General features: G+C 45.3%; 1 protein-coding gene across 1 annotated transcript; it reads right to left on the bottom strand.

Annotated features, from left to right (window-relative positions):
• Positions 1-17,434: 17,434 nt before the first annotated feature.
• On the bottom strand, positions 17,435-71,270 carry LOC143800729 (vomeronasal type-2 receptor 26-like). Its single transcript, XM_077281207.1, has 3 exons — positions 71,211-71,270; positions 44,420-44,543; positions 17,435-18,339 (listed from the first exon to the last, which is right to left on the bottom strand). Exons 1-3 carry the CDS (start codon positions 71,268-71,270, stop codon positions 17,435-17,437), a joined length of 1,089 nt encoding a protein of 362 aa, XP_077137322.1.
• Between the last annotated feature and the right edge of the window lie 63,674 nt (positions 71,271-134,944).

Raw genomic sequence — 134,944 nt, 5'->3', positions numbered from 1 at the left:
TCCCAGATTCCTATCTAGCTAAAACAAACTCTTTATTTCTCCAATATATGTGGAAAAATATTAAACCGCGAATTGGTTACCACGCGCTAACGCTATCCAGACCCAATGGTGGCATGGGTGCTCCAGACATAAGGAAATATTATTATGCTGCAGTATTATCGCATGCAGTTGATTTAATCTGAGGCACTCGGAACAAACAGTGGCTGGAGGTGGAGGGGGGACTCTCTCCTCTACCCATCAGACCACTTCTACTGTCTTATAGTAAGGAGCACCCGCCCCCTAAGTCTTGCAACCCGCTTACCCGATCACTTTTTAGAATCTGGGCCAAAACTCACAACATTCTTCTTTCCTCCTTCATCCCCATTACTTACATTGCGGATGTCCTGCCACACACACTCACAACAACAACAAAAAGGGAAATTCTCGGTCAGCAAGGGTTTGATATACCTATAGATCGATCAATGTTGGATGGTGCACTCCTCTCATTAGCAGAAACTAGAAAACTCTCGGGCCTAGCAAATTTCAATTTTATACAATACTCCTCTCTCAAAAACTCACTGAGACAACGGCATAATAACCCAGACTCCACACAAAATCTTACTCCCTTTGAAACTCTATCCGTTAAAGCATCTAGACCTTCAAAAATACTCTCCACGATATACCATTCACTTTTAACCGAAAACCTTAAAAAGTTTAAAAAGAGCTTACATAACAAAATTGGAAAAGGACCTGGGCTATTTGCTTTCCAAGGCTCAAGTGCAACACATCTATAAACATTCACACGGTCCTACAAGATGTGTGAAAACTAGTGTTGAGCATTCCGATACCGCAAGTATCGGGTATCGGCCGATATTTGCTGTATCGGAATTCCGATACCGAGATCCGATACTTTTGTGGTATCGGGAATCGGTATCGGGATCGATATTAATGTGTAAAATAAAGAATAAAAATGAAAAATATTGATATACTCACCCTCTGACGCGCCCTGGTTGTAACCGCCAGCCTCCGTTCATAAGAATGAGCGCTTGAAAGTCCTTAGATGACGTCGCGGCCTGTGATTGGTCTCCTTCAGGCCCTGGGATCCATATTCATGTAAAAAATAAAGAATTAAAATAAAAAATATGGATATACTCACCCGTCCGGCGGCCCCTGGACCTTACCGATGTAACCGGCAGCCTCCGTTCCTAAGAATGAGGAGTTTAGGACCTTCAATGACGTCGCGGCTTGTGATTGGTCACATGACCGCTCATGTGACCGCTCATGCGACCAATCACAAGCCGCGACGTCATCGCAGGTCCTAAACTCACTGCATTCTTAGGAACGGAGGCTGCCGGTTACATCGGTAAGGTCCAGGGGCCGCCGGACGGGTGAGTATATCCATATTTTTTATTTTAATTCTTTGTTTTTTACATGAATATGGATCCCAGGGCCTAAACGAGAGTCTCCTCTCCTCCAGACCCTGGGAACCATACACTGGGAACGTCCGATTCCGATATCACAAAAATATTGGAACTCGGTATCGGAATTCCGATACTGCAAGTATCGGCCGATACCCGATACTTGCGGTATCGGAATGCTCAACACTAGTTACTATCCTTACATTTTTCTAACATTAGTGGTCTTCCAATGATATTTGTGCCACCTGAGTTTGGATGAGCAAAATATCAGTTTGAGCTGTTGTATGAGGTATCAGGGCTTCCAGCACAGAAGGCTTACATTGGCCCTTCACCAACCTGTTAGGGCTAACGGAACACACCGAATGAATATAGAGATTTTATTATAATAGATGCGTTCGCAGCCCGGGATCCACCGTGCAGGCGAACCTGCTGCTAGCAAACAGCGGAACTATATTGTGGTATGAGCTAACTCTGTTTCTTCACAGAGTAGCCGTGAACTCAAAGCACTGCACCCTGTTAGACTTCACAGTGGCACAGGCTAACTACCCAAACGAGAGCAGTCAGTGGTCATGCACGCACACAAAACTCCTCGCCAGAGGTGCCAGTGTTCTAGAGGCTTATTTCAGCCAGGTCTCTAAATACACAAACACACAAATTCCTCACTGGAGGTGCCAGCATTCTATGGGCTTATTTCACCCGGGTCCCTGAACACAATCATACATGACCACACTGGCGCAAAGTACATAACTTAGAACAATACTAGCGCATGGCCGTGCGGCCATGCGAGCCTTAAATAGTTGCAGCACGTACAGGACCTTCCTAGAAGGACCTATGAGAGGCTGCCACAGAGCATGAGCACCTACAGGACCTTCCTGAAGGACCAATGGCCTAAGCTGCAGTATCAGATCATGTAACTCTCGATCTCCACTGAGATATCTTACTCTGGGCATGCTCAGAACGAGAAAAGCAGGACTTAGTCCCAGAAGCGTCTGCTCGCCACTGCCCAGCATTGACTTCAATGGAAGAAGACTGAGTAAGACGCTGGGACAGATGTCTCTGCTGAGCAGGCTCCACTGCGGCAGGAGAAGAATGGGAGACCGCAGCGGAAATGGACCGAGATTCCCCCTGTGCAGAGGTGGGAACTCGACCCCTAACACAACCTCATCTAATTTAAACTTAAAATCAAAGATCTTAATGCTGTTCCAGACCTTGATACCTCATGCATGGCCCATGGATGACTGCGACTGTGCCATTTTAACATGTCTACTGGGGGTGAATTGATCAGTCAACTATCTGTGTTACTATCCATAAATTATTCTACCAATAGCAGTCTACCAAGCTGATGTTTGTGCAACATAATATTTGTGGCAATTGGGCACACCTTGCCCCGGTGGGACAGCTTTGTGGTTTTTTTTAATCAAGAACAGTGTTTACTAAGTACCCTATGTTAGTTATTTAATGCACTTGCTTTTTTACTTATTTATTTTCATTAGGGTATATACACATATTGTTTTTTCTTTGTTTTTTTCTGTTTCCATTGCCCGTGTGTACATGGTCTTACATCATGCATGTTTTCAAGTCATACTCCGACTCAGTTTTCTGCTTTTCTTTGGTATTTTTGTATTCAGTACAAATAGGATGTGGCCCCATTTTCACTGAGCTGGCAGTTCATATATAGTTCCTCCAAAGCTGGGTGTCCGGTTGGCACCCTGTAACCTACTGCCACTATTCACACTAAGGAGTTTTTAATATTAGAGAGTGTAGTTACTGTTCCAATTGGGTACAGCTTGCCGCGGTGGGACAGCTTTATGCTTTTTTTAAAAAACAGTGTTTACTAAGTACCATATGTTAATTATTTAATGCACTTGCTTTTTTGCTTACTTATTTTCATTAGGGTATATGCAGATATTGTCTTTTCTTTGGCTTTGTTTGTTTCCATGGCCTGTTTTTCTAAAATATTTTTTTGCAGAAATGTGGCTTTTCTTCAAGACCATTCTATTAGCACAAAAAATTTATATTTTCAAATGTGGACTCCTGCTTGACCCAATATATTACCATCACAAAATATTTTTCTGCAGAAATGCGGTCTTGTTTCACGGCCACGATATTAGCACAAATAACTTGTACTTTCAAATGTGGACTCCTGCCTGGACAAAAATATTACCAGCACAAAATATTTAATGAATAAATGTGGCCTTGTTTGAGGAGCGTGCCATAAGCGCAAACAATTTGCATTTTTAAATGTGGACTTCTGTCTGGCTAAAATTATTACCAGCACAAAATATTTTGATGCAGAAATGAGGTCTTATATCAGGAACATCCTATTAGTGCAAACAATTTGCATTTTCAAATGTGAACTCCTGCCTGGTCAAATATATTATCAGCACCAAAGATTTTTGATGCAGAAATGTGACCTTGTTTCAGGACCACGGTATTAGCACAAATAAATTATATTTTCAAATGTGGACTCCTGCGTGGCCAAAATTATTACCAGCACAAATATTTTTATGCAGATATGTGGCCTTGTTTCAGGAACATGCTGTTAGGAAAAGCCATTTTGTATTTTCAAATGTGGACTCCTGGACAGAGCAAAAATATGAGCACAAAATTATTAGATTATCTTCCAGGTCTGTAGCACAATGATAATATAACCCTGAGTTTTATAGCACATATGCAGTCTAGAAAGGAGCACGCACAGGGCCTGTTTTATCAGGAGCAGCCACAGCCTATTTAATATTTGGAAGCGCCAAAGTGTCTTCTTCCATTTTGTCTAGTCTTACCAAAATTATTAGATACTGTCATGTGCCCTGTTTTCTGGAGCACGGTATTAGAACAAACAGCTTAGATTCTCAAATGTTGACTCCTGGCTCAAGCACAATATTTGCAGCACAAAAGAATAATATGCTGAAATGTGCCCTGGTGTTTCAGGACCCCAAAATTAGAAAAAATGATTGATTTGCTGTTAGGTTGATTTCACAGCCACACAGAATCCTATGTATCTTATCTAGCTGACTGACAGCCAACTGCATACCTAACTTTCTGACTATCGAGTATGATATCTTTTTGTATCACTTTCCTGCTGTATACAGTTCAACTATCTTTTCCCGTACATCTGTTGACAATTCTTTTGCTTTCGCTATGACTCACAATCCAGAAACGTCAGTGACTGGATGAAAGATGCAAGAGTCTGTCTGGATCCCAGAAACTCACTCAGCTTTTATGCACACACTGATTACAAGCAAACAGGTCACAGGTGAGGATGTTACCTTTAGTAGCCATTCACACCCATTTGTGTCACCTTCTGTGCATGTTATCTGGCCAAAATCACCAGGGAATGTGAACTTTTGATCAGGGTCATTAGGATGTTTTGGGTTGTCATGATTTGAAAAGAGAAACCACAGTAGTTTGACGATAAATGCTTCACCCAACCACTAACCATGAGTGGGGAAAAAGTTTTGGTGTTATCATTCATATTCTCTGAAAAAAGGCCAAGAAAGCAAAAATTCTGCCGGGGTATGTAAACTTTTGAGCACAACTGTATGTATCTTGAGTGTTATGATCCGGTGACCTTGGAGCCGCATGAGACTTTCTCAGGAGTAGGTGGAACCTGTACTGACCGCAAACCCTAAACTGTCACCGCAACTAGAAGTAGCCGTGGGGTGTACCTAACACATCCTAGACACCTCGACACAGCCGGAGGACTAAATACCCCTATAGATGGAAACGGGAATTCTATCTTGCCTCAGAGCAGAACCCCAAAGGATAGGCAGCCCCCCACAAATATTGACTGTGAGTATTAGAGGAAAGACACACGCAGGCAGAAATCAGGATTTAGCAAAAGAGGCCACGCTAGCTAAATAGGAAAGGATAGGACAGAATACTAAGCGGTCAGTATTAAAACCCTAAAAATATCCACAGCAGATAATACAAAAATTCCACCATCTAACTAAAGACATGGAATGTATATCTGCATCTCCTGAGAATCCAACTTGACTGAAATATCCAAACACAGTCTAAGCTGGACAAAAAAAAACATTGAATAGTACTGAATGGTAAAGCACACAGCATGTGTGCTTCAGAAACAAAACCAGACACTTATCATTGCTGATTTGGCAGCAGGGCAGGAGGAACCAGACAGAGATGCAAAACCTCCAAGAACAATGGACAACTGGCAAGGGCTAATGAATCCTGCACACCTAAATATCCCAGTCAGAGCTGCAATCAGCAGGGACACCTGCCCAGGATTGCAACCCAGGGGCAACTGCATTACTACCAACAACCACCGGAGGGAACCCAAGAGCAGAATTCACAACACTTGAGTGAAGATATCCAAAACAGACACTTGCAGACAGAATGGACAATTTTCTGAATATATATGTACAGTGTAGATGTATATACAGTGGGGCAAAAAAGTATTTAGTCAGTCAGCAATAGAGCAAGTTCCACCACTTAAAAAGATGAGAGGCGTCTGTAATTTACATCATAGGTAGACCTCAACTATGGGAGACAAACTGAGAAAAAAAAATCCAGAAAATCACATTGTCTGCTTTTTTATCATTTTATTTGCATATTATGGTGGAAAATAAGTATTTGGTCAGAAACAAACAATCAAGATTTCTGGCTCTCACAGACCTGTAACTTCTTCTTTAACCCTTGTCAGGCTGCATAATTTTACAACCTTAACAGGCTGCATAGGTACAATTGTACCTTCACATATACCTCCACTGTGGGAAGACTTTACTTGGTTTCAGAAACTAAAGTTCATTCAGCTACAAATGTTATGCTGATATCTATTGTTCAGTGTTGCTACTGGTCACTTATGTTGCTGTCAATTAAGTTAATTCAAACTGGGAGTGGCTTCTACTTGTCTTCCTGCCTCCCTCCTCTCATTAGCCATTTTGCTGTTCATCTCATTGCTGTGAGCACACATTTCTAGGCTTGTGAAGTCTTCAATTTCTTGGAAACGAAGGTAGGAAAGTCTCACAGCATCTAACAGCCAGTTATACCTTTATTCTCATTATGTGGGGACAGAACAGTCAGATATTGTCTTTGAGCCTGGACTTGGCTTACATATATTTTGTATGAAACTTATCACTATAGGTATAATTTTTATACGAAAAATGGATAATAATTAGTATCTACATATTGTTTTACGATGTTTTATTTATATTCAGCACAAAATACGAAGCCAAAATTCATCTAGCAAGTCATCATGAGTGATAGTAATGCTGGATCTAGTTTCCGCCATAATCCAAGAAAACGTGTTTGCAGGTTAGTATAATTTTGTGAAAAGCCAATAATGTAGTATTTCGGAAAATTATTTATTTTACATTTTTTCATATTTACAGATTTACGTCTGACGAAATAATGCGAATGCTAGAAGAATCTGATTCTGAGCATGAGGATGAACCATATGTTGCATCTGATGATGAAAACTATGTACCACAAGTGGATGTTACTGAAGAAGATTCAGACATTGAACAAGAAATGGTCATAGAGCATGAAAATGAATACGAATCAGACGAAAGTGTTGAGGATGATTCTGTGCCTCAAAGTGCAGGCGACATTTGGACTGCTAAGGATGAAACTCAATGGTGCAGTAATCCACTGCCAAATGCACAAACAAAATCTCGTAATGTCCTACGACAAAGAGGTGGCCCTGCAGCAATCAGCAACCTATATACAGCAAAAGAGCTATTCAAGTCCATCATGACTCCCGAGATGTGTGACATCATATTACGGGAAACGAATCGAAAGGCCAAGAGAGTTTGTGATGCTTACAACAACGAACTGGTACAACGTTTTCCTGATTCTTCCAAACGGCCACCACAAAAAACATTCAAGCAATTTACTGAAACTGAACTTCATGCATTTTTGGGCATACTGATTGCTGCTGGTGTGCACAGAGCCAACAAAGAGAATCTGGAGGAAATGTGGAATGTTGCTGCTCTGCCTCTTATACGTGCAGCCATGTCTCGTGACCGCTTCAAGATGATACTCAGATTTATCAGGTTTGACAACGAAAATACACGTGCAGAACGTGTGCAAACAGATAAAGCTGCACCAATACGGGACATCTGGACAATGCTGAACAGTAATCTGGAGAGAGCCTACAAGCCATATCATTGTATCACCGTCGACGAGCAATTATTTCCATTTAGAGGTCATACTAAATTTACCCAGTATATACCTTCAAAACCAGCTAAATATGGCATAAAGATTTTCTGGGCTTGTGACTCATCAAATGCCTACCCTTTACAAGGTCAGCTCTACACTTGGAAACCAACTGATGGTCCTCGACAAGTAAACATTGGAGAACGAACAGTATTGGACCTAGTGAGCTCGTATAAAGGCTCTGGAAGAAATGTCACCACCGATAACTTCTTTACAACCATGGAACTAGCTAAGGTATTGAACTCCTGGAACATGACACTAGTTGGTACAGTGAGAAAAAACAAAAGGTTCCTACCTAACAACATGCAGCCTGCCAAAGAAAGGCCTGTAAACTCGACAAATTTTGCCTACAATCATGATGCAACAGTCTGTTCATATGTACCAAAGAAGAACAAATCAGTCGTGCTTCTATCATCTATGCACATGACGGGAGAAGTTGAAGAGACACTAGCAGCCAAGCCAGAGATAATAAAATACTACAACATAACAAAAGGTGGCGTTGATGTTATGGATAAAATGTTGGGAGAGTACACTGTGAAACGACGAACATCACGTTGGACTTTGGCATTTTTCTACAATATGATTGATGTCAGTGGGTTAGCATCCTACATCATCTACAGAGAACACAATCCAAGCTTCAGGGCAAAGGATCAACGAAGAAAGTTCCTGAAAGATCTCGCAAATCAGCTGTGTATGATTGCAATTGAAGATCGTAGTACAAACAAAATGATAATGAGAAACCATTTTCTTCGAGGTGCAGTAGAAATGGTGCTTGGACGATGCATTGTGGTAGCATCGCAGCCAGCAGCTGGCCCCAACATACCTCATGGTAGTCGTGGACCCTCCCCTGTTGTTGGTAGTTGCTATGTCTGCAGAGACCTGAGGCGAAAACAACGCAAGACTAGAAAGTCTTGTGTGGTTTGTGTGAAACCCATTTGCGATGAACACTCTGTAGCAAAGCCAACATGCATTACTTGCAAAGAAAATCAATAAAAAAAAGTTTCTTACATTTTCTTTTATAATGTAAATGAACAGTTTTTTACTTGTTTATAATAGTTAAATAGCATTATCATTAAAAAAAAATTTATGCTTTTTCCCTTGCATTATCTTCATTCAAAATATATGAGGTACATTTGTACCTATGCAGCTTGTTATGGATGCAAAAAGATCTCGACCCCTTATCTCGGAAGCGGGTGGAGATATTTTATTGAAATTTGGCCAATATATTCTGGACCAAAAATGTAGAGATGTCACGAAATTTCAGCCCTCTACGTCTTTTCAAAAAAAAGTTATTGCAATTTTAAAACGGAATAGTTACAATTGTACCTATTCAGCCGGATAAGGGTTAAGAGTCTCCTCTTTCCTCCACTCATTACCTGTAGTAATGGCACCTGTTTAAACTTGTTATCAGTGTAAAAAGACACCTGTGCACACCCTCAAACAGTCTGACTCCAAACTCCACTATGTTGAAGACCAAAGAGCTGTCAAAGGACACCAGAAACAAAATTGTAGCCCTGCACCAGGCTGGGAAGACTGAATCTGCAATAGCCAACCAGCTGGAGTGAAGAAATCAACAGTGGGAGCAATAATTAGAAAATGGAAGACATTCAAGACCACTGATAATCTCCCTCGATTTGGGGCTCCACGCAAAATCCCACCCTGTGGGGTCAGAATGATCACAAGAACGGTGAGCAAAAATCCCAGAACCATGCGGGGGGACCTAGTGAATGAACTGCAGAGAGCTGGGACCAATGTAACAAGGCCTACCATAAGTAACACACTACGCCACCATGGACTCAGATCCTGCAGTGCCAGACGTGTCCCTCTGCTTAAGCCAGTACATGTCTGGGCCCATCTAAAGTTTGCTAGAGAGCATTTGGATGATCCAGAGGAATTTGGGAGAATGTCCTATGGTCTGATGAAACCAAACTGGAACTGTTTGGTAGAAACACAACTTGTTGTGTTTGGAGGAAAAAGAATACTGAGTTGCATCCATCAAACACCATACCTACTGTAAAGCATGGTGGTGGAAACATCATGCTTTGGGGCTGTTTCTCTGCAAAGGGGCCAGGACGACTGATCCGGGTACATGAAAGAATGAATGGGGCCATGTATCGTGAGATTTTGAGTGCAAACCTCCTTCCATCAGCAAGGGCATTGAAGATGAAACGTGGCTGGGTCTTTCAACATGACAATGATCCAATGCACACCGCTAGGGCAACGAAGGAGTGGCTTCATAAGAAGCATTTCAAGGTCCTGGAGTGGCCTAGCCAGTCTCCAGATCTCAACCCTATAGAAAACCTTTGGAGGGAGTTGAAAGTCCGTGTTGCCAAGCGAAAAGCCAAAAACATCACTGCTCTAGAGGAGATTTGCATGGAGGAATGGGCCAACATACTAACAACAGTGTGTGGCAACCTTGTGAAGACTTACAGAAAACGTTTGACCTCTGTCATTGCCAACAAAGGTTATATTACAAAGTATTGAGATTAAATTTTGTTTCTGACCAAATACTTATTTTCCACCATAATATGCAAATAAAATGATAAAAAAACAGACAATGTGATTTTCTGGATTTTTTTTTCTCAGTTTGTCTCCCATAGTTGAGGTCTACCTATGATGTAAATTACAGACGCCTCTCATCTTTTTAAGTGGTGGAACTTGCACTATTGCTGACTGACTAAATACTTTTTTGCCCCACTGTATATAGTTAAGAATCACAGATACAAATAGTGTTTGAATGCCATCTAGTCTGTCTGTAACACGTTGTACCAGTCACCTCATGTCAATCAAATATCGACATGCTACGCAAATGGAAAAACCCTAATGATACTTCCATTAATAAATTTTAGTGCCTACCATATTGATTGACTTTGAAGATTATGTTCCAGACAGATGTCAGCTTGGCCTAATTGATTAACCATTAGAGGAATATAGATAATGATGTGGGCGACAGACGTTAGGAGTGACTAGAAATACTTATGAGATAAGGCATTGAGGTAATGTGTGGCAAACCCCCTTATTTTTTCCAATAAAATGTTGCACACTTCTGCCAATAAAGCAGAATTCATTTGAGACATGGCTCACTGACTATGCCTTGTGATTTATCTGGCCATAAAATTCCTATATATTTTGGCGGAAGACAAACAGCACCATTATCCTAACCAAAGTCATATCAAAAGCATTAGTGGAAAAGCGATCATGTAACAAACTTTGGTTGAATTTTGCCAACTTATAGTAAAAATGCTTGGGTGTCCGAAAACAAAACTGAATATGCTACGTTTCTGCTGAATTTGAGATTGGCAAACTTTTTCTGAACAGATTTGCTCATCTTTAGATGTGAACAGGTTTACTTTACCTGTTGCCATATCTTAAAATACAAAAAGGATGAACTTTGATAGGTCTAATTATGGATAAATCATGAGCCACTACCCACACTCTTTAAGCTAGCCTGATATCATGTAGTTTTACGCTTGGTTATGCTTGGTTAGTCTTTTGATTGACATGTCACACGTGTAGCCTTCTTTAGCATTGACTTTGTCTTTTCTGGACTATGATTTTTTTTCCATTTAGTTAACCTCAAGCTAATCACTGAGAATACTTCCTTAACCTTGCACTAATCCTACAATTCCAAAACTGCTCTGAAATTTTTTTCTTAAGGATTGACTGTAGAGAAGTCCAAATCATAGTGTAAGCTTAACGGATAAATTCCAAGAAATCTGTAAAGGGGTTGTCTGGCCAAAATTGATGTGTCTGTAATCGCTCTATGTGACTCACTGTGACTCACTGTGCGCTGAGAGGATTTACTGTTTTGATTCTGAGATCGTTTTTTCGTGACATATTGGGCTTCATGTTAGTGGTAAATTTAGGTCGATAATTTCTGCGTTTATTTGTGAAAAAAATCAGAAATTTGGCGAAAATTTTAGAAAATTTTGCAATTCTGCAATTTTGAATTTTTATTCTGTTAAACCAGAGAATGACACAAAATAGTTAAGAAATAACATTTCCCTCATGTCTACTTTACATCAGCACAATTTTGGAAACAAATTTTTTTTTTGCTAGGATGTTATAAGGGTTAAAATTTGACCAGTGATTTCTCACTTTTACAACAAAATTTACAAAACCATTTTTTTTAGGGACCACCTCACATTTGAAGTCAGTTTCAGGGTTCTATATGGCTGAAAATACCAAAAAATGACACCATTCTAAAAACTGCATCCCTCAAGGTGCTCAAAACCATATTCAAGAACTTTATTAACCCTTCAGATGTTTCACAGCAGCAGAAGCAACATGGAAGGAAAAAATGAACATTTAACTTTTTAGTCACAAAAATGATCTTTTAGCAACAATTTTGTTATTTTCCCAAGGGTAAAAGATGAAACTTGACCATGAACGTTGTTGTCCAATTTGTCTTAAGTACACTGATACCTCATATGTGGGGTAAACCACTGATTGGACGCACAGAAGAGCTCGGAAGGGAAGGAGCGCCATTTGACTTTTTGAATGAAAAATTGGCTCCAATCTTTAGCGGACACCATGTCGCGTTTGGAGAGCCCCCGTGTGCCTAAACATTGGAGCTCCCCCACAAGTGACCCCATTTTGGAAACTAGATGCCCCAAGGAACTTATCTAGATGCATTGTGAGCACTTTAAACCCCAAGGTGCTTCACAAATTGATCCGTAAAAATGAAAAAGTACTTTTTTTTCACAAAAAAATTATTTTAGCCTCAATTTTTTGATTTTCACATGGGCAACAGGATAAAATGGATCCTACAATTTGTTAAGCAATTACTCCTGAGTACATCAATACCTCACATGTGGGGGTAAACCACTGTTTGGGCACATGGTTAGGCTCGGAAGGGAAGGAGCGCCATTTGACTTTTTAAATGAAAAATTATCTCCATCGTTAGCGAACACCATGTCGCTTTTGGAGAGCCCCTGTGTGCCTAAACATTGGAGCTCCCCAACAAGTGACCCCATTTTGGAAACTAGACCCCCCAAGGAACTTATCTGTATGCACAGTGAGCACTTTAAACCCTCAGGTGCTTCACAAATTGATCCGTAAAATGAAAAAGTACTTTTTTTCACAAAAAAATTCTTTTAGCCTCAATTTTTTCATTTTCACATAGGCAACAGGATAAAATGGATCGTAAATTTTGTTGGGCAATTTCTCCTGAGTACGCCAATACCTTATATGTGGGGGTAAATCACTGTTTGGGCACACGGCAAGGCTCGGAAGGGAAGGCGCGCCATTTGCCTTTTTGAATGGAAAATTAGCTCTGATAATTAGCGGTCACCAGGTCATGTTTGGAGAGCCCCTGTGTGCCTCAACATTGGAGCTACCCCACAAGGGACCCCATTTTGGAAACTAGACCCCCAAAGGAACTTATCTAGATGCATAGTGAGCACTTTAAACCCCAAGGTGCTTCACAGAAGTTTATAACGCAGAGCCGTGAAAATAAAATATAATTCTTCTTTCCTCAAAAATGATTTTTTAGCCTGGAATTTTTTATTTTCACAACGGTAACAGGAGAAATTGGACCCCAAATGTTGGGCAGTTTGTCATGAGTACGATGATACCCCATATGTGGGGGTAAACCACTGTTTGGGTGCACGGCATGGCTCGGAAGGGAAGGCATGCCATTTGGCTTTTTGAATGGAAAATTAGCTGCAATCATTAGCGGACACCATTTCGGGTTTGGAGAGCCCCTGTGTGCCTAAACATTGGAGCTCCCCCACAAGTGACCTCATTTTGGAAACTAGACCTCCCAAGGAACTAATCTAGATGTGTGGTGAGCACTTTGAACCCCAAGTGCTTCACAGAAGTTTATAACGCAGGGCCATGAAAATAAAAAATAATTTTTCTTTTCTCAAAAATGATTTTTTAGCCCACACTTTTTTTATTTTCCCAAGGGTACCAATATAAATTTGACCCCAAAAGTTGTTGTCCAGTTTCTCTTGAGTACGCTGATACCCCATATGTGGGGCTAAACCACTGTTTGGGCATATGCCGGGGCTCGGAAGTGAAGTAGTGACGTTTTCAAATGCAGACTTTGATGGAATGCATCACGTTGCGTTTGCTGAGCCCCTGATGTGCCTAAACAGTAGAAACCCCCCACAAGTGACCCCATTTGGGAAACTAGACCCCCAAAGGAACTAATCTAGATATGTGGTGAGCACTTTCAACCCCAAGTGCTTCACAGAAGTTTATAACGCAGAGCCATGAAAATAAAAAATCATTTTTCTTTCCTCAAAAATAATTTATTAGCCCGCAATTTTTTATTTTCCCAAGAGTTACAAGAGAAATTGGACCCCAAAAGTTGTTGTCCAGTTTCTCCTGAGTACGATGGTACCCCATATGTGGGGTAAACCACTGTTTGGGCCCACGTCCGGGCTCGGAAGGGAGAGAGCACCATTTGACTTTTTCAACGCAAGATTGGCTGGAATCAATGGTGGCGCCATGTCACGTTTGGAGACCCCCTGATGTGCCTAAACAGTGGAAACCCCTCAATTCTAACTCAAACAGTAACCCCAACACACCCCTAACCCTAATCCCAACCCTAACCACAACCCTAACCCCAACACACCCCTAACCCTAGTCTTAACCCTAATTCCAACCCTAACTCTAATTCCAACCCTAACCCTAAGGCTATGAGCCCACATTGCGGATTTGTGTGCGGATTTTTCAGCACCGTTGTTTTTTTAAATCTGCAGGTAAAATGCATTGTGCTTTACTTACGGATTTACCGCGGATTTCCAGTGTTTTTTGTGTGGATTTCACCTGCAGATTTCTATTATGGAGCAGGTGTAAAACGCTGCAGAATCCGCACAAAGAATTGACATGCTGCGGAAAATACAACGTAGCATTTCTGCGCTGTATTTTCTGCACCATGGACACAGCAGATTTGGTTTTCCATAGGTTTACGTGGTACTGTAAACATGATGGAAAACTGCTACAAATCCGCAGCGACCAATCCACTGCGGATCCACAGCCAAATCCGCACCGTGTACACGTAGCCTAATTCTAACCCTAATTCCAACCCTAGCCCTAATTCTAACCCTAATTGTAACCCTAATTCTAACCCTAATTGTAACCCTAATTCTAGCCCTAATTTTAACCCTAACCCTAATTCTAACCCTAACCGTAATTCTAACCCTAGCCCTAAGTGCAACCCTAGCCCTAAGTGCAACCCTATCCCTAAGTGCAACCCTATCCCTAAGTGCAACCCTATCCCTAAGTGCAACCCTAACCCTATCCCTAAGCCTACCCCTACCCCAAACCCTACCCCTAACCCTAATGGAAAAACAAAAATAAATATATTTTCTGTACTTTATTATTGTCCCTACCTATAAGGGTGATAAGGGGGGGTTATTTACAATTTTTTTTATTTTGATCGCTGTGATAGAACTTATTACAGTGATCAAAATGTACAGGGAACGAATCTGCCGGCCTGCAGATTCGGCGGGCGCACTGCGCATGCGCCCACCATTTTCCAAGACCGAGGACACCGGGAGGGACACCGGGACTAGGTAAGCATGGGCAGGTGCGATCGGACAGCGGGGGGGCAGAGGGAAGGACGGGGGAGGGTCGGAGGGGAGAGGAAGGTGCTTAGGACAGGATGGAGGGGTAGGGAACACTGACGGCAGCTGCAGATTGCCGTCAGTCGGTGGAAGGGCCAGATCGGGGTCGGCCATGGCTGGATTGTAATATTTCACCAATTTTCATAGGTGAAATATTACAGATTGCTCTGATTGGCTGTTTCATTTTCAACAGCCAATCACAGCGATTGTAGCCACAGGGGGCGAAGCCACCCCCCTGGGCTGTAGCACCACTCCCCCTGTCCCTGGATGTCGGGTGAATTTGGAGTTAACCCTTTCACCCGGCCTGCAGGGACGTGATCCAACCATGACGCATATGCTGCGTCACAGGTTGGATTGGCACTGGTTTTCATGACGCATACGCTGCGTCAAAGGTCAGAAAGGGGTTAAAGCAGCATTGGTCCCCACTGGCCAAATATCACAGGTGGCTTCACGAACACAAACTTTATTCCCTTTAAAGACATTTCCCTTTTACATGGACACCCAGGGCCACGAATCGGGTCGCCACCTTGACATCCCCCTGTGAACTGCAGGACCCGGTACAGAGTATCCCACAGCCCTGTGGGCGTGTCAACTTTGCTTTTTTAATCTAACGCTATCTTATTCCTTTATAGACATTATCATCGCTGTCCCATATAGGGCTCACAATATAAAGTCACTATCAGTATGACTTTTGAGTGTGGGAGGAAACCGAAGAACACAGAGGAAACCCACGAAAACACGGGGAGAACCTATCGTAAGTCTGCAATAACACAGAGTGACGATTAATTAATTTAGACCGGACAACCCTTTTAAAACTTCATACCTTGGTTTAGCAGGCAGATTAAGAATGAGAGGATCTACTTCCAGTTCAAATTCATCATAGGCAGTGAATAACGATGAGTAAATCAATTCACAAAAGACTGAGTCAAATTTCTTGAAATTTGTGCTTTCAGGTGAAAAACTTGCCCGTCACCATTTCCCACACTGCTGAGGTGTCAGAGAGTGGGCTAATGTTCTTTTACATTTCCACATGGGCCTCCCCATAATGCACCACAGCTATTGTATCTTACAGATTATCATACCTTGTACGGTGGTGGTCAGTACCTGGATCATCACAGATCAGTGGTACGCAAAGGAGAATTGTTTGTATCCTTAGGTGTTTCCATCTCGAGTGTCACTTCGTATGTTTCTTTTTTTGTTTAGTTTAAGCTTTTATGGTCAGCCAAGATATCTACCTTTCTTTCTCTTTTATGTAGTAACTAATCCCTTATGGTCAACCGAGTGCACTCTCTCTCAACTGTTGCATGCAAACTCTTATGGTCCTCTAATTTTTCTCTCACACCCGTAAAGAGTAAACTCTTAGAGTTAGTGGGGTCCAGTCTCTATGACAGTGTTTACGTTATTATGGTCAGCAGAGTCTTCTCTGTCTTTTGGCTGTAAATTGTAAGGCTAGGTTCACATTGCGTTAGGGCAATCCGTTTAGCGCTAGCGCTAGTGGATTGCGCTAACGCAATGTTTATTTAAGGGCCGCATTAGGGGTCGCGTTAACGTCCCCGCTCTCGCAGATCTCCGATCTGCGAGAGCGGGGAACGGACCTCGGGCACACCGCGGATGCTGCAAGCAGCGTCCGAGGCGCGCCACAAAAGAACGGCACATCGCTAGCGCGAGCCGAAAAAGGCACGCGCTAGCGATGCGCTGCAGGCGAAATTTACATTGCTGTCAATGGGTGCGCTAACGGACCCGTTGCACGGTGCTAATTGCGACATTTTCGCCGTGCAACGCTGTCCGTTAGCGTGCACACATTAACGCAATGTGAACCTAGCCTAAGCTTTTATGGTCATCTCTCCTCTCCCTATATGTGTATTTTTCTAAGTAATTACAAACTGTCAAAAATTGAGTTTTATGGAAATTTCTTTTTCACAACTATAATATTTTGGAAAAGTTTGGAGTAGTTGGCAAATTGCAATTTCAAAATATCCACTCATCTCTAACAGTAGGCTGAGTAGCATGATTATTCTAGTTTTGCTAATCTGTGCTAACAATTTGACTTGTAGGTAATAATTTATACACGTAGTCATACAAATCACAATAATTTAATTGATATGGCGCCAACATATTCTGCAGCACTTTACTATTAAGCAGGGAAAAGTATAGACAATAAAACAATATAAAGTAACACATAGTTCGACAGTTACAGAAGTGAAGGCCCTGCTCACAAACTTAGTTAAGTTTATCTCTAGTCTTTCAATTTTTATTATTTTTTACCCTACTAAATTATTGAAGAAATTATATTTTTAATTTTTTATGCTGTTGGCTTTTTCTATTCATCTCAGGTTTCAGGAAAATAATGTAGCACTTTGGGAAAAATATAAAACTTAACAGTCCAGCACTCGATGCCAATATAGAAAAAACTTCTACTGCCACCATATTTTTCCCTTTGGTGCTCAGATAAGAAGGAACCATTGTTATCCAGACACTGCAGAATACGAGCATACTAAATGTGATGTACTTTGCTTCATTAAAGCGATCAGGTAATGTTCTAGCCAAATATGCTACACTAAAACTAACAACAGCCAAGAAGAATAGATAGCCTATAATTGCAAATAAACCAACTTGTGATCCTTCATTGCACTGAATGATGACCTTTCTTTGATAGGAATGTGTGTCCTGCTCCAGATAGGGGGGTGAAAAGTATAGCCAACAAATACTTATGATGACCTCAATGGATGAGGCCATCACAACTATTGAGTTGGTCACTTTTATTCCAAATAGCTTTCTCCATGGACTTCCAGGTCTTGATGTTTTAAAAGCCATGCAGACCATGATAGTTTTAGCCAAAACAGAAGACATTGAGATTGAGAAGATGATGCCAAAAACAATTTGTCGTAATTTACAGGTTCTTTCAATAGGACGACCAATAAGTAAAAATACACACAAAAAGCAGAACGAAAGTGATGTAAGTAGAACAAAGCTAATATTTTTGTTATTTGCTTTCACAATTGGTGTATCTCTGTGTGACACAAAAACTGCTAATATTATAACAGAGACTGACCAAAAAATAATAGAGATGGTCAATAATGGTATAGCAAGACTGTCAGAATAATCAAGGAATTCTTCAAATTTGGGAAGACATTGATCTCTTTTGCTGCTTGACCATTCCGTAGGCAAACATTGTATGCAGTTTTCACTGTCTGTAAAGACATAAAAAACAGGAATTATTTTTGATTGTCCATATGTTGACGTTGCAGTTTTAAAGTTTCAGGAATTAAATTTCAATTTTTTATGGTCAAATCTGGTACTTTGGATGTTGTGTATTCATCTCACCTAATTTACATGGATGTAATTATAATAATAATAATAATTTTTATTTATATAGCACCCACATATTCCGCAGCACTTTATTAAAAATATACACAATTATTTGACATATGCGGGAGTTTTGCAACAAATAATGAATAATAATTACTATATTTTAATAATCTTTAATTAATCACAATGGGTACATTCGATCCCAAGTGAGTTTGTTTTAATTATATTTCTGCAAGTATGGAAGGTAATAATAATAATTTTATTTCTATACCGCCAACATATTCAGCAGAGGGGACTGGTACAGACAATACAAGATATTACAGTATAACAATAATCATATAATACAACATATTCCAAGAGGAGTGAGGGCCCTGCCGCAAGCTTTCTATCTTTGAGAAAATAAAGGAGACATGAAAGGCGTTCTGACCAGCCATAATGTAATAAATTGGGTGTTCATGTAATGCTACATAAACTGGTCACAAACCAGAATCTGAAAAAGTACAGACACAGAGGGCTATTAAATGCATAAAGCATGGGAGAACATGATACGAGGGTCCTGCTTATGAAGAAATTTTGAAAGAGCAACCCAGGGCTAGTTAGATAAATGCCCTGGGGCGGTAGACAAGTCTGAAGAAATGCATTGGGGATTAATCAAATTATCCTGGGTAGTGCATTCCAAACAATTGTCGCAGCATGCTAGAAGTCTTGGAGACCGGAGTGGGAGGTTCTGATTTTTGAGGATGTTAACCTCAGGTCATTAGCAGAATGGAGGGCATGGGTAGGGTGGTAGCCTGAGACCAGGGAGGAGATGTAGGGTGGTGCTGAACAGTGGAGCGCTTTGTGGGTGAGGGTAATAAGCTCATATTGAACTCTGGAGTGGATAGGTAACTAATGCAATGACTGGCGCAAGGTAGATGCATCGGTGTAACAGTTGGCAAGAAATATGATCCTGGCTGCAGCATTCAAGACAGATTGGAAAGGGGAGAATTGGTAAGAGGGAGACAAAAATTTTATAAAATCGGATAAAATCTGTAACATTCGGTAAAAGTGCTGGAAAACATTTGCGTTGCCACAAAAGTATTTTCAGCAATTTAGCAATGATAATGGTGGTGTATCATGAGCATTTGGCACGTGTTTGATGAGGTGAGGGTTTTGCAGATCTCAGAGGTGCGGCGTTCTTGTAAACAGTATTTTTTTCCCTAACTTTATGTGTGCACATTGCAGCTAGCCAATCACTGACACAATGGCTTTTGTCATTGGCTGTTGAAATCACATTTTTTTCACTAGCTAAATGCGAAACAGCCTGCTGTACCTCACCTTGTCATTTTGTGCTTTTTTGATATGAAACTGACTGCAGACGTAAGGAACAGTAAAAAAATATAAAACATTTTCTGTTGCTAAATGAGAAACAGCCTGCTGTATCCAACTTTGTCATTTTGTGGCGGTGATATGAACCTGTGTGCAAACTGAAGGCAGATTTAAAAAATATATAATTTTTCAGTTGCAAACTTAGACAACGCGCAGTATCACACTTTGTAATTTTGTTGGTTTGAAATTAAGCTGAAGAGGTCTGATCCAGAGGCCACAAAAATTCTTCTGTTTCTAGTATCATACAGTAGAGGACCTGACTTTAACCTCTTCACGACCTCCGTCGTACTTGTACGGCGGAGGTCGCATCTTTTCCTTCAATGTGGGCTCCTGCGGTGAGCCCACATCAAAGCCTGGATATGTCAGCTGTTTTGTACAGCTGACATGTGCCCTCAATAGCGGCGGGTAGAATCACGAACCACCCGCCGCTGTTAACTAGTTAAATGCTACTGTCAACTGCTGACAGCAGCATTTAACAAGAGTTCCTGGCCGCAAAGCCAGAAGTACGCTCATCGCTGCCCACCGTCATGTGATCGGGGGTCATCAGTGCATTGGCATAACAACCAGAGGTCTCCTGAAGATCTCTATGGTTGTTGATGCCGGATTGCTGTGAGCGCCACCCTGTGGTCGGTTTTCATAGCAATGCAGCCATTCTACTACATAGGAGCTCCTATATACCAGAGCCGATCAGGCTATGGCAGCTTCTAGCCTCCCATGGCTATTGAAGCATGGCAAAAATAAAAAAAATGTTGTAAAAAATATGAAAAACGTTAAAAAATATAAAAATTTAAATCACCCCCTTTCACCCCATTCAAAATAAAACAATAAAAAAATCAAACCTACACATATTTGGTATTGCCTCTTTCAAAATCACCCGCTCTATCAATAAAAAAAGGATTAACCTGATCACAAAACGTCAAAAAATTCAAAATGCCAGAATTACGTTTTTTTGGTCACCGTGACATTGCATTAAAATGCAATAACGGGCGATCAAAAGTACATATCTGCACTGAAATGGTATCATTAAAAACGTCAGCTCGGCATGCAAAAAGTAAGCCCTCACCCAACGGCAGATTACGAAAAATACAGGAATCGGAAAATTGCATATTTTTTTTAGCAAAGTTTGGAATTTTTTTTCAACACTTAGGCAAAAAAGAACCTAGACATGTTTGGTGGCTACGAACTCGTAATAACCTGAAGAATCATAATAGCAGGTCATTTTTTAGCATTTAGTGGATCTAGCAAAAAAGTCAAACAAAAAACTGTTGTAGGATTGAACTTTTTTGCAATTTCACCGCACTTGGAATTTTTTTCCTGGTGTAGGATGCATTGTCTCTTTCACATACACCTCTTCTGCAGGACTGATTGCCTATAACTTACACACCAGGTCCATTGCTGCCCCTCGGTACATACTGTCATTCCAGCTGTGTTCCTCTGGCGGTTGGTCGGTGGAGCTCATCCCTCTTCCTGCTCCCACATCCCTTGGTAAACCCCATTGGAAGATGACTGCTATTAGCTCTGAACAGCCCTCTGTGCGGTGCTTGTGATTGGCTTAGCGTTTTGGGAGATGTAAGCAAGGTCTGTTGGGGAACACGCCCCATTTTACCAGGTTAGTGCAGTGGCGGCTTGATGCTCACACTGCGGGTTGTTGTATGTGGTTTGTGGACGATGCTGCATGGTGGACATGTCTGACTAGTCAGTGCCAGGCAGCAACCACATTGGAGCGGCCCAGAGTTTTGTAGGTGTGTGCCAGAGATAATAGGTTTGCAATCAGGACTGTGTCTGCTTACAGGACCACAACTCTGCCAGCCATCACTGTGTATCTGTATGTTTGTGCCAGGCCTGCCATTGCCATTAATGATCCTTGTTCTAGCTTCTTCTATGTGGTTCTTGTATGTGTGTGTGATGGCACTGACATACTTGCGTTAGGGGGGGGCGCCATTTTGTAGTTCACCTCAGGCAGCAGAGAGGCTAGGTTCACCCCTGGCTGCAATTTGTACTGTGAGTAAATTGATGCCACTTTCCTGGTTTCTGTCCCTCATTTGATGTGTTTTGGCAGGATTTGGGGCCTTTATGGGGTGTTGTGCATGCATTTCTTTTTGCCTCACATTGATTGTAATGGTGTTCAGTTATGTTCGGCGAATATTCGACAAATTAATCGGTGAGTATTGTAAATTTTGTGATCGTAATCCAAACCGAACATTGAAATATTCACTCATCTCTAATGATCACATGACCCTGACATCATGTCACAGTATGGTTTCGTTGTAGTCACATCGACCTGAAGAATAAAGTTGTCTAATCACTTTTACTGCACAAAGAATGGCATAAAAACAAATAAAACCAGTTCTTCAAAAGCTATTGATTTTTTCATGATGTCTCACAAAAATCGCAGTAAGGCTCAGCTCACCCTTCATCACTTAATCTGTGACTCTGTCGCATATTCCCCCTCTTTGGCCAAAGCCAGGGATTTTGGCACCTTCACTATCTAAACAGGGGACTCTGGACAGGGAATCTTTGTTCCCATGCAACCTCCCTGGCCTATGCTCCACATGGAAATTGAAGTTCTGGAGCACTAGAAACCACCTAGTTTGCTGGGAATTCTTCTCTTTCTTTTCCCTCATCCGTCTAAGGGGTGCATGACCAGATATTAGCCTGAACCATCTGCCTAACAGGTAATATCTCATGGTGTCGATAGCCCACTTGATGGTCAAGCACTCTCTCTCCACAATGGCGTAGTTCTTCTCACAAGAGAAGAGCGTCTTACTCAGATATAGGACTGAGTTTTCATTGCCACCTGTTTCCTGGGACAGCACAGCTTGTAAACCGACTTTGGAGGTGTCCTTTTGGAGCATAAACTCCTTCGTGAAGACTGATGCGACCAAGACAGGCTCCTGGCACAGGACTAGCTTCAGCTCCTGGAATGCCATCTCCGATTCAGAGGACCATTTGACCATTGTCAACGTTGTGCCCTTGAGAAGACCAGTCAGGAGGGCAGCTATCATGGTGAAGTTCTGGTTAAATTGCTGATAATATTGCACAATCCCGAGTAACCACCTGACCTACTTTTTGGAGACCGGCTGTGGCCACTTCTGGATTGCCTCCACTTTGTCTACTTGTGGTTTTATCTCACCTCTTCCAAAGATATAGCCCAAGTACTTTGCCTCCTCTTTCCTGGTTCTCCTTTTTCTTTTGGTTTATGGTAAACCCCGCTTTCTTGGTGCATTGAGTATCACCTGGACCTTCTGCAGGTGACTTCCCAAAACCGGGATGAAAATCACAATGTCGTCCAAATAAGTGGCAGCGTACTTCTGGTGAGGAACGTGAATCTGGTCCATAACTGTTAGGGTTGGTGGATTGCGCTAAATAAAATAAATAACAATACACAATTGCAACCTGGGGTCCAACGTGCAGAGATGGAAAACTGCTGCTTGAGTACAATGACGGAACATGTGCCAACGATTACTTGAACACACAGAAATGAAAGAACTGCTCTGCAACTGAGCTGTGTCGCTCGCGCACAGAAATGAAAGAACTGCTCTGAAACTGAACTGCGTCACTCACTCACAGAAACAAAAGAGATGCTTTGCAACTGAGCTGTGTCACTTGCACACAGAAACGGAGCAGATGCTCTGAGCTTAATACCCTGACTAGGGTTGTGCTTTCTCTGGAACTTTACTGAGCTAACCGCACACATGTAGGAACCAGATGCTAAGCCAAGCAGCTAATTACCCCCACTGATGCTAGCTGCCTGCCTAAGGCTATGTCGCAGCTGTTTTCATTCTGAGCCAATGTCAGTACGCCAGATCACCAGTGAGGCCAAATCAAGAGGTTACGCCCGTCATTTTACAAGCGCGCTTGGAGACAAAAAGACACCTCACACATATCCTGTGAGCAAGTCACTTTTATCTGATGTAATGCAGCAAGATGCAGTATTTTATACCATTTACAACAAATGTAACACACAATCTAATTCATGTATCCCCCACCATCACCCAGGGTCATACTGACCTTTATTTCTCACGTACCCAGAGCATGTTGTGGCTGACTATTGAGAACATACATGATAAGAAGTATAGTCTCCTTGAAGAGGAGACCATCAGATTACTGCGTCAACAGATTCTAGTAATTCTAGCAATTAAAGGCAAGAGGCACTTAAAGGCAACCTATTAACCCTTCTATATCAATTTACCGCTTTTGTAAATGGTATAACTTCTGCTATGGGGTCAGCTGATGTCCACAAAGGAGCTACTGTCTCATGGGTCTAGTACCCACAAGGGGGCTTTCTACCTGCTTCGCCCATCCACCCTCAGTGTGGACACTCACCTCCCCCATCAGCAGTGGCCATACGGGGCCTATGATACACTACAGAAGGTTCAGCCTTAGGTAATACATATAATAGCCCTTTTATGGCTACATAAAACAATAAGCCAAACAAAAAAAATTGCAAATTTGCAAGTCTGTAAAATACCAAAAAATAATCCATCCCTCTAGGCTGCTAAGCCAATCGGCTGGATTTAAAAAGGAGTCTCTATATTGTACTAGTCTTATTAAGAACCTTAAGGAACCAAGAAAATCTGAGTCCAAGTCTCCTTGTGCATGCAGTGTGGTGTTAATACCTTCCTTGGCTCCAGGGGTAAGGCTAAGTACAGCATAGTCCTTGCAGATACTGGGCTGTGTTTTTGTCCTTGTCGACATTTAAAAGTGTATTCAGTGTCTCTGTAAGGTGAAAACATCCTACCGCTGCCAGCAAGGTGATTAGAACAACAGTCTTTCTGCTGGTGAAAAGATCTTTTTGCAGTGACTGGCATGGATCCAGGTGGGCTTTCCCTCAAGTTTCACTGAGGTGAATGTGGTCAGCTGGACTTTAAACAGGGCCATCAAACCGTGGGTCTAGGCTCCTTCTCACGTGTCTGTGTATGACCACCCAATCACCTGGATTCAGCAGATGTACGTCTGCACTGGCATTAGGATCTGGAATGGATGAAAACACATGTTTATACACAACATTAAGTCTTTTCTGTAAGGCCTGGACATGGGCTGTCATAGCACCGAGTTGCATTTGTAGCACCTGTGGGAAGTACAGACCAGTCTCTGGCAAACTACTAAACAGGACTACAAAAGGAGACGAGCCTGTCTTTCTATTTGGAGTGTGTCTGACTGACAAGAGTGCAATAGACAAGCACTCTACCCCGCTCTTTCCTGTGTCTGCCATGGCCTTTGAATTTTCAGTTTAAGTGTCCCATTTAGTCTTTCCACTTTCCCACTACTTCGTTGTCTATATGGTGCATGATATGCTTGCTGTACTCCCAGGGCCTGCATGACTTTCCTCATTATTTCTCCCGTGAAGTGTGTGTCCCTATCGCTCTCTATGGTTTCTGGACACCATACCTGCAGATCAGTTCTTTCATCAGTTTGTCTGCAGTCACTTTAGCATTTGCACATTTTACCAGATAGGCTTCCAGCCAGCCAGCGAAGAGATCTACGCATACTAGGACATTTTTTTTTCCACACACTCATACCTTGGGTAGCTGTATGTAGTCAGTCTGCAGTCTCTGAAATGGGTAGAGAGGCCTGGGTGTCACTTTCTTAGGGATTTTTACTGTTTTACCTGGGTTGTGCTGTGCACAGATGAGGCATGACTGTACGAGCTTTGCGGCTGCGTAACTGAAACCAGGAGCGATCCAGAAGGCATCTACCATGGACATATGTGACATTTTGAGGTGTGAGTGGGGCCATCTGTTGCTTGCACCATAATTAGGAACATGGACCTTGGTATATACAATTTATCCTTATTCTCCCAAACTCCTTGTGAGTTCAGCTCGGCTCCTATTTCCCCCCCTGTTCCTTCTCTGTTTGGGCAGCTGGAGGGATTTCAGGACATCTAGGCTCAGTGTGGCTGGAATACGCTGACTCCCTGCCACTGTCCACTGCTCCCTAGGCCGCCTTGCTGCTACTTTAACAGCCTCGTCCACCCTTCTGTTGCCCTCTACCTTCACAGAGTCACCGTCCGTGCGTGCTTTTACCTTGACGATGCCAACCTGGACTGGTAACATCATTAATGCCTCCACTAATTGTTTCACCAGCTCTGCATTTTTAACCCCTTCCCGACATTTGACGTACTATCCCGTCGAGGTGGGGTGGGCCCGTATGACCGCCGACGGGATAGTACGTCATCACGGATCAGCGGCGCTCACGGGGGGAGCGCGGCCGATCGCGGCCGGGTGTCAGCTGCATATCGCAGCTGACATCCGGCACTATGTGCCAGGAGCGGTCACGGACCGCCCCCGGCACATTAACCCCCGGCACACCGCGATCAAACATGATCGCGGTGTACCGGCGGTATAGGGAAGCATCGCGCAGGGAGGGGGCTCCCTGCGGGCTTCCCTGAGACCCCCGGAGCAACGCGATGTGATCGCGTTGCTCTGAGGGTCTCCTACCTCCCTCCTCGCCGCAGGTCCCGGATCCAAGATGGCCGCGGCATCCGGGTCCTGCAGGTAGGGAGGTGGCTTACCGAGTGTCTGCTCAGAGCAGACACTTGGTAAGCCTGCAGCCCTGCACAGCAGATCGCAGATCTGGCAGAGTGCTGTGCACACTGCCAGATCAATGATCTGTGATGTCCCCCCCTGGGACAAAGTAAAAAAGTTAAAAAAAATTCCCCACATGTGTGTAAAAAAAAAAAAAAAAAAATATCCTAAATAAAGAAAAAATATATATATATATTATTCCCATAAATATATTTCTTTAGCTAAATAAAATAAAAAAAACAATAAAAGTACACATAGTTAGTATCGCCGCGTCCGTAACGACCCAACCTATAAAACTGCCCCACTAGTTAACCCCTTCAGTAAACACCGTAAGAAAAAAAAAAAAAAAACGAGGCAAAAAACAACGCTTTATTATCATACCGCCAAACAAAAAGTGGAATAACACGCGATCAAAAAGACTGATATAAATAAGAATGGTACCGCTGAAAACGTCATCTTGTCCCGCAAAAAACGAGCTGCCATACAGCATCATCAGCAAAAAAATAAAAAAGTTATAGTCCTGAGAATAAAGCAATACCAAAATAATTATTTTTTCTATAAAATAGTTTTTATCGTATAAAAGCGCCAAAACATAAAAAAAATGATATAAATGAGATATCGCTGTAATCGTACTGACCCGACGAATAAAACTGCTTTATCAATTTTACCAAACGCGGAACGGTATAAACGCCTCCCCCAAAAGAAATTCATGAATAGCTGGTTTTTGATCACTCTGCCTCACAAAAATCGGAATAAAAAGCGATCAAAAAATGTCACGTGTCCGAACATGTTACCAGTAAAAACATCAACTCGTCCCGCAAAAAACAAGATCTCACATGACTCTGTGGACTCAAATATGGAAAAATTACAGCTCTCAAAATGTGGTAACGCAAAAAATATTTTTTGCAATGAAAAGCGTCTTTCAGTGTGTGACAGCTGCCAATCATAAAAATCCGCTAAATAACCCGCTATAAAAGTAAATCAAACCCCCCTTCATCACCCCTAGTTAGGGAAAAATAAAAAAATTAAAAAATGTATTTATTTCCATTTTCCCATTAGGGTTAGGGTTAGGGCTAGGGTTGGGGCTAGGGTTGGGGCTACAGTTAGGGTTGGGGCTAAAGATAGGGTTAGGGTTAGGGTTTGGATTACATTTACGGTTGGGAATAGGGTTGGGTGTGTATGGGTTAGAGGAGTGGTTAGGGTTACTGTTGGGATTAGGGTAAGGGGTGTGTTTGGATTAGGGTTTCAGTTATAATTGGGGGGTTTCCACTGTTTAGGCACATCAGGGGCTCTCCAAACGGGACATGGCATCCGATCTGAATTCCAGCCAATTCTGCGTTGAAAAAGGAAAACAGTGCTCCTTCCCTTCAGAGCTCTCCCGTGTGCCCAAACAGGGGTTTACCCCAACATATGGGGTATCAGCGTACTCAGGACAAATTGGACATCATCTTTTGGGGTCCAATTTATCCTGCTACCCTTGGGAAAATACAAAACTGGGGGCCAAAAAATAAGTTTTGTGGGAAAAAAAAGATTTTTTATTTTCACGGCTCTGCGTTGTAAACTGTAGTGAAACACTTGGGGGTTCACAGTTCTCACAACACATCTAGATAAGTTCCTTGGGGGGTCTAGTTTCCAATATGGGGTCACTTGTGGGGGGTTTGTACTGTTTGGGTACATCAGGGGCTCTGCAAATGTAATGTGACGCCTGCAGACCAATCCATTTAAGTCTGCATTCCAAATGGCGCTCCTTCCCTTCCGAGCTCTGTCATGCGCCCAAACAGTGATTCCCCCCCACATATGGGGTATCAGCGTACTCAGGACAAATTGAACAACAACTTTTGGGGTCCAATTTATCCTGATACCCTTGTGAAAATACAAAACTGGGGGCTAAAAAATCATTTTTGTGAAGAAAAAAAAAAGAATTTTTATTTTCACGGCTCTGCGTTATAAACTGTAGTGAAACACTTGGGGGTTCAAAGTTCTCACAACACATCTAGATAAGTTCCTTGGGGGGTCTAGTTTCCAATATGGGGTCACTTGTGGGGGGTTTGTACTGTTTGGGTACATCAGGGGCTCTGCAAATGCAACGTGACGCCTGCAGACCAATCCATTTAAGTCTGCATTCCAAATGGCGCTCCTTCCCTTCCGAGCTCTGTCATGCGCCCAAACAGTGGTTCCCCCCCACATATGGGGTATCAGCGTACTCAGGACAAATTGGACAACAATGTTTGGGGTCCAATTTATCCTGATACCCTTGTGAAAATACAAAACTGGGGGCTAAAAATCATTTTTGTGAAAAAAAAAAGAATTTTTATTTTCACGGCTCTGCGTTATAAACTGTAGTGAAACACTTGGGGGTTCAAAGCTATCAAAACACATCTAGATAAGTTCCTTAGGGGGTCTACTTTCCAAAATGGTGTCACTTGTGGGGGGTTTCAATGTTTAGGCACATCAGGGGCTCTCCAAACGCAACATGGCGTCCCATCTCAATTCCAGTCAATTTTGCATTGAAAAGTCAAATGGCGCTCCTTCCCTTCCGAGCTCTGCCCTGCGCCCAAACAATGGTTTACACCCACATATGGGGTATCAGCGTACTCAGGACAAATTGCACAACAATTTTTGGGGTCCAATTTCTTCTCTTACCCTTGGGAAAATAAAAAATTGGGGGCGAAAAGATCATTTTTGTGAAAAAATATGATTTTTTATTTTTACGGCTCTGCATTATAAACTTCTGTGAAGCACTTGTTGGGTCAAAGTGCTCACCACACATCTAGATAAGATCCTTAGGGGGTCTACTTTCCAAAATGGTGTCACTTGTGGGGGTTTCAATGTTTAGGCACATCAAGGGCTCTCCAAATGCAACATGGCGTCCCATCTCAATTCCAGTCAATTTTGCATTGAAAAGTCAAATGGCGCTCCTTCCCTTCCGAGCTCTGCCCTGCGCCCAAACAATGGTTTACACCCACATATGGGGTATCAGTGTACTCAGGACAAATTGCACAACAATTTTTGGGGTCCAATTTCTTCTCTTACCCTTGGGAAAATAAAAAATTGGGGGCGAAAAATCATTTTTGTGAAAAAATATGATTTTTTATTTTTACGGCTCTGCATTATAAACTTCTGTGAAGCACTTGTTGGGTCAAAGTGCTCACCACACATCTAGATAAGATCCTTAGGGGGTCTACTTTCCAAAATGGTGTCACTTGTGGGGGGTTTCAATGTTTAGGCACATCAGGGGCTCTCCAAATGCAACATGGCGTCCCATCTCAATTCCAGTCAATTTTGCATTGAAAAGTCAAATGGCGCTCCTTTCCTTCCGAGCTCTGCCATGCGCCCAAACAGTGGTTTATCCCCACATTTGGGGTATCAGCGTACTCAGGACAAATTGTACAACAAATTTTGGGGTCTATTTTCTCCTGTTACCCTTGGTAAAATAAAACAAATTGGAGCTGAAATAAATTTTGTGTGAAAAAAAGTTAAATGTTTATTTTTATTTAAACATTCCAAAAATTCCTGTGAAACATCTGAAGGGTTAATAAACTTCTTGAAAGTGGTTTTGAGTACCTTGAGGGGTGCAGTTTTTAGAATGGTGTCACACTTGGGTATTTTCTATCATATAGACCCCTCAAAATGACTTCAAATGAGATGTGGTCCCTAAAAAAAAATGGTGTTGTAAAAATGAGAAATTGCTGGTCAACTTTTAACCCTTATAACTCCGTCACAAAAAAAAATTTTGGTTCCAAAATTGTGCTGATGTAAAGTAGACATGTGGGAAATGTTACTTATTAAGTATTTTGCGTGACATATGTCTGTGATTTAAGGGCATAAAAATTCAAAGTTGGAAAATTGCGAAATTTTCAAAATTTTCGCCAAATATTCGTTTTTTTCACAAATAAACGCAAGTTATATCGAAGAAATTTTACCACTATCATGAAGTACAATATGTCTCGAGAAAACAATGTCAGAATCGCCAAGATCCGTTGAAGCGTTCCAGAGTTATAACCTCATAAAGGGACAGTGGTCAGAATTGTAAAAATTGGCCCGGTCATTAACGTGCAAACCACCCTTGGGGGTGAAGGGGTTAATGGGCTTACCGGCTGATGTAAGAAACGTTCTGCTTCTCCAGATAGGGCAATAATCATGGGATATTCCCCATGCACAATTCGAATCTGTGTAAATATTAGCGACTTTACCTGCAGCAGCTCTACACACCTCATTGAGTGCCTTCAACTCTGCCTTCTGCACTGACATGTGAGGAGGGAGTGGTTCAGCTTGGATTACCTCATGTGAGGATACTACTACATGTCCAGTGTAGAACTGCCCATCCAGGTGGTATCTGGAGCCATCTACAAAAATAAAAACCTCAGAATATGCATTAGGAACAGTTTTTTTTCCATGAACATATGTAAAACCCACTGTCTCCTGACTCATCAGTTCCTATGCAGTCATGTTCGTGCATCATGTCACTAAAGTACTCTTTTTTTTTTTTTTTTTTTTTCAACGTTGTCACCAATTCCCCCTTTTCTGAATCCACAGGCAGATGAATGACTGGATTCAGAACATTATATCTTTTGAGGGTGACGTATTCAGGAATTAATATTTGAGCACATTCAAGTCTGATCTGTCTAGCCACAGACAGGTGTTTTGGTTGAACTTGTACGAGTATGGCATTAATGTCATATGGGGAACAAATTGTCAAAAGAAAAAGTCAGTGTGAGCTCACATGCCTTTCGGTAATACAGCAGCTCTTACAGCACGGACACATATAGGAGACCTTCTAGTCACTGGGTCTAATTGTGCTGAGTAGTAAGCTATTGGTCTCTGTTTTCCTCTATGCTGTTGTGTCAGCACTGCCCATTTTTTCTTTTTTTTTCTTTTAATCAGGAGTCTAATACCTTTAGAAATATTGTGGCCTAAAAATGTCACCTTTTGTTTGTAATACTGTAGTTTGTCACGTGAGACTCTGCAACCCTTTTCTGCTAGAAAACCACAGCAAGGACATCTGGTCCGGGCAGCAGAGCAGGAGGTCATCCACGTACTGTAATAGTACAATCTGTGGATGAGGTGAAGAATGCATTTGCCAAACCAGTGATTGCGAAACATTTTGACGTGGCTGGGATTTGTGACCGTACGGTGTGTGTATTAGGGACAGTTGAGGTCACACTCACTGTAACATCATTAATAGCCTGTAAGTCATGAACTATTCTGTAAGTGTCAGGGGAACCCTTGGGTCCTTTTTCTTCTTAATGGGATACAAAGGTGTGTTGCAGGGGGGAGATCTCTGCACCAGAACCCCTGCCTTAACATACTCTTTAATATCCCTGCTCAGGGCCATTGATTTGACTAGGCTCAAGGGGTATTACTTTAACCGAAAAGGAGTGGTTCCTTCTTTTAATTTATCATGACAGGGGGAATGGGCACCTGACCCACATCAGATTTTCCCCTTGCCCAAACGGTGTCTGGTACCTGAGTCTTTTTCCTGTCCTTAGACATTCTGGTGTCAGGTGTTACTTTCAATACTCTTGCCATATACACCAGTTCTGCAATATTACACAAGTGTTTATATAAATCACACATTAATGTCCAAATATTATTTATACGCGTATTTGATTGGGTAGAGTGTCCCTTAAAAAAAAACTAAATTTGATTCACAAAATATGTTACCAAAAGAAAATTATATATATGAAAATATATATAATTACGAAATACTGAGTCATAAAATGGGGGAGCACAATGCCATAGGCCACAGCAAAGTACAAGCTTATTCTAAGAAGGTAGCAGCCCTATGTAAATCCATAACTAACAGTTCCAAATACAAAAAGAAGGGATTTGAAAAATACCAAATATCAATACCAGTTGCTTGCGATAAGGTATAAGAAGTGGAAAAGACAAATAAACAGTGACTATGGTTTGAGCCAATATAATGATTGGCTAAAAAAAACCTATATATCATATGAAGACAACCTACACTCACCGGCCACTTTATTAGGTACACCTGTCCAACTTCTTGTTAACACTTAATTTCTAATCAGCCAATCACATGGCGGCAACTCAGTGCATTTAGGCATGTAGACATGGTCAAGACAATCTCCTGCAGTTCAAACCGAGCATCAGTATGGGGAAGAAAGGTGATTTGAGTGCCTTTGAACGTGGCATGGTTGTTGGTGCCAGAAGGGCTGGTCTGAGTATTTCAGAAACTGCTGATCTACTGGGATTTTCACGCACAACCATCTCTAGGGTTTACAGAGAATGGTCCGAAAAAGTAAAAAAATCCAGTGAGCGGCAGTTCTGTGGGCGGAAATGCCTTGTTGATGCCAGAGGTCAGAGGAGAATGGGCAGACTGGTTCGAGCTGATAGAAAGGCAACAGTGACTCAAATCGCCACCCGTTACAACCAAGGTAGGCCTAAGAGCATCTCTGAACGCACAGTGCGTCGAACTTTGAGGCAGATGGGCTACAGCAGCAGAAGACCACACCGGGTACCACTCCTTTCAGCTAAGAACAGGAAACTGAGGCTACAATTTGTACAAGCTCATCGAAATTGGACAGTAGAAGATTGGAAAAACGTTGCTTGGTCTGATGAGTCTCGATTTCTGCTGCGACATTCGGATGGTAGGGTCAGAATTTGGCGTAAACAACATGAAAGCATGGATCCATCCTGCCTTGTATGGAGCATCTTTGGGATGTGCAGCCGACAAATCTGCGGCAACTGTGTGATGCCATCATGTCAATATGGACCAAAATCTCTGAGGAATGCTTCCAGCACCTTGTTGAATCTATGCCACGAAGAATTGAGGCAGTTCTGAAGGCAAAAGGGGGTCCAACCCGTTACTAGCATGGTGTACCTAATAAAGTGGCCGGTGAGTGTAGAAATACACGGTAACTATACCATCTTGTGCAAGGAAACTACTAAACTGGTAAATGAATGGAATTAAGTGTAACTATAATGGGGCATGATTTACCTGTGGTATAATGTGCACATGAAAGACCCTGGAGTCCCTCTGCCCCAAGTGTTTGTATGAAAGGGGACTTGTGACTGTAATACCCTCAGGAGAGTACTGTATGGTGGCCTAGCCAGCACTCAACTCTGCTCCCAGCAAAATCATAGGGGTATTGTCACTAACAATAAGTTTGTAAGCACCTCTTGGCTGTCTCGTGATTCTAGTCTTATTTGTTTAGTTATAGGGGCTTCAGTCGCTTGTCCCTCTACCCTCACATATTCCACAGTCTCATCAGTAATCATGTCTGGCATTATCAAGTCTTTGTGTACCACAGTTCCCGGCTGCCCCAGTGTCAGTCAAGAATTCTGTCTCTTTCTTCCCGGCATTGTTATGGTGGTCATCAAGGCAGGACCAGGTCCGGAGGGGGCAAGAACAGGGCACACATTTGTCACTGGGTTGTCAGTTTCCTAGTCTGAAGGTGAAGGAGGTGGAAGATTGGTCTGAGTGTCCATTTTCTCTACAATTCCAGCACTTCACTGTTTCTAAGTCCTTAGGTCCCTTACTACGTCTCTACTGTTTTCCTTGTATTCCAGCATACATGACACATCGTCTTATTGTCCTAGTTTGTTCAACTCCTTTAGGAACCTTCAGGTCTTTTGGATTCACATTTCTCCATTCAGGTCTGGCTGTCTGTACTGCGTCTCGTAAGCCTTTGGTCATACCGTCTGTTAGGGATCGAGTTTCCCCCTCTGCACAGGGGGAATCTCGGGCCATCTCCGCTGCAGTCTCCCATTCTTCTCCTGCCGCAGTGGAGCCTGCTCAGCGGAGACGTCGGTCCCAGCGTCTCGCTCATGCTGACTCTGTGCAAAGAGTTACTGCTGCTTTTCCTGCTTCTGCCATTGAAGCCAGTGTTGGGCAGCGGCGAACAAACGCTTCTGGGACTAAGTCCTGCTTTTCCCGTTCTGAGCATGCCCAGGGTAAGATCTCTCAGTGGAGATCAAAAGTCACATGTTCAGATACTGCAGTCTAATCTATTGGTCCTTTTAGGAAGGTCCTGTAGGTGCGCAGGCTCTGTAGCAGCCTCTCATTGGTCTTCCTAGGAAGGTCCTGTATGTGCTGCAACTATTTAAGGCTCGCATGGCCGTGTCTTTCTAAAGTTATTTGCTTTGTGCCAGTGTGGTCATGTGAGTGTGTGTTCAGGGACCCGGATGAAATAAGCCCCTAGAATGCTGGCTCCTCCGGTGAGGAGATTGTGTGTGTATGTATTCAGGGACCTGGCCGAAATAAGCCCTTAGAATGCTGGCACCTCCGGCGAGGAGTTATGTGTGCATGCATGACCACTGACTGCTCTCTTTTGGGTAGTTAGCCTGCGTCTCTGTGAAGTCAAACAGGACACAGAGCTTTGCTTTCTCGGCTACTCTGTGAAACTAACAGAGCTAGTTCATACCGCCATATAGTGCCGCTGTTTACTAGCAGCATGTTCTCCTGCACGGTGGACCCCGGGCTGCGAACGTATCTACTTCAATAAAACATTTAGATTTACTCGGTGCGTTCCGCTAGCCTTAACACCGTCAATGAATGTATTTACCAATATTTTAACATCAAGTGGGTTTACTGGACTGTACCCCATGTCTGCCCATTTCAGCTGTAACCGTCAAAAGTACATCTCTACACTCTCTCCTTTTGTCACATCTGTAAAAGTCTTAATTTGCGTCCTAGTACGTCACCTGCTTTTGTGCTCACTAACTCCCTAGGTCTGCCCAGGTGTACTTATATGTACATAATATTGTCTTTATTTGTTTGTAAAAATGGGAAAGGTTGGTTCTCAGGGTCAGCCAATTGTTTTAGCGTAGCTAGCTAGTCAGAGGGCCTCCAGGGATAATACTCCTATATCTGTCTTTCCCTACCTGATGTGGTTGGTTCTCTGGTGGTGGGGGTGACTAGATGTCCGGTTGGGGGTGACATGACATGCTGGTCTACAGTTCCTTCCCAAAAGGAGTACTGTCAGCTTACTCCCAAAAAGTCAATGTCCCCACTACCCACTAACCACTATCCTGTGTCAGCTTCTTATGTCACTACATGTGATCTTGTCTGGACAGAATTCAGTGCAATTCACTTACTATTATTCCTCCCTTGTCTGTGCCTTTTTGTACATCCAAACATCCACACACTGGCATTTTTGCCTTTTTCAATATTGGTCCCACATCTTTCACTGCTTCCCTTTTCAATCTGTATAGCGGTTCTGGATCCCATTGGGGGCCTTGACTGCACACAGAATAAGTTGCCCATGGCTTCAACGTATCCACTCAAACAACTCACCTTTATTCTGCAAATGCCCTTTTTAGTGTGCCTTGCCTTCACCAGGTGGCCACACGTGACAAGTCAGAGCGAGTTTCAAGGTTTAGCGGGCAGGTTAAAACCACCTACCACTCGGTAGCCCTAAAGGATTTAGCGGGCAGGTTACTCCACCTACCACCCGGTAGATCAGCTGGCTAGCACAGCTCCATGGAACGGCAAGGTTACACCACCTATGTGCCGTAAGCTGACTGTAGCAGGAAAACTCTCACCTACTACATCAGCTGTGCAGTTGGCTACCTCCTCTGTTGATCCTCAATTTGCTATATATCAATCACTCAACTTGAAGCAGGTGAATCTTTTACCAATCTTTTCAATCACTTACAAGTTTCCTTCTAAAACTAGGCACAGTTCTTTTCACTTTCAACTTCCAACTTCAACTTACAATATTTCTTTCTACTTCAATACATACAGTACTATTGCTTTAAACACAAATCTCTCAGCGTGTACTAAACCAAGGACAGAATATTTGAGTGCAGCTCCATGCCCCCCTTCCTCTGGCACTCAGGACAGATAAGGACAGATAGGAGAAATCACAAGCAATTCGTGCAGGGGTTCGACTCACCCTTCCCATCAGGTATTCGGTAGAGATCTTAGAATCTAAAGAGCTTAGTGTCTTACACACAGAAACAGAATGCAGCAGTTTTCAGACTTAATCTCTACAAAACATTCATCCTGGACCTTCAACAACAGTTAGATAAGTAATTATACTTATGTGGTCATTCATACATACGTGCTCATTCAGGGATTGTTTTTTCTTTTTCCTTTCACTTTTCAGTTGATTTTTACAAGAAGAAAATCCCTTATCTCAATCAGTCCACCTAATTCAGCTCATATTGAGTTGAATAATGTCTTCTGTCACATACAGAGGACCACACCTAATGGAACCCCTCTTCAATCAGGGATGGATTTATTTATTTATCCCTTATACTTATTTACTCACCTCTCATCTCATTCAGAAGTTCTCATAGACATACATACATACAAGGTTCACACAGCCTGCCTATTTTGCACTTTGGAATTAACACAACTCTATATAAAAAACTGCAGCAGTGTCCACTGATAATCTGAAAGCACTTTAAAGCCAAACAACAAAAACCACGGCCTTATACAAAATACAGCTTCATATAATGTACTGCCAATACAAAATGACCAAAATAACAACACTGCACAGAGCTTATCCCAGCTCTGTATTACACACACTAAACAAATACACAACCAATTAGGATATTGACAAATAATACAGATAACAATTATCATCTTATTACTCTATTATTCAACTCTCATATGGACATAAACACACAAAACTCACTGGTGATGTAGATTCTTTGAACCGTGTTGGCAGCCTTTACCCAGAGATATAGAGAGATTCAGAAGAAAGATTGCAAGTGCAAAACAGATTGTAAGAATGACATTTCTCACCTTGCTGCAGCTGGTGTTTTGCATGTCCAATCTCCCAGGAAGCTCCCACATACGGATTCCGAATAGGCTGGTTACCAAAACAGCCCCCAAAACTATCGTAGCTCTTTTCATTCTGAGCCAATGTCAGTACGCCAGATCACCAGTGAGGCCAAAATCAAGAGGTTACACCCGTCATTTTACAAGCGCGCTTGGAGACAAAAAGACACCTCACACATATCCTGTGAGCAAGTCACTTTTATCTGATGTAATGCAGCAAGATGCAGTATTTTATACCATTTACAACAAATGTAACACACAATCTAATTCATGTATCCCCCACCTTCACCCAGGGTCAAACTGACCTTTATTTCTCACGTACCCAGAGCATGTTGTGGCTGACTATTGAGAACATACATGATAAGAAGTATAGTCTCCTTGAAGAGGAGACCATCAGACTACTGCGTCAACATATTCTAGTAATTCTAGCAATTAAAGGCAAGAGGCACTTAAAGGCAACCTATTAACCCTTCTAAATCAGCTATGTGCACACATTGTGGATTTCCTTGGATCCGCAGCATTTTTTACCATGCAGAAACGTTGCAGATCCGCAAATGATTTACAGTACAATGTAAATCAATGAAAAAAAAATGCTGTGCTAATGGTGCGGAAAATTCCGCTTGGAAGTACTGTGGATTAAAAGAAGTAGCATGTCACTTCTTTTGTGCGGATCAGCAGCGTTTTTGTACCTATTCCATTACAGAAATCCACACAGAATCCGCAGTAAATCCACAGCAAATCTGCACAACAAAAAATGCATCAAATCCGCATCTGCGTTTTCTGCCAAGAGATGCAGAATCCGCACAAATAATTCCAGAGGCAATTCCACAACTTGTGCACATAGCCTTAATGTACAGTCCCAAAGCTAGCCAGACATACAACACTTTCAGTCAGAGTGGTAGTGTCTCCTCCAACATAGCTGAACATGAATTATACTAGCGCGCCCACTGGTGTTGCTGGGAGCCTTCTATACCAAAAGCTCCATCCAAAACATTCACACTGATATTGCCGCGGGCCAACCCGGAGCTGCCACATCACCAGAGCAGGTGACGTGCGAGCACCAATGAAAAGGCACCACATCATGGACATGCTCATTAAAGTGATTTCTGGACTTAGACGCCAGTACGCAATGCAGCGCAAGCAATACCCTGGTCATCTTAGACTTGACTGGAGAGCCAGCAGTAACCAATTGTGTGGCACAAGCATATTCAAGGCGCTAGAACCGATGTCCATGCTGAGCAGCCATCCCAGCAGTTGGGACCAAATGGGAGACCACAGCACCTGACATGGTCTGGGATCCATCCCGAAAGTGGGAAAATCCCGATGCCTAATATTACCCCCTGTTAACATTTCCTCTCCGGTGATGTTTGCCATCCTTGAAAGCTGCCACAAGCCGGGAGACATGGATTTGTTTTTGCTGGTCAGCCAAAGCTTTAGATGGTACATAGAACCTGCCCGGGGGTACCTGGCATTAAGACACAGCCTCTCACAAAAGCTACCCCATTGTTGTATGCTCCCAGTTGCCCAATCAATCTGGGGAGAAATGAGGTGCAGACATGACATCCCCAGAAGTACCTCATCCATACCTTCAGAGATAACAAGGAAGGATACTGTCTCCTGATGTTTTGTAGGCATGGTGAGGGTCAAACGTATGGTCTGATGGGAAATCGGGGTTGGTAAAATGGACCCATTGGCTCCCCGAACAGACAATGGCTTATTAAACATTACTAATGGAATTGAGTGCTGTTGGGCAAAAGTAGTGGACATAAAATTGCCCTCAAACCCAGAGTCAACGCAAGCCTCAGCAGTGAAAGTGGTGGACCCAAATTACAAAGAAACACATAAGGCCAATTTGGAAGACACATCATCTGGAACTAGTGAGCCTCTCCCTAAGGCCATTTGATGCTGTGACTCCCTCCGATGCTTAGGATATTTAACCCCTTCCTGAAATGCCCCGTACTAGTACGGCGCATGTCGGATCCACTGCTTTGATGTGGGCTCCTGCGGTGAGCCAACATCAAAGTCGCACCATGTCAGCTGTTTTTTACAGCTGACATGTGCGCGCAACAGCGGCGAGTAAAATCGCGATTCACCCGCTGCTATTAACCTGTTAAATGCCGCTGTCAAACGCTGACAGCGGCATTTAACCGGCGCTTTCGGCCGCACGGCCAAAAATGAGCGCATTGCCGACCCCCGTCACATGATCGTGGGTCAGCGATGCATCAGGATGGTAACCATAGAGGTCCTTGAGACCTCTATGCTTACTGATGCCGACCTGTTAAGAGTCCCCCCCTATGGTTGGCGCTCATAGCAAGCCTGCATTTCTGCTGCATAGCAGCGATCTGATGATCGCTGCTATGTAGCAGAGCCGATCGAGTGGTTCCAGCTTGTAGCCTCCCATGGAGGCTATTGAAGCATGGCAAAAGTAAAAAAAAAGTTTTTAAAAATATGAAAAAAATAAAAAAACATAAAAGTTTAAATCACCCCCCATTTGCCCCATCCAAAATAAAACAATAAAAATAATCAAACCCACACATATTTGGTATCGCTGCATGCCGATCTATCAATAAAAAAAAGCATTAACCTGATTGCTAAACGGCGTAGCGAGAAAAAAATTTGAAACGTCAGAATTACATTTTTTGGGTCGCCACAACATTGCATTAAAATGCAATAACGGGCGATCAAAAGAACATATCTGCAAAAATGTGGTATCATTAAAAATGTCAGCTTGGCATGCAAAAAATGTGCCCTCACCCGACCCCAGATCATGAAAAATGGAGACACTACGGGTATCGGAAAATGGCGCTTTTTTTTTTTTCTAGCAAAGATTTGAATTTTTTTCACCACTTAGATAAAAAATAACCTTGACATGTTAGGTGTCTGTGAACTCGTAATGACCTGGAGAATCATAATGGCAGGTAAGTTTTAAGATTTAGTGAAGCTAGCAAAAAAGCCAATCAAAAAACAAGTGTGGGATTGCACTTTTTTTGCAATTTCACCGCACTTGGAATTTTTTTCTTTTTTTCTAGTGCAAGACATGGTAAAACCAATGCTGTCGTTCAAAAGTACAACTCGTCTTGCAAAAAATAAGCCCTCACATGACTATATTGACGGAAAAATAAAAAGGTTATGGCTCTGGGAAAGAGGGGAGCGAAGAACGAAAACACAAAAATGAAAAAGGGCCGCAGCGGAAAGGGGTTAATAGCATAATGGCCGACTTGCCCGCAAGCAAAACAAGTCGGTTGTGATTGTACAGAGTGGGTGACAGATTAGGCTCTGGAGACATCCATGGGTTCTACTGAGTTGTCACCCTGAATTGGAGGACACACAGGATTGATGTACATTGGAGCCAATAGAAAGCCAGATTTACTCTGAGCTTGCTCCAAACCTCGTTCAGCATGCCGCAGATCAATAGTTATGGACACTGATATCAATTCCTCCAGGGTAGTTGGAATCTCCCTAGTGGCCAAAGCATCCCTGACATGATCTGCCAAACCCCCCCAAAAATAGGTATCAGAACCTCATCAGGGAACCTTAACTCTGAAGCCAGTGTATGGAACTGGATGACAAATTGACTGACCATGGACAAACCCTGAATTAAATCCTTCAGGGCACACAAAAAATGTGAGGCATTGTGAATCAGTTGGTCCTCTCACTCCCATAATGGTGTATCCCACTCCAACGCCCTGCCTGTCAAAAGAGAAATCACAAACCCCACCTTGGTTCACTCAGTTGGGAATCCTGAAGCCAGTAACTCCAGGTGGATTGAGCACTGATTCATGAAACCTCTGCAAGCCTTGTTGTCTCCGGAAAATTTCTCTGGTAGCGAAAACGTGGTACCATGCAACAGCTAAAGCCATAGAGGCTGCTTGGCTAGCTGCCTGATTTGCCACGGCAGCAACATAAATAGCTGAAGTCACCCGATCAAGAGTGGGCATCCTGCTCTTCAGCTGTTGAATGTACTGCTGAAGTCGCTGCTCACCCGCCATTGCTAGCCAGACCTTGGCACTATTATACTGTTAGGGTTGGCAGATTGCACTAAATAAAATAAATAATAAAGCGCAATCGAAACCTGGGGTCCACTGTGCAGAGATGGAAATCTGCTGCTACAGTTGAATGACGGAACACGCGTCGATCGATTACTTCACAGAAATGAAAGAGCTGTTCTGCAACTAAGCTGAGTCACTCGCACACAGAAACAAAAGAGCTGCTCTGTAACTGAGCTGTGTCACTCGCACACAGAAATGAAAGAGAGGCTCTGCAACTGAGCTGTGTCTCTCGCACACAGAAATGGAACAGATGCTCTGAGCTTAATACCCTGACTAGGCTTGTGCTTGCTCTGGAACTTTACTGTGCTAACCGCACACATGTAGGAGACAGATGCTAAGCCAAGCGGCTAATTACCCCCACTGATGCTAGCTGCCTGCCTAAGTGTAAAGTCCCAAAGCTAGACAGACATACAATACTTGCATTCACAATTCGGCATTCAGAGCCCTGTAGTGTGCATAAACAGAAGTTTTTCTTCACATATGGGGTATTGGCAAACTCAGGAGTAATTGTACAACAAACTGAATGGGTCAATTTCTCCTTTCACCCTGGTGAAAAGTCAACATTTGGGACTAAATTAACTTTTTTGTTGGGAAAATATGATTTTTTATTTTCAATGTTCAATGTGATAAACTTTTGTTAAGCATCTATAGGTTAAAGTTGGTTACCACACATCTAGATAAGTTAGCTGGTTTACACTGTTTAGGCACATCAGCGGCTCTCCAAATGCAACATGGCGTCCATTCATTTTCCAGCTAATTTTGAGTTAAAAAAGTTAAATGGCACTTGTTCTCTTCCGAGCTCTGCCGTGCGCCAAAACAGTAGTTTTCAGTGTTCTCAGGTGAAAAATGTTTGTGCAGTTTCTCCTGTTACCCTTGTGAAAATAAAATAATTGAGTCTAAAGTAAAATTTTTGTGAAAAAAGTTAAATGTTGATTTTTTCTTTTCACATTTGTAAAATTCCTGTGAAACACCTGAAGGAGTTAAGAAACTTAATGAATGTGGTTGAGAGCACCTTGAGGGGTGCAGTTTTTTAGAATGGTGTCACTTTTGGTTATTTTCTGTCATATAGTCCCCTCAAAGTCACTTCAAACGTGATGTGGTCTCTTAAAATAAATCGTTTTGCAAGCTCTGCTGTGAAAATGAGAAATCACTAGTCAATTCTAACGCTTCTAGCTTAAAATTATTTTTCAAAAATTGTGATGATGTAAAGTAGACATGTGGGAAATATTATATATTAACTATTTTGTGTGACATATCTCTCTGATTTAAGGGCATAAAAATAAACATTTTCAAGATTGCTCCTTTTTCAAAATTTTCTCCAATTTTTTTTATATTTTCCCCCAAAATAAACGCAAGTTGTATAGAGGAAATTTTCCACTGCCGTGAAGTACAATATGTCACAAAAAAAACTAACTCAGAATTAGTGCAATCCCTTGAAGAGCTCCAGAGTTATTACCCCATAAAGTGACACTAGTCAGAATTGTAAAATTTGGCCAAGTCATGAAGGTGAATCAAGCTCATAGGTGCAGTGGTTAACTATGTTGCTTACTGAAATTTTTATATTATCGTTTAGCTGAGATGTTGAACCTTAACGCACCCTTCCAATGTTTTTTTTCTTGCACTGCTGAAATTTAATACTCACCTGTCGGCGCCTTCATCATTTTCCAACATCGCTCCCTTTTGCCTCCATCGGAAGGTGACCTCCAGCATGCTGCAGTGTTTCATGGAGCATGACGGAGGTCATTTTTCAATACGTCTTTGAGAGCCTTGCTCTGACTTTCATACATTTGCATTGAGAGCTTGTGACAAAGCTTCTGATTTCCAGACAGTCAGAAGCTACTGACACCAGGTGGTGCTGCGGGATCAGAATAGTGCAGAAAAACTGGAAAGATGATGGAGGAGAGTAAAAGAACAAGGGCAGGGGACTTACATTTAAAGCACCACTCCAGCCCTGAAAAAATACTCTGCTGGAGTGGTGCCTTAAGTTCCTAAATAAAGTGAAAAATAAAGTAAAAATCCTTGTTGGGGTCGCACACAAATAATAGTGTAAGTCTCTTGGTGTGACTAACTCAAGGTTAACCCTAATAAAGGGTGGCATAATGTTAACTTATGATGCATCAGCATATATAACAATATTGATCTCATAATGAAAGATCACCTCCTTGTTTGCCCCAACCATAATTCATTTTCCCAATCTACTGTATGTGCAGCTGATTAAACTACAAGAAGGAAGATTTAATAAATATAAATTAGTTGTCCCAAATCAACAAATACCTATACTGATGAGTGGCACTTCTAAATGGTCACAGATACATAAACAAAGGTATTTGGAACAGGGACCCAAACTTATATGTACCTATGTGCAAAAATTAGAAGTGACAAAAAAGCTTTAATTAAAATTGCTAAGTTTTATTTATACATGATTAAAATAACGACATAGGTTAAAAACAGGAAAAGGTGGTAGGAAAAAAGAGGAAGCTGGAAATAAACCTCTCAATATATATATAAACAAATAGCGAGAATATCAATTTATATGTTGAGCACTAGAATAGTGAAAAATTTAAATGTAGACAATTTAACCCATATTGGAGAGTGATATACCTCAAATCATTACAGTTGCTGTTTCAGAGAGTGCAGGAAAGAATCTGCCTCTGGGCCCCGATGCTCATGATTCACCCTTCTTCTTCGGGGGAAAAGACCGGGCCCACCCAATGGAAAATCCATGTGCCAATGACGTCCGTAGTTGCTGGTTACAATGGCACATGTGCAAGCCGGATACGGCACATGACGAAAATGAAGTATCCAAGCTCCGATCATGTGACCTGCCTAACGGAGCCGAGCGACGTGACAGGCACATACAGATCGCAGATTCAAGATCCTTTCTGCATCCACCACTTGAGCATGCGCTCCACCAGACATTGTATTTGAGATAATCCCAATCTTCATATCTTTTTGGGGGGAAGCATAATGGGGTATAACACAAGGTAAGGAGCATGTGCTTGATGTAAAAGGTGTAAACTTGAAGTGATGAAAAAAATGAAGAGTTCTACCACATCCTTATTTATGTAAGTGAACAAGGACTTCATACAAGAGGGAATATTTACAGAGGTACATCTATATTTAAAAATATATTAAAATGAATTAGGCTAGAATAATGATTTAGTATACAGTTCACTTAAATCACAAAAAAATCACAAAGCACATCACAAATGAATAAAAAATGATACATTAAATTATTTTGATCAGAAATGTAATTTATATTTACCAGTTATATTAGATATTTCTCCTTCTGAGCACATTATACAGCCATAACAACAGACTGGCTTGGTGTTAATATTGATCTTTCTGCTACCAGGTGGACAATTTTCTGAACATTGAGATCTTGGTACCTATGAAGAGAAGTAATATATTATAGAGAACGATACGTTACTCCATTAGAGTAGTGTTTCCGAAGAAGGGATCGGTAACATTAGTAGAGATAGGCTTGCCACTCGGGTTGAGCAGTAGAATAGTGAAACATTTTAGTTTAGACAATTCAGTTGCACTATATATTTGACATTTCGGTCCTAGATTCCGGATCTTTATCAGAAAGCAATGGATTGCCATAAACAGGGTAATTCAAGGAGACATGGCGCAGAGGGATTGTGACAAAAGTCACACATGCAGTGGCACAATCCATTTAGAATTACCCAGTCTACGGAAATGCATTGCTTTCTGAGGAAGATCCGGAATCTAGGACCAAAATGTCAAATATAAAGTACTAGATGGTAGCCCGATTCTAAAGAATCGGGAGTCTAGAATCCATATATACTTTATTTATTCAAATGTAAGAATAATACAATTAATAAATAATAGTAAGAAAGAACAAAAAATGGCTGCACTCACCAGCTCTTGACAATTCTTGTTATTTAAGGTACAGTTACACAGGATCCATGAACATGCTTATGAGGGGAGTGATGAAAGACATCAGACAACAACTTTGCGTGTTGTGGCAAATGCCACAACAACGGTTCTTTGCTTAAGAACAATAATGTAAAAAATATGTATCAATAACTATGTATATTGGTATGTTCTATGACATTTTAAAATATTTCATTATTATGTGGAAGGGCTCTTAGTACCCATACTGGTGCATACTTGTGTGCCCATCAGGTATTTTCACAGTAATTTTACATCTGATGGGTTGGTATGAAACGTTTTTAATCATCTCTTGGGCTTAGCTAAGCCTTCATTTTAAATAATTCTAATAAGTACAACAGAAATAAAAGCCTTTTTGTGTATCCAAATTTTTTGTTTATTTTTACAGAAGTGTAAAATTTAAGAAATCAACGTTCATAGTACACCGATGGGCTAATATAAGCATGCCCATCAACCACGTCACGGTAGCCTTTGAACTGATGGGTCCTAACTAACTGATTCCTATTTCTTAATACTCAAACCTCTTTCACATCTGCATGTTTCTGATATTTGCAGAAGTAATGTTAAAAACAATACAACTTCCACACTTGGCACCAAAGAACTGACCTACAACACACTTTCAGCAAGTGCCATGCAATGTAGATGAAGCTTGGAGTTAACTTGCAGTAAATGCGGCAAACGCGGCTTCGACAATTGCATTAAATGCAGCCACAACAAAAACACTGGTAAGTGGAGATTTTGTGGCGAAAACTGCAGAAACCACATGTGCCGCACCTGCCGCAAGTGAAGTACAAATTCCGTATACATTGCATGCAACTTACAGCAAGAGTGGCGTGGGTCAGCCCTTAGGCAGGAAGTGCAGAAGTAGCCTTTTTTCCACCATAAATTCTCCAAATAGCAGAAAAATGTTGATGTGAAAGCAAAATCTCTATTCTTTCCCTATCTATCTAAATATGTACCTATCTATATATCTATTTCTATGTACAGAACACACCTGGAGATAGAGATGTGTGTGAACAGCCATCCCACCCGTCTCTTACCTGTTCACAAAAACCTCACCCTTTTTAAAAACAAAATGAAATCTCTCAGCAGCTATACTGCTGGAGCTTCAAATACAGGTTCCTATCACCAAATACAGGCATTTGGATGATACACATCTTACATCTTGTACTTAATATGTGTTCTACTTACCTATAAAAATATGTATTGATATATCATATTTCTAAATTTATGTAGATATGATATAGAGTTATTAACCCTATATGCTAATGAGTACGTATGTTATATACGTATTTCCTACATAAGTACTTAAAATCTACACTCACTGGCCACTTTATTAGGTACACCTGTCCAACTTCTTGTTAACACTTAATTTCTAATCAGCCAATCACATGGCGGCAACTCAGTGCATTTAGGCATGTAGACATGGTCAAGACAATCTCCTGCAGTTCAAACCGAGCATCAGTATGGGGAAGAAAGGTGATTTGAGTGCCTTTGAACGTGGCATGGTTGTTGGTGCCAGAAGGGCTGGTCTGAGTATTTCAGAAACTGCTGATCTACTGGGATTTTCACGCACAACCATCTCTAGGGTTTACAGAGAATGGTCCGAAAAAGTAAAAAAATCCAGTGAGCGGCAGTTCTGTGGGCGGAAATGCCTTGTTGATGCCAGAGGTCAGAGGAGAATGGGCAGACTGGTTCGAGCTGATAGAAAGGCAACAGTGACTCAAATCGCCACCCGTTACAACCAAGGTAGGCCTAAGAGCATCTCTGAACGCACAGTGCGTCGAACTTTGAGGCAGATGGGCTACAGCAGCAGAAGACCACACCGGGTACCACTCCTTTCAGCTAAGAACAGGAAACTGAGGCTACAATTTGTACAAGCTCATTGAAATTGGACAGTAGAAGATTGGAAAAACGTTGCTTGGTCTGATGAGTCTCGATTTCTGCTGCGACATTCGGATGGTAGGGTCAGAATTTGGCGTAAACAACATGAAAGCATGGATCCATCCTGCCTTGTATGGAGCATCTTTGGGATGTGCAGCCGACAAATCTGCGGCAACTGTGTGATGCCATCATGTCAATATGGACCAAAATCTCTGAGGAATGCTTCCAGCACCTTGTTGAATCTATGCCACGAAGAATTGAGGCAGTTCTGAAGGCAAAAGGGGGTCCAACCCGTTACTAGCATGGTGTACCTAATAAAGTGGCCGGTGAGTGTATATGTCTATGGCTACACTAATTTTTTTTTGTTTTTGTTTTTTTTCCTTATCTCTATACATAGAATTTGCCTATTGCTCTCTATGTTATTAGAAAAACTGAATAATGAAAAAAAAGAAAAGTAACTTTAAACTAAAATATTTTTGTAGATAATATTACGTGTGAAGACTTTAGTACTATCAGCCAATAATTGTACTTGAAGTGGTGTATTAACCACTTTAACCCTCACATTGCAACATTGCTTCACCCTGGAAAAAGCAACATACAATTGACCATGGGCAAAAGCAGGTTCTGGTAGATAAATGCCAACTCGATGGAGGGTCTGGCCTTGAGATTTATTTATGGTCATTGCAAATGCGGGCTTGATGGGAAATTGTCTCCGTCTTAATTTAAAAGGTAATCCAGTCTCTGATGGACACAAATCAATTCGTGGAATGAATACCACATTTCCTGCTGCTGACCCACTAATTACTTTAGCCAGTATGATATTGGCATGTAAGGCAGTGACAATGAGCCGCGTACCATTGCAGAGACCTTTGTTCTTGTTCAGATTACGTAATAACATGACAATGGTGCCAATTTTAAGTTTCAGCCGATGTGAAGGCATTCCAGTTGGTGTTAGTGAATTCAAAAACTCAAGTGGGTATTGATCGAGGTCATCAGCTTCATCAGGATCGATGGAATCATCACTGATATATTCAGTATAGTCACCTATCAATAAATCCATGACTTGGGAATTGACTTTCTCAACGTCCTCATTTTTTGGACATAAAATTGCATGAGATGCAGCTGTATTTATGCTTTCGGTGTCATTCACATCAATACAAAGATTATCTCCAAAAATTTCAATTATTAAAGAGCCAGTGCATACCATGTCTGGAGGAATTTCAATTACGTCATCTCCAAGGTTATGTTCATTAGATAGTTTACCATTTCCCAGTTGAAGCAACCAACTGCTGTAGTGAGGATCAATGGAGCGCATGTTGTTAATAAGTGGCAGGCGAGTAAAATGTTGCCAGTGTTGTGAATATTTTATACAGCTCTCTACAACATCAGTTCTTGTCCCATGAGGGATGACAGGAAGACATTGTCTAAAGTCGCCTCCAAAAACAATCACTTTACCTCCAAACGGTGTTTTTTCTTTGTGAGCTACATTTGTTGTCATGACATCACGTAAAACTCTATCAATGACATGCAATGCATATTTGGATAGCATTGTGCACTCATCAATAATAAAAAGTTTAGTGCTGTGCAAATCTTTTGCTGCATCGGTATCATTCTTAATCCTGGAAACAGATGTTTCATTCACAGGAATTGGAATCCCATAAAGAGAATGAATGGTTCGTCCACCTTGTAGCAAGTTGGCGGCAATTCCAGTAGTGGCAGCAAGTGACACAATGTCTCCTTGTCCTCTTAGCTGATGTAGGAGTAGATGATATAGGTACGTTTTTCCGCTGCCACCAGGACCATCAAGGAAAAAACACTTTGCTGTAGAATTAGTGTCTTCTAAAGCTTGAGTGATAGCATCAAAAGCAAAAAGTTGGTCCTCATTTAGAGTAGCTTTCATTTCAGCAGCTGCTGATAACTCATAATCTTTATCATACTGTGGGAGGAGGTGTTGTTTCTTGACTGGACGTGGCAAATTAAAATCAGTATAAGTTTTGCCATGAGCTTTAAGAACATGTTGGACATCTGTCATAGCATAGCCTTCACAATTGACACACTCCAGAGTGTCGGAGTGGTATGCATAGCAGTAGTCTTCTACAAAGTGTTCCTTAAATTCATCCCATAAGTCCCGAGGTTTAGCTGGAGGACCAAAAATACAAATGTAGGCAAACATGTCACGTAGCTGTGCTGGCATGTTGAGAATACTGGCATCAAGTAATGTATTTCTCCACAGACTATCATCAAATAGTAAGCCAAGAGCTAATGCCGCATCTTTGAAGGTTTCATGTGTGACTCCGTGTACAGTTTTTATGCTGTCAAAACTGGTTGCACCTTTGACATGTAACAATAACAATCTTAAATAGTAGCGTTCTTGGTCTTTCACACTGACAGTATACATTCGTCCAATCACAGAACCACCTGCTCGCTTTCTAACTTCCCAAGAACCTTCTTTCCAAACATAGTTTTCGGGAATTTCACGGTATAAATAAATATGAGCATGATGGTCGTTCTGATTAAGCTTGAAGTAGGCCATAAGTGTAGAATTTTGATGGAGCTTTTGTTTGATGTTTCCAATAGAGTCATCCTCATGAAAATAGAGTGGCTGAGAATGCGGTAGATGTACAGCAAGGCGAATGATGCTATGAGATTGTTTATGCATTGGATATGAGAATATTGGCCAAGCTGCCTCTGGTGCACTGACATATCTTGAATCCATGAATTGGTGTGTTTCATCATGTTGGATGTTAGTCTGGCAGATTTCAAGATTGGCTTTATCATGTCCTTTGTAGACGTATTTAAATAAATATTTCACAGCCTGAATGGAACCACAAACTTCGACATTTATATGGCACTTGTATTTTAATAGCAGGAACGGATTATATGGAACCACCCACGAATTGTCAATCATGTTAGAATGGTGTTGAAAAGATGGGCCAAAGTGTCTGCGATAAGTAGGATAGGCTTCCTTAGCTATGATGGTTCTTCGTTGCAAATCTTTAGGGAAACCTTTTGTACACTTCCCCAGATCCATACAGGGAGAATTTGGGTTGTGTTCTCCACATGGACCATGAATCATATGTTGGAGAACAATTTTATGGAGCTGACGGTAGTGGGTAGGATTGGGAATTTCAGCCCACACTGTATTGTCTATGTCCTCCTCAGTCCTTAATTTGGAGTTGCTGTCCAGAATAATCAAAATGTGAGCGTGTGGAAGGCCACGTTTTTGAAATTCAATTACATGAACCATAGCGCAAACTTTCCCAAATAATCCGTTGTTAATGTCTTTTAAGAGTGCTTCCAGTTTTATTTTGAAAACACGTGCCACCAAATCAGGTCTATGTTCCACACGCTGCCAAGGTTCCAAATTCTCAGTAATATCATTCCATTTCGGATTACAGGTCATGGTGATGAATAGATCAGGACGACCATATTTAGTCACAATAGCCATGGCATCCTGGTACCGCTGCTGCATATTCCTGGGACTGCCTTCAAACGAAGATGGTAAAATGACCGTTTTTCCAATGGGGATGCCCTTCTCAATGGATTTTTTCTGGAGATGTTCCTGGAGTACACAATAATCCTCTACTTTCAATTCCTTTTGGTGTTGACGGATATAATTTAGGCGATTTGCCTCGATTTTCACATAAGCATCCACTAAGTACTGCTGAGTGAGTTTGCCACCATTCAGGAGTGGATTAAACTGATTACGGACAGACAGCACATAGCAGTAATATTGCAGTTGTGTAACTCTGCGTGGACTTTGCCCTTGTTGCTTGAGGCCATCATGCCAGCCCTGGTCTCCGTAAGGGAAAAATAAAGGATAGAGTAAAGCATCTAAATTACTGTGTAGAATGCTGACCTGTTGTGTTCTTGGCGCCAAAGGATTTTTGGGGTCCGGTTGTAAATGTATTAAAATATCACGATTAAATGGTGGCTCTCCATTGTCATTTTCAAATACGACAGCAACTTCATTGACAGTTGGATTATTATATCGGCGAGGGTCTTGATTCCGATCTTGTTTAAGGGCCATGATGATATTTGGCATGAGAGTGCCATTAGCTTCAGCTTTAAGATGTTCTTCATGTTCCACATCTCGTAACATTTTGTAGGCAGCAACAAAGGGATTCACATTGTCTAACTGAAGAGCAATTATACTCATCAAAGTGGGATGACATTTTTGATTTTGTTCACAGTTTAAACGTTGTTCATTCGCGGTAGCGGTATCCAAAATATACAGTTGGGCATAAGCTGGAACTTGATCATCACTGGGATGTAGGGTTCCAGTACGATGATATATTTGTCCATGTATACGGAAACAGTAAGGGCCATGTCCAGGTGGAGGGGATATATTGGCACCCATGGAGGCGAAAGCAAATGAGCTGTTAATACTACGAATATTTTCCATGAGATTCTTACTGAACTCACTCTCCCCTGTCAGCAATCGTTTAAAGACCTCGGGATATTGGGGTATAGGTATATGCACTTTATTCTTGTGACAACACAGAGTAAAATTTTTATCTGCTGGTATCTCAGCATTAAAATGTAATGCTTGACAATGTTCACATAAATAGTTCATAGGACCACAGGAGTGTTCTACTATGGTACTGTCATCATTAGTAAAACCTGTAGGATGTTGAGGTACAGGTTGTGGTAACGGAGCATTGGAATGTTTCTTTAAGCCAACATATATAAAGCGTGGACCTGGTAGAGGATCTTCACTGTCCACAGATTCAATCACTGAGGAGTTGGAAGGTGTATCGTGGTCAGGGTTTATTAATATGGAGGTGCAAGCGGTTTTTTTGCGCCGTTCACGGCGTGCACCAGCTGCATTTGGTAATGGTTTGTTTGTTGCCTTAGAAGAGTCAGGTGTGAAGCATGTCTTATAAGCAGACTTAACGGTGTACAGGCGACGGCGTTTATAATTTGGAGTGTAAGTAGGACAGTGTTTGCGCTTACGTGCAGATTTACCAACGGTTAAAGGAGCTTCAGGCTGCACACATTCTATGAATGGAGACAAAGAAGCTGTATTGTGGGCAGAATCTATGACTGAGGACTTGGAAATATTATGTTTGCAACGTTGAGAGCGTGCAGCAGCAGCTTTATTACTTAATCAATTAGTTTTGTCCTCAAAAGACTCATTAGTAATGCGTTTATTGCAAGCAGCATTAACAGTGTCCAAGCGCTTCTGTCTGTCCTCTGTAGTCTCGTTAGCACGCTGTTTGCGCTTACGTGCGGCATCGGCGGCTTTTCGCTCTGCGTCATTGGTATACTTATTATCAGACCTGATGTTACGTGCGCCATCAGCAGCTTTGGGCTCTGTGTCATTAGTGTACTTAACAGTGTCCAGGCGCTTGCATCTATCCTCTGTACTCTTGTTAGCACGCTGTTTGCACTTACGTGCAGCATCGGTGTCTTTTCGCTGTGCGTCATTGGTATACTTATTATCAGACCTGATGTTACGTGCGCCATCAGCAGCTTTGGGCTCTGTGTCATTAGTATACTTAACAGTGTCCAGGCGCTTGCATCTATCCTCTGTACTCTTGTTAGCACGCTGTTTACGCTTACGTGCAGCATCGGCGGCTTTTCGCTCTGCGTCATTGGTATACTTATTATCAGACCTGATGTTACGTGCGCCATCAGCAGCTTTGGGCTCTGTGTCATTAGTATACTTAACAGTGTCCAGGCGCTTGCATCTCTCCTCTGTACTCTTGTTAACACGCTGTTTGCGCTTACGTGTGGCATCGGCGGCTTTTCGCTCTGCATCATTACCATACTTTATATCAGACCTGATCTTACGTGCGCCATCAGCAGCTTTGGACTCTGTGTCATTAGTATACTTAACAGTATCCAGGCGCTTGCATCTATCCTCTGTACTCTTGTTAACACGCTGTTTGTGCTTACGTGCAGCATCGGCGGCTTTTCGCTCTGCATCATTACCATACTTTATATCAGACCTGATCTTACGTGCGCCATCAGCAGCTTTGGACTCTGTGTCATTAGTATACTTAACAGTATCCAGGCGCTTGCATCTATCCTCTGTACTCTTGTTAACACGCTGTTTGCGCTTACGTGTGGCATCGGCGGCTTTTCGCTCTGCATCATTACCATACTTTATATCAGACCTGATCTTACGTGCGCCATCAGCAGCTTTACACTCTGTGTCATTAGTATACTTAACAGTATCCAGGCACTTGCATCTATCCTCTGTACTCTTGTTAACACGCTGTTTACGCTTACGTGCGGCATCGGCGGCTTTTCGCTCTGCATCATTACCATACTTTATATCAGACCTGATCTTACGTGCGCCATCAGCAGCTTTGGACTCTGTGTCATTACTATACTTAACAGTGTCCAGGCGCTTGCATCTATCCTCTGTACTCTTGTTAGCACGCTGTTTACGCTTACGTGCGGCATCGGCGTCTTTTTGCTCTGCATCATTACCATACTTTATATCAGACCTGATCTTACGTGCGCCATCAGCAGCTTTACACTCTGTGTCATTAGTATACTTAACAGTATCCAGGCACTTGCATCTATCCTCTGTACTCTTGTTAACACGCTGTTTACGCTTACGTCCGGCATCGGCGGCTTTTCGCTCTGCATCATTACCATACTTTATATCAGACCTGATCTTACGTGCGCCATCAGCAGCTTTGGACTCTGTGTCATTACTATACTTAACAGTGTCCAGGCGCTTGCATCTATCCTCTGTACTCTTGTTAGCACGCTGTTTACGCTTACGTGCGGCATCGGCGTCTTTTTGCTCTGCATTATTAGTATACTTTATATCAGACCTAATCTTACGTGCGCCATCAGCAGCTTTGGGCTCTGTGTCATTAGTATCCTTACTATTAGAGCTCATGTTGGCTAAGCTAAACAGCTTTAAGCGTGGTGGTGGCAAACAACAGGTTAATAAGAGGCAGTGTCAGGTAGTAGGAAAATAGCCAGTTAATAATAGGCAATAGTTCTTTGCAGGAATACAGATATTAATAAATAGGCAGTTTATATTGCAGAGAAATTGCTGGGCAATAATGGACAATGTCCTTATGTGGCAAATAATAGAGCAATATACCCAGTGTGGCAAAGAAGAGGTTAATAAACGGCAGTCTCTCAGTATAACAGTCAGTGAATAATAGGCAGTATATGGAGAAAACACCAAACAGAAGTTCAAAATTGGTGTGAAAATGTCACTAAACCACTTCACAACTAAATATATATAGTTTTGGTAAATGGTATTATCATTTTTTTGACGAAATTCGGCAGGAGCTTGAAGAGCGACGTCACTGGGACCGCCTCCACGCAGTAGAAACTTGCTGTGAGGTAAAAATTCAAAAATCACACCAAAATGGCGGGCGGAGTGTGTCACAGTACGGCACATTTCTGATTGGTCGCTCGCGGCAGGCGGCAACCAATCAGAAAAGTGCCGCGCACCACGAAGGCATATATCTTTGTCCACCCTGAGCGGGTGTAGGACGCTGGTGACGTCACTTATCTCCGGACATTATCTCCGGACAAAGCCACGGAAGTTGGCACAAATTGCCGGAAGTAGTATTCTAGGCAATTATATATTAGAATTTAATGTTATCAGTGTTTACCTTTGAACGTTTATATTGTATTGTCCTGTCACCAGCCATGTGTACGATTATCGGCCAAAAGCCTCTCTGGAACCAATAATCACCCCATGTAAAGGTATCTTTATAAGTTAAAGATTCAGAATACTATGACTTATATCATATCCTGAACAGTCAAGTTTTTTATGAACCGTTAAGGTTTTTTGGTTGAAGTAAAAAAAACTCTGAGTGTTTACAGTTTGAAACCATAAAATGTTGAAAAATTATGTCATTCTTGAGTATATCACTCAATGGTGCTCATAAACGTGTCAAATTTGATCTATAATATACTTTAATATACGTTACTTTAATCTTTAATATACTTAAGAACAGGGCCGCAGACATCACACAGGGGGTCTGAAACACCGCACAGTGGTCCAAAATATCGCTGTGCTCTGCCTGTGGCCCCATATGCTGCCTGGGGCCCCTGTGCTCTGCCTGTGGCCCCATATGCTGCCTGGGGCCCCTGTGCTCTGCCTGGGGCCCCTGTGCTCTGCCTGGGGCCCCATGTTCTGCCTGGGGCCCCTGTGCTCTGCCTGGGGCCACTGTGCTCTGCCTGGGGCCCCATATGCTGCCTGGGGCCCCTGTGCTCTGCCTGGGGCCCCATATGCTGCCTGGGGCCCCTGTGCTCTGCCTGGGGCCCCATAGGCTGCCTGGGGCCCCTGTGCTCTGCCTGGGACCACTGTGCTCTGCCTGGGGCCCCATATGCTGCCTGGGGCCCCTGTGCTCTGCCTGGGGCCACTGTGCTCTGCCTGGGGCCCCATATGCTGCCTGGGGCCCCTGTGCTCTGCCTGGGGCCCCATATGCTGCCTGGGGCCCCTGTGCTCTGCCTGGGGCCCCTGTGCTCTGCCTGGGGCCCCATGTTCTGCCTGGGGCCGCTGTGCTCTGCCTGGGGCCACTGTGCTCTTCCTGGGGCCCCATATGCTGCCTGGGGCCCCTGTGCTCTGCCTGGGGCCCCATATGCTGCCTGGGGCCCCTGTGCTCTGCCTGGGGCCCCATATGCTGCCTGGGGCCCCTGTGCTCTGCCTGGGGCCCCATAGGCTGCCTGGGGCCCCTGTGCTCTGCCTGGGACCACTGTGCTCTGCCTGGGGCCCCATATGCTGCCTGGGGCCCCTGTGCTCTGCCTGGGGCTTCATATGCTGCCTGGGGCCCCTGTGCTCTGCCTGGGGCCCCATATGCTGCCTGGGGCCCCTGTGCTCTGCCTGGGGCCCCTGTGCTCTGCCTGGGGCCCCATGTTCTGCCTGGGGCCCCTGTGCTCTGCCTGGGGCCACTGTGCTCTGCCTGGGGCCCCATATGCTGCCTGGGGCCCCTGTGCTCTACCTGGGGCCCCATATGCTGCCTGGGGCCCCTGTGCTCTGCCTGGGGCCCCTGTGCTCTTCCTGGGGCCCCATGTTCTGCCTGGGGCCACTGTGCTCTGCCTGGGGCCCCATATGCTGCCTGGGGCCCCTGTGCTCTGCCTGGGGCCACTGTGCTCTGCCTGGGGCCCCATATGCTGCCTGGGGCCCCTGTGCTCTGCCTGGGGCCCCATATGCTGCCTGGGGCCCCTGTGCTCTGCCTGGGACCACTGTGCTTTGCCTGGGGCCCCATATGCTGCCTGGGGCCCCTGTGCTCTGCCTGGGGCCACTGTGCTCTGCCTGGGGCCCCATGTTCTGCCTGGGGCCCCTGTGCTCTGCCTTGGGACACTGTGCTCTGCCTGGGGCCCCATATGCTGCCTGAGGCCCCTGTGCTCTGCCTGGGGCCCCATATGCTGCCTGGGGCCCCTGTGCTCTGCCTGGGGCCCCATATGCTGCCTGGGGCCCCTGTGCTCTGCCTGGGGCCCCATATGCTGCCTGGGGCCCCTGTGCTCTGCCTGGGGCCCCATATGCTGCCTGGGGCCCCTGTGCTCTGCCTGGGGCCACTGTGCTCTGCCTGGGGCCCCACATGCTGCCTGGGGCCCCTGTGCTCTGCCTAGGGCCCCATATGCTGCCTGGGGCCCCTGTGCTCTGCCTGGGGCCCCATATGCTGCCTGGGGCCCCTGTGCTCTGCCTGGGACCCCTGTGCTCTGCCTGGGGCCCCATGTTCTGCCTGGGGCCCATGTGCTCTGCCTGGGGCCACTGTGCTCTGCCTGGGGCCCCATATGCTGCCTGGGGCCCCTGTGCTCTGCCTGGGGCCCCATATGCTGCCTGGGGCCCCTGTGCTCTGCCTGGGGCCCCATAGGCTGCCTGGGGCCCCTGTGCTCTGCCTGGGACCACTGTGCTCTGCCTGGGGCCCCATATGCTGCCTGGGGCCCCTGTGCTCTGCCTGGGGCCACTGTGCTCTGCCTGGGGCCATATATGCTGCCTGGGGCCCCTGTGCTCTGCCTGGGGCCCCATATGCTGCCTGGGGCCCCTGTGCTCTGCCTGGGGCCCCTGTGCTCTGCCTGGGGCCCCATGTTCTGCCTGGGGCCCATGTGCTCTGCCTGGGGCCACTGTGCTCTGCCTGGGGCCCCATATGCTGCCTGGGGCCCCTGTGCTCTGCCTGGGGCCCCTGTGCTCTGCCTGGGGCCCCATATGCTGCCTGGGGCCCCTGTGCTCTGCCTGGGGCCCGATATGCTGCCTGGGGCCCCTGTGCTCTGCCTGGGGCCCCTGTGCTCTGCCTGGGGCCCCATGTTCTGCCTGGGGCCCCTGTGCTCTGCCTGGGGCCCCTGTGCTCTGCCTGGGGCCACTGTGCTCTGCCTGGGGCCCCATATGCTGCCTGGGGCCCCTGTGCTCTGCCTGGGGCCCCATATGCTGCCTGGGGCCCCTGTGGTCTGCCTGGGGCCCCTGTGCTCTGCCTGGGGCCCCATGTTCTGCCTGGGGCCACTGTGCTCTGCCTGGGGCCCCATATGCTGCCTGGGGCCCCTGTGCTCTGCCTGGGGCCACTGTGCTCTGCCTGGGGCCCCATATGCTGCCTGGGGCCCCTGTGCTCTGCCTGGGGCCCCATATGCTGCCTGGGGCCCCTGTGCTCTGCCTGGGACCACTGTGCTCTGCCTGGGGCCCCATATGCTGCCTGGGGCCCCTGTGCTCTGCCTGGGGCCACTGTGCTCTGCCTGGGGCCCCATGTTCTGCCTGGGGCCCCTGTGCTCTGCCTGGGGCCACTGTGCTCTGCCTGGGGCCCCATATGCTGCCTGGGGCCCCTGTGCTCTGCCTGGGGCCCCATATGCTGCCTGGGGCCCCTGTGCTCTGCCTGGGGCCCCATATGCTGCCTGGGGCCCCTGTGCTCTGCCTGGGGCCCCATATGCTGCCTGGGGCCCCTGTGCTCTGCCTGGGGCCACTGTGCTCTGCCTGGGGCCCCATATGCTGCCTGGGGCCCCTGTGCTCTGCCTGGGGCCCCATATGCTGCCTAGGGCCCCTGTGCTCTGCCTGGGGCCCCATATGCTGCCTGGGGCCCCTGTGCTCTGCCTGGGGCCCCATATGCTGCCTGGGGCCCCTGTGCTCTGCCTGGGGCCCCTTTGCTCTGCCTGGGGCCCCATATGCTGCCTGGGGCCCCTGTGCTCTGCCTGGGGCCCCATATGCTGCCTGGGGCCCCTGTGCTCTGCCTGGGGCCCCATATGCTGCCTGGGGCCCCTGTGCTCTGCCTGGGGCCCCTGTGCTCTGCCTGGGGCCCCATATGCTGCCTGGGGCCCCTGTGCTCTGCCTGGGGCCCCATATGCTGCCTAGGGCCCCTGTGCTCTGCCTGGGACCACTGTGCTCTGCCTGGGGCCCCATATGCTGCCTGGGGCCCCTGTGCTCTGCCTGGGGCCACTGTGCTCTGCCTGGGGCCCCATGTTCTGCCTGGGGCCCCTATGCTCTGCCTGGGGCCACTGTGCTCTGCCTGGGGCCCCATATGCTGCCTGGGGCCCCTGTGCTCTGCCTGGGGCCCCATATGCTGCCTGGGGCCCCTGTGCTCTGCCTGGGGCCCCTGTGCTCTGCCTGGGGCCCCATGTTCTGCCTGGGACCACTGTGCTCTGCCTGGGGCCCCATAGGCTGCCTGGGGCCCCTGTGCTCTGCCTGGGACCACTGTGCTCTGCCTGGGGCCCCTGTGCTCTGCCTGGGGCCACTGTGCTCTGCCTGGGGCCCCATATGCTGCCTGGGGCCCTTGTGCTCTGTCTGGGGCCCCATATGCTGCCTGGGGCCCCTGTGCTCTGCCTGGGACCCCATAGGCTACCTGGGGCCCCTGTGCTCTACCTGGGACCACTGTGCTCTGCCTGGGGCCCCATATGCTTCCTGGGGCCCCTGTGCTCTGCCTGGGGCCCCTGTGCTCTGCCTGGGGCCCCATATGCTGCCTGGGGCCCCTGTGCTCTGCCTGGGGCCCTATATGCTGCCTGGGGCCCCTGTGCTCTGCCTGGGGCCCCATGTTCTGCCTGGGGCCCCTGTGCTCTGCCTGGGACCACTGTGCTCTGCCTGGGGCCCCATGTTCTGCCTGGGGCCACTGTGCTCTGCCTGGGGCCCCATATGCTGCCTGGGGCCCCTTTGCTCTGCCTGGGGCCCCATATGCTGCCTGGGGCCCCTGTGCTCTGCCTGGGGCCCCATATGCTCCCTGGGGCCCCTGTGCTCTGCCTGGGACCACTGTGCTCTGCCTGGGGCCCCATATGCTGCCTGGGGCCCCTGTGCTCTGCCTGGGGCCACTGTGCTCTGCCTGGGGCCCCATATGCTGCCTGGGGCCCCTGTGCTCTGCCTGGGGCCCCTGTGCTCTGCCTGGGGCCCCATGTTCTGCCTGGGGCCCCTGTGCTCTGCCTGGGGCCACTGTGCTCTGCCTGGGGCCCCATATGCTGCCTGGGGCCCCTGTGCTCTGCCTGGGGCCCCATATGCTGCCTGGGGCCCCTGTGCTCTGCCTGGGGCCCCTGTGCTCTGCCTGGGGCCCCATGTTCTGCCTGGGGCCACTGTGCTCTGCCTGGGGCCCCATATGCTGCCTGGGGCCCCTGTGCTCTGCCTGGGGCCACTGTGCTCTGCCTGGGGCCCCATATGCTGCCTGGGGCCCCTGTGCTCTGCCTGGGGCCCCTGTGCTCTGCCTGGGGCCCCATGTTCTGCCTGGGGCCCCTGTGCTCTGCCTGGGACCACTGTGCTCTGCCTGGGGCCCCATATGCTGCCTGGGGCCCCTGTGCTCTGCCTGGGGCCACTGTGCTCTGCCTGGGGCCCCATATGCTGCCTGGGGCCCCTGTGCTCTGCCTGGGGCCACTGTGCTCTGCCTGGGGCCCCATGTTCTGCCTGGGGCCCCTGTGCTCTGCCTGGGGCCCCTGTGCTCTGCCTGGGGCCACTGTGCTCTGCCTGGGGCCCCATATGCTGCCTGGGGCCCCTGTGCTCTGCCTGGGGCCCCATATGCTGCCTGGGGCCCCTGTGCTCTGCCTGGGGCCCCTGTGCTCTGCCTGGGGCCCCATGTTCTGCCTGGGACCACTGTGCTCTGCCTGGGGCCCCATAGGCTGCCTGGGGCCCCTGTGCTCTGCCTGGGACCACTGTGCTCTGCCTGGGGCCCCTGTGCTCTGCCTGGGGCCACTGTGCTCTGCCTGGGGCCCCATATGCTGCCTGGGGCCCTTGTGCTCTGTCTGGGGCCCCATATGCTGCCTGGGGCCCCTGTGCTCTGCCTGGGACCCCATAGGCTACCTGGGGCCCCTGTGCTCTACCTGGGACCACTGTGCTCTGCCTGGGGCCCTATATGCTTCCTGGGGCCCCTGTGCTCTGCCTGGGGCCACTGTGCTCTGCCTGGGGCCCCATATGCTGCCTGGGGCCCCTGTGCTCTGCCTGGGGCCCTATATGCTGCCTGGGGCCCCTGTGCTCTGCCTGGGGCCCCATGTTCTGCCTGGGGCCCCTGTGCTCTGCCTGGGACCACTGTGCTCTGCCTGGGGCCCCATGTTCTGCCTGGGGCCACTGTGCTCTGCCTGGGGCCCCATATGCTGCCTGGGGCCCCTGTGCTCTGCCTGGGGCCCCATATGCTGCCTGGGGCCCCTGTGCTCTGCCTGGGGCCCCATATGCTCCCTGGGGCCCCTGTGCTCTGCCTGGGACCACTGTGCTCTGCCTGGGGCCCCATATGCTGCCTGGGGCCCCTGTGCTCTGCCTGGGTCCACTGTGCTCTGCCTGGGGCCCCATATGCTGCCTGGGGCCCCTGTGCTCTGCCTGGGGACCCTGTGCTCTGCCTGGGGCCCCATGTTCTGCCTGGGGCCCCTGTGCTCTGCCTGGGGCCACTGTGCTCTGCCTGGGGCCCCATATGCTGCCTGGGGCCCCTGTGCTCTGCCTGGGGCCCCATGTTCTGCCTGGGGCCACTGTTCTCTGCCTGGGGCCCCATAGGCTGCCTGGGGCCCCTGTGCTCTGTCTGGGACCACTGTGCTCTGCCTGGGGCCCCTGTGCTCTGCCTGGGGCCACTGTGCTCTACCTGGGGCCCCATATGCTGCCTGGGGCCCCTGTGCTCTGCCTGGGGCCCCATGTTCTGCCTGGGGCCCCTGTGCTCTGCCTGGGGCCACTGTGCTCTGCCTGGGGCCCCATATGCTGCCTGGGGCCCCTGTGCTCTACCTGGGGCCCCATATGCTGCCTGGGGCCCCTGTGCTCTGCCTGGGGCCCCTGTGCTCTGCCTGGGGCCCCATGTTCTGCCTGGGGCCACTGTGCTCTGCCTGGGGCCCCATATGCTGCCTGGGGCCCCTGTGCTCTGCCTGGGGCCACTGTGCTCTGCCTGGGGCCCCATATGCTGCCTGGGGCCCCTGTGCTCTGCCTGGGGCCCCATATGCTGCCTGGGGCCCCTGTGCTCTGCCTGGGACCACTGTGCTCTGCCTGGGGCCCCATATGCTGCCTGGGGCCCCTGTGCTCTGCCTGGGGCCCCTGTGCTCTGCCTGGGGCCCCATATGCTGCCTGGGGCCACTGTGCTCTGCCTGGGGCCCCATATGCTGCCTGTGGCCCCTGTGCTCTGCCTGGGGCCCCATATGCTGCCTGGGGCCCCTGTGCTCTGCCTGGGGCCCCTGTGCTCTGCCTGGGGCCACTGTGCTCTGCCTGGGGCCCCATATGCTGCCTGGGGCTCCTGTGCTCTGCCTGGGGCCCCATATGCTGCCTGGGGCCCCTGTGCTCTGCCTGGGGCCCCATAGGCTGCCTGGGGCCCCTGTGCTCTGCCTGGGACCACTGTGCTCTGCCTGGGGCCCCATATGCTGCCTGGGGCCCCTGTGCTCTGCCTGGGGCCACTGTGCTCTGCCTGGGGCCATATATGCTGCCTGGGCCCCTGTGCTCTGCCTGGGGCCCCATATGCTGCCTGGGGCCCCTGTGCTCTGCCTGGGGCCCCTGTGCTCTGCCTGGTGCCCCATATGCTGCCTGGGGCCCCTGTGCTCTGCCTGGGGCCCCTGTGCTCTGCCTGGGGCCCCATATGCTGCCTGGGGCCCCTGAGCTCTGCCTGGGGCCCCATATGCTGCCTGGGGCCCCTGTGCTCTGCCTGGGGCCCGATATGCTGCCTGGGGCCCCTATGCTCCGCCTGGGGCCCCTGTGCTCTGCCTGGGGCCCCATGTTCTGCCTGGGGCCCCTGTGCTCTGCCTGGGGCCCCTGTGCTCTGCCTGGGGCCCCTGTGCTCTGCCTGGGGCCACTGTGCTCTGCCTGGGGCCCCATATGCTGCCTGGGGCCCCTGTGATCTGCCTGGGGCCCCATATGCTGCCTGGGGCCCCTGTGCTCTGCCTGGGGCCCCTGTGCTCTGCCTGGGGCCCCTGTGCTCTGCCTGGGGCCCCATGTTCTGCCTGGGGCCACTGTGCTCTGCCTGGGGCCCCATATGCTGCCTGGGGCCCCTGTGCTCTGCCTGGGGCCACTGTGCTCTGCCTGGGGCCCCATATGCTGCCTGGGGCCCCTGTGCTCTGCCTGGGGCCCCATATGCTGCCTGGGGCCCCTGTGCTCTGCCTGGGACCACTGTGCTCTGCCTGGGGCCCCATATGCTGCCTGGGGCCCCTGTGCTCTACCTGGGGCCACTGTGCTCTGCCTGGGGCCCCATGTTCTGCCTGGGGCCCCTGTGCTCTGCCTGGGGCCACTGTGCTCTGCCTGGGGCCCCATATGCTGCCTGGGGCCCCTGTGCTCTGCCTGGGGCCCCATATGCTGCCTGGGGCCCCTGTGCTCTGCCTGGGGCCCCATATGCTTCCTAGGGCCCCTGTGCTCTGCCTGGGGCCCCATATGCTGCCTGGGGCCCCTGTGCTCTGCCTGGGGCCCCATATGCTGCCTGGGGCCCCTGTGCTCTGCCTGGGGCCCCTTTGCTCTGCCTGGGGCCCCATATGCTGCCTGGGGCCCCTGTGCTCTGCCTGGGGCCCCATATGCTGCCTGGGGCCCCTGTGCTCTGCCTGGGGCCCCATATGCTGCCTGGGGCCCCTGTGCTCTGCCTGGGGCCCCTGTGCTCTGCCTGGGGCCCCATGTTCTGCCTGGGGCCCCTGTGCTCTGCCTGGGGCCACTGTGCTCTGCCTGGGGCCCCATATGCTGCCTGGGGCCCCTGTGCTCTGCCTGGGGCCCCATATGCTGCCTGGGGCCCCTGTGCTCTGCCTGGGGCCCCTGTGCTCTGCCTGGGGCCCCATGTTCTGCCTGGGGCCACTTTGCTCTGCCTGGGGCCCCATATGCTGCCTGGGGCCCCTGTGCTCTGCCTGGGGCCACTGTGCTCTGCCTGGGGCCCCATATGCTGCCTGGGGCCCCTGTGCTCTGCCTGGGGCCCCATATGCTGCCTGGGGCCCCTGTGCTCTGCCTGGGACCACTGTGCTCTGCCTGGGGCCCCATATGCTGCCTGGGGCCCCTGTGCTCTGCCTGGGGCCACTGTGCTCTGCCTGGGGCCCCATGTTCTGCCTGGGGCCCCTGTGCTCTGCCTGGGGCCACTGTGCTCTGCCTGGGGCCCCATATGCTGCCTGGGGCCCCTGTGCTCTGCCTGGGGCCCCATATGCTGCCTGGGGCCCCTGTGCTCTGCCTGGGGCCCCTGTGCTCTGCCTGGGGCCCCATGTTCTGCCTGGGACCACTGTGCTCTGCCTGGGGCCCCATAGGCTGCCTGGGGCCCCTGTGCTCTGCCTGGGACCACTGTGCTCTGCCTGGGGCCCCATATGCTGCCTGGGGCCCCTGTGCTCTGCCTGGGGCCCCATATGCTGCCTGGGGCCCCTGTGCTCTGCCTGGGACCCCATAGGCTACCTGGGGCCCCTGTGCTCTACCTGGGACCACTGTGCTCTGCCTGGGGCCCCATATGCTTCCTGGGGCCCCTGTGCTCTGCCTGGGGCCACTGTGCTCTGCCTGGGGCCCCATATGCTGCCTGGGGCCCCTGTGCTCTGCCTGGGGCCCTATATGCTGCCTGGGGCCCCTGTGCTCTGTCTGGGGCCCCATGTTCTGCCTGGGGCCCCTGTGCTCTGCCTGGGACCACTGTGCTCTTCCTGGGGCCCCATGTTCTGCCTGGGGCCCCTGTGCTCTGCCTGGGGCCCCATGTTCTGCCTGGGGCCACTGTGCTCTGCCTGGGGCCCCATATGCTGCCTGGGGCCCCTGTGCTCTGCCTGGGGCCCCATATGCTGCCTGGGGCCCCTGTGCTCTGCCTGGGGCCCCATATGCTCCCTGGGGCCCCTGTGCTCTGCCTGGGACCACTGTGCTCTGCCTGGGGCCCCATATGCTGCCTGGGGCCCCTGTGCTCTGCCTGGGGCCACTGTGCTCTGCCTGGGGCCCCATATGCTGCCTGGGGCCCCTGTGCTCTGCCTGGGGCCCCTGTGCTCTGCCTGGGGCCCCATGTTCTGCCTGGGGCCCTTGTGCTCTGCCTGGGGCCACTGTGCTCTGCCTGGGGCCCCATATGCTGCCTGGGGCCCCTGTGCTCTGCCTGGGGCCACTGTGCTCTGCCTGGGGCCCCATGTTCTGCCTGGGGCCCCTGTGCTCTGCCTGGGGCCACTGTGCTCTGCCTGGGGCCCCATATGCTGCCTGGGGCCCCTGTGCTCTGCCTGGGGCCCCATATGCTGCCTGGGGCCCCTGTGCTCTGCCTGGGGCCCCTGTGCTCTGCCTGGGGCCCCATGTTCTGCCTGGGACCACTGTGCTCTGCCTGGGGCCCCATAGGCTGCCTGGGGCCCCTGTGCTCTGCCTGGGACCACTGTGCTCTGCCTGGGGCCCCATATGCTGCCTGGGGCCCCTGTGCTCTGCCTGGGGCCCCATATGCTGCCTGGGGCCCCTGTGCTCTGCCTGGGACCCCATAGGCTACCTGGGGCCCCTGTGCTCTACCTGGGACCACTGTGCTCTGCCTGGGGCCCCATATGCTTCCTGGGGCCCCTGTGCTCTGCCTGGGGCCACTGTGCTCTGCCTGGGGCCCCATATGCTGCCTGGGGCCCCTGTGCTCTGCCTGGGGCCCTATATGCTGCCTGGGGCCCCTGTGCTCTGTCTGGGGCCCCATGTTCTGCCTGGGGCCCCTGTGCTCTGCCTGGGACCACTGTGCTCTTCCTGGGGCCCCATGTTCTGCCTGGGGCCCCTGTGCTCTGCCTGGGGCCCCATGTTCTGCCTGGGGCCACTGTGCTCTGCCTGGGGCCCCATATGCTGCCTGGGGCCCCTGTGCTCTGCCTGGGGCCCCATATGCTGCCTGGGGCCCCTGTGCTCTGCCTGGGGCCCCATATGCTCCCTGGGGCCCCTGTGCTCTGCCTGGGACCACTGTGCTCTGCCTGGGGCCCCATATGCTGCCTGGGGCCCCTGTGCTCTGCCTGGGGCCACTGTGCTCTGCCTGGGGCCCCATATGCTGCCTGGGGCCCCTGTGCTCTGCCTGGGGCCCCTGTGCTCTGCCTGGGGCCCCATGTTCTGCCTGGGGCCCTTGTGCTCTGCCTGGGGCCACTGTGCTCTGCCTGGGGCCCCATATGCTGCCTGGGGCCCCTGTGCTCTGCCTGGGGCCCCATATGCTGCCTGGGGCCCCTGTGCTCTGCCTGGGGCCCCTGTGCTCTGCCTGGGGCCCCATGTTCTGCCTGGGGCCACTGTGCTCTGCCTGGGGCCCCATAGGCTGCCTGGGGCCCCTGTGCTCTGTCTGGGACCACTGTGCTCTGCCTGGGGCCCCTGTGCTCTGCCTGGGGCCACTGTGCTCTGCCTGGGGGCCCATATGCTGCCTGGGGCCCCTGTGCTCTGCCTGGGGCCCCATATGCTGCCTGGGGCCCCTGTGCTCTGCCTGGGGCCTCATAGGCTGCCTGGGGCCCCTGTGCTCTGCCTGGAGCCACTGTGCTCTGCCTGGGGCCCCATAGGCTGCCTGGGGCCCCTGTGCTCTGCCTGGGACCACTGTGCTCTGCCTGGGGCCCCATATGCTGCCTGGGGCCCCTGTGCTCTGCCTGGGGCCCCATATGCTGCCTGGGGCCCCTGTGCTCTGCCTGGGACCCCATAGGCTACCTGGGGCCCCTGTGCTCTACCTGGGACCACTGTGCTCTGCCTGGGGCCCCATATGCTTCCTGGGGCCCCTGTGCTCTGCCTGGGGCCACTGTGCTCTGCCTGGGGCCCCATATGCTGCCTGGGGCCCCTGTGCTCTGCCTGGGGCCCTATATGCTGCCTGGGGCCCCTGTGCTCTGTCTGGGGCCCCATGTTCTGCCTGGGGCCCCTGTGCTCTGCCTGGGACCACTGTGCTCTTCCTGGGGCCCCATGTTCTGCCTGGGGCCCCTGTGCTCTGCCTGGGGCCCCATGTTCTGCCTGGGGCCACTGTGCTCTGCCTGGGGCCCCATATGCTGCCTGGGGCCCCTGTGCTCTGCCTGGGGCCCCATATGCTGCCTGGGGCCCCTGTGCTCTGCCTGGGGCCCCATATGCTCCCTGGGGCCCCTGTGCTCTGCCTGGGACCACTGTGCTCTGCCTGGGGCCCCATATGCTGCCTGGGGCCCCTGTGCTCTGCCTGGGGCCACTGTGCTCTGCCTGGGGCCCCATATGCTGCCTGGGGCCCCTGTGCTCTGCCTGGGGCCCCTGTGCTCTGCCTGGGGCCCCATGTTCTGCCTGGGGCCCTTGTGCTCTGCCTGGGGCCACTGTGCTCTGCCTGGGGCCCCATATGCTGCCTGGGGCCCCTGTGCTCTGCCTGGGGCCCCATATGCTGCCTGGGGCCCCTGTGCTCTGCCTGGGGCCCCTGTGCTCTGCCTGGGGCCCCATGTTCTGCCTGGGGCCACTGTGCTCTGCCTGGGGCCCCATAGGCTGCCTGGGGCCCCTGTGCTCTGTCTGGGACCACTGTGCTCTGCCTGGGGCCCCTGTGCTCTGCCTGGGGCCACTGTGCTCTGCCTGGGGGCCCATATGCTGCCTGGGGCCCCTGTGCTCTGCCTGGGGCCCCATATGCTGCCTGGGGCCCCTGTGCTCTGCCTGGAGCCTCTGTGCTCTGCCTGGGGCCCCATATGCTGCCTGGGGCCCCTGTGCTCTGCCTGGGGCCCTATATGCTGCCTGGGGCCCCTGTGCTCTGCCTGGGGCCCCATGTTCTGCCTGGGGCCCCTGTGCTCTGCCTGGGACCACTGTGCTCTGCCTGGGGCCCCATATGCTTCCTGGGGCCCCTGTGCTCTGCCTGGGGCCACTGTGCTCTGCCTGGGGCCCCATATGCTGCCTGGGGCCCCTGTGCTCTGCCTGGGGCCCCTGTGCTCTGCCTGGGGCCCCATGTTCTGCCTGGGGCCCCTGTGCTCTGCCTGGGGCCACTGTGCTCTGCCTGGGGCCCCATATGCTGCCTGGGGCCCCTGTGCTCTGCCTGGGGCCCCATATGCTGCCTGGGGCCCCTGTGCTCTGCCTGGGGCCCCTGTGCTCTGCCTGGGGCCCCATGTTCTGCCTGGGGCCACTGTGCTCTGCCTGGGGCCCCATATGCTGCCTGGGGCCCCTGTGCTCTGCCTGGGACCACTGTGCTCTGCCTGGGGCCCCATATGCTGCCTGGGGCCCCTGTGCTCTGCCTGGGGCCACTGTGCTCTGCCTGGGGCCCCATATGCTGCCTGGGGCCCCTGTGCTCTGCCTGGGGCCCCATATGCTGCCTGGGGCCCCTGTGCTCTGCCTGGGGCCCCATAGGCTGCCTGGGGCCCCTGTGCTCTACCTGGGACCACTGTGCTCTGCCTGGGGCCCCATATGCTGCCTGGGGCCCCTGTGCTCTGCCTGGGGCCACTGTGCTCTGCCTGGGGCCCCATATGCTGCCTGGGGCCCCTGTGCTCTGCCTGGGTGTAGGACACTGGTGACGTCACTTATCTCCGGACATTAGCTCCGGACATTAGCTCCGGACATTAGCTCCGGACAAAGCCACGGAAGTTGGCACAAATTGCAGGAAGTAGTATTCTAGGAAATCATATATTAGACTAGTGGATTGTCCAAATAAAACATTTTCACTATTCTGTTGCTCAACCCCTGAACGCCAAGTTTTTCTCCAGTTATGTTGAGAAGTAAGTTATGAAAAAACATTGAAAAGAGAAGTGTACTCCACATTTGACCAACAGTTTTGATGTTCTGAGATCACAATAAATATTACAGAAAACTAAACATTCATCAAAATAATTCAATCATTTATGATAAAGGGTTTCGTTTTCTTAGCTCCCCTAAACAGTAGATTCTTACATCCGGGACCAGCAGTGTTGCAACGATTTTCCACCTGAAATCCGCTCTGATGGAATTATGAAGGTTGCACCTAATCAGTGGCGGCTCATCGGTTACAGACATCACATCACTTGACAGCCGGTAGATATCAGGATATCAGGTTTTTTATGTTGAAAAGTTGAATTTTGGGGGGAGAAATTTTATCCCAAATTCTAGAGCAAAATTAGTTTCAAATGCTCATTTTCTCACCTCATCATTCTTCCAAGATGTCCATGACATGTTGATGTGAAGTTGCTGGTCTGGTGATGCCCAGGGTGTGAATGAACGCACATAGTTCATTTTGACTATGTCTTTGTTGATCTTTATCCAGTTATATATCATATATATTGTATTCAATTCCCTCTTATCATCATAATATAATCTCTTCTCGAATCCATCATAATGTTGAATGTTCCTCAAGTATTGCTTCAGCTTTCAATAAATCATAAACCAAATGTTATTCAGTTTAACAACTACTAAATAGGTTTACTTTTTTGTTCTTTTAGTCTATATTTCTTAGTTCGATTGCTAACATTTTACATTTTTGCAAAATGAGAAAGAGAAAAACACAATGGGAAGGGCTTTAACATTTTCAATGCACCTTTATGTTGTGGGAAATTAACCAGTTTATTAGCATGGATTAAAAATGTTACAACTTGCCCTAAATTCAGTGGTTTAAAGTTAGATAAGAGCATCTAAAAATGGGCCAAATATATGATTCTTGACAAAAATTATAGAAGAAAAAGATGCGGCACTCACCAAATTGTGTTGTTAAAAGTTATTTTCTTCTCCCAGTTAATGGGGTGAGGACATACCTTATGGGCGGATGGTGTATACGGGCGTGCAGGGAAACAAAAACAGGACGACAGCCGTTTCACGCCGACAGTGCTTCAACAGGTCCAGTCGGCGTGAAACGGCCGTCGTCCTGTTTTTGTTTCCCTGCACCCTCGTATACACCAGCCGCCCTTGAGGTATGTCCTCACCCCATTAAGTGGGAGAATAAAAGGACTTTTATCAACACGATTTGGTGAGTGCCGCATCTTTTTCTTCTATAATTTTTGTCATGGATTGCTTTATTGTTGAGCACCACAACGTGAAATTATTCCACCACCGCTATATATTTAGAAGAGGTATTTGCCTGCATGATTTCATGTTCACGGTCCATCATTTATTGCCATACCTGGTGCTGTTCTACTTCTTCTTTTTCTTTTTTTTTGAACAAATATATGATTCTGCATCAACAACTCTGAAAAATTTTGCATTTTTTTGTAACCTCATAATTTCAATTTGTAGTGACAAATGCACAGGTATAGTAAGTATGCCCAATATTTATTTTCATAGTTGTCACTGATATCTCTATATTTTTAAAATGAGGGTTAATCCCTTCAAAACATATGACGTACATTTACATCATATGTCATGTCCCTGCTTTTGATGTGGTCTTGTAAGCCAAACCAGCATATTACCTGACAGATGATGTTTGTTATATTTAACCATCATCTGCCTCTAACAGAAAATTGTGTAGCTGAGCTTCAGCCCGCAGCAGGTAGCATGTTAAATGCCGCTCACAATCTCTGACAGCATAATTTAAGATGCGTCAGCAGGAGGCATCTACTGAACACGACTGCACCAGTCATTATGATACTCTGGTGAAAGCCAGTGTTTAGCTGGCATTCATAGGAGATCGTGATTTTATCTATACATTCCAGTGCTAATGCTCTGATATGTGTAGCACAAGCAATTGGATGATAACAGATTCAAACTAACAGGTACAGCAAAAAGTGAGAAAAAAGGTTTTTAAAAAATTACAAGAGATTAAATATTCCCTTTTGCCCCATTAAAAGCAAAGGTAATAAAGAAAAATTACATATATCTGGGTTTGCCACTTTTAGAAAAGGTTGATCTATCAAAATATTAAATAACTTCATCCGATCAGTAAACTTGTTCAATTAATTAACCAAGATGATAAAATGTTGTGGCAAAGAATTCAAAAAAGTCAATGCTTGTGTAATAATGAATCACAGTCTATGCTGATAGTGAAGTGCTTTCAACCCAGACATTATGGAAACTGACAGAAAAACCTAATGATGAGCGAAGCATACCAAGTATCCAAATGGAATGAAATTCAAAAATGACCTATTTTATATTTACTGATGGTTTATAGCACTTTAACTTGTCTGTTGCAATGTGATCACCTGTTGTGTGCATATTCAACGACTGGTCTCGCTGTTCATTGGATCTCGTCCTCTATTTATACCTGATCTGTTTTATTACTGACATTTTATGACTAAGGGTGCTTGCAGTGCCAGATATGGGTCAGGCTGTTTTACGTCTTCTTTTAACCATTTTTGAATAAAATTTGATTTTAACTGGATGGAGTGCAGAGAACAAATCTTTCCTTTCTTGTACCGCTGCTGTGCTCACCAGCAGGCTCGTCATCCTCCGGTGGCATTCTACTAACCTCATTTGGATCCAAGCTCCTTGCATGGACACTCCCTACTTCTCTCTTTCCATAATTAATATAGCGGAAGAAAACTACCAATTTTTCTCAACGGACTTTTTATCTACAGACTCTTAGTTTCAAGGACATTTTTCTATCATCCTATTTTTCAACTCTCTATGTGTCTTAAAGAGGTTGACCAACATTAGGACAACCCCTTGTCAATCCGAATTTTTGTCTACATTCGGAATATCAAATGGAAGTTAGAAAGCAGAGAACAGCCATGGCTTCCTGTTGAAGTTCGATTTTTCCAAAGTTGGGGACAATGACGATGGAGCTTACCGGGGGTCGGACTTGTGTAACTAAAGAACATCACGTGAGCCATGAGAACGCAAGTGCTAACACCTTTGCAACAGCGTCGGCAAAGTGAGCATGAGTGTTTTTATTTTAATGGGGACAAAGCTTCTGAATAAGAAAGGGTTGTTCTAGCAGTGAACAACCTATTTAAGCCGGCTCCTCTTAATTTGCACTTTCATATGTTGGGGCTCATTAGTACAGAATACTGCCCCCTACTATTTTGAATATTAGATCTTCAAGTTCATTAAAACTGTGAGAATGAGGGATTCTGCTGACATTCAAATTGACTTGAATTGGGGAGGGAAATTTAACTGACATCAGGGCTATTTGATGATATTTTAATGCCTCTTAAGATGCTTTTTCTGCACTCTCCTTGTGCTGATTTACCCTCAGATATAATGACATCTTAATATCATGAAGTTTACTGCCCATCATGATGAGCGTCATGATGTCTGACAACTATTCAGCCAAAGAAGCCCAAAGCCAAGTGGAGATTGTAGAAGATACAAGAGAAGGCATGGAGCACTCACGGCAGGCTGCATCAAAGACAAATGTAAGCGGAGAAGCTTTATTTTACCACTTTGCTTGCTAGATGCTGTAAAATTAAATCATAATGAATTAATAAGCCCAAATTTTAATGGAGTGTCTCATAGTTAAATATCAAATCAAATTTGCTGCCACCAAAAGTCACATCCACAATGGTAAATAAGCAATAGTGGACACTTAAGATGATTAAAGTATCAATTTTGTATTAATAAATAATTAAACAAACATACATAAATAGACAAATATCAAAGATGCCTCAAATGTGACAATGGAAACCACATAAGACCAGCCCAAAAGTGTAGGCACAAAAGTAGCTCAAATGTGATATATAAAAGTATAATTCACAATAATTCATAGTCATATCTTCACAGAAATGCCAAGATTTGTAGAATCTCTGCCTTGTAAGGCAAACGGGTGATAATGACCTCAATCAATCCCACTATTACATATCCATATTGAGGCAGTAACTAGTATTGAGCATTCCGATACCGCAAGTATTGGGTATCGGCCGATATTTGCTGTATCGGAATTCCGATACCGAGATCCGATACTTTTGTGGTATCGGGAATCGGTATCTGGATCGATATTAATGTGTAAAATAAAGAATAAAAATAAAAATAATTGATATACTCACCCTCTGACACGCCATGGTTGTAACCGCCAGCCTCCGTTCATAAGAATGAGCGCTTGAAAGTCCTTTGATGACGTCATGGCTTGTGATTGGTCGCGTTGCGGTCATGTGACCGCTCCGCGACCAATCACAGGCCGCGACGTCATCTAAGGACTTTCAAGCGCTCATTCTTATGAACGGAGGCTGGCGGTTACAACCAGGGCACGTCAGAGGGTGAGTATATCAATATATTTTTTTTTTATTCTTATTTTACACATTAATATGGATCCCAGGGCCTGAAGGGGAGTTTCCTCTCCTTCAGACCCTGGGAACCATCAGGATACCTTCCGATACTTGGTGTCCCATTGACTTGTATACCTTTCGGGTATCGGCTGATACTATCCAATACCGATACTTTCAAGTATCTGACGGTATCGCTCAACACTAGCAGTAACACTAGAAGGTGTAAGTGCATATAGAGTAAGATACTCCTCTAATAAAGTGTCAGTGCATCAGGAAGAATAGCTTGCTGAGCTACATGTTAGAGTAGGTTACCTGTGATATGAATTGGTGCAGGGCAATGACCTGGGCTGTCTCTCCCCCGACGCACGTTTCAAATTCACTTCTTCAGGGGGCATATAGGGGAAGGAGTCCGATAAGGGCGCATTTCGTTTAACACATAATTAGGGAAGTGGTTTATGTGGAGTTGCGATCAGTATAATCTGGTGTGATGCTTCATGTGCCCACCCTTATCACATGACATCACCGCTGACACTTTATTAAATGAATATCTTAGCCCACATGCACTTGCACTTTCAATTGTTATAATACTGGAATTAAGTTCATTATAACCCCTTTCCCTTAGAAGTTAGAGATTGTACAGATCTGCCACATTTATGAAGATATGACTGTGAATTATACTTTTGCTTATCACATTTGAGCTTTTTTTGTGCCTACATTTTGGGGCAGGTCTTATGCTTTTTCCCTTGTCAGCTGGTCCCTCACATTTGAGGCACCTTTGTTATTTGTGCATTTATGTATGTTTGATTAATTATTTATAAATAAAATAAACAATATTTTATTCATCCTAAGTGTTCACTATTGCTTATCTACTATTGTGGATGTGACTTTTGGTGGTAGCAAAATTGATTTCAAATGCAGTAAAATGGCTGTTGTCTGGCCACCGTTTTATTAAATGGATGTGAAGCAAAATGTCAAACATTTCAATTCCAGAGAATTTAAAATGTAATAAAATGTGAGGCAAATTCAATTGACCTCAGATTAGCTCGTTTCCCATTTCTATGATTAATTTACCTTATTTCTATATTTATGATTTTTTAATTTATTGCTATTATTTTTTTTCCCCAGAGAAAGAAGCATAGAATCGAGGGCGTAAGCCATGGTGAGTAACGTATCATATACTACAGGTGAGCCAATATCGAATAATGCATATGGAAGTGTTGATATATTCTCCTCTCCTGAACATTTGCGCAGTTTTGTCTTATATACTATCTCAAATACTCTGTTTTTATAATTATTCCTTGACCGACATCTATATTTTGTCATCCATAAGTCTTCAAGCATCTTATCATCTGGATAATTTAAAGGATGGACTTTTTTAATGAATTGCTCCATGTTGTCTATTTTGTATGGAGTTTTCCTGAGTTCTTCAGTACTGTTATACTCAATATGAGTACCCATGTTATATACAAATCCCAGGGCACAATTAAATGCTTGAAAACCGTATTCCACTAGATCATAATTGGTGAACCAGATGGGCGGAAGGATAAAAGTCTTTGTTTTCAGAACAGAATCTGGCAAATGTAAAATGTCAGCCACATAAAACGAAACCGTTCCACAAATGAGAATAATATTAGCGGATGATTTGGAGATTATTTCCTTATTTTCCTCATTTATAACTTGTGTGATTTGGCTTTTTTTAACGTCATACATATCTCTTAGAGAAAATATTCTAGCAACAAACTCTACACAGACGCCATGACTGTTAAGGATTGAGGAGAGAGTTTGACTCTCTTTGTCTCCACTGTCATCTGCACTGGTCACAATTCCAACCCAGTTCCAAGAAAAATGCTTCATCAATGCTAAAACAGCAGAGAAGTAGACATTGTCATTACGTGCTGTACGGAAAAGATATGGGTACATAGCACTGTCACTGAGGATCGGATCTGTAGCTCCATAACTGATCTGGGAAAAAAAATAATTCTGTCAAAATTTGTAATGCCATTTAAATAAAAAAAATTGACTAAAGCCACATCATTTCTTTAAAGAATGTATCACCAACCCATGGCTCATAAGCCACATGCGACTCTTGGCTAACAGTTATACTGGCACACTAGCTCTGTATTGTGATGAAATAGCAATAAAATACTATGGTTTTCGTTACTCGGATTGACCACTTTGGACTGCTCAGGTGCTCGACTCGAGAATATTGGAAGTCAATGGAAAGCTCAAGCATTTTTTCCGATAGATCCTTCCAGGAGGTCTGGAGGGCATCAAATCACTGAAATGGATGGAAAAAGTGCTCAAATGGAATGGGAACAGCATGGGGAAGATGCCTGGATGCATCCCTGACTCCTACATCTCTTCTGGAAACAATGTTGTCAGAGTATTACGCCAATTTTATGGACTGAATATAAAACAAACAAAAAAAAGACTAGGAAACATTCTTTCCAGAAAAATAAGTTGTATATAGGTCAAATATAAATAAAGGCTAAAAAAACCCTCCTCCTTAGGCTATGTTAAATCTTAGCGTTTTTGTTGCGTTTCTTCAGTTTCTCATTGCTTTCAGTGATTAAAAAAACCCTGAAAAAACGCTGAAAGAATTGACATGTTACTTTTTTTTCAAAAATGCAGAGAATGGCCTCAGAAAACATGGTTTCCTCAACTGAAAGTAGTGAGACTCCTAGACTTTTTAAAGTGCATGTGCAAAGGCTTCCAAAAATTAGAAGAAGTCACTCCAAAACACCCTGGAACACACGTAGAGTAGGGCCTCAGAAACCAGTCATCTTTAGAAGGAGTGCAACTTCTGTGGTCAACAGCAAGGAGTTCTGGATTTGAGGTAAATGCTCACGGTACAACAAGTTGAAAATGAGCAAAATTAATTTCAGCCTATTGGGTCGGCCTCCACAATAGTGATGGTCTGTCATGCGGCCAGAAAGGACAATTAATTTCCCACCTCTACTCTGTTATGTATGGCGCTATGTTACATATAGTGAAAATGGGGCACTTATACATGTAAAACATAACAAAAAACCTAAAAAATTCTCTATTTAGTTAGTTTAAAAAGTTTAAAAATCCAAAACATAAAGACATAAATGCATCCATATTTGCACAGAAATACAGTAATTGAAAAAAGTAGAAATGATGGGAAATAGGGACTAGCATTGTCCTTCACAATTCCCTTACTGACAGCAGTATGGTCTCCTCATTTCTCGTCAATTGAACCAATTAAGTCATTACCACTACTCTAGCTTCCAGAATAAAAAATTAAGAGCCACACTCACTGGGCATGTGATTCGTCATAAATCATTTATTTCCAGTTTACAAATATTGGCAAAGCGGAGGGCAGGGAGTGTGCAGGAGAGGAACAGGCAACGACGGCCGTTTTGTGCAGCTGCACTTCAATGGGTTGCAAACCATTACAAACCGACATATACAATCTATCATTGAGTTCCAAAGAACCCCGGGCTGCAGAATTGAAGGGAACCTGTCACCTGAAAACCCCGCCCATATGACCCCAAACTGGTCCCGCCAAATTCAGGTGACAGGTTCCCTTTAAGAATCCACCGTGCTTTTTTTTAGCAATAAAATATTGAGATTTCCACCTTGTGGGGGGAGCCCAACCCTTTCTATTCCTGCAAAGCATAATAGTTTAGGATCAGCGTTATGGTATCCATGAATATGTTTAAAAAATCGAGGGGCTCCATTTCCAGCGGTTATAGAACGATAAAATTCTCTGAATCGTACAAACATGGGTTTCATAGTTTTCCCTATGTAATAAAATTTACACGGACAGAAGATTGCATATACCACATGCTTAGTCCTGCATGAGACAAAATCATTAACATGTCATCGGTCCTAAATGGGACACTTTGTCTGAACCATGCAAATGGCAGAACGAGCAGCTGCCACATCTGAAGTTACCCCATGATGTATTGTTTCAAACCAATTATCTGTGTTATTTTCTATTCTATTTCTAACTATTAAGTCTTGTCAGTAAATATCATATTTTCGGCATTTACTTCATTTAAATAAGATACAAAAGATAGAAATTGCATGCTTGTGTGTCGCCCCAGGGTCCTGGTCATCACAGTAGGATTGCTTTCCTCACGGGGAGAGTGATGTTACGGTTGGAGGCAAAAAGGGATAACTGTCACCAGGTAAACACAAGCATGCAACACATTCACACTCCAGGCCACCAGGGGGAGCTTTTGATCCTATTTACTAGGTGACTCCCCATATATATGGTAGATTGTAGGGAAAGTTAGTCAGTTCTTGCCAGGAAACAGACTGGAGCAGTCTGAGGCAGAAGAGGGTTTACGGAGCTGTGTAGCCACAGTGCTGCAGCTCCTGGAAAGAGATTATACAAAAGCCGAGTATATTGCAGTGAGCGTGTAGGAGAGCGAAGCACAGGAGAGGAATGCCAGTGGGAGACCAGCCATGAGCAGGCTTCCTCCTTCTGAGGCGCAGAGACCGGTAGCCGGAACACCGAGGATGTAAGGGCCTCTACAACTTACATCAGAGACCGGCAGGACAGCTGAACTCCAAGTTGCCTGTCCGCCTTAATACCCAGGAGGCACGGCGATGCCCATAGAGCCCAGGGCGTGCTAGAGTCCCTATAAACAGGCTCAAGTCACCAGTCATACGGGTCCTATCCTATACGAGGGACAGAGAGAGAACATCTGTGAGGACCTTATCTGAAGCATTAGGCAGTAGGGGAGTACAACACCACGGCGCTGGAGGAAGGCTTTGATTTCCACCTTGATAAAGGGAATCCTAACTTGCCTCTAAGCCAGCCAGACCCTGCCTGTCCTGTGATCTGGTACCCTGGAGTGTGGCTGCCTGAAGTCTTCAGTAAACAATGTAAAGAGACTGCAGACATGTGTCCTTGTTCCTTATTGTGCCATTTACCATCTTCCATCTACACACCAGGAGCCCTGGGGATTCAGTTCACCTGTGGGAAATTATACCATCTAGCTGCCATAACATCACCCCAGATGACCCCTTAAAGCAGCGTCGGTCCCCACTGACCAAATACCACAGGTGGCATCACGAACATAAATTTTATTCCCTTTAAAGACCTTTCCTTTTTACATGGGCGCCCAGGGCCACGGACCGGGTCGTCACCGTGACATTCCCCTGTGAAACACCGGACCCAGTACCGAGTACCCCACCGCCCAGGTGGGGCGTCTCACTTGTAATCGCCCATACAATAAACATATCCACATAGCAGAGATATGCACAGGTCTGTTTAATGTATGGGTTGAAGACAGTGGTGGTATATTTATCTCCAAAATATGCCAGAAATAAATTGGCAAAAACGCACGCCAACGGAGTTCCATTGTGGTTCCAACTGCTGCAGGAACCACTTATCCTGAAATTTGAAAGGGTTATGAGCAGTGTTGATCAAATAGTGAAATATTCGAATTCGGGAAATTAGGCCCGAATAATTTCTAATATCTGTGTATTTGTACCAAATAACGGATCCAATGCAAGTCAATGGCAAAGCCGAATATTTTTCTGCTGGACATAACAAGCAGGTGTAGGGGCATGGGAAAAAGCTGAAATTGATGGGAAAGGGAGAAAACTAAATGGGAACATCATGGAGAAGATGCCTGCATGCCTTTCTGACTCACATATGCTGTCTGGGAATAATGTTGTCAGACTATTGGCCTGTTTTATGGATTTTTAAAAAGATCTACCAAACCAAAACTAAGTTTTTTTTAAAGGGAAAAATGCTAAGAACATTATTTCCTTCATAATTACATGTATATGATGCCACATTAAAGTATAAAAGTATATATATATATATATATATATATATATATATATATAATATATATAAAGCTGACTGTGTGTGTGTGTGTGTGTGTGTGTGTGTGTGTATGTCCAGGATTGGCATCTGCACCGTCGCAGCAACAGCCACAAAATTTTGCACAGTCACACGTCTGGACCCAGAGAGCGTCATAGGCTATGCTGTGAGGCAGAATTTTAACCCCGCGCATTCCAATTCACCAAACGATTTTGCCCCTAGCTACATAATGGGGAAAGAGTGAAAGGAAAAGTGTTGGAGGCAAATTGACAGCTGCCAGATGTGAACAAGGGGGACTTAAAGAATGCGAGCGATGGTGCCAAAGAGTATATACCGTACAGTTGCTAAGGTGGGGCCCCGACATGGAATACTTACAACACACGGGGATATGAACACACACACAAAATGCGCCACACACTACCACGTGCTTGAACACATATACCACCCTCAGCACACATTTCACCACACATACACCAACCTCATCACATAAAAGTCGCCACTCAAAGCTCACCACACGCAAAATTTGCCACATGCAAAACTCGCCACATGCAAAACTAGGCTCATGAAAAACTCACCACACGTGCAAAACTCACCTCATGGAAAACTTGCCACAGGCAAACCTTGCACACGCGGAAAAATTGACACATGCACAAAAGTTGCAACACATGCAAAAGTTGCCTCACACAAAACTTGCACATACTCAAAACGTACCACAAATGTACCATATAGGAAATACGGCAGCTGTCAGACACATGACCTGTCTATTGAGTGTATGCGTGAGCTAATATATACTGCCAAGGGGGAGGGCTTCATGTTGGCTGGGGATTTATCAGGCTGCCAATTTAGCTTACAAATCATGAGGTAAAAATACTGACCAAATAACGTGTGAACGAGGTCTAATACAGGAGGAGATGACACACAGATATATACTATATACAGGAGGAGATGGCATACAGGTACATACTATATACAGGAGCAGATGACACACAGGTATATACTACATAATGGAGGAGATGACATACAGGTATATACTATATACAGGAGGAGATGACATACAGGTATATACTATATACAGGAGGAGATGACATATAGGTATATACTATATACAGGAGGAGATGACACACAGGTATATACTACATACAGGAGGAGATGACATACAGGTATATGCTATATACAGGAGGAGATGACATACAGGTATATACTATATACAGGAGGAGATGACATACAGGTACATACTATATACAGGAGCAGATGACACACTGGTATATACTATATACAGGAGGAGATGACATACAGGTATATACTATATACAAGAGGAGATGACATACAGGTATATACTATATACAGGAGGAGATGACTGTTATGATCTGGTGGCCTAAGAGCGGCATGAGACGTACTCTGGAGAATGTGGTAACTGTACTGACCGCAGACCCTGGACTTAACACCGCAACTAGAAGTAGCCGTGGGATGTACCTACCAATCCTAGACACCTCGTCACAGCTGGAGGACTAATTAACCCTATAGATAGAAAAGGGAAAACTAGCTTGCCTCAGAGAAAATTCCCAAAGGATAGGCAGCCCTCGACAAATATTGACTGTGAGCGGAGAGGAAGGAACATACACAGGCTGAAAACAGAATTTAGCAAAGGAGGCCAATCTAGCTAGATAGAAAAGATAGGACAGAGAACTATGCGGTCAGTAATAAAAATACTAAGAAATGTCCACCACAGATAATACAAAAAAACCTCCAAATCTAACTAAAGACTTGGAGGGTAAATCTGCCTCTCCAGAGATTCCAGCTCGGCTGCATAAATCCTTACACAGATTAAGCTGGACAAGAAAAAACATGTAATGCACTGAACAATGAGGCCCACAACATGTGGGCAGAAAAACAAGCAGAACTTATCTTGAAGAAATGAACTGCAAGCAGGGGCGACCAGGAAGGAATGTGAATTTTCAGAAACAATGAACAACTGGCACTCACCAAAGGGTGAGGCCAGACTAAATAGCCCCGTCCGAAGTGGACGCACCTGATGACTGCTGTGAAGGACAAACAGCAGCACTACCACTTATAACCACCGGAGGGAGCCCAAGAGCAGAACCCACAACAGAATTCACAACAGATGACATACAGCTATATACTGTATAAAAGAGGAGATGACACATAAGTATATACAGGAGGAGATGACATACAGCAGGTACAGAACAGACCAAAAGTTTGGACATGCCTCCTCATTTAAAGATTTTTCTGTATTTTCATGACTATGAAAATTGTACATTCACACAGAAGGCATCAAAACTATGAATTAACACATGTGGAATTATATACTTAACAAAAAAGTGTGAAACAACTGAAAATTTTTCTTATATTCTAGGTTCTTCAAAGTAGCTACCTTTTGCTTTGATGACTGCTTTGCACACTCTTGGCATTCTCTTGATGAGCATCAAGAGGTAGTCAACGGGAATGGTTTTCACTTCACAGGTGTGCCCTGTCAGGTTTAATAAGTGGGATTTCTTGCCTTTTAAATGGGGTTGGGACCATCAGTTGTGTTGAGCAGAAGTCTGGTGGATACACAGCTGATATTCCTACTGAATAGACTGGTAGAATTTGTATTATGGTGTTTGGTGGGATCTCAGCTCACTTAAGAACTATAAGGATAAAAACGTGATTCCTAGAGGGCTGAGAGTAAAGAAAATTCCCAGTACCGTTTACTCAGATACGTTCGTCAAAGAATGGAACACAATGTTATCTGATTGCTCTTTGAAACTTATTGCACTGATTATCCATCATGAGGAAGAAATGCTAACAAATCTGCAAAAGGACATTGAAATTGCAACTAAGGACGCTAAGGATAAGATGACATCTGCTCAATTTGATGAGTTTATGAATACTAGCAACTCCAAAATCACCTAAGCAGAAGAAAATATTATGGACATGAAAAAACGCAAACTGGATCGTGATCTATACGACTATGCCCACGAACAAGTTTACGAGTGGGGAAGGTGGGATAGAATGACCCAATCCCAAAAATCAATCCTTAAACCCCAGAAACGCCGCACTTCGAAAAATCGCATGCAAAGACAAGTTACATTTAGTTCATCAGAATTAGATACGTCTACAGGAGTCACTGAAGACTCAGACTCGGAACCCTCACAGGCATCAAAAAACTCCTACTTCAAGAAAAGCAAGCCTCCATTCAACAGCAACAAAAGAAGGTTTACCGGCGAAAGGGAAGGAAACATCGATGCCAACAAAAATCCCCCAAGATACTATCTCAGACATCAACGTTAGGGCATTATGATGTGATTAACCTTTCCTCTTTCTCCCTCACTAATGACCAGAAAGAACTTTTGTCTCATGGTCTCAATTTTGTGCCTAGCTGTAATTTCGATCTTTTTCCACTATTTGTGATGTAAATAGGTTTATCAGGAATATTGCGCTCAAACTGCATTTTAAGGATGATCCGATCGAGGCTGAAGGTAATACACATGAGTGTGATAATGTTTTTAAATCTTTCAATTTTTCTGACCAACTGTCACTCATATGTTTACTGGAACTACAAGAGGAGGGTCTTAGTCCAAGTACCAGTTCAAATTCTCCTATGAACCGTATCAAGGTACCCAATCCTCATTACTATCCTGTACAAGCACGTCAACCTGTAATGGATAGGTTTCAAACTGCTATAGAAACACAGCTAAGTCTCCTCTCGGAAAGCACTCATGATGCATATCTGCACCATAGTAACCTTAAACCTAAACTACAACAGGCATTACGGGAATTACGAGACAAAGATGACCTTGTCATCAAAAATTCTGACAAGGGGGGTTCAGTTGTAATTATGAACAGGGACAATTATATTGCCTGGGTTGACAAAATGTTATCTGATTCTGCTGTGTACAAACGTTTACCCACCAATCCTACCTCATTGATTAAGGACAAAATATTTGGGCTTATTGATGAGGGTCTCAGTTTGGGCTTTTTTAATGAAAAAGAGAGTGAATATCTCAAAGTTTCAACTCCTGTTACCCCAATAATGTATGCTTTACCCAAAACGCATAAAGACTAGTGTTGAGCATTCCGATACCGCAAGTATCGGGTATCGGCCGATATTTGCTGTATCGGAATTCCGATACCGAGATCCGATACTTTTGTGGTATCGGGTATTGGTATCGAAACAACATTAATGTGTAAAAGAAAGAATTAAAATAAAAAATATTGCTATACTCACCTCTCTGACGCAGCCTGGACCTCACCGAGGGAACCGGCAGCGTTGTTTGCTTAAAATGCGTGCTTTTCCTTCCTTCCGTGACGTCACGGCTTCTGATTGGTCGCGTGCCGCCCATGTGGCCGCGACGCGACCAATCACAGCAAGCCGTGACGTAATTTTCAGGTCCTTCTAGGCATTCAGTATTTTAAAATTACGTTCCGGCTTTGTGATTGGTCGCGTCGCGGTCACATGGGCGACGCGACCAATCACAAGCCGTGACGTCACGGGAGGCAGGAGACGCGCGCATTTTAAAATGCGCGCGTGTCCAGCCTCCCATGACGTCACGGCTTGTGATTGGTCGCATCGCCCATGTGGCCGCGACGCAACCAATCACAGCAAGCCGTGACGTAATTTCAGGTCCTTCAGGATTTTAAAATTACGTTCTGGCTTGTGATTGGTCGCGTCGCGGTCACATGGGCGATGCGACCAATCACAAGCCGTGACGTCACGGGAGGCTGGACACGCGCGCATTTTAAAATGCGCGCGTCTCCTGCCTCCCGTGACGTCACGGCTTGTGATTGGTCGCGTCGCCCATGTGACCGCGACGCGACCAATCACAAAGCCGGAACGTAATTTTAAAATACTGAATGCCTAGAAGGACCTGAAAATTACGTCACAGCTTGCTGTGATTGGTCGCGTCGCGGCCACATGGGCGGCACGCAACCAATCAGAAGCCGTGACATCACGGAAGGAAGGAAAAGCGCGCATTTTAAGCAAACAACGCTGCCGGTTCCCTCGGTGAGGTCCAGGCTGCGTCGGAGGGTGAGTATAGCAATATTTTTTATTTTAATTCTTTATTTTACACATTAATATGGTTCCCAGGGCCTGAAGGAGAGTTTCCTCTCCTTCAGACCCTGGGAACCATCAGGAATACCGTCCGATACTTGAGTCCCATTGACTTGTATTGGTATCGGGTATCGGGTATCGGTATCGGATTAGATCCAATACTTTGCCGGTATCGGCCGATACTTTCCGATACTGATACTTTCAAGTATCGGACGCTATCGCTCAACACTAATAAAGACGTATATCCTCCACCTATGAGACCGATTGTCTCAGGCATTGGGTCCCTGGGTGAGAGACTGGGAGAGTGGTTAGATCTGCTCCTTCAGCCTCTCATCCAGAGGACACCTGGTTATCTCAGGGATAGTACAGATGTCCTCCATGTCATGAAAGATCTCACATGGCAAACTCATTTTTCATGGATCACCTCGGACGTTGTTTCATTATACACGTCCATACCACATGAGATAGCACTCCATGCATTAAGATTCCATATGGAGAAACATAGTGATTTTTCCCCAGATTTTCAATCCTATATAATAGAAGTTACTCATTTTTTGATTACCACAAATTTTTTTTGCTTTAACCAAATCTACTACATGCAAATCAGCGGCGTCTCAATGGGGGCCAAGTATTCGCCTTCCCTCGCCAATTTGGTGATGAGTTGGTGGGAGGAGTCCTATATTTACACTACTGAGAACCCATTTAGGGATTACATATTTTGGTATGGTAGATACATCGACAATATCATATTGATATGGAATTTCGATGTATCTACCGTACAGAAATTAATTGATTACTTCAATAGTAACCCTTTCAACCTCAGTTTCACCGCTCGTCAGGAACATACTTGCATTGAGATTTTAGATTTAAAGCTCAAAGGCATTGGTGATACTCCTGTAGTAACATCAACCTTTAGAAAAACCACAGCAGGAAACACAATATTGCGGGCAAATAGCCACCATCCTAAACATACTATCAAAAGCATACCCGTAGGGGAAATGGTCAGAGCAAAACGCAATTGCAGTATTCAGGAGGATTATATTAGAGAGGTTGAGGACATCAAGGGCAGACTCACACAGAGAGGTTACAGTAGGTGGTGTTTACAGAGGGCAGAAAAAATAGTTGACAAAAAACCTCGCTTCAAATTCAAACAGAATAAAAAAACAATTTCCACCAACCCCATTACTCTGGTTTTTCAATATAGCAATCAATTTGCTTCCATCAGCAAACTAATTAGAAATAATCTATCTATTTTAAGGGAAGATCCGGACATTGCGGTCATATTAAAACATGGTTGCAGAATTGTGTCAAGAAAAGCACCCTCCTTAGGTCATGGTCTATCCCCTAGCTCCTTAAATACGTCCCATGCCCAGCCCTCTAATTGGCTCAGCATCAAGGGCTTTCATAAATGTGGTGCTTCAGTCTGTAAAATCTGCAAATTTGCACAGAAATGCTCCGACTTTGCGGACGCAAATAATCAAAAAACATACCAAATTAAAACATTCCTCAATTGTAATACCAATAACGTAGTGTACATTATGGAATGCACAACCTGCAATCTCAAATATGTCGGGAGCACCATACGCCCACTTAAAACAAGAATTCGCGAGCATATTTATGATGTGGAAAATGTCAATATCCATAGAAATATATCGCAAGTGTCACAACACTTTATTAATTCACATCAATCCAACCTTGACTCACTAAAGGTTTATGCGATCGAAAAGACACATAGACCCTTCAGAGGAGGAGACACTGAGGTAACTTTAAGAAATAGGGAAACATGGTGGATCTTTAAATTGGGGACTAGAACACCGCACGGCCTCAATAAGAGAAAGGATATTATGCTTTTCTATTAGACATACCGCTTTTAAAATGCATGAATTTTTCGCCTTCCTGGCACATAGATTTTCTTCTTCCTCATGTGTCCTCATTGTAGCTCGCAGTTAATTTTTTTTTTTTTTTTTTTTTTTTTTTAGTGAGCCATGTGAACCGGTTCGAGGTTGTCTGGTTCCATGTTTTCTGGCCTATATGGTCGTTATGTTCTTTCTCCCTCCTGCGTATATAACCACTGGTCTAGTTTCGTTACTAGGGATTTTTGTAATCAAATGTACCTATTGCAGTTCGCTATTTCCTCATTCAGTAAAATATTCATTATTCTTCATAATATTCATTGCAAAGTTTCTACTGAATTTCTATTATGTATATACATATTCTCAGCAACCTGATTACTAATTATTTTATATCTTCATTTTTCATATACATTTCTATAGGTCTCTGAATATTCATTTTCGTTCAAGAATCTGTGCATTTTTCTGATTTATATGTTATGGTGCATTTTTTGAATAATTATTATGGATCATTTCAACAGGCTATTTATTCGGATATTGTTCCAATTCTGTCCCTCCAACTACTTCATGAAGAGCCTGATATAATACATGATACATTTTTCTACACCATTTTTTGCATGTAATGTAATTTTGTATTTTATTGTCGCTAAAAATTATTTCTTTTCACACAATTGAGCAATCATACTGTTGTATTTTATATTTCTTGTTCTATATAGCCAAAGCATATGTGTGTTTTTTTTTGTGTTTTTTTTTCTGTGCAACTAATTGGTGTCTACATACACTATCAGGTGTTTCTATTTTCATTAGATTAGCCATTGCACCGGTGTGCCTACCGGGTGCTCATATATAAAAAGCATGGAACAGGCTGCACACTAGATATCATGATTAAGGGTGCTGTGCCACCTGAAACGCGTAGATAGTGTTTTTATTACATTGTGCTGATGTTTTATCCTCTGCTTCCGATATGAAGTGAATAAAGTACCCAGTTTTTACTTTTTCACCGTCTCGTTGAGCTGGAATCCTTTCTTCATTTTCGGCTTCTTCACGCCTTGACACAGCGTTTCCGTGCTCCGAGTTTCTAGGGACAACGACTATGGTGAGCTGGACTTTTCTTTTTAGAATTTGTATTATGGCAAGAAAAAAGCAGTAAAGAAAAACGAGTGACCATCATTGCTTTAAGAAATGAAGGTCAGTCAATCCAAAAAATTGGGAAAACTTTGAAAGTGTCCCCAAGTGCAGTGGCAAAAACCATCAAGCGCAACAAAGAAACTAGCTCACATGAGGACCGCCCCAGGAAAGGAAGACCAAGAGTCACCTCTGCTTCTGAGGATAAGTTTATCCAAGTCACCAGCCTCAGAAATCACAGGTTAACAGCAGCTTGGATTAGATGTCAATGCCACACAGAGTTCTAGCAGCAGACACATCTCTACAACAACTGTTGAAAGGAGACTTTGTGCAACAGGCCTTCATGGTAAAATAGCTGCTAGGAAACCACTTCTAAGGACAGGCAACAAGCCGAAGAGACTTGTTTGGGCTAAAGAACACAAGGAATGGACATTAGACCAGTGGAAATATGTGCTTTGGTCTGATGATTCCAAATTTGAGATCTTTGGTTCCAACCACCGTGTCTTTGTGCGATGCAGAAAAGGTGAACGGATGGACTCTACCTGCCTGGTTCCCACCATGAAGCATGGAGGAGGAGGTGTGATGGTGTGGGGGTGCTTTGCTGGTGACACTGATGGGGATTTATTCAAAATTGAAGGCATACTGAACCAGCATGGCTACCACAGCATCTTGCAGCGGCATGCTATTCCATCCGGTTTGCGTTTAATTGTACCATCATTTATTTTTCAACAGGACAATGACCCCAAACACACCTCCAGGCTGTGTAAGGGCTATTTGACCAAAAAGGAGAGTGATGGGGTGCTACGCCAGATGACCTGGCCTCCACAGTCACCAGACCTGAACCCAATCGAGATGGCTTGGGGTGAGCTGGACCACAGAGTGAAGGCAAAAGGGCCAACAAGTGCTAAGCATCTCTGGGAACTCCTTCAAGATTGTTGGAAGACCATTCCCAGTGACTACCTCTTGAAGCTCATCAAGAGAATGCCAATTGTGTGCAAAGCAGTCATCAAAGCAAAAGGTGGCTACTTTGAAGAACATAGAATATAAGACAAAATTTCAGTTGTTCACACTTTTTTGTTAAGTATATAATTCCACATGTGTTAATTCATAGTTTTAATGCCTTCAGTGTGAATGTACAATTCTCATAGTCATGAAAATACAGAAAAATCTTTAAATGAGAAGGTGTGTCCCAACTTTTTGTCTGTACTGTATATACTATATACAGGGAGATGACATACAGGCATATACTATATACAGGAGATGACATACAGGTATATACAATATACAGGAGGAGATCACATACAGCAGGTATATACTATTTACAGGGGAGATGACATACAGGTATATACTATATACAGGAGATGACATACAGGTGTATACTATATATAAGGGAAATTACAAACATGTATATACTGAGAGGAAAATGAGAGGTGTGAGGTGAAAATGAGAGGTGTGAGGTGAAAATGAGAGGTGTGAGGTGAAAATGAAAAGGTGTGAGTGCAAAATGAGAGGAGTGCCGGAAAATAGTGATCAGAAAATGACAGATGTGAGGTCGAAATTACAAGTGTTAGGGGGAATGAGAGAAGTGAGGTGGAAAATAAGAGGAGTGAGGGGGAAAATGAGAGGTGTGAGGGAGAAAATGAGAGATGTGAGGGGGAAAATGAAAGATGTGAGGGGGAAAATGAGAGAAGTGAGGTGCTAAATGAGAGGCCTGATGGGAAAATAAGAGAAGTGAGGTGCTATAACTAACCACAGATATTTACTATACCCAGGCAACGCTGGGCTCTTCAGCTAGTATATATATATATATATATATATATATATATATATATATATATATATATACTAGATGGTGGCCCGATTCTGACGTATCGGTTATTCTAGAATATGTAGGTAGTATATTATTATTATTATTATTATTATTATTTATTGTTATAGCTCCATTTATTCCATGGCGCTTTACATGTGAGGACTGGAGGGGTATACATAATAAAAACAAGTACAATAATCTTAAACAATACAAGTCATAACTGGTACAGGAGGAGAGAGGACCCTGCCCGCGAAGGCTCACAATCTACAAGGGATGGGTGAGAATACAGTAGGTGAGTATAGAGCTGGTCATGCAGCGGTTTGGTCGATCGGTGGCTACTGCAGGTTGTAGGCTCGTCGGAAGAGGTGGGTCTTCAGGTTCTTTTTGAAGATTTCAATGGTAGGCGAGAGTCTGATGTGTTGTGGTAGAGGGTTCCAGAGTAGGGGTGATACGCGAGAGAAATCTTGTATACAATTGTGGGAAGAGGAGATAAGAGGGCATATTAATGCTTTTATGTTCCGAAATGTCCAAGTGCAGACCCCAAAAAACATCAGGCTACCAGATACCTGTTTAAAGAGACCATGAGAAGGGCAACACAGTAAAAAATATATATATTAATAGAATATGCAGAGATTGAGAGTAGAAATTTAACCATTGCACAATGTACAAAGGTTTCCAAAAATTACCGAGGGGTATGTATCATACATGCTGAAAAAGACCATGATGGGGACATCACAATACACTTAGCAGTTATTACAAGAGGTAGCGATAGAGTACAAGTTTCACCATTGCACAATGTGCAAAGGTTTCAAATAGTACAAAACAATACCCATGTGGGGTATGCATAGATGAACACTAATCACTTGTTGCAGGAGGAGGAGAAGTTGATTTCTTGGACAAAATGGTTTTGGATGGTAAAGTATGGACGTTATGACAACTTCCAAAAAACTTTTGGCCTGCATTTACATAAAGTTGCTGTCATCCGTAGGGCTTATAAAATCAGAGGAAATCCAGCCCTTGTTCAATTTTAGAAGAGTCAGCCTGTCTGCATTTTCCATTGACAAGTGTGTGCTTCTATCCATTATGATTGCACCTGCCGAACTATAAACCCGCTCAGACAACAAGCTTGTGGCAGGGTATGGCATCACCTCCAAGGTGTACAAGGAGAGGTCAGGCCAATTATTCAGCTTGGACAACCAATAGTTAAAGGGCACTGAAGAATCAGGAAGGATGCTGGTATGGTCACTTCAGTAGTCCTTCATCATCTTGGTCAACTTCTCCCTCCTTGTCATAGTTACACCCACAGATAGCCCTTGCTGATGGTACAGTCTCGAGAAAATGGCCCAGTTGGTGGACATTTTCCCCTCGTAGTTGCACCTGGTGTTTGTGGCCCTCACATGTAATCCTTGTGGGCGAAAAGAGCCGGTACCTCTGCCGCTAGCGCTGTCTCAGGGTAATCTTAGAGCTAGTCTTCCACTACAGCCCTCTGGCATATATACACTGAAAATGGCACATCTGTCTCCGATATTAGCAAAGTAAATTTCTCCTTGTACCGTAGATCAAGGTGCAGAGTCAGTATTTCATGGTAGACAAAATGTGTTTCACGCAAGAGTCTTGGGAAAGGCATCTGGACATGATCTCTGCCATGTGTGGCAGACTACAAAGAGTCAAACGTTCTGTGTCCTCACCAGGAACAACAGTAACCATCCTCTCCTCCTCACAACGCATAGCCTCCTCTTCCTCTTCTTCCTCTTCAGGCCATCCATGTTGGACAGGCATGAAGCTGGGATTGGGAGTCTCCTCTGTAGCACAGATCAAAAAATCCTGTTCCTCCTCATCCTTTTCCTGCTACTCCTGTTCCTCATCATCACCCAATGTGGCCTGAGAATACTATGTGTGGCTGGGCTGTGTGGTATCAGCCACTGTACAATCTTGCTCCAAAGCCACCTGCTCGGCATGCAAAGCTTCCTCTTTCAGATTCTGCAGCAAACATTTTAATAGACAGATCATTGGGATGGTTATGCTCATAATAGTGTCATCAGCACTCACCATCTTGATGCAGTACTCAATATTTTGAAGAACCTCACCCAGGTCAGTGATCTGCACCCACTTTGCAGTTGTTATGTGTGGGGGCTGAGTGTTACTCTGACAGGCATTGAGAAGCTGGCATTCAGATACTGTCCTCTGCTGCTCACTAAGCCTTGCCAACATATGTTAGGTTGAATTTCAGAATGTGGGCCGGTCACAAATCAGTTGGTGATGAGGCAAATTAAAGTCCTGCTGCATCGAAGCTAGACAGGCGAAAGCCTGAGATGATTTTCAAAAATGTGCATTGATAATGGCATACCTTGGCAAGTAGGTCTGGCAACTCAGGGTATCTTTTTAAAAATTACTGTACAACCAAGTTCAGCACATGGGCGATGCATGGAATGTGTACCAGCTTGCCGAGCTTTAAAGCCACCACCAAGTTACACCCATTATCACACACAACCAGACCTGGTTGAAGGTTCATCAGGGATAGCCACTGATCTGTCTGTTCTCTTATCCCTTTCAACAGCTTGGGTGCGTTGTGAGCTTTATCACCTAAACAGATGAGGTTCAGTAGAGCGTGCTGCCGCTTCCTCAAGGCAGTGCTGCAGATTTCCCAGATGGGGAGTGATGGGGAGGCAACTTCCGCTGAGGGTAAGGAGGAGGAGGAGAGACAAGAAATGGAATACAAGGGGACTGCAACCCTAATGGAAGTTGGGCCCGCTTTTCTTGGTGTTGGTAGGATGTGTGATGTCCCAGACTCCACCAGGTTAATCCAGTGTGCTGTAAGGGAAATGTATTGTTCCTGTCCATAAGAACTTGTCCACGTGTATGTGGTTAGTTGGACCTTTCCTGTGACAGCGTTAGCCAGAGCACAGCTGATATTATGTAACATGTGCTTATGTAGCGCAGGGAGGGCACACTGGGAAAAATAGTGTCGGCTGGGAATTGAGTACCGTGGGACTGCCACCGCCAAGAGTTTGCTGAAAGATTCCATTCCCACAAGCCGAAATGGCAATATTTCCAGGGCTAGCAGTCTGGGTGTTTAGCGTTTGGGTCTGTGGGTGGCTGGGTATATCTGCTTTCTAGTAAACATCTGGGGCAGGGACATCTGAACGCTGTGCTGGGAAAACAAACTGGACATGGTTGCTGACTGTTGTGTCTGTGAAACCTCTGGTTGTGGGCAGCAGGCATCAGTGCCTGCTTCATGGTCTGCTGATTGGAAAGAACATAACACAGGGGAAAGAGCAGTGGTTTGACCCTGAGACACAGATTTTGTAACCAGGCGTTCCTCCCACCTACTGGGGTGCTTGGCTGCCAAGTGCTTTTGCATGCTGGTGTTTCTCAGGTTGGCAGTGTTCTTGGCTCTTATTAGCTTGGTTTGGCAGATGATTCAAATTACTGTTGTTTTTATCTGAAGGATTTTAAGAAAAAAATGCCAGACAGGGAAACAACGCACCCTTGGCCTGTTTCAAGAGTGGGGGGGGGGGCTCTGTTGAACAGTTGACCAAGGTTCTAACTCTGGGCAAACCACTACTTCTTCATGCCTATTTTCTTGCTACAAATCCATACCTCTCTACACTGCTGTAGAAAAACACAATGGCGCAACCATCAGCTCACCGGGTTGAGAAATTCCTAGAATAGGGATGCGGTGTATGGAGACTTCAGGCTGGTTTCCTGAGTAAATGAGCCGTAAAAAAATGAGACTGTCCAGCAACCGCAAAAGTCATAAAACATCACATTTATTAGTAGATTAAAAGATGAAAAGGAAAAATCTAAAGAACATGATAACGGTCGATGTGTTTCGAGCTATACTAGCTCTTAAATGTAACAGATGATCATGTAATGATTAAGAGCTAGTGTAGCTCGAAACGTGTCGATCGTTATCATGTTTTTAAACTTTTCCTTTTCATCTTTTAATCTACTAATAAATGTGATGTTTTATGACTTTTGTGGTTCCTGGATTGTCCCATTTTTTTCACTCTTCACTGCTGTGCTCACTAGGCGTGCCACTGTAACAGGTTGGATCACTGGCCTCTTCATCAACCACGTCGTCTTACAATTCCTCAATCTGATCCTACTTCTGAGCTGCGATTTGAGGCTGACCTAATTGCTTATTGTTTTGATTTACTTAAATTATTACTTTTTAAATACTTTTTAAATTTTGCCTTATATACAAGTCATTATACAACGAAAACTTGTTCTTAACATTTTTTTCCTGTAAACTTAGATTTTTTGTCGATTTTGAATGTTTTATTTTCAGTCTTCAAAGTATAGTAAAAATGTGACACCATTGTTCGCAACAGCGATTTCTGAGTCAAAGGTGCCACTGCCACCCAGACCACCTTGTAGCATCTACCAGAAAAATTCTTAGATTTCCCATTGACCTCCATTATAATCATTACTCAAAATTAGAATTCGAGCATTAGAAATTGTTCAGTTTGAGTAACGAACATCCAAGCATTTAAGTGCTTGCTCATGTCTAGTCCTGAGCACTGGCCATATTCCTGGAATATTCAAAGCAGAACAACATGGCACACATGTTCCATAAGGAGGCCAAGTAATTGGTGGTGAATAGTGATGAGTGAGTATTCTCGTGGTTCGTGTTTTCCCAAGCATGCTCGGGTGACCTCCGAGTATTTGTTAGTGTTCGGAGATTTACTTTTACTAGCCAGCCTAAGTACATGTGGGGGTTGTCTAGTTGCTAGGAAATCCCCACATGTATTCAAGCTGGCTAGTAGCCATAAATCATTCAGCTGCAGCGAAGAAAACTAAATCTCCGAACACTAACAAATACTCGGAGGTCACCTGAGCGTGCTCGGGAAAACCCGAGCAACGAGTATACTCGCTAATCACTAGTGGTGAAGAATGGTTGTTCTCCAGAGCGACACATCTTTGCTTGCTGAAGTTGAAAGTCTGCAATGGTCTGTGGCTGCTAACATTGTCTCTACAGCATATGCAGGGTGGAGTTCCACCTTGTTGGTACATCGCATATGAGGCAGTGAGTAGGAAGAGAGAAGAGACACTGCAATGCAGACATGCGAGCAGCAGCAGGATGAAATGCCAAAAGTGTGCACATACTGCCCGAATTTTCACCAGCAGATCAGACATATCTAGGGAATTTTTGAGGAAACTCTGCATGACCAAATTAAGAACATGCACCAGATGAAAGATGTGCATCAAGCTGGCTAGGCCCAGAGCTGCTGCTATATTTCACCCAGTACAGCACACCACCAGTTTTGGTGTAGGTCTTACTGTGAGCAAAAAATGAGGTGGTGGAGGAAGAGGCAACCTGGCCAAAATAGCGTTCATCAGTTCTCGATGGTGGTAGGAAATCCTCTAGAATGCCTTCTTCCTCTATATCAGTAGCTACTATATTTATCCTGTGGGCAGTTAGGGAGATGTAACATCCCTGGATGTGCTTATTAGTACACATTTCAGTTGTTATGTTGACCATGCCACTGAAGTTGTTTGCAGTGCTCACCTGATTTAGTTTGCCACATGTGTGTGCAGGACAGTTATGGGCCACCATGTGAATTAATAGTGGCTGTTAACATCATACTGTGAGATATACACCACCATCAGATTTTTTGATACTGTCCATCTCAACCAGTAAGAATGGAAGCATTTCTAAGGCGAGTAATTTGAAATGATATCATAGAGGAGCATGGCTTGTGGGTGGTTAGGGTCAAACTTAGTCTGTCGCTCCAGGATTTGGCTGATGGAAAGCTGAACAGTTCCATGGGATGGTGTGAAGATGCTCAGTGACACTGTCGTTGGTAGTGTCAAATTCTATCTTTGCAGAGAGGCAGGTAGCCATGTTATCTTGAGCGGGGGGGTAGGGAAGAGGCTGAGACGACCACAGAAGAGGGAGCAGGAGAAGGCTCTGATCTGTCATGCTTTTCAACATGTGTATTGCACAGCAGCTCATGCTTAGATTTCAATGCCTGATTATGCAGGTGGTGTTGAGGTTCAGCAGATTTATGTTCTCATGGCACAGAGTGAAAACCACCCTTGTTTTGTCATCAGGACATTGTCTGAAGAAAACCCATGCAAGAGAGCGCGTTTGAGCTGGCTAGGCTGTGCCCATTTCCTAACATATTACCCAGAAGGTACATAGACCTAATATAACGGATGCATCAAAATGTAACTTTTATTATTTTTCATTTAAAAAGGGTCTATACTTAAAACTACTAAAGTGAACCTGCATAGTATCTTTATATAGGAAGGTTTCCCAGCATTTGGAACACCTCTATAACTAGTTACAGATATTCAAACTCTCTTAATACGTAGTTATTTTCTTAGCAAATCATGGCTGCAGTCCATGCATCTATGTAACGTTTTACAGATCAAACTATTTCAATTCCTTTCCATCAGGAACCACTTTCAGAAATTAAAAGGCACACACATATTTAGCTCCCTCAACCAGTTTCACCTTTAGGCCGGGGTCACACTAGACCGTAATACGGACCAGTGCTATGCGATAAAAAATTGCATAGCACTCGGCCCAATGTTAATCTATGGTGCAGCTCAAATTATCCGATATTTTCTCCGCCGTATTCAGGATCCGAGTGAAATCGCAGCATGCTGCCATTGTCAGCGTATCTCGGCCGAGAATCGCCAATGCAAGTCTATGGGTGCGAGAAAAAATCGGATTACACACGGACCATGCGTGTTCATTGCGAGAAATACGGAAGTCTTTCCCAGGTGACAGGAAATTGAATCATCCATTATCAGGAAGCTTTGGCATGCTTTGGCCAGGCATATAAATGTAAAGATGCTAATTGCTCTGGTCCATGATAGACCAGAATTATGGGACCAATGTGACGCACATTATGCGGAGCGTGCACGTAAAGACGCAGCATGGAGGGCAATCTGTCGCCACATGTTCCCCGATTTTGATGATCGACCTCCTGATGTTCAGCAAGAAATTTGTAAGTACCATCCTTTATCCAAATTGTGTTTAAAATTGGGTTCGTGAGACAAATAACCATGAACATATCATATGTGGTGTGTTTATGAGTGATGTAAATGTTCAAAGCTCTTGGTTGCGGATGCAAAATCCTCAACATGACACACAAATATGGTTGAAATGTACTAGCTATAGCCCTTTTATATAGGCCAAAGGGATTTTTATGTTCCCCTAGGCTCCAGGGCCCGTGTGTGATTGCAAACCCTGTACCTGTTGGAGTTATGTGCTTGATATTAAACCTAAATCTTGTGTTTATTTTCAGTGAATGATGTCACTAGACGCTGGCGGAGTTGCCGGGACCAATACCAGCGTGAACGTCAACTTTCTGGGTGGAGTGGTGATGCAGCAACCAAGAATAGAAAATATATTTATTTTGATCGGCTTAATTTTCTGGCACCGGTGATGGAGCTCAGACCGTAAGTGCATGCATGTCCCAAAATTTAAAACACATCTTATAACATGACTATGTGTTAATTTTTTACTAAAACATCCATTTTAAAATACAGAGCAGAGTCTAATCTGACAGAAAGGGAGACTGCATCTGACTCTGAGGTGGTGATTAACCCCGTTGGTGAAGGTGCAGAAATGGCTGGACCATCTGGCCAACCAACAAGCAGCAACCAACCACCACTACCACCAGTAGCAGCGTCTTCGGCCACACAGGAGGCCAATCCAGAGGTGGAGGAAGAAGCCCAGAGCAGCAGTCCAACCTTGGCTCTGGATACATCACCACAGCCTAATACAAGACCAAACCGTGGTCGGCGCAGAAGGGTGGCTTCTACCACTGGCACAAGGAGGCAAGTGGATACAGGGGTATTGGACTATTTGTCCAGGGCTGCCCATGATGATGGGGGGGAAACGTACTTTCGCAGTCTTGCACGCTATTTACAGCCCATTCCGCGCTCACTCAGGCTGCGGACCAGAGGTTGTATCCAAATTGTGATAGATGCGGCAACACCCCCAAACAACCCAACTCATCTGTTTAACTACGTCGAACGGTGGCAAATGTCAGCTACAAACCTTCTGGTGGTGCAAGACCTTTCACCGGAACAAATAATAATAATCTTTATTTATATAGCGCCAACATATTCCGCAGCGCTTTACAGTTTAACAGTTTCAAACACAACAGTCATAGGTAACAATGTTAACAATACAGTAATAAAGCAAAATAAGACAAAATAAGACGACCCTGCTCGTGAGAGCTTACAATCTACAATGAGGTGGGGAGATACCAAGTACAGGTGTGTATTTACAATGATGTATTTACAATGATGGTCCAGCCATCTTCAGGGGGTGGGGGGTAGATGGAGATAGTGAATGGGCTACACACACACAAACATAAAATGACTGATTAGGGAACGTGATAGGCCGCTCTGAACAAATGAGTTTTGAGCGAGCGCCTAAAACTATGCAAGTTGTGGATGGTCCTAATATCTTGGGGTAGAGCATTCCAGAGGATTGGTGCAGCACGGGAGAAGTCTTGGAGTCGGGAGTGGGAGGTACGGATTAGTGCAGAGGTTAGTCGAAAGTCGTTTGCAGAGCGCAGCGGTCGGCTAGGCCGATAGACAGAAATGAGGGAGGAGATGTAAGGGGGTGCCGCACTGTGGAGAGCTTTGTGGGTGAGAACAAGTACTTTGAATTGTATCCTGTAATGAATGGGCAGCCAGTGTAACGACTGGCGAAGAGCGGACACGTCTGAGTAACGATTAGCCAGATGGACGACCCTGACTGTTGCATTAAGGATAGACTGGAGAGGGGAAAGTCGCGTGAGGGGGAGGCCAATTAATAGAGAGTTGCAGTAGTCCAGACGGGAGTGGATTAGGGCGACAGTGAGAGTTTTTGTGGTCTCCATGGTGAGAAAAGGGCGTATTCTAGAGATGTTCTTTAGGTGTAAGCGGCATGAGCGGGCAAGAGATTGTATGTGGGAGGTGAAGGAGAGATCAGAGTCAAACATAACACCCAGACAGCGTGCCTGCTGCCTAGGCGTTATTATGGTGCCACCCACGGAGAGGGAAATGTCAGATTTAGGGAGGCTAGTAGAAGGCGGGAGCAGAAGAAGTTCAGTTTTGGAGAGGTTGAGTTTCAGATACAGAGCGGACATGATGTTAGAGACTGCAGACAGACAGTCAGTGGCGTTCTGTAGTACAGTGGGGGTAAGGTCAGGGGCTGACGTGTATAGTTGTGTGTCATCAGCATAAAGATGGTACTGAAAGCCAAATCTGCTGATGGTCTGTCCAATTGGGGCCGTGTAGAGGGAGAAGAGAAGGGGGCCAAGGACTGAGCCCTGAGGTACCCCGACAGTGAGAGGAAGAGGAGATGAAGTGGAGCCGGAGAACAGAACACTGAAGGAGCGTTCAGAAAGATAGGAAGAGAACCAGGAGAGAGCAGTGTCCTTAATGCCTAGTGACTGGAGCCTAGAGAGTAGGAGAGGGTGGTCAACAGTGTCGAAAGCTGCAGAAAGATCGAGGAGAATGAGCAGAGAGTGATCACCGTTACATTTTGTTGTCAGAAGGTCATTGGTCACCTTGATGAGTGCAGTTTCTGTCGAATGTAGGGGGCGGAACCCGGACTGTGAAGGGTCTAGGAGGGAATGAGTGGAGAGGTAACGGGTAAGGCGGGAGTAGACTAGGCACTCCAGGAGTTTTGAGATGAAGGGGAGGTTGGAGACCGGTCTGTAGTTGTTTGCGCATGATGGGTCAAGGGTGGTTTTTTTTAGTAATGGAGTAATGATAGAGTGTTTGAAGGAGGAGGGGAAAATGCCAGAGGAGAGGGAGAGATTAAAGATTGTAGTTAGGTGAGTTGTGACGACTGGAGAGAGAGACTGGAGGAGGTGTGAGGGAATGGGGTCGGTGGTGCATGTAGTTGGACGAGAAGAGGAGAGGAGCTTGGAGACTTCTTCTTCTGTGATGGGATCGAATGTGGAGAGTGAGCCAGGGGAGATGCAGGGAGGAATGGGAGTCATTGCACTTGGTGTCTGGGAGCGGATTTCCTGACGGATATTGTCTACTTTCTCTATAAAGTGGGAGGCCAGGTCATCAGCACAAATGTCTGTGATAGGGGCTTGTGCTTTTTGCATGAGGAGGGAGTGAAAGGTGTCAAAAAGTTTCTTGGGTTTGTTGGATAGTGATGAGATCAGAGTGGTGAAGTAGGTCTGTTTGGCAAGGTGAAGGGCAGAGTTATAGGTCCTTAACATAAATTTGAAGTGTATGAAGTCTTCTGGGGTGCGAGTTTTCCTCCATAAGCGTTCAGCACACCTAGAGCATCGCTGGAGAAATCGGGTTTGCGATGTGAGCCAGGGCTGTTTCACTCTGTGTTTGGAGGTTCTGAGGGTGAGGGGAGCTACTTGGTCTAGGGTGCTTCTAAGAGTGTCGTTGTAGTGATGTACCGCCAGATCAGGACAGAAAAAAGAGGAGATTGGGGACAGTGATGAGTGTAGGGAGTCTGAAAGTGTATGAGTGTTAATGGTATGTAGATTTCTGAATGTGTGGTAGGTAGGAGGGTGTTGGGGTGGGCGAGGAGTTGTGAGTGTGAAGGAGAGAATGTTGTGGTCAGAGAGGGGAAGTGGTGAGTTATCTAGGTAAGAGATTGAACAGAGCCGGGCAAAGACCAGGTCCAGGGTGTTCCCGTCTTTGTGTGTTTCAGAGGTTGAGAGCTGTGAGAGGCCTAGGGAAGTGGTTAGTGATAGAAGCTGGAATGCAGATGTGGAAGTGGGGCTGTTAATGGGAATGTTGAAGTCTCCCAGAATAAGGGTTGGTAGTTCTGAGGACATGAAGTGCGGCAGCCAGGCTGAGAAGTGGTCCAGGAAGTGGGTGGGTGAGCCTGGGGGCCGGTATATGACAGCTACTCTGAGGGAGAGGGGACGGAAGAGCCTGATGGTGTGGACCTCAAAAGAAGGGAATGAAAGTGAAGGAACTGGGGGTATAACCTGGAACGTGCATTGTGGGGACAAGAGTATGCCGACTTCACCACCAGGTCTGTTTGTGGGTCTTGGGGAATGGGAGAATTGTAAGCCACCATGGGAAATAGCAGCAGGGGAGACAGTGTCAGAGTCTTGGATCCAGGTTTCAGTGAGGGCCAACAGATTGAGAGAGTTGTTCAGAAAGTAGTTGAGCAAGAAAGGGAGCTTGTTACATACAGACCATGGATTCCAAAGGGCACAATTGAAAGGGAGAGGTGAGGGAGTGCAAGTAATATTAATAAGGTTAGTATGGTTTTGATATGAGGTAGGGTAGCGGTTGAGGTTGGGGGATGGGGGACCGGGGTTGGGGGATATGTCCCCCGAAATCAGTAGGAGTAACAAGATAAAAAGCAAGTAGTGTTTTGAAATGTTTGAAGTTTTTTTGTGCAGTGTGTTTGGGTAAGATGGGCTGAGGTTTTTCAGGAAGGTGAGAAGTGCATGGGAGCTGTACATGGGAGATGGAAGGAGTGAGGAGCTGATGTGTATGAGTCGTGGTGGAGGGGGGATTGGGCGGTGAATGTGGATTGCAAGGGAGCATAGGAGGATAGGAATGAAGCACATGGATAGAAGGGAGAGCAGAGTGTGGGTTACCTGACTCCTGCCCTGACTAACTGCCATGAAATAACTGCGGTATCACGACACTTATCTTCCGTGACGCTTTGCTTCTGTGACGCGTTCCCCCCCACTAGCGTGCCCCCCTAAGGATGGTTCTACATTTATAGTCCAGTGATGGGTCAGAAGAGATGGATTATGGGACCAGGGTGGGGATAATTTGGCAGCTGGGGCCAGCACACCAGGGGGTGGTTAAATGATCAAAGGCATTGTGGCTGGCAACATGCTATAACACCTTCACCTGATTGTATCTAGAGTGGCCACAGTAATTGATATACATCAAACAGTGAGTACATCCTACAATTAGTGTTGAGCATTCCGATACCGCAAGTATCGGGTATCGGACAATATTTGCTGTATCGGAATTCCGATACTGAGATCCGATACTTTTGTGGTATCAGGAATCGGAATCGGAAGTTCCCAGTGTATGGTTCCCAGGGTCTGAAGGAGAGGAAACTCTCCTTCAGGCCCTGGGATCCATATCCATGTAAAAAATATAGAATTCAAATAAAAAATAGGGATATACTCACCCTCGGACGCGCCCTGGTAGTAACCGGCAGCCTTCTTTGCTTAAAATGAGCGCGCTCAGCACCTTCCATGACGTCACGGCTTCTGATTGGTCGCGTGCCGCTCATGTGACCGCCACGCGACCAATCACAAGCCGCGACGTCATCCCTCAGGTCCTAAATTCCCTTCTAGGAATTTAGGACCTGAGGGATGACGTCACGGCTTCTGATTGGTCGCGTGGCGGTCACATGAGCGGCACGCGACCAATCAGAAGCCGTGACGTCATGGAAGGTACTGAACGCGCTCATTTTAAGCAAAGAAGGCTGCCGGTTCACAGCGGTAAGGTCCAGGCTGCGTCGGAGAGGTGAGTATATCAATATTTTTTATTTTAATTCTTTATTTTACACATTAATATGGATCCCAGGGCCTGAAGGAGAGTTTCCTCTCCTTCAGATCCTGGGAACCATCAGGATACCTTCCGATACTTGGTGTCCCATTGACTTGTATTGGTATCGGGTATCGGTATCGGCGATATCCGATACTTTTCGGGTATCGGCCGATACTATCCGATACCGATACTTTCAAGTATCGGATGGTATCGCTCAACACTACCTACAATACAACCAATGAATTATACCAAACATTATGCAGCACCACCCCCGCCAAATATATCTCCACAACAACAGCCTGGCCAAAGCAACCAACAACCACAACTTAGGTCAATTTATGATTATCCAGCAACTGCCCAATCTGACCACTTGAACAGACACACGTTTGGAGGCTGGTCCCAACATGTGTCTGCTTGACATGGCCATATTGGGGGGTATGACCAAATGGGACAATCCAATACACAGGACTTGATGCACTCCTACCCTCAACATCAAGTTTTACCTCAGACACAGGATAGATCCATGCAACAACACCCTCCATATATATCTGGCATACCACAGGTTGCCAGTCTGGTTGGTCAGCCACCTAGGCCAAGTTCCGCACATGCTGGACACCCGCCATCACCATCGCCACCCCCAACCTACCAGAACCTGTAATTTCTAAAAACAAGTTTTTGGCAGTTTTGACAGTTATGCTGTGTTATGTGTTCAGTTGTTTGCAATCTTGGCATGTTATGCTTTCTTTTTGGTTCTGGATTATATGCCAACAATGACATATGATGTTAATATGTTTTGGCATACAAGATATATGCTTTGAGCAGTAAAAATGTGTTACCAAATATGAGTGTTATATATTGTTCTGACTACATACATGATGTGAAAACTTTAAATAAGTTTTTTATAAGGACAAACATACTACACAATTCAAACAGGAACATTATGATATTTATGAAGTAACAATATAACTAAAGATTAAACCAAAACTGCATTGTCTTGCCAGACAGTCGCTCCCTCTGGTGACACAAAATAATTAGTTAAGACATCACGAACTTTTAGGCCCGAGGGCTGATGACGTGAAGGAAGAACACGTGTATTAGACAAGACAGTATTTGCATAATCTACTTCAGCATCAGCAGATGATGGGCAATCATGGTATCTAGTAAAGTTGTGAAGAACAACACATGCTTTGATCACACCATTGACATTGCCTTCACTCAGTTGGATTGCGGACTGAAGTACCCGCCATTTTGCAGTGAGAATGCCGAATGAACATTTTACCAGACGGCAGGCACGGGAAAGACGCAAATTAAAAATTTGCCGCCGGTAGTCCAGGCCTCTCCGTGGATATGGCCTCATGACGTTCCTTGATAATTGAAAGGCCTCATCTGCTACCATCATGTAAGGCACCGCATCCAAATTAGCCCCTGGTATGTGACTTGGGGGTGGGAGATCCAAATCATTATTGTGCAGCCGCCGACCCATAATGGAAGAACTGAAGACTCTAGAGTCTCCAGTTCTCCCATAGGCCCCAATATCTACAATTATAAACCTGTAGTTGCTGTCGACTAGGGCCAACAGCACTACAGAGAAAAACTGTTTATAATTATAGAATTGGGTATCTGATCCCGGCGGCTTACGCACACGTGCATGTGCTTTCCGTCCAGAGCCCCAATACAGTGCGGAAACTGGCAGGTGTCCTGAAATCCTTGTGCAATACGTAACCAGTCTGACATTTTAGGCTCAGGCATCACCTCTTGGTGGAGTCTTCTCCATATTTCCGTGCATGTATCCCGCACAATTCCAGAAATTATTGATTTGCCCAGTAAAAACTCTAAATGCAGTGCCGCATAGGAAAGGCCAGTGGCAAGGAAGCTAAAAGAAAAGAGAGTATGTTTAAACTAAAATAAATAAAAAAACAGTGTTATATTGCAAAAAACTAAGATTCAATAACTAAGATGCCATGCTTAATCAAACATTAAGGACATGCGATGTCTTTGATGTTCGAAAAACACAAATGTTACAAAATATGCTAAAATGATGTTGAAATTACCAAACAATTTAATGATATAATCCAAAAAAGGGGTAAGACCATGAAAGTCAAAACATTATTTGGTCAAAGATGATTTAGACATACTGTAACGTAAGGATAAGGCGCTCCTCTGGTGAAATAGATTTGCGCATCCGGGTGTCCTTCTTGGTAATCCCTGGTCGCAAAATCTCCAACAAAATATCAAACGTTTGTATCCTCATCCGCCAATAGTTGAAGAACTTGTCTGGATTTGTCCTCAGAGCAGCATACAGACGGTTGAAATGTCCTTTATTGATCCGTTGCTTCAAAAGTGGATGTACCCACATGCATCTCCGCCTCCTCGGAGCTACAATAACTGGGTATGGCTCTCCAAAACGTTGAGAAAGTACCCAGTTGTAAAGCACACGCTCTGTGGTGTTAAAAGTCAGTAGATCAGACATGTTGCTCAGCAAGTACAAATGCACCAACACACGCAGGGACTCGACTGCATAGTTTGGTGGCTGCCACCTGTTTTCTGGCCATTAAATAGTGTTATTGTTGATGATTTAAATTTTTTTCAGGTGAAAAAACCGTTATATGTCCATTTTGCAAGCCTGCGATAAAATCTCGGCATACGGATGCCATACGGATGTCACACGGATGTCAAAAGGATCATTTGATGCGAGGAAATTGCATCCTTGCACTGCACACGGATCACTGTTTTGTTAACATTTGTGCGATTATCGTCCGTGAAAAACGGACCGATTTTGTATACGTTATGTGTCCCCCCGGCCATACAGGTTTTATCAAGGGGCCAGAACTACACTGGTTATGAAAAACAGAGTACTGACCTATTAAAGCATTTGGTTCAGAACTATGCAGGTCCACTTTTATAGTTTTAGTATAGGCCACTTTTAACCACTTTCCGACTTTGAATGTAATAGTACGCCCACGTCAGAATACCTCCCTCTGCACCGGAGCCCACATCTTTCCAGGCACATGTCAGATGTTTTGAACAGCTGACATGTACCTCTAACAGCTGTGGATGGAATCACGAGCCACCCGTGGCTGTTAACCCATTAAATGCCGCTGTCAATCTCTGACATCGGTGGGTCACCTATGGGTTGGCATAACAACCAGAGGTCTCCAGCAGACCTCTATGGTTGTCATAGTCGGATTGCTATGAGCCCCGCTTGGTGGTCAGCACTCATAGCAAGTGAGCATTTCTGCTACATACAGGTGATCTGATCATCGCCTGTATGTAGCAGAGCCAATTGGTCAACTGCAGCTTCTAGCCTCCCATGGAGTCTATTGAAGCATGCAAAAAATGAAAAAAAATATAAAGGTTCAAATCACCCCCTTTTCACCCCATTCAAAATAAAACAATAAATAAAAAATCAAACATACACATATTATTATCGCGTGTGCAGAATCACCCGATGTATCATATAAAAAAGAATTTACCCTATCGCTAAATGGCGTAATGAGAAACGAAGTCAAAACGCCAGAATTACGTTTTTTGGTCACCCCTACATTGCAATAAAGTGCAATAGCGGGCAAAATATTGTATCTACACCAAAATTGTAACAACCAATAAAAACGCTAGCTTGGCCCTCACCCAGCCCAAAATCACTAAAAAACTAAGATGTTACATGTATCTGAAAATGGCGCCTTTTTTGTAATCCAAAATTTAGATTTGTTTTTCACCACTTAAATTTAAAAGAACCTAGACATGTTTGGTGTATATGAACTCAAAATGACCTGGAGAATCATAATGGCAGGTCAGTTTTAGCATTTAGTGAACATGTTAAAAAAATAAAAAGCGGACTTGCACTTTTTTTTGCAATTTCACTGCACTTGGAATTTTTTTCCTGTTTTACAGTACACAATATGTTAAAACTAGTGATGAGCGAGCACTAAAATGCTTGGGTACTCATTGCTCAGGTCGAACAATTTGTAATACTCGGGTACTGGGCCGGCTCCAGGTTTTTGAGGGCCCCGGGCGAAAGAGTCTCAGTGGGCCCCCCCTTTAACACATACCACGATTCATGATGCCCAGATACAGCAGAGAAATATAGCTATAGTACAATGCCAGATTTCACTTCTTACATGAGTGATAGCTATTGTAAATTCTGCAGTGTATATATATATATATATACAGGACACGAGGAGCAGTACTGTGCAGTGTATATATACAGGGCAGTGATGGTACTGTGCACGGTATATATACAGGGGTGTGATGGTACTGTGCAGTGTATATATACAGGGCAGTGATGGTACTGTGCACGGTATATATACAGGACAGGAGGAGTGGTACTGTGCAGTGTATATATACAGGACAGGAGGAGTGGTACTGTGCAGGGTATATATACAGGACAGGAGGAGCGGTACTGTGCAGTGTATATACAGGACAGGAGAAGTGGTACTGTGCAGTGTATATATACAGGACAGGAGGAGTGGTACTGTGCAGGGTATATATACAGGACAGGAGGAGAGGTACTGTGCAGTGTATATATACAGGACAGGAGGAGCGGTACTGTGCAGAGTATATATACAGGACAGGAGGAGTGGTACTGTGCAGTGTATATATACAGGACAGGAGGAGGGGTACTGTGCAGTGTATATATACAGGACAGGAGGAGTGGTACTGTGCAGTGTATATATACAGGACAGGAGGAGAGGTACTGTGCAGTGTATATATACAGGACAGGAGGAGTGGTACTGTGCAGTGTATATACAGGACAGGAGAAGTGGTACTGTGCAGTGTATATATACAGGACAGGAGGAGCGGTACTGTGCAGTGTATATATACAGGACAGAAGGAGTGGTACTGTGCAGTGTATATATACAGGACAGAAGGAGTGGTACTGTGCAGTGTATATATACAGGACAGGAGGAGTGGTACTGTGCAGTGTATATATAGAGGACAGGAGGAGTGGTACTGTGCAGTGTATATACAGGAGGAGTGGTGCTGTGCAGTGTATATATACAGGACAGGAGGAGCGGTACTGTGCAGTTTATATATACAGGACAGGAGGAGCGGTACTGTGCAGTGTATATATAGAGGACAGGAGGAGTGGTACTGTGCAGTGTATATATAGAGGACAGGAGGAGTGGTACTGTGCAGTGTATATATACAGGACAGGAGGAGTGGTACTGTGCAGTGTATATATACAGGACAGGAGGAGCGGTACTGTGCAGTGTATATATACAGGACAGGAGGAGTGGTACTGTGCAGTGTATATATACAGGACAGAAGGAGTGGTACTGTGCAGTGTATATATACAGGACAGGAGGAGTGGTACTGTGCAGTGTATATATAGAGGACAGGAGGAGTGGTACTGTGCAGTGTATATACAGGAGGAGTGGTGCTGTGCAGTGTATATATACAGGACAGGAGGAGCGGTACTGTGCAGTTTATATATACAGGACAGGAGGAGCGGTACTGTGCAGTGTATATATAGAGGACAGGAGGAGTGGTACTGTGCAGTGTATATATAGAGGACAGGAGGAGTGGTACTGTGCAGTGTATATATACAGGACAGGAGGAGTGGTACTGTGCAGTGTATATATACACAGGACAGGAGGAGTGGTACTGTGCAGTGTATATATTACAGGGGAGTGATGGTACTGTGCAGTGTATATATTACAGGGGAGTGATGGTACTGTGCAGTGTATATATACAGGACAGGAGAAGTGGTACTGTGCAGTGTATATATACAGGACAGGAGAAGTGGTACTGTGCAGTGTATATATACAGGACAGGAGGAGTGGTACTGTGCAGGGTATATATACAGGACAGGAGGAGTGGTACTGTGCAGGGTATATATACAGGACAGGAGGAGTGGTACTGTGCAGTGTATATATACAGGACAGGAGGAGTGGTACTGTGCAGTGTATATATACAGGACAGGAGGAGTGGTACTGTGCAGTGTATATATACACAGGACAGGAGGAGTGGTACTGTGCAGTGTATATATAGAGGACAGGAGGAGTGGTACTGTGCAGTGTATATATACAGGACAGGAGTTGTGGTACTGTGCAGTGTATATATACAGGACAGGAGGAGTGGTACTGTGCAGGGTATATATACAGGACAGGAGGAGTGGTACTGTGCAGTGTATATATACAGGACAGGAGGAGTGGTACTGTGCAGTGTATATATACACAGGACAGGAGGAGTGGTACTGTGCAGTGTATATATAGAGGACAGGAGGAGTGGTACTGTGCAGTGTATATATAGAGGACAGGAGTTGTGGTACTGTGCAGTGTATATATACAGGACAGGAGGAGTGGTACTGTGCAGTGTATATATACAGGACAAGAGGAGGGTTCTTTGCAGTGTATATATACAGGACAGGAGGAGTGGTACTGTGCAGTGTATATATACACAGGACAGGAGGAGTGGTACTGTGCAGTGTATATATACAGGACACGAGGAGTGGTACTGTGCAGTGTATATATACAGGGCAGTGATGGTAATGGGCAGTGTATATATACAGGACAGTGACGGTACTGTGCAGTGTATATATACAGGGCAGTGATGGTACTGTGGCTGTGTATATATATTTCAACAGCTGCCCAGCCCAGGCCCCCAGCACCTGTCCTGTATATATATTATATATACTGTCATACAGGCTGTATAGATACAGTATATACATATACAGGACAGGTGCTGGGGGCCTGGGTGGCTGCTGAAGTATATAATATACAGTATATCAGCTGTGGCCGCCCCAGGTCACCCAGACTGTCAGAATACAGCGATACATCGCACTCACTCAGGGCGGGTACTGGGTAGCAGCTCCTCCGGAATCTGCGGCTGCCTGCCTGAATCTGATAAGTTCAGCAGTCAGTGAGGGGGCGGTCGGGAGAGCAGAGCAGGAGAACGTGCTCTCTCCGCCCACAAACAGTGTCACGCTGGCTGCCTTCTTAACCCCTATGTGCCTGGCCCTGCACTGACAGTGAGAAGATGCTTGTGCCAGCACAAATTGAATGGCCAGATGGATCTCTGACAGCGTGAGTGGGCCCTCCCGTCTCGCCAGGGCCCCGGCACTTGCCCAGGTGCGCCGGGTGCTGACGCCGGCCCTGCAACGAGCCCAATGTAAGTCTATGGGAAACCAGAGCATTTTTACCGCGATCCCCCGGGGGTCCCTTTTGAGGTCAAAAAAGTCTGAAAATGATGAAAACACTGCTAATATGACACAGGGACCTCATGGGGATCGCCCCTGGAAGCAATCCTGACTCCTAGGTCTCAGCTGTGACCAATGTTGTCAGAGTTTCACGCTATTTTAACAGGCACATCAAAAAACATACAAAAACGAAACCAAAATGCATTTTTCTGGGAAATATGTTAAGGAACATCCTTTCCAGGGTAATGACTTGTACATAAGGCAAAATAACTAACCCCAGACCAAAATGTTCCTCCACCACTTGGGCTATGTTCACACGCAGCATTTTGGAAGCATTCAGCATTGCTTTCAACCAATACAAATGCGTTTACTCGGAAATGTCATTGTAACATTTAACACCCCTAGCTGGTCATGTGGTGTGTGTGACACATAAGGAGACCCATCTTGTTTCATTTATAAAGGAGGGACTCTTAAACTCACGGAGCCTATTTTTAGACTGGCATCATGCAGTATTAATCTTATTAAAGGGCCATTAAACAGTGGGTTTCCTATACTGTTATTTCCTATGCAGTGAGTGGCTGGGCTTCCAAAAATTAGGACGCACCCCAATACCCCTTTTACAAAACATATACGAGGTCCTCCTGAAAAAATGTTGCATTGAATGCAAGGCCTGGCCTGCCCCAAGGTTACATGTACCCCAATAACTGTTTCAGCAGACATACTTTACCATCTCATGACAAAATTGTTCCCATTAGAAGAAAGTGTGTCTCCCATACTGTCTGCTTATGCATTGAATGCAAGGCCTGGCCTGCCCCAAAGTTACATGCACTCCAATAACCATTTCTGCAGACGTACTTGAGGGCCCAATGACAAAATTGTTCCCATTAGAAGAAAGCATGTCTCCCATACTGTTTGCTTATGCATTGAATGCAAGGCCTGCCCTGCACCAATGTTAAATGCACTCCAATAACCCTTTGAAGCCACGTACTGGATGGCCACATGAAACAAAGTTCCCATTATAGTTTAATTTTATTACCATAAATTTTGTTCATGAAGTGAATGCGAGGCCTGGCTGTAAATTGCACGCACCACAATCCCCCTTAAAAGAAACGTGGAGGAGGGTCTCATAAAATTTGGAGGCATACTTCTGCTTGCATTCCAATGACTGTGGTATGGACAACTGAAGGCTGTGCTGGGACAAGGATGAGGATGTGCTCGATGATAGTGCTAGTTGAGTCTGGGTAATGGCAGGTGCAGGGCAGGAGGCATCTTCACATGCACCATGGACAGGGGATTGGCTTTCACGCACAATAGTGGAAGAAGGAGTGGCGTTGCCCGCAGACACGGTTCCTGGTGCCTGTGGTTCGGCCCATAAAATCGGGTGATTTGCTGCCATGTGTCTAATCATGCTGGTGATGGTCAGGCTGGTAGTTTTACTACCCCTGCTGATGCGGGCATGGCAGGTGTTGCAAATGGCCTGTTTGGGATTATCGGCAAAGTATTCAAAAAGCAGCCAGACTCGAGAAGACCTTACAGTTGGACTGGAAACTTCCATCATGTTGGTGTTGTGGGGAATGGTTGCCCACCTTCTGTCTGACACCACACTGCATCTTCCTGCCTGTTGGGGGGCTATGCCTTCATCCCCCTGTGTGTTGCTGTCCTCGCCATGCATGTCCTCCTTCCAGGTTGGGTCAGTTGCTATATCATCCACCACCTCTTCTTCCACTTCCACACCCTGGTCCTCCTCCTGAGTTTCTGGCAATTGTGTCTCATCATCGTCCACCTCTTGTGACACGTAAACACCATCGCCTTCGTGTGACCATGGCTGCTCAAATATTTGGGCATCGCTACATGGAATCTCATCTTGCCTCGCTTCAAGTGGACTGGGAGAAAGGTTTGAATCTATAAATGGAAAAGTGAAAAACTCTTCCTAGTGCCCAAGTGTTGGATCAGTTGTCTCAGGGCACTCAGCATGGTGGGAGGAAGGAGGATCAGGGTGAGGAATATGCGTTCCAGAGTCACAGCTACTCAGACTTGACTGTGTGGAAGACGGTGCTGGTGGTGGTGGCAAAGCGACTGGAAGCATTATCCGCCATCCAACCAACTACCTTTTTATGCTGCTTTGGTGTCAAGAGTGCTGTTCTGCTGTGCCCTATGAATTCTGACAGGAATCTGTTGTGAGAAGATGTGGGTGTTTGTTGTGGCCCACTTTGAGCTTTAACCTCTGCATGCACCATCACCATCATGTCCACTTCCCTGTCCCTTGCCACGGCCTTGCTAATTTTAATAAAAAGGTGAATGCAAGCCTCAGTTCTAATCTAATGACACAAATTGTAAACCACAGATAGATAAGGCATGTCACAGAGGTACCAGACTGTTCAATACGTGGCCTGTATTATTTATTTTTTTACCCCAAAATAGTGTATAGACCTAGAGTAGCAGATAGAGCAAAAAAAGTGAAATGTAGGCCTGAAAATCAACTACTTGTAGAGCACAGATAGACCAGGAGTCTGAGAGAGATATCACAATCATCAATGTGTGGCCAGTTTTTTTTTTATATTTTACCCCAAAATAGTGTATAGACCTAGGGTAGCAGACAGCAAAAGCAAAAAAAGTGGAAGGTAGGTCTAAAAAGCAACTATTTGTAGAGCACAGATAGACCAGGCATCTGACGGAGATAACAAACTATTCAATATGTGGCCTGGAGGTTTTTTTATTTTTTTTTTACCCCCAAAATACTGCATAAACCTAGGGTAACCGACAGGAAAACAGTGGAATATAGGCCAGAAATGCCACAATTTGTAGAAATTCGTCTGACGGAGATAGAACACTGTTAAATATGAGCCCTGGATTTTTTTTGGCCCACCAAAATTGTAAAAAAGATTAGCTTAATGATATGCGATGCATATGGTGTACAAAAGACAGTAATAAATATAAGAGCTGCAGCTAAATATTTTTGAACCAGCTAAAAAATTTTTGGTCAGCAAAATGGTGTCAAAAAATGTTGTAAGAAAAAAATACTACAGTATCAAAAAAAAGGCCTGAATTTTCTGCGCACTAACATCTGATGCCTGAGACAAAATTTTTTTTTTAAATTGCTAGATTTTCACGCTGTTGTATTAAAATGACCTGGCTGTAGTCTACAGTGTGACCAAGCAAATAAATGTAGAAAAAAAGAGGGCTCTGGATTGCTTTGTAATAAAATTTGCAGGATTCAGGTACCAAGAAAAATAATACTAGCCACAGATACCTGCAGATAGGTATATATAAAATAGGCAGCAGCAGACATTAATGGACCCTCTTGAGGTATGCAGTGAGATTTATATACTCACATACAGTGCCTGCACACCTTGCACTGATGTGGATATGTGCACATAGACTCCCCTGCCTACCTAGCACTGCAATCAATGTACCCCCGAATAAGCCCTTAAAAGGACTGATGGTATCTCAGAAGTTGTGGACTGAACAGTTGCAGACCTACACTAACTAATAAAAGAACAAATCTGACCCTGTCTCATCAGCAGCTCTCCCTACACCAGCTGAGTCTGGAGCAGAATGCGGCAAACAGGGCGGCGCCAGGTCTCTTAGGCTGGGGTCACACTTGGCGTAAGACAATACGCCACGTATTATACATCCGTACTACGCGTTCAATATGCCAAAATGTCTCCGTAAGCGACTTCCGTAGTTCCTGCGTTGTTTATGTGTGGTCGCGTATTTTGCGCATGTGCTTGTGCGTGTGTAATCCGTATGTGATCCGTATGGCGTATTTATCACGCACCATCACAAAATGGACATTTAACGGTTTTCAGGCCTGCAAATCATTTAAACCATCATTAACCACACTATTTAAGCCCTCTACAACAGGTGGAGCCCTCCCATCTGCCCTATATGTTCTCTAGCATATTTTGGCTGTGGTGCTTGGAGATTACAAACATGTCTGGCCCTGTGTATTTAAGCACAACTCAGCGGGTGTTGCTTCACTGGGTGTTGTCTCGTCGCTTTGGCCAGCCATATCCGGTCAATGTGGATCCGCGAAGGAGACGAAGATTGTGGGTACATCCTCTATTGACCCAAGGCCAGAGTAAAGGCCATTTCCAGAGACTATATTCAGCTTTGAGGGCACATCCAGAGAAGTTTTACCAGTATACTCGCATGTCCATCCGGACTTTTGACATGTTGTTGGAGATCTTACGTCCTGGGCTCACCTTTCAGGACACCTGGATGAGAAAAGCCATCTCTGCTGAGGAGCGTCTGCTCCTAACCTTACGGTATGTATTCCACATTTTCAAATACTGTTTGGTTTTTTAGGATTCTTTACAAATGTGTGGTGTCCTACTAGGTTTAATTAACTTCACTTGGACATGAAGCCACAAGCACATATCAAAGAATGTTGTCAATATTCTAGTCTATTTAGTTTGTCAACTGTAAATTTGTATACTGTAAAGAATGTAATAGTAAATGAAATATACACTTTGGCTTATTCCTTTGTTCGTCGTCCTCATGTTTTGTTCTTTTCCCTTTTTGTTGTATTGCAGCTTCCTGGCGACAGGATTGTCCTATGCGGGTCTACACCTGGAGTTTCTGATTGGGCTGGTCGACCATTTCAGGCATTGTTAGGACAACCTGTTCCCAAATCTGGCAGAAACTACATGAAGCTGTGTTGCCGGAGCCAAAAGAGGATGATTGGATTAAAATTGCCACAGGTTTCAGAAATAATTGTGACTTCCCTAATTGCATTGGAGCTGTGGATGGGAAACATATCAGGGTGCGTAAGCCGCCGAACTCTGGTTCCCAATTCTACAATTACAAGCAGTTTTTCTCTGTAGTTCTGTTAGCAGTTGCTGACAGTAACTACAGGTTTGTAATTGTAGACATTGGGGCCTATGGGCGAACTGGAGACTCTAGGGTCTTCAATTCGTCCATAATGGGTCGGCGGCTACGTGACAACCAGTTGAACCTCCCACCACCACAACAACTCCCAGGCTCCAATGCGGAAACAGTGCCTTTTGTTTTGGTAGGAGATGAGGCCTTCCAACTGTCGAGGCACGTCATGAGGCCTTACCCCAGGCGCAACCTTGACCACCGGCGGAGGGTGTTTAATTTGAGACTTGCCAGGGCACGGAGACTGGTTGAGTGCGCCTTTGGGATTCTTGTGGCCAAATGGCGTGTTCTTCAGTCTGCCATCCAGCTGAGTGAGGCTACAATCAATGAGGTGATCAAAGCCTGTGTCATTCTACATAATTTCACAAGAATACATGATTGTTCCTCTCCAAATTTGGAAGATAACCTCATGAACAATGTTCCTAGGCCTACCCCATATGTCCCTTCTCCGTGTCGTCCACTTTCTGGACTGAGAGTTCGTGATATCTTTACAAATTATTTTATGACTCCTCAAGGTGCTATTCCCTGGCAAGACTATGCCTTTTTGCATGTGTAATCAATTAGCTCTATAAAGTATGTGTTAATCAAGTTTCCAACTGTGTGTGTTGTATTTTCTTATTTCACATATGGTTATCATATCACATACACATATCATGTGTGTGTGATTGAAGAATGAATCCAGCGCATACAGACGGTGATTGGTAGTAATAAAACGTTTTACTGAATAACTTTTTTTACTGTCTAGGTTATGTTTTTTTCAGAACCTTTTTTTGGCCTTGTAAAGGCCTATTTTTCATTTTAGCCCAAAATTGCGCCAACAACAACAAGAAAACATGCTCTGTAGTGACAATACAAGCCTAAATATTGTATACAAATCATATTAAAAAAAAAAAAAAAAAGTTGAAAGAAACATAAAAACAAAAAAAAAAAATTACAAGTCCTGGTAGGTTGGGGCAGGAGAAGTAGCTTGCTCATTGTCTGCATCAGGTGGCATTTGTAGGGCCAATTGTCCAGCACCCTGTGCAGATGTTGTAGTGGCCTGAGGGACATTTGCCAAGCTATGATGCTGGGAACTTGGAAGAGTGGGGCGAGGATTTGGGAGATACCCCTGCTGGTGATAACCATATTGCCGGGAATCATAACCCAACCCAAAATGACCATATTGTCCATACCCAGGTTGGGACCAGCCTCCAGCACTGGGTGTGGACAAGTGGCCATATTGGGATGGTTGAAGATATCCCGCCATATGTTGCTGAGGTGGCCATTGTGTGTTTGATGGGGGTTGGGGCTGAGGTGTTGGCTGTCGTGGAGGGGGTGCTTCAGATCCTTGTTGAGCTGCCAGGCCTTGTAATCTCTGAGGCCGCAGAACATTTTCAGGTGACATCTGCCACTGTTCAATCATATGCATGAGATTGTATGGGTTATTTGGGGGGGTGCATGCGTCAACAAGGATCTGAAAACACCCTCTCACACGAAGCCTTACCTCACGCTCTAGGGACCTTAAGTAATGGGCCATGCTCCTGGTAAATCCCTCCTCCCCATCATCATCTCGAACACGTGCCAAGTAGTTCAGGACCCCAGCATCAACGTTTTGGCGCCTTTGGATCAATTCTCTTCTGCGGCGTGCACGCTGTGGTCTGCCGGCAGCCTGTGGGGATGGAGCCAGGGCAACAGTTGGGCTGCTGCTATTTCCAGGGTCATCCTGGCTAGGTGGTGGTGCTGCTGATGAGGCTGCTGCAGAAGAGGCAAAATGTGGGTCCTCAGGGTGTGGGACGGAGGCAGATGGATCTGCCTGACCAGATGAGGATCCAGGAGGGATGGAGCCAGAGGGAGCAGCAGATGGACCAGCCACCTCTTCAACTTCCCCAACTGGGTCAATGACAAGTTCCGAGTCAGACCCTGTCTCCCTGTCAGTGAGGTTAGACTGAGTTCTGAAAAAGAAAAAATGTTTTATGTACACAAATAATACCAAAACCAAAAAACAAAAATATTGAGCTTGGTACTTACGGCCTGAGGTCCATGCTGGGATTCAGAAAGTTGAGCCGGTCAAAATATATGTACTTCTTTTTTTTGGGAGGTGCCCCGGCTCCACTTCTCTCCCGCTGCTGCCTCTCCCTCCTGTACTGGTCGCGGATACTCCGCCACCTTGTTGTAACATCACCCACTGAAACAACAAAAAATACACACATTCTTTAGGCCATTAATCAGTGAGCTCACAAAAGGTGGAACTGACTACAGAGATTTAAGTGTAGCATCCAAATATGCCTTTTGGGAGAAGATTTAATCTTAAATATACCAAAAAACCACAATTAGCAAGCAAAGCCACAAGGACAGAGTCCACTAACCTCTATCACAGAAAGGACAAATAATGGGAAACACTGTTAGTAAGTAAAAGGGACACCTATTCTAAACATTAATGAAATCCGTTTCTCTTGTACAACACCATGTATCTACTGGTGGGCTTTCTAGTTCCTTCATGACTATTTAATAAATTCGGGAAGAGAAATTCAAAGTAGTAAGGGCCTGATAATTCACAAGAACATTACATTTAAAACATGGGTGTACTTACTTATCTGTCGCTGTGCCTGACGTGGCTGCTGGTCATAATGTGGGAAGAGGGCCACACACACGCTCCTCCATGCTGCCTCTTTTTGTGCCCTGTTGGCATAATTAGGGTCTCTTTGGTCCCAGAGGACAGGCCTCTCTTGGACCAAAATTATGAGCATGTCCGCGTTGACAATGTTTGCCATGCTGAATATCACTCCGTGGAGGCGTGCAGCAGACTTCCGGGTTCACTGTCTGGCTTTTTCAGCTAATTAGCATGTCTCACCTGCCTGATTGAGGCCTTTGGACGTTTCAGGACATCTGCCAGTAAATCCGTATTTCGCGCAAGGCACACGCATGGTCCGTAAGCATTCCGTATTATACGCTCTCCCATAGACTTGCATTGGCGTATTTTTTGCGCGATACGCTGACAAACGCAGCATGCTGCGATTTTCTGCGCCCGTACAACTCCGTAAATTACGGATCCGTAATATACGCCTGATAGGACTAGACCCATTGAGAAGCATTGTGCCGTATGTAATGCGAGTTTTACGTACGTAGTTTCTGCGCTCTTACGTACGTAAAACATGCATATGTGACCCCGGCCTTATAGATCAGATGATGCAGTGTGGCCAGCAAAACACTGTAATACCACAACTAAGATGGCTACAGCATTACAGTGCATGGCAGACAATCCCTGCATGTTCACTGGCACTCTATAGAGTGCAAAAATTGCAATGTGGAGACCCGAGCTCCAGCCGAATAATCCCGGAAATACTTGTTGCCCGCCGAGTACACCGAGCATAGTGATACTCGGGCGAGTAATGAGCAGTGGCGAGCACGATCGCTCATCACTAGTAAAATCAATGTTTTTCAAAAGTACAACTTGTCCCGCAAAAAAGAAGCTCTCACATGGCCATTTTGACAAAAAAATAAAAAAGTTCTGACTCTTGGAGGAAGGGGAGCAAAAATCAAAAACGCAAAAATGGAAAATGGCCCAGAGGTTAAAGGATTAAATGAAAAAAATTAAGCAGACCAAAAAATGGTTAGTGGTGCTGGTTAGGGTTGAGTGACTTTCATTTTTTTAAGGTCGAGTCGGGTTTTGTGAAACCCGACTTTGTCCAGAGTCGAGTCGAGTGCAGTCGGCCGACTATCGCTAAAAGTTGGGGATCGACCGAAACACGAAACCCAATGCAAGTCAATGGGGAACCATAGTCGGCAGTGAGTGGAGGCCAGGAAAACACCTACAGTGCCCATTTTAATGCCAAAAACATCCATTCTTGTTTCTGAAGCTTGTCAAAGCTAAATTAACTTTATAATAATAGTTGGGCATAGGAAATTGGGGGTCATTTGGCAAAAGTTGTGGGGGGTAGGGCTGGTTCAAGGCTTTAGTGGGCTCAGGAAATGTGGACTACGTCACGGCGGTGGAGCAGGGAGAGGTAAGTATTTCAACGTTGCAAGTGCTGTGATCCTAAGCAAGCAGGGGGGCCCACTCGTTCGCATTGGCACTGGCACAGGGCCCCTCAAAGTACAGCGGTGTGTTTGCACGGCGGGGCGCCTCCCACCAGCAGCGACACTTTTGCGTACTCTGAGGGGCCCTGTGCCAGTGACGTCGCCAACGAGTATGCCCCCCCCACCTGATGAAGGAACCTGCACTTTCATCTGCACCTTCCTCTTTGTCCCTGTGTAAGGTGGTTTAACATGCGGTAAGGGGGACCTTACTTCCAGCAGGGTCAGATTCTGGCTGTGTAGAGTGCAATGGGAATGTAGTGTTCTGGGTCAATGTACCAGCAGACTCATCTAGCAGTGGCTGGGCAATGGGCAGGATGAGGAGGAAACAGATATAGGGCCAAAGAATAAAGTAGGCTAAATGCAGTTCAAAATTGGTAACAGGACTAAACAGGCGGCACTGCTTTGTTCAGTGGAGTAGCAAACCCAAGAGCAGCAGACACTGTTTTAAGGGCCCAACCACACTAGTAGGCCAAATGCAGTTTAATATCTGATACTATAGGCCGAAAGCCAGAAGGTAGAAGCTCAGCTGTATTCAGTTGAGGGCAACACCAGGGAGGGGCAGACACGGTTAGTAGGCCCTAACCACCATTTTTTTATTTAAAAACAGCACTTAATGAGATCCAGAAGGTTGAGGCTCAGCTGTATTCAGTTGAGGAAAAACACCAGGGAGGGGCAGACACCGTTAGTAGGCCCTAAACACCATTTTTTTAATTTAAAAACAGCACTTAATGAGAGCCAGAAGGTTGAAGCACAGCTGTATTCAGTTGATGACAAACACCAGGCAGGGGCAGACACCGTTAGTAGGCCCTAAACACCATTTTTTTATTTAAAAACAGCACTTAATGAGAGCCAGAAGGTTGAGGCTCAGCTGTATTCAGTTGAGGACAAACACCAGGCAGGGGCAGACACCGTTAGTAGGCCCTAAACACCATTTTTTTATTTAAAAACAGCACTTAATGAGAGCCAGAAGGTTGAAGCACAGCTGTATTCAGTTGAGGACAAACACCAGGCAGGGGCAGACACCGTTAGTAGGCCGTAACCAAAGTTGAAGGCCAAATGCAGTTTAATTTCTGATACTATAGGCCGAAAACCAGAAGGTGGAAGCTCAGATTTAGACAGTGGAGGACAATTAGAATTAGGGACTGCAGACAGACTTAGTAGGCTGTCCCCTGTGGACCATGCATCCAACACATTAACCCATTGCGCCGTAATGGACACGTAATCTTCCGTGGCCATGCCTACAGGTCCATGCGTCTGTTGTCAGGTGCACCTTTGTACTCACAGATTGCCAGAGTGCATGGACAATGCGGTCTTCTACATGCTGGTGGAGGGTTGGGATGGCTTTTCTCGCAAAAGAAGTGTCGACTGGTTAGCTTGTAGCGTGGTACAGCGTAGTCCATCATGGCCTTATTAATAGTAAATAAAATAAATAACTAGGCTCTATGAACTTTTAAATAGGTTCCAGGGGTACACGGGCAGCATTGGTGTGGTCAGTGGAGGAGTATTGCAAGTAGGGGCCGCAGACAGGCTCACAAAGGCCTAAAATAACAAACAGTAGGCAGTCATGGCAGTTTTACATCGGTTACATGGATACACAGGCAGGCAGCATTGTGGTCAGTGGAGGAGTATTGCAAGTAGGGGCCGCAGACAGGCTCACAAAGGCCTAAAATAACAAACAGTAGGCAGTCATGGCAGTTTTACATCGGTTACATGGATACACAGGCAGGCAGCATTGTGGTCAGTGGAGGAGTAATGCAAGTAGGGACGGCAGACAGGCTATCAAAGGCCTAAAATAACAAACAATAGGCATTCATGGCAGTTTTATATCGGTTACATGGATACACAGGCAGGCAGCATTGGTGGTCAGTGGAGGAGTATTGCAAGTAGGGGCCGCAGACAGGCTCACAAAGGCCTAAAATAACAAACAGTAGGCAGTCATGGCAGTTTTACATCGGTTACATGGATACACAGGCAGGCAGCATTGTGGTCAGTGGAGGAGTATTGCAAGGAGTGTCTCACACAGTTAGTACTCCAAAAAAATAAATAGATGTGAATGTCTCACAAAACAACTATAAGTAAAAAAAAGGGTGGCATGCTTAGGTACAGGGGTGGGCTCATCTGCAGAGTTTATGACAAAGTAATTTGGCAGTAAATTAGTATTTACTGGTGTCAATATAGGACACTGACCCAGACTACTTTAACTAGCATCATAGATGCAAACAAATTGGTATTGTTTGTCAGTGCCAGGCATTGAATGATGTCAGTGCATAGACTAAACATTGGTGGAGCTGTGCGAGATAATTTTGCACATGGTAGAGCACAGTTTTAGCTGGGGGGGGGACTCTCTTGTGGCCGGCGGTACCGCCCCAGGGCCCCTCATGTTACAACGGTGTGTCTGACGTTGGGTGCGCACCACCACCGCCAGAGACACTACATTGTACTATGAGGGACCCAGTGGCAGTGCCGTCGACCAAAAGCGGGCACACCCACCTCTTCAGACAATCAGCACTGTAACGGGTGCTTGCGCCAAGTGGCGAGACAACGGCCCCGTGGGGGGATTTTTCCCATTGGGGGAGGTGTAAACATGTCGTATGCTGGACAAACAGCTGCTGCAAATTAACAGATTGGAACACTCAGTAAGACCAGTCCACAATCAAGACCTTTTTATAGGAAAGCTAGGTGTCAGCCGGGAAAGGTGGGGAAAAATAATTTGAAATCCAGGAGTGGTTCATTTTAATGAAGGTGAGATCATCCACATTTTGGGTAGCCAGACGAGTCCTTTTTTCGGTTAATATTGAACCAGCAGCACTGAATACTCTTTCTGATAGCACACTAGCTGCTGGGCAAGCAAGCTCCTGCAATGCATATTCTGCCAATTCAGGCCAGGTGTCTAATTTTGATGCCCAGTAATCAAATGGGAATGACGGTTGAGGGAGAACATCGATAAGGGAAGAAAAATAGTTAGTAACCATACTGGACAAATGTTGTCTCCTGTCACTTTGAATAGATGCAGCAGTACCTGTCCTGTCTGCGGTCATTGCGAAATCACTCCACAACCTGGTCAGAAAACCCCTCTGTCCAACGCCACTTCTGATCTGTGCACCTCTAACACCTCTGCCCTGTAGCCCCCTGCAGCTCGTGTGAGAACCATCACCGGCGCTGTGTGCTGGGAATGCCTGAATCAAACGGTCTACAAGAGTAGCTTGTTTGGTTGCTAATATTTGTTCGAGGTTCTCATGTGGCATAATATTTTGCAATTTGCCTTTATAGCGAGGGTCAAGGATGCAGGCCAACCAGTAATCGTCATCGCTCATCATTTTAATAATGCGTGTGTCCCTTTTGAGGGTACGTAAGGCATAATCCGCCATGTGTGCCAAAGTTCCAGTTGTCAAATCTGCGGTTGTGCTGGTTGGAGGGGCTGTTACAGGCAAATCTACATCACTTGTCTCCCTTAAAAAAACAGAACACGGCCTTGCAACACCACTAATTTCTGTTGGCCCAGGAGAAGCTTCCTCATTCAAAAAGTACTCATCCCCATCATCCTCCTCGTCCTCCTCTTCCTCTTCGCCCGCTACCGCGTCCTCTACACGGCCCTGACCAGACAATGGCTGACTGTCATCAAGGCTTTCCTCTTCCTCGGCTGCAGACGCCTGCTCCTTTATGTGCGTCAAACTTTGCATCAGCAGACGCATTAGGGGGATGCTCATGCTTATTATGGCGTTGTCTGCACTTACCAGCCGTGTGCATTCCTCAAAACACTGAAGGACTTGACACAGGTCTTGTAGCTTCGACCACTGCACACCTGACAACTCCATGCCTGCCATCCAACTGCCTGCCCGTGTATGTGTATCCTCTCACAAAAACATAACAGCACTAGTGTTGAGCATTCCGATACTGCAAGTATCGGGTATCGGCCGATACTTGCTGTATCGGAATTTCCGATACCGAGATCCGATATTTTTGTGATATCGGGTATCGGGTATCGCAACAACATTAATGTAATAATGTGTAAAAAAGAGAATTAAAATAAAAAATATCGCTATACTCACCTGTCCGACGCAGCCGGGACCTCAGCGAGGGAACCGGCAGCGTTGTTTGTTTAAATTTCGCGCTTTTACTTGGTTACGTGAAGTCCCGGCTTGTGATTGGTCAGGGCGGCCATGTTGCCGGGACGCGGACCAATCACAGCAAGCCGTGACGAAATTACGTCACGGCTTGCTGTGATTGGTCCGCGTCCCGGCAACATGGCCGCCATTAACCAATCACAAGCCGTGACGTCACGGGAGGCTGGACATGCGCGTATTTTGAAAAGCGCCCGTGTCCAGCCTCCAGTGACGTCCCGGCAACATGGCCGCCATTAACCAATCACAAGCCGGGACGTCACGGGAGGCTGGACATGCGCGTATTTTGAAAAGCGCGCGTGTCCAGCCTCCCGTGACGTCACGGCTTGTGATTGGTTAATGGCGGCCATGTTGCCGGGACGCGGACCAATCACAGCAAGCCGTGACGTAATTTCGTCACGGCTTGCTGTGATTGGTCCGCGTCACGGCAACATGGCGCCGTGACCAATCATAAGCCGGGACGTCACTGGAGGCTGGACACGCGCGCTTTTCAAAATACGCGCATGTCCAGCCTCCCGTGACGTCACGGCTTGTGATTGGTTAATGGCGGCCATGTTGCCGGGACTCGGACCAATCACAGCAAGCCGTGACGTAATTTCATCACGGCTTGCTGTGATTGGTCCGCGTCCCGGCAACATGGCCGCCCTGACCAATCACAAGCCGGGACCTCACGTAACCAAGTAAAAGCGCGAATTTTAAACAAACAACGCTGCCGGTTCCCTCGCTGAGGTCCCGGCTGCGTCGGACAGGTGAGTATAGCGATATTTTTTATTTTAATTCTTTCTTTTACACATTAATATGGTTCCCAGGGCCTGAAGGAGAGTTTCCTCTCCTTCAGACCCTGGGAACCATCAGGGATACCGTCCGATACCTGAGTCCCATTGACTTGTATTGGTATCGGGTATCGGTATCGGATTGGATCCGATATTTTGCCGGTATCGGCCGATACTTTCCGATACCGATACTTTCAAGTATCGGACGGTATCGCTCAACACTAAACAGCACGCCTCTGTTCACACAGTCTCTGAAGCATGTGCAGTATGGAGTTCCACCTTGTTGAAATGTCGATGATTAGGCGATGCTGGGGAAGGTTCAAAGACCGCTGATAGTTCTGCATACGGCTGGAGTGTACGGGCGAACGGCGGATATGCGAGCAAAGTCTGCGCACTTTGAGGAGCAGGTCTGGTAACCCCGGGTAACTTTTCAGGAAGCACTGCACCACCAGGTTTAAGGTGTGAGCCAGGCAAGGAATGTGTTTCAGTTGGGAAAGGGCTATGGCAGCCATGAAATTCCTTCCGTTATCACTCACAACCTTGCCTGCCTCAAGATGTACAGTGCCCAGCCATGACTGAGTTTCATTCAGCAAGAACTCGGACAGAACTTCCGCGGTGTGTCTGTTGTCGCCCAAACACTTCATTGCCAATACAGCCTGCTGACGCTTGCCACTAGCTGTCCCATAATGGCACACCTGGTGTGCAACAGTGGCAGCTGCGGATGGAGTGGATGTGCGACTGCGGTGTGTGGACGAGCTCTCGCTTCTGCATGAGGAGGAGGAAGAGGAGGAGGGGGGGGCTAACGCCTACAGCCAACTCTTTCCTTGACCGTGGACTAGGCAAAACTGTCCCAATATTGCTGTCCCCTGTGGACCCTGCATCCACCACATTCACCCAGTGTGCCGTGATGGACACGTAACGTCCCTGGCCATGCCTACTGGTCCATGCATCTGTTGTCAGGTGCACCCTTGTAGTCACAGACTGCCTGAGTGCATGGACGATGCGGTCTTTAACATGCTGTTGGAGGGCTGGGATGGCTTTTCTAGAAAAGAAGTGTCGACTGGGTAGCTCGTAGCGTGGTACAGCGTAGTCCATCAGCGCTTTGAAAGCTTCGCTTTCAACTAACCGGTAGGGCATCATCTCTAATGAGATTAGTCTAGCAATGTGGGCGTTCAAACCCTGTGTACGCGGATGCGAGGATGAGTACTTCCTTTTCCTAACAAGAGTCTCATGTAGGGTGAGCTGGACTGGAGAGCTGGAGATCGTGGAACTAGCGGTAGTGCCGGTGGACATGGCAGACTGAGAGAGGGTTGGAGATGGTATTCTTGCCGGTGCCCTACATGCAGTGTTTCCTACTGCAAACCTGGTGATTCCCTGACTGCTTTGGCCTGGCGACGAAAGCTGCACAGATACTGCCGGTGGTGCGGGAAATGGTGGGTTTACAGTGAGGGAAGGGATGTAGCGTTGCTGACTAGCTTCATTGGCCGAGAATGCTGCAACCTTTAGGGACATTTGGTAGTTATTCCAGGCTTGCAAATGCATGGTGGATAAATGTCTATGCATGCAACTTGTATTTAGACTTTTAAGATTCTGACCTCTGCTTAAGGTAGTTGAACATTTTTGACAGATGACTTTGCGCTGATCATTTGGATGTTGTTTAAAAAAATGCCAGACTGCACTCTTTCTACTATCGGATAACTTTTCAGGCATTGCAGACTGAGCTTCTTTAACCGGATGGCCACGCTGTCCTCCAACAGGTTTTGGTTTTGCCACGCGTTTTTGGCCAGATACGGGCCCGGTAGATGGAACCTGTTGTGATGTTGATGCCTGCTGCGGCTCCTCCTCCTCCGCTTCTGAACTACTGCCGCCTGCACCCTGTTCCCACAATGGCTGCCAATCGGAGTCAACAACTGGGTCATCTATGACCTCCTCTTCTATGTCGTGTGCAACTTCGTCTGTGTCACCGTGTAAGCCGGTGGTATAGCGTTCGTGACGGGGCACCATAGTCTCCGCTGGGTTTGATTCTGCCTTAGTACACTGCGAGGGCAATGTTCTTGTCTGAGTCAAAGGAACAGCATAGTAATCTGGCTGTGGCTGTGCATCTGTGCACTCCATGTCCAATTCAACTTCTAATGGGCATGGCCTGTTAACTGTTTCACTGTCTAACCCAGGAACGGTATGTGTAAAGAGCTCCATGGAGTAACCTGTTGTGTCGACTGATGCATCCTTCACTGTTGTTCTGGGACACAAGGAAGCGACTTGTTCCTGACCGGGAGCATCCACTGATGATGCACTGCTCTGACATTTGGCACTTTCCGAGGAGGAGGCGAAAGAGCTAGAGGCAGAGTGAGAAATGAAAGCCAATACTTGTTCCTCCTGCTCCGGCTTCAAAAGTGGTTTTCCTACTCCCAGAAAAGAGAGCGTTCGAGGCCTTGTGTAGGCAGACGACGTTTTTGGCTCAACAACTCGAGACTTAGGTGCTGTACTGCTTTTACCATGACCACCGGATGCTCTACCACCACTACCATCATTACCAGCTGACAATGACCGCCCACGGCCACGACCTCTTCCACTAGACTTCCTCATTGTTTGCAAAACGTAACCAAAGTAACGCTATTTGTTACTGTAAAACAACTTATAAGGTGAACTCAAACTTCTGTAGAATTTATATATACCTTTTATAGGTGCCTGACACTGAAAGGAAAATCAGCCCCAATGTTACACACTTGGTTTTCTGTGCCCCAATAATTTGAGACAGATGGCACACACAGGAGCAGCACTCAAGCAGACTTGCCAATATTTATCTCCCACTAATTTTTTTTTTTTTTGAAAAGGGAGAATTTACCCCCCCCCCAAAAAAAAAGGCCAAGTATCACACAGTGGTTTTTTCGGTGCCACACAATGAGAGTGAGATGTCACCCACAGCAATGGCACGGAGGCAGACTTGCCAATATTTATCTCCCACTAACTATTTTTTTTTTGAAAAGTGAGAATTTACCCCCCCCCCAAAAAAAATGGCCAAGTATCACACAGTGATTTTTTCGGTGCCACACAATGAGAGTGAGATGCCACCCACAGCAATGGCACAGAGGCAGACTTGCCAATATTTATCTCCCACTAACTATTTTTTTTTTGAAAAGTGAGAATTTACCCCCCCCCCAAAAAAAAATGGCCAAGTATCACACAGTGGTTTTTTCGGTGCCACACAATGAGTGAGATGCCACCCACAGCAATGGCATGGAGGCAGACTTGCCAATATTTATCTCCCACTAACTATTTTTATTGTGAAAAGGGAGAATTTACCCCAAAAAAACAAAAAGGACCAGTATTACACACTGCTTTTCGGTGGGACACAATGAGAGACAGATGCCACACACAGGACTGGCACGGAGGCAGACTTGCCAATATTTATCTCCCACTAACTATTTTTTTTTTGAAAAGTGAGAATTTACCCCCCCCCCCAAAAAATGGCCAAGTATCACACAGTGGTTTTTTCGGTGCCACACAATGAGAGTGAGATGCCACCCACAGCAATGGCACGGAGGCAGACTTGCCAATATTTATCTCCCACTAACTATTTTTTTTTTTTGAAAAGTGAGAATTTACCCCCCCCCAAAAAAAATGACCAAGTATCACACAGTGGTTTTTTCGGTGCCACACAATGAGAGTGAGATGCCACCCACAGCAATGGCACGGAGGCAGACTTGCCAAGATTTATCTCCCACTAACTTTTTTTTTTTTTTAAAGGGAGAATTTAGACAAAAAAAAAAAATGGCCAAGTATCACACAGTGGTTTTTTCGGTGCCACACAATGAGAGTGAGATGCCACCCACAGCAATGGCACGGAGGCAGACTTGCCAAGATTTATCTCCCTGCAGTTATCTCAGAAAAGTATGGCAGGCAGCTAGAAAAAGGACTGCTGCACACAAAAGTGTGGACAAACACACAAGATAGCTGTCCAGAAAGTAAGGAAATACAGGATTTGTGCTTTGAAAAAAGCAGTTGGTTTGCACAGCGTCGTACACACACAGGCACAGCAACGCAGCTATCAGGGTCAGGGAGCCTTCTAGGGCAGCCCAATGAGCGACAGTGCTGAGGAAAAAAAATGTAGCTTCCACTGTCCCTGCAAACAAAAGGTGGTGTTGGACAGTGGAAATCGCTACAGCACAAGCGGTTTGCAGCTTTATGTACCCTGCCTATCACTATCCCTGCTTCTGAAGAAGCGGCAGCAACCTCTCCCTACGCTCAGATCAGCAGCAGTAAGATGGCGGTCGGCGGGAACGCCCCTTTATAGCCCCTGTGACGCCGCAGAAAGCAGCCAATCACTGCAATGCCCTTCTCTAAGATGGTGGGGACTGAGATCTATGTCATCACGCTGCCCACACACTGCGTCCACCTTCATTGGCTGAGAAATGGCGCTTTTAGCGTCATTGAAACGCGACTTTGGCGCGAAAGTCGCGTACCGCATGGCCGACCCCACACAGGGATCGGCTCGGTTTCATGAGACGACGACTTTGCCAAAAGTCGGCGACTTATGAAAATGAACGATCCGTTTCGCTCAACCCTAGTGCTGGTGTATACCAGAAACGATTCAGTTGCAAGCATGACAATAACCACACAATTGTCATAATTAACTAGTTTGTATTTATGCTAGGAATACCTTTCCAAATGGGAGTTCCAAAGAAAACTGGACCTCTGCGGGTATAGGATCGTGTAGGAGCCTGCACGACAACCGGAAATAGATCACTAGGATACCAGCAAGGGACCAGTAGTAGCAGCTGAATCTGTAGGGTTTAAAACCCTGAGTGCAGAGAGCTGCTGTAAATCTAACCCACCAAAGGAAAGGTAAACCCACTTTCCCTCTATTACAGTCAGTATTACATTACTTGGTGGGAAGACCTACCGCAGCTCTCTGCACTCGGGGTTTTTGCCTGGTTAATTTTCTGTGATCCTCTAGGAATATATTTTAAGAGACTGGGGGGACTTAGTGGTACCCCATTTTTCTGTATCCCACTTGACTGTTTGCCACCTCAGAATGTGGGACAATTAGATTGATTACCTGATGTGTACTTTGAATACCCTTTGAACCCTACAGATTCAGCTGCTATTACTGGTTCACTACTGGTATCCTAGAGATCTATTTCCTGCTGTAGTGTGGGCTCCTACACGGTCCCATACCCGCAGACGTCCAGTTTACTTTCGAACTCCCATTTGGAAAGGTATTCCTAGTGCAAGTACATCTATTTTATTTAGACACTGAAAAATAATTAAAGTTAGGTTTTAATGCATCCCTTATATTGGGTCTATTTACCCTATGGGTAATATGTTATTGAGAATTTTTCATAGCTAAGGGCTGCTCACACTTTAGTTTATTTTTGCTCATTTACTTGGCATGGGGGAAAATAGCAGCAGCCGTACTGACTGCATCTTCAAACCACTCCGTACCCCTTCATACCTTGCCAGTTGGCATACAGCAAATAGACACAGCAGTTAGTACCCGTGTTTACTCATTCTCTGACTTGTGCTACAGTGGTGTTCTGACAGTGTGCACTGGCCCTCGCACATACTCATCCTCCAACATACAGTAAATTGTTGAGCATCAGTACTCTCCGTCTTTTTCACTCTTGGGGCAAGGCCAGTTGGATTGGCCATTGAACCCCAGCCAGCGGAATCCTCAAGCATCAGAAGAGACTGCTGCACAACTAGTGGCTCAGACAGATTGGCTATTTTGAAAGGGGTTGAGGTGGATGAATGTTCATGACCATGGTCCTCAAGTGCCAAATCTGTGCATTCTGCAGGACAATGGGTGGAAGACAATGCCAACAAATTAGAGTCACTTTCAACCATCCAATCTACCAACTTTTCACCATCTTGTGCCCATACCATTCTGCCAGCATTTATCAGACCTATGTAGCAGGTGCAGAGCTACCACGTCTTCTCCTTGCAGCAGCTCCACCAACACAGGCTGTAAAGAGTAGATTTAAAGGGGCTGCATGCATTAAGCTTTACTGCACTCTTTTCTTCTGTCTGACAATGCGGCACAACATGTGATTCTGTCTTTATACAGGTTATATCATGTGTTGCGCCAACCAATCACAGCTATGCCAATATTGTGATGCAGCAGGAAGTGCACACAGTGATAGAGCATGGCAATTGGCTGATATGCAGCCATTCACCAAGATTAATTAGGTGCAGCCAATGCACTTTTGGCTTAGAGTCCATGTTCGAGGTTTGGAATCGCACACAGCATAGGGTGTCTGATATGAACGCCGAACATGAGTGTTCTGGTGCGCCAATTGAGCATCGTGCTCGAGCATCCATGATACTCAATCGAGTAACGTTGCTACATCGAGTATCGAGCAGTACCAAGCATATTCGCACATCACTAGTGTCCATGTTTTGTAAAAAATAATAGGCATTTAAATAAAGTTTCAGCTGTTACTCAGTAATAATAGGTTAAAGGTGAACCAGATCAGCTAAATTAGATTAATAACAAAAAGTCTTAGTTTAGTTGAGCTCTCATAACGGTTTATTTTGCATGACCCCGATACATGGTCCAAGTCAGTAGTCTCAGGTTGTGGACAGGAGCTAAGAGAATTTCCTCCCTCTCCAGGATCCCAGGTTCAGGTTATAACTAGCTAACCTGAAAACAATCATCTTGTGCAGCGTACAGGTGATTTCTCACCAGCTAGTGTTAATAATAAGCCAAGCCTGGAATCCTGGACTATTGACCATGGACTGGTGTTAATTATTGGCTGCTGATTTCTTACCTGTGCATATCCATACAGATTCAGCAGTTCTGCCATCGGCACAGTTGTTACTGATAACAGATCTCCAATAAAACCTGCAATGTTACTTTCTTTCCCGCAGTTATAGTTAGGGACGGGAGCTTCTGGTCCTGATAATATTTGTATGACACTTTTCACAGCTTTTCTAGCACTGGTACAAGAATCAGACACATAATATCCTAAGGTCACATTGGGCAAAATGTACAGATTTGTATTCACTTCCTCTATGGCAAATTGAAAATCCAAAAAGGCCTTGTAAGTGGAAAAAAGAGCTCTGAAAATATACACAACATTTCTACCAGTTAATGATTAATGACATTATGTTTGATATCAGATTAAAGAATACATTGATGTGGACAGCAGTACGTGACACATTGAAATTCAATAGATTTTTTTATTGTTCTGAAATTGTACATGATGTACTAGTAAAGTGGGAAAACTATAGGGGTTATATTATTTTCTTTACCAAATATATATTTTTTCAATATTTCAAATTGTTTACAATACGGTTGCATGGATGTCGATAGAAAATGACAATGACAAGATGTTCAAAACTTACTAACATAGTAATAACATTTCACATTTTTGAATTTTTCCCTAATTTTCTTTGACGAGTCATATATTTTTTTATTTTTGATCCAATTAATGAAATCATTCATTTTACCATATGTAGCACTGAAAAAAAGTTTAAAAAAATAGATATGAATTTATATATTATATAAAAGTTATATGGTGAAAAACATGCAATTATGCCATTGTTTGTTGGGCTTTATTTTTACAGCATTAACTTTGCTGAGACTTAACTTATCCTGCTTTGACAGAAAAACATTTTCAGTGATTTGCATGAAAAAATACTTTTATGAGCATAGTTAGAATGACTCAAAAAAATAAGAAAGCAATAAAATAAAAGCGGCTAACACAAGTGAGCTGTATAAACAAACCAAAAAACTAAACACAACTTACAGAAATGCACAGTATAAACAAACACAAATAATAAAAAAAACAAATAACAAAAGTGAGCAGTATTAACAAACAAAATAAAAAAGCAAAACGAAAGAAAATGAATTCTAGCAATACAATGTATAATTTGTGAAATCATTGTTAGTAGCAATACATAATACAGAGATACTGGGATAAATGCTTTTATCAATTTTAGATACAGTTGTTTTATCGGGGCTGAGCTGCCATGTAGACTGTAACAAAACAAACATATTTTTTCCGTATTTGCATATATAGAACTTCAGGCCTATATACATGACACTTCCATTAAGTCAGCAAATCCAAAAAAAGAAAAAAACGGAAGATAACGTCCTTTTATCTCAAAAACAAGTATACTTTATTGAATATTTTAAAAACATGAAGCAAAGTAAAGTTAAAAATGGAGACAACATATACAAAAAACCGCACAGAACCTTCACATGCAACACATGCTATATATATATGCCTAAGTGTATGCAGGTATACGGGGAACCTGTTCAAAAAAATATTAGTGCCCCTCTGTTAAGTAGCTAGGCCTCTCATTGTGACAGTGCCTTATTCATGTATTTGGAGCTACCCCAGCACCTGGTGGAGGTGATTACCCCTGCGGAGGCGTTTGTGGTAGTATATATGACAAAGTAAAGTGCTTAGTGCATTGTGCTAAACTTTTGCCCACATTTCACCTCCACAGCAATATCACCGCCACCAATGGGGAATCCTATTGCTGCATATAGCCTACTTGGCCCCATACATCTACATACAAACATGTAAAATAGCCAAATAAATAGTACAAGCTTTGTTACATGACCTGTTCTGTGCGATCCTGAGCCCCAACACGCGTTTCGCGTTAGCTTCGTCCGGGGGTATTTTTTCCGTGGTTTAAAAAACCTCTTTTGTATGTTTCTGACAAGCAAAACTTGAGTTCACATTAATACATTGTTCAAATTATTCTGCCAATCAATTATTTCTAAAAGTAGATACAAATAATTTTCATGATCATTTTGCACTCATACATGAAGGCAATTTTTTATTTTGACTTACCCATTGCAAAACATTACTGTCTGATTTGTACTTGCTGGAATCTCTTCCATGTTTAAATTAACAGTGAATATTCCTCCGATTATAACGTCCCCATGCTGATGATATTCATTTTCTTCGATTGCCTTTTGTATTCTCAGCTTACACGTAGTGGAGATTGTCAAAGTCATATAAAGAGAAAGGCACAGGATTATTACAGTTGCCATTACTAGATGGTAAGAAATTCTGAAATTACAGTAATTTTGTCAAATAAATCTGCCAATGAGTAATCTAATCTTTGCAGAATTCAATGATTTAGCATCTGCCACGGGTCAATGAAGATTTTCATCTGTGATAGAGAAAGCAACATCCCACACATTATATAACTATTGGAGTTACTTACATTATGTAATTAAGTGATACTGTAATATTAAACTTACCAGATGTGTCCAACTTTTTTTCTTTATATGACTAAATAAAATTGTCTTGTTAACTCGATCCTGACAAAGCAGCTTACATTTCTAAATGTCGCTCATACAAATAAAAATGTTCACCTTTTGAAATGACATATTCAAGAAGCAAGAAAGTCCTTTATTTTATACGTAATTATTTAAAATCTTTAGATTAATACTTAGTTTAGTCTGTAGAAGATTAGCTTCATAGCATTTGGCAAAAGCTTTTCCTACTCTTCTTGATGTAAAGAAACCTAATGTAAAGATTTTTTAAAAATGCAATATCGCAGTATAGTATTATCCAGGTTAGAGATGAGCAAACTTTTCAAGGTTCGGTAAAGGTGAAAGTCCTGATATTCACCGAACAGCTTATTGAACATACCTGAACCCCTTGAATTCAATGGGAGGCAATACTAAACACATAGACAACACCTTAGGAGGGCCAAAAACTTCACAAACTGCTCAAATTAGAGGCAGGCACCAGGAAAAGTGGCATCAATGGACCCAGAATTCAAATAGTGTAATTGTGCAACATTGATGCCTGTCACAGGGCTTGGAGCAGCATTTCTAAGGCAAACATTGATCAGTAACAGGAGGAGGCCTGCTGCTCTTAGAGGTCTGCCAAATTCAGGCAACACCCATAGAGGAGACCCACCTTGAAGCAAAAACTTTGCCCAAAATTAGTGGCAGATATCAGGAAAACTGGCATCAATTGAATCACAGTTGAAATTTGATATTGGCACAGCAGTAGTCAGCCATGGGCCATGCATGAGGAACCAGGGTCTGGGCCAGCATTTACAGCTTTGATATGAAATTTTAATTAAGATGAGGTGGGTGAGGGAGCCGTGATAACCTTTTTTGCTGGGAGCCCTAATACCTCATTCAACCATTCAAATTGTTCTTGTTTTTAAATCCAAACTCATGTGGTGCAAACATTACCTTGGTAGAGCACTAATGATAAAAATACAGTGCCTTGCAAAAGTATTCAGCCCCCTGGAACTTTTCAACCTTTTCCCACATATCATGTTTCAAACCTAAAGATACCAAATGTACATTTTTGGTGAATAATCAATAACAAGTGGAACACAATTGTGAAGTTGAACGAAATGTATTGATTATTTTACATCTTGTGAAAATTCAAAAACTGAAAAGTGGGGCGTGCAATATTATACTGCCCCTTTAACTTAATATTTTTTTGCGCCACCTTTTGCTGCGATTACAGCTGTATGTCTCTTGGGGTATGTCTCTATCAGTTTTGTACAACGAGAGACTGAAATTATTGCCCATTCTTCCTTGGCAAACAGCTCGAGCTCAGTGAGGTTTGATGGAGATCGTTTGTGAACAGCAGTTTTCAGCTCTTTCCACAGATTCTCGATTGGATTGAGGTCTGGACTTTGACTTGGCCATTCTAACACCTTGATATGTTTATTTGTGAACCATTCCATTGTAGATTTTGCATTATTCTTGGGATCATTGTCTTGTTGGAAGACAAATCTCCATCCCAGTCTCATGTCTTTTGCAGACTCCAACAGGTTTTCTTCAAGAATGGTTCTGTGTTTGGCTCCATCCATCTTCCCATCAATTTTTAAGCATCTTCCCTGTCCCTGCTGAGGAAAAGCAGGCCCAAACCATGATGCTGCCACCACCATGTTTGACAGTGGGGATGGTGTGTTCAGGGTGATGAGCTGTGTTGCCTTTGCGCCAAACATATGGTTTGGCATTGTTGCCAAAAAGTTCGATATTGGTTTCATCTGACAAGAGCAATTTCTTCCGCATGTTTGGTGTGTCTCACAGGTGGCTTGTTGCAAACTTTAAACAACACTTTTTATGGATATCTTTGAGAAATGGCTTTCTTCTTGCCACTCTTCCATAAAGGCCGGATTTGTGCAGTGTACGACTGATTGTTGTCCTATGGACATACTGTGCCACCTCAGCTGTAGATCTCTGCAATTCATCCAGAGTGATCATCATGGGCCTCTTGGCTGCATCTCTGATCAGTCTTCTCCTTGTTTGAGATGAAAGTTTAGAGGGATGGCCGAGTCTTGGTAGATTTGCAGTGGTATGATACTCCTTCCATTTCAATATGATCGCTTGCACAGTGCTCCTTGGGATGTTTAAAGTTTTGGAAATCATTCTGTATCCAAATCTGGCTTAAAACTTCTCCACAATAGTATCACAGACATGCCTGTTGTGTTCCTTGGTCTTCATGATGCTCTCGGTGCTTCAAACAGAACCCTGAGACTATCACAGAGCAGGTGCATTTATACGGAGACTTGATTACACACAGGTGGATTATATTTATCATCATTAGGTATTTAGGACAACACTGGATCATTCAGAGATCCACAATGAACTTCTGGAGTGAGTTTGCTGCACTGAAAATAAAGGGGCAGAATAATATTGCATGCCTCACTTTTCAGTTTTTGACTTCTCACAAATAGAATAAATAAAATAACCAATAAATTTCATTCAACTTCACAATTGTGTTCCACTTGTTGTTGATTCTTCACCAAAAATTTACATTTGGTATATTTATGTTTGAAGCATGATATGTGGGAAAAGGTTGAAAAGTTCCAGGGGGCCGAATACTTTCGCAAGGCACTGTATGTAAGCATAGTAACACAGGTAGTTGACCGAGCATTTGACCCATAGTAGTAAAATGCTTGTATACCACACTGATATGGGAGGGATCATAACAGCAGAAATTGACCAAAGACAAAAAAAAGGAATACAATTTATATACTTTATTTGTTACAACATAAAAACCATATAAAAAGGCAGGGGAATGGGAAATAAACTCCAAGAAAACAAGCCCCCTTGGAAGAAGCATCACCTACGAAATGGCGCTCGACGGTCACAGGGTAGGACTCAGCATCATTCTCTGACCGCACCACCTGGCAGCAACTGCACACCGTCAGCAGGTAACATTTTGATACCTTAGTATTTTACAGTGACTGAGGGTTTTTGTCTATACATTTTTGCTGCAGGGACCCTTTGAATTGGGCGAACATTCATTAGGGTATATATGGATTTTTACTAGTCCCCATATCCTCCCTGGGCTGTTGACACAACTTGGCCTTATATATTCCATAGCCATCCGCTTGCCATATATCTTATAACATTCATCACTTTCCCCCAACTTCTTTTTGTCTTGGTGCAGGTTTTTTGCTTTACATGCTGTCTCCTTCCTCGTGTTTTCTTGGAGGTTATTTCCCATTCCCCTGCCTTTTTATATGGTTTTTATGTTGTAACAAATAAAATATATACATTGTATTCCTTTTTTTGTCTTTGGTCACTTTCTGCTGTTATGGTCCCTCCCATATCAGTGTGGTATATAATTATTGCATTGAAGTGCGTTTTGGCCTAGTTCAATTAGGACTATGAGAATTAGTAAAATGCTTGGTCAACTACGATCTGGTAGAAGGTTTACACAGTAAAATATCGATATTTGGAGATTATAAAAAACTATGTAAAGCAGTCAATACAAGAGAAGATAGTATTCTGCTACAGATGGATCTGGATAAGTTGGAAACTTGGGCCGAGAGGAGGCCGATGCGGTTTAACAATGATAAATGTAAAATTATACACATGGGAAGAAGGAATCAAAATCACCATTACACACTGAACAGGAAACCACTGGGTAAATCTGACATGAAGAAGGACTTGGGGATCTTAGTAAATGATAAAAATACCTGGAGCAGCCAGTGCAGTGAGGTACATTAAAAGAGGTCTGGATACACATGATGAGAGCATTATACTGCCTCTGTACAAATCCCAGGTTAGACAGCACATGGAGTACTGTGTGCAGTTTTGAGCACCGGTGCTCAGAAGGATATAATGGAACTAGAGCGAGTACAAAGGAGGGCAACAAAATTTACTAAGGGGATGGGGGAACTACAGTATCCAGAGAGATAAGTAAAATTAGGTCTAGAAAAAAGATGACTGATGGGCGATCTAATAACCATGTATAAGTGTATAAGGGGACAATACAAATATCTCTCCGAGGATCTATTTATACCAAGGAATGTGATGGTCACAAGGGGGTATTCTCTGTATCTGAGGAGAGAAGGTTTTTCCACCAACATAGATGAGGATTCTTTACTGTTAGGGCAGTGAGAATCTGGAATTCCTTGTCTGAGGAGGTGATGATGGCGAACTCAGTCAAAGGGTTCAAGAGAGGCCTGGATGTCTTCCTGGAGTGTAACAATATTGTATCTTACAGTTATTAGTAGTGTTGAGCGATACCGTCCGATACTTGAAAGTATCGGTATCGGAAAGTATCGGCCGATACCGGCAAAGTATCGGATCTAATCCGATACCGATACCCGATACCAATACAAGTCAATGGGACTCATGTATCGGACGGTATTCCTGATGGTTCCCAGGGTCTGAAGGAGAGGAAACTC

Source organism: Ranitomeya variabilis, chromosome 1 (genome assembly GCF_051348905.1).
Source record: "Ranitomeya variabilis isolate aRanVar5 chromosome 1, aRanVar5.hap1, whole genome shotgun sequence".
NCBI classification, from domain to species: domain Eukaryota; kingdom Metazoa; phylum Chordata; class Amphibia; order Anura; family Dendrobatidae; genus Ranitomeya; species Ranitomeya variabilis.
This window is presented reverse-complemented; position numbering and strand designations above follow the sequence as displayed.

Excerpts from the sequence above, each read along its gene's own strand:
- LOC143800729 (XM_077281207.1), bottom strand. The coding sequence starts at position 71,270 with ATGACGCTCATCATGATGGGCAGTAAACTTCATGATATTAAGATGTCA. Across the intron at positions 44,544-71,210 it reads AGATGTCATTATATCTGAGG|GTACCAAGATCTCAATGTTC; the intron begins GTAAATCAGCAC and ends TTCTCTTCATAG. Across the intron at positions 18,340-44,419 it reads AGAAATATCTAATATAACTG|ACAGTGAAAACTGCATACAA; the intron begins GTAAATATAAAT and ends ATGTCTTTACAG.